The following is a 141,506-nucleotide window of genomic DNA, read 5'->3' as shown; positions in this document are numbered from 1 at the left end:
GGCTTCTAACTGGCGCTAACTGGTGCGCCCCAATTCAGTACTGGGATATTGACGCCCATAATTACAGTAACTCTGAAGCATTTCCACTGGATACCCCTATAAATCATTTATCATTCAGCAGTGTCATCCTTGAAAACGAGTAGCTGCTGGATTTTGGGGGTTGTGTTTTGACAGTGGATTTATTCTTTCAAATTTATGGATTTATCCTACTTGGATCTAGTGAGAACTGGCAACATGTTGTTTGGGTATTAATCACGGCCATCCCACGGTGCAAACTGTGACAAACTGTTTAAGCTCAATCTCTTTATTTTTACGTTTCAATCACCATCTTCTATAAAAATAAATCATAGGCGTGCCACTTCTGCGCAGTAAAGCCGAGAGTCGCTGGCGGCAGTTCAGCCGGTCACGAAACCCTGGTGGGGGCTGAAGGGACCACGAATGACGAGAAAACGAGAAGCCCTGGCTGCAACCGGGAATGCTGCGGGAGACAGCGGGACGCGTAGGGGTGAGCGTGCGCATCCCCTTGTCTGCCTGGAGCTTCTCCTACGGCTCCTGCAGAGCCGCACGCCCCGTGGGTGATGTTTCCCTGGCTCCGTTCATGTACCCCCACTCACCTCAGCTTACCTCCCAAAATCGTATCCAGTTTGGGTCCACGAATTAAACCTGCGTTTGACGCAGCCTCTGGTGCTGTTGCTGGGTACCAAGAGCGCCGCCGGCAGCGACCGGCCCAAGCCGGGGGCTTGCGCTGCCACCCTTGCCTCCTCCCCGGGCCACCACCTCTGTCCCGCTGGCTCCAGAGAGGGTCCCGGAGCAGCTCTGCTCCCTCCAGGCCAGTGGTTTTAGCGCTCACCTGTGGCGTGCTGGTCCAGGGAAAGGAGAATCATCACAAAAGTGAACAATAAAGGAAAAAGTGTAAGATTTCCAGCCCGTTACTCATTTATGAGTCATGAAGTTGTTCCAGGTGCTTGTATTTCTTTCATTTTGTTGACTTTGTTCTTGAATGTAAGACAGCAGTTTTAGGAGCTCACTGATAACGATATCTCAGTACAGCAATTGCCAATAATCCAAACAGTGATTTCTAGTAACTGTCAACAATCTTTAGGTTTAATTACCGCCGTTAGCACTTTCTTTAATGGCAGACTTAGTAGAGAGTTCTGTACAAGCATCAGATAAATTGAAAAGAAGAAAAAAACAGAAAGGACCTGGCAGTGGAAGGATAATAGCTATAATTAAAAAGTGTGAAGCTTTGTTTTACATTCTCTTTCTGAAAGAGTTTTCTGTATCGGCAGTGCACAACGAACCGCCAATTTAAAATGCAATTTAGGACGAATGTATTTCCAGTGGACTAGAAGAAGTGAATCCCGTCTTGCCATAAGCAGAGCTGGGCTTTGGTCTGTGGTTTAGTTTTGTAGCACCGGTTTTGTTGTGTTTTTGCATTTACGCAGAGAACGTGCCGATCCTCTCCACAGCGAGGCCTTGAATTCGGTACTCCAGCGGCTCTGTTCGGGCTTCCCTTGGTGTGCCAGGGTTGCTGCAGGGAATTTTTTGGTTTGGGTGGATTAGTTCAGAGTTACAATAAAGCTCCAATAAGATCTATAAAGGCCGCTTTAATCACAAACAATCTATACCCTCCTGGTAAATGCTGCGATCACTACGTGTAACAACATTTTTAATAGCCCAAATCGCCCGTTATTAAGAAATGCATCAATGTAATGCCGCTTTTGGTGGATGCAGAACGCGGGGAGTTGGGCAGGCTGCTCACGGTGATAACAGATCCGAGAGGAAACGGTTGTTCTGAACCCTGTGGCTCAGATTAAAATAATGGCTTTGTTTTCTGAAAGAGGGGGAAATTGAGATATTTCCCTTTCTTATGTTTTCACAGTTTGAAACCATATCCTGGCTGCTTAGAAATCCAGTGGTAAAATTCCCATTGACCTCTCTTTAGACTTTTTTTTTCCTCCCAAGATTTTTAGGGTTGGGTTTTGAGGGGGTTTTTTTTTGGCATATTATTAACTGCACCTTTTAAATCCCTCAGCCCAGCAAAGTGGATGCTTAACTGTAAGGATGAATGTTCCCAGTCAACAGGACTACTAACCTGCGTGGGGCTAAACCACCCTTCAGCGTACCCAGCATCACAGAACCACGGCATCGCCGCGGTTGGACGGGACCTTTCAGATCTCCTGTGGAGCAGAGCGACGGCGCTGCCTGTGAGCAAGCCCTAAGAGCAGCCCAAACCCCTCTCTGTCCTTTTCAACCCCTCAAACAGCTCTGGATTAAATTCCATATTTCCTCGTTGCCTTGCGCGCCCAGGGAATTGGTGCGGGGAGCGGAAATGCAGGGTGCTGAGCCCCCCTCCCCGCTCCTGCCACCTCCCTGGCCCCGGGGCACCAGCGGAGAGTCTGCTCAGGGACGGGCAGGGCCAGGCGGAGGAGGGAAGTGTGGTTTCGGTAAATCCAGAAAACCCCAAGTAGTTCTCCCTCTTCTTCATTTCCAAATTTCTGTTCTGATGGGGTGAGATGGGACCAATTCTTTTTTTTTTTTTTTTTTCTTTTAAAAAGTTGAAAAGAAAACCTACCGCACTCACCTCGTTGGCAAGTTCTGGTGTTTTTTCACCCCGCTGGGGAAAATAAAAGCAGAAAATAAAAGCATGGGGATGTTTTCCCAGACAGTCTTTCAGAGCCTGAAGAGAGGCGTAGAGCCCGCCACGTACGCAGCTGGTTGCCTGCAATTCTGGAAAATTCGCAGTTGCGGTAAGAGCAGCCCAAATAATCCTGCAAATTCCATCCGTGCCTGTAATAACCTGCGAGATGCATGAAATTCAGTCTGAGGTTGAAGCTGGGCTCCTCGGACGGTTTCTCTTCCAAGTTCCTTTCACACGGAAAGCGGGAGCCCTGAGCTGGGCGCTGTGCGTCCCAGAGATGCGCACCACCCCTGGGGACCGGATTTATTACCCGTTCAAGCAAAAGTATAGAAACAAAACTGCAGAGATACTCTCTCCGGTGCCTGTCTAACGCCCCTCCAGGAGACACCCCCCTCCCGCTGCCCCTTTCCCTCCGATCTCCACTAGAAAGAGCGAGGGGCGTTCGCAGGAGGGAGGCCCTCGGCATTAGGGGATCAGAGGGACCTGACGCAGACCCTGCAGCCACAAACAGGGGTAGGACCCGGCGCGTGTCCTTCCATGCCTTCGGCTGGGTCTGGATCCCTAGCCTTTCTCGGCACACGGCCTGCCAAGCCTGCTTCTGAGTTACTCAGGAAGGAAGAAAGTCCCCCCCGCTTTTTTTTTCCCCCCCCTGGGGAATAAGAGTTTATTTTACTGAACAAGACCAAAGGGGAGCGTATGATCAAAAGGGAAAAAATGCTGATGGGTAAATGAATAATACGCGTCATTGTTTTGCGGAGATGCTGCTGTGCAACTCTGGACTTAAAACTGTGTGAAATGACCAGTACGAACTCATCTCCACTGTCTCTCTGGAAGTTTGTGGGTTTTATGGACTTTAGGTTTTATTTCTAATTCTCTGCAGCACTAAAATGTGCGTTTCATCACCTTCTCACCAGCACTCGCAGGAGATATTTGCTGGCCAGGTTTGCTTGAATGATAATGCCATTTTTTTTTTTTTTTTCCAGGAAGAGAAGTGGGTCAGCCAGACCTAGAAAAATGCAAGGAAATAAATCTTGTCCGCTCTCTCACCCGCCGTGTTGCACACAGTAGGTCAGCAATCCCTACGTCACCTCGCGCAGCGTCGTCCCCGCGTGAAGGTGCGGGAAGTACCGCGGGAAGTACTGCCAGTGTCCCACCAGTTGCCCCTGGTGCGTGTATTTGGCTCGGCCCCAGGAACCTTATTCTTCAAGTACCTCTGGAGGGGTTTTTGAGGTTCCTCACACCTGCTCGGAGGGGAGTTACAGAGCACCGTGCCACCACCTCTGCCCGGATCCCCCCTGCCCCTACAGCCGAGCGGCAGAAATGGTGCTTCCTCATGCAGCGTAGGTGGCAAGCCAGACTTGCGTCGGGTAACTCATCACCCAGCTCAGGCCTTCAGCGGCTGGGCCGGCGTTGTAGTGGAGGGCTCTACGAAAGCTGGGTTCTTTCTCAGGGAATTTTCCTTTCCTTGACGGCGCAGATGCGCTCTGAGAAATGAATAGGGAGGACGGGAGGAATTGTCCCCTCTTTCTCAGTCGTTCAGAACCCAAACTTCTGGCTTTAGCAGCTCAAATACGGTATTGCTGCACGTACTCCTCGTTCCCTCTCCTCGGCAGAGCTGGAGCTGCAGCGCTGACCCGGGGGGGCTGCGGCACAGCACTGGGGAACACGCGCTCTCTCTCTCTTTATATTAATTTTTGTTTCAACACCACGGCAGAAGGAAGAGGATCTTTCTCTGTCCTCTAATCGAGCAAAGCCTGGTTCCTCCTAACAGCATCTGCTACGTTTATACACGCAGGAAAACCCAGGTTTATCAACTACACGCACCTGTGGACGACTGTGAAGGGGTTACAGCAGGACAAATACGATGGGAACAATACTGCGGAGGTTTCCTTCACATAAACACAAGTTCCAGGCTACAGAACTCTTCTGTGCGATTTTTTTATTTCTATTTTTTATGACTTTTATTTTTATAGCTGGCTCTAAGCAGACATCTACATTTAAAATTACAGGATTAAAGCAATTCTTTTCTTTGGGGTCAACTTGAACTGAAGCGATGCATTCATATTTAAATAAATACTAAATATTCAGAACCTTGCAGCAAACTCTTAGAGGAGAGATTTGCTTTCCCTTATGTTATTATCTTCACCACTGTTAATAATGCCTCTTCTTATCCCTTCTCAAAGCCATGCTATCGAAATTGGACTATATCGCCAAATATATCTCATGTCAGCGTGAGTCAAGCTAGGAAGGACAGGCAGTACCTCTTTCATTAAGCTTTCCGACAGTCTACTGCATTGTCAGGTCTTTTTTTTTTTTTGCAAGGTAGTGGTACCTTTTCAGAAAACTACTCCGAAGAAAGCAGATGAGTGTCAGCAGTTTTCACAGGAGTTGACCGAGGTAGGGCATGCGTTTCTGCTGCTTTGCTGATAGGGAAAACCCGTTCATTTTGTAATTACAAGCTGTAAGAAAAAGCTCTTTTGATACATAGATTTTTTCAGTTATTCCAAATATTCAAAGCATTTTGGAAGGCGAAATGCTTGATTATGAGTTAACTTGTCTCAGGCAACGTCTCGGGAAGCAAAAAATTCTGGTAACAGCACAAAGGCTTAAGGCTGGTCTAAGCAAGTCCTGCTCGGCTGCGGGGTTGGCACAGCACGGTGGACTACGTCGGAGGAAGAGCCAGTTTCTCCACCTGTTTCCAGCCTGCTCAGTGACTTGTGAGAACCCTTCTAGTCTTTACTTACGCTTCCTCCTTTCACCTCTTCATTTTTGAACATGGACCCTCTGGTTTGCCCCTATCTCTAGTTTGTCTACCCTTACGTGCCCCAACAGCACCAAACGTCAATGGGATAGGATCTTGGTTGGAGTCTTTTGGTGCTCTTGCATATAAATTCAAATCTAGCCACAAATCCAAGCCAGGCTGCTAATTTAGGGGATGTGTAATACACTAAATTTCCTGTTAAGAGTGCTAACGGTCCGTTTAGAGGTGGGAGAAGAGCTTTGCTCTGTGTTTACAGACGTGCAGGAAGACTGAGAACCATCTGCTTATCTCATTGAGGAACTGCAAACCATGTCAATTCACTCTGAAACTACCCAACTGACAAACCAGGATGCCTACTTTAGAAAAACCTTTTATGACTTCTTTTGTTTTTTCTTTTCATCTTACAATGGACTGCTCGGCTTGCTTGCTGGTAGGCAAAACCTATTTCCTCACTACGAGGTTTCCTTGCCTAGCGTTGCTGTTCTTGCAACCACATGCACCAAGAAATGCAGCAGGAGACCTGGATCTCATTTACTGTGACTTCATGAACATAAATCCTTTGGGGATGTGCATTCTAAACAAATCAAGAGAAAGACGCTTAATGAAAATGAACACGTTAACAAAGCAACATACAATAATGCAGTAGCAAAGCACCCACAGAGAAAGGACGCTGCAAAATGCTTTTGTAGTAGAGTCTATCTCAGTCTCATCAGTTTCCTGTACCAAAGAAACCAGCAGAAGGGGCGCAGAGCACAGCGCTGCCTTCCTCTGAGAACATCACTGCAGGTGAGGGACTTTTTAGGATGTCGGGTAATGGTAGGACTAGAGGGAATGGATCAAAACTAGAGATGGGACGATTCAGACTGGACGTTAGGAAGAAGTTCTTCACCATGAGGGTGATGAGACACTGGAACAAGTTGTCCAGAGAGGTGGTGGAAGCCCCATCCCTGGAAGTTTTTAAGGCCAGGCTGGATGGTGCTCTGAGAAACCTGATCTAGTGGGAGGTGTCCCTGCCCATGGCAGGGGGGTTGGAACTAGATGATCTTTAAGGTCCCCTCCAACCCTAACAATTCTATGATTCTATGATTCTCTGGGGGCTTTTCATAAACCTACAGCAGCACCTAGTTTTGTCTGGATAAAAAGGCGTAGGTGACAGCTGAAGGTAGCCTCGCAATCGCAGGCCTTCGTCCTTATGGGGGACTTCAATCACCCCGATATCTGCTGGGAAGACCAAACAGCCAGGCGTGCACAGTCCAGGAGGCTCCTCCAGTGCATTGATGATAACTTTTTGACATAGGTGGTGCAGGAGCCAACAAGGAGAGGAGCACTCTTGGACCTAGTACTGACAAACACAGAGGGACTTGTGGAGGACGTTAAGGTTGGGGGTAGCCTTGGCTGTAGTCATCATGAGAAGATAGAGTTCAGGATCATGGGCGGTACTCACAAAATAACAAGAAGTAAAATCGCAACCTTGGATTTCAGGAGGGCTAACTTTGACCTCTTCAAGAAACTGCTTGGAGAGATCCCATGGGCTAGGGCTCTGGAAGGCAAAGGGGCTCAAGAGACCTGGTTGGTATTCTAACACCACTTCCTCCAAGATCAGGATCAGTGCATCCCTAAGAGAAAGAAATCAGCCAAGGGACGCAGGAGGCCTGCATGGTTGAGCAGGGAGCTTCTGAAAAAGCTGAAGTGGAAGAAGGAAGTTTACAATAAGTGGAAGAAGGGACTGACCCCTTGGGAGGATTACAGGAATGCTGCCAGAGCGTGCAGGGATGAAATTATGAAAGCCAAGGCCGCCTTGGAATTAAACCTGTCAAGGGATGTCAAGCTCAACAGGAAGAGCTTCTTCGAGTATATTGGAGGCAAAAGGAAAACTAGAGAAGTTGCGGGCCCACTGTTGAATGAGACAGGAGCCATGGTGACGGAGGATGTGGAGAAACCGGAGTTATTGAATGCCTTCTTTGCTTTGGTCTTTACTGCTCGGCCCAGCCCTCAGGAGTCCTAGTCTTTGGAGAAAGTAACAGGGCAAGTCTGGACAGAGGAAGACTTCCCCTTGGTTGAGGAGGATCAAGTGAGAAATCAATTAGGTCAATTAGATGTCCACAGGTCCATGGGTCCCGATGGGATGCACCTGAGAGTGCTGAGGGAGCTGGCAGATGTCATTGCTGGGCCACTCTCCATCATCTTTGAAAGGTCCTGCAGAACAGGCGAGGTGCCTGAGGACTGGAGGAAAGCCAATGTCACTCCAGTCTTCAAAAGGGGCAAGAAGGAGGAGCCGGGGAACTACAGGCTGGTCAGCCTCACCTCCATCCCTGGAAAGATGATGGAACAGCTCGTTCTGGGTGTCATCTCAAGGCATGTGGAGGAAAAGAAAGCTATCAGAAGTACTCAACATGGATTCACCAAGGGGAAATCATGTCTGACTAGCCTGATAGCCTTCTATGATGGCATGACTGGATGGATAGATGAGGGGAGGGCACTGGACGTTGTCTACCTTGACTTCAGCAAGGCATTTGACATGGTCTCCCACAGCATCCTCATAGGGAAGCTTAGGAAGTGTGGGTTGGATGAATGGACAGTGGGGTGGATAGATAACTAGTTGAAAGACAGAGCTCAGAGGGTTGTGCTTAGGGGCACAGAGTCTAGTTGGAGGTCAGTGACGAGTGGTGTTCCCCAGGGGTCAGTACTGGGTCCAGTCCTCTTCAATATATTCATCAATGACCTGGATGAAGGGACAGAGTGCACCCTCAGCAAGTTTGCTGATGAAACAAAGTTGGGGTGGGGGGGTGGCTGACACCCCAGAAGGCCGTGCCGCCATCCAGAGAGACCTGGAGAGGCCGGAGATCTGGGCAGAGAGGAACCTTATGAAATTCAACCAGGGCAAGTGTAGGGTGCTGCACCTGGGGAGGAATAACCCCCTGCACCAGGACAGGTTGGGGGGGACCTGCTGGAGAGCAGCTTGGTAGAAAAAGACCTGGGAGTCCTGGAGGACAATGGGATGACCATGAGTCAGCAATGTGCCCTCGTGGCCAAGAAGGCCAATGGCATCCTGGGGTGCATCAAGAAGAGTGTGGCCAGCAGGTGGAGGGAGGTCATCCTCCCCCTCTGCTCTGCCCTGGGGAGGCCGCATCTGGAGCACTGTGTCCAGTTCTGGGCTCCCCGGTTCCAGAAGGACAGGGAACTGCTGGAGAGGGGACAGCAAAGGGCTGCCAAGATGCTGAGGGGACTGGAACACCTCTCTGATGAAGAAAGGCTGAGGGATTTGGGTCTCTTCAGTCTGGAAAAAAGACGGCTGAGGGGGGGCCTTATCAACCCTTATAAATACTGAAAGGGTGGGTGTCAGGAGGATGGGGCCAGGCTCTTCTCAGTGGTGCCCGGGGACAGGACAAGGGGTAACGGGCACAAACTTGAGCATGGGAAGTTCCACCTAAACCTGAGGAGGAACTTCTTTGCGGTGAGGGTGGCAGAGCCCTGGCACAGGCTGCCCAGAGAGGTGGGGGAGTCTCCGTCTCTGGAGACATTCCAACCCCGCCTGGACGCGTTCCTGTGCCACCTGCTCTGGGTGACCCTGCTCTGGCAGGGGGTTGGACGGGATGATCTCCAGAGGTCCCTTCCAACCCCTGCCATTCCGTGATTCTGTGTGGGGTCAGTACCTTACTTTCATTCTCTTTTTTCATCTTCTGCTATTTGGAAGGAAGTAGGAGCTTCCAAAGCTGAAGAAATAGGAGTCACTGGGTGTATTTGTCATAAAAGCTGTAAACTTCAGACTTTCCTTTGTCCTAAAATCTGTTCTTCTGAGTATAGCTTGATTCTCTGCAGAGGGCCAGCATAGGGATTAAGCATCACATAAGTCCTACTTATAACTTCATATTAGTACATAAATAAGATTTAAGCTGCTAATAGTCCCTTTCTAGCTCTGCATAGAGCTGAATTTTACATGCTGGCCATGATAAGACTAGAGAAAAAAAATATAGTTGTGGCAGTCAAGTTTAAACAGGGGACTGAAGTTACATGAAGTGGGGACTGAAAGTGCCATAGCATGAGACATCCTGACATCAAGCGCGTTTCAGAAATGATGCCAAAACCAGGCAATAAATCAAGAACCTTCTCTGTGCGTGAGGTACGTGGTCTGTTGGGCTGCACCAACTAACCATTTCGGCTTTGCTGGTTGTAGCCATGACATAAAACACATTGGGTCTTCGTGATACCTGCTGGCAGAGCAAGGCCACCCGGCCCCACCTGCCTCAGAGTCACAAAGTGCCTTTTCTGAGGCTGGTCAGTGCAGAATGAAGCCGAGCTGTGGTGTTCCGAGCTCTTGGGTACTGCAGAATCCCAAAATACTGCTGCGCCTGGGAGCTAAACCTCTTGGATTTGTGCCAGCTTGCGCGGTCCTTCCTGGCAGCGGTTAGGTGAGGCTCTTCTTTGAGTTGCTGCTTACCCAGGAGCCACCGTCTCTTTTGGAGGTGCTCCTCATGCCCCTTCTGCGCTTCGTTACATTGATGTCTGTCATTTTTTTTCTTTTTTTTTTTTAAAATTGAGACTCATAGATTAAGGGGTTGGAACAAAGCTGGTTTTGTTTCAGGAGGCATTCATTAACAAATCAATTAAGTGTACTTAATATCGTTCCAGCACACTTTTCAGTCTGAGTGCGTTTCTATTAATTTTCCTACTCTGCTAAAATCTGGTGTTATGCCAGCAGAAAGAAGAGTTGGCAAAGGCAAAACACAAACAAGGGAGCTGCCAAGTGCAGGGGTAAAAGCAAGTGAGAACACGAGCAGACGTGGCAAGTCTTTGATGACTTATTGTCTTTCCTAGATGAGGCCTTTGGCAGGTGTCTAATTCAGGGGATGAGGAGAAGCACAGGGATGAGGGTGAAGAGTAACTCACGGCTCGGAGAGTCACAGACTTCCAGGAACGAGCTGTCTCCAGTCTGAATGTGTTCTCCACCTGCATTTGGGCCTTCTATACTGCAGTAGCTGAGCTCTTTATAGCCGCGCCGTGGTCTTTGCAGGTTGGACCAGTCCCGCTGTCAGCACCAAGACTGCAGAAATCAAACCAGTCACTGAAGAGATTTTTTCACAAATCACTGTCACCACTTAAAATGACGGAGAAGGAATGAGAAATGGTCAGGGTGGAAGTTATGGGTTTGCTAAATGACGTGTGACCTTTTAATACTGGTCGGAATTACTTGGTCCTCGCAATCCGATGCATCGTGAGAAACAGGAAACGGTGAGATGGACGGTCCTTGTCTATTGTGCCCACCGGGACCATCGGCACGGGGTGATCTGGGCTGGGGTCTGATAAAGGCAAATGGGACTCATCCATTCAGCTGGATTACTTAGTATTCTCCTTCGTCTTTTATAAAATGTCTAGATTTCAGTGTGCTCGTTTGGTTTATTCATTCTCCAGCCTCCATGTTGCCTACTAGGGGGCACCCAACGTTCGTTTGACTTTTTCCAAACAGAGAAGAACAAATCTGAGGTTTTAGGAGAACTAGTGCCACCGTTTCAGAGCTTCGTTGTGAGCAAGTGAAGCCTTCTGGTAAATCTGAGGGACATGAGGCCCCAGGAGGTGAGCACAGTCACGTAACTGCGACAGCCCCTGTATGTCAAACTGCTTCTGAAGTCGGCCTGAGGGAGGGGGGAAGACAGGTCTCAAAGCGTTTCTCCTGTGCTCGTGGATTGCCTTGTTACTGACGGATGTTTATAGCTGCTTCAGAGGGGGAGACGACAAAGCTCTGAATTTCTTGTTTGGAGAGAGAAAATACAGTAGAGCAGCGAAACTGAGGTATGTGTCCCTGCGTGTGTATATGTGTTCATTGTAAACATCTTTACAGAGGGAACGAAGTAATTACTGTGCTGAAGCACGTTGGTGCCGTGTTTGTGCCAGTGCCCCTTCTCCGACACCGGTGTGGTGATGAGGCCGGTGGATTGGAGGCGACCACCAGTATCGGGAACCTCTCTCCAGCCGTGGCCAAGAGCAGAGTGAAGGAGCATCTACGGATGTGCTCTAGTGCGACTGCCACACGCCTGATGCTCAGAGGCATCCCAAGCTAGAGGCAGTACCTGGCCTTTAATAGCCCCTTAGAGGATTTTTGTCCTAGACCTTAGCTGATGGGGTTTTTTTCCACCGGTGTGTTTTTTAGGTTTGGTTTTCTTTTTTAATATATCCACAATATCCTGTGTCAAAGAATCCTACAACTAAACTCCGCTTTAGGTAGAAAGTACCTTCCTTGTTTTCAAGGCTGTCCTGATCAAGAGGGATGTGTCAGTGCTTTACTGGTTGGTGTTATTTCCTTTGTTCAGTCCCTTTAACAAGCTAGAAGAAGAATTATTAACCAATATCAGCTTCAGGCTTTTTTGAAGTTGTTACTAGACTTGTGCTCGCATATACTTCAAGCACTGCCCTTTGCTAAATGAACAAACTGATGATGTTGCAGAGCATCTGTGCAATTATATTCGAATACACCGCTTAGAGACTGGGACAAATCCATTGCATGACGTGAAAAGGGCAAAAGGCTATAATAAAAATGGCTTAATAAGATGAATCATTGCAATAAGCAATTTAAAATTGCACAGGGGGAAATGCAGCACTGTGAAAAACGCCGAGCATTCACCACGAAAAAAAAACTTTATTTGTAAAAATGGACAGCGGGCAGCTCCTTGGCTGGTGCAAGTAGATGGATTTAGTTACAACTACGTCTGTTAGATTAGCTGAGGATCTGACCATGTGCTTTTGTTTGATCTGTAAGCATGAGATAATTTCTGCCTCCTGCCAAGCCTTAGATAATCAGGGACTTACAACCCGGCTTTTACAATCCCTAGATGTACAGGAGACTTGTGCAGTTTTTCAGTTCCATGATACTGTTTCCCTCTTGGAGCAGCCATCCCTGCCCTCCGGTACGAGCTCTGGACACCCGCGGACGCTCAGCACGCCACCGTAGTCGTGCTGAGGGCCGTGGCTCAATGTCCCCAAACCCTGGGCACTGCTCTTTGGTTTGCTGTGGCGTCCAGCAGCCCGGAGAGCCAGCTCCGTGGTGGGCAGGGTAGGCAGCGGCTTGCTGCTGTTAGCCTTGGCATGGACTAAGGGGTTGGGATGCACTGTCTGGGTTCGTCTTCTCGGCCCCCAGGATAGTCTTTGAACAAAAAAAACCCTACACGCCTCTGTTGACAAATGCGGCACACCAGCACTGACGACTTCCAAGCTGGGGCTCCAAAATTCGTCCTTGTGTCCTATTGACAGGCAGGCGTGCGGCGGCACCGCCTGCGGGACCTCGGGCAGCCCCTGCCGTGGCCACCGAGGACAGGAGGCTGAGCCAGCACACAGCGGTGTGGAAACCAGGGAGGGAAGTCTTCAAAAAGAAAAAAAGAACACCTATGTAATCCAGTAGAAACTGCTGGGTGATGAGAGAGAGAGCTTTGCATAATTTAATCTGTACGGAGGTTGGGTTTTATCTTGCTAAAACTCATGGCGGTCTGCCAAATTATCACACGGCAAGGGAAGATTGCATTGCACACCCTATACAGCCAAAGCGTGGCTATCTGCGCTGCACTTCTTGTCCTGAGCGGTAACGGTGCGCCCAGTCAAGCTGTGGGTAGAAGTGACAGTGCCCGGATGTGAGCACAAATATCTTTTAAAAAACTATTACTTCACTGAGCATTTTTTTTTTCCTAAGGTTAGTGATTGATTTGTGGTATTTGTGGCATTCAGATCAGAAAGGCGTAGTTAAAAAAGTAAAGATGCTCTGGTTGTCAGGTCGTTAGATAGCGGTAAGGGCTCGAGAGAGCTGCCTTGCTGCGGCTGAGCGTGAACGTGAATTAAACTACTCACAGCACATGCAGCCCAGGAACGGGGCAAAAAATGTTGCCAAGGAAAGAAGCGTTTGAGTTCAAGTCGGCACCTGGGATAGGGGAAGTCGTTATTTCTCTTCGGCTAAGTCCGAGGACTCCCAGAATGAGAAACTGAGGCAGCTTCAGGCTGTGTCAGCGCTTTCAGACAGCAGCGTGTTAGGGCCGTGGTTGCCCACAGCAGGAAGCCATTCAGACAGCGCACCAAGGCCGTGGAAGCGGAGCTTTTGGGACTAAACTGAGCTGAAACTGCGCCTCAATGTGCTTGTAGGGCTGAGTGAATTTCACAGTTGCCGCAACAAAAAAAGCCGGTCTTGTGATTGATTGAATTGTTCCTCATCTTCTCAAGAGAGCTTTACTTTTAAATTGGGACTAATAAACAAAAAGAAAATGTGCTTGAGGCCCATAGGGTTTTCATGGGGTGGAGGAAAGGGGTCGCTGCAGCTGTGTCTCGCTCTTGGGAGAAGGCGCACGGGGCGCTGGACGTGGAGGTGCCCCCTGGGAGCCGGCGTCCCCCCTCTCCCCGACCTCCAGCAGCCGCAGCTGCCCCTCGGGAAGGGAGATGCCAGGTCCCCATGGAGTCATTTGGAGACCAGGTCTCACCAGAATTCTACTGGCCTTTGTCTGCAAACAGCTCTTCGGTTAATTTTCTCCCTCTTCAGTGAATTTTCCCCAGTTTTCGTTAGCACGGAGACAACCAGCCACTACAGCGGTATTGCAATAGCTGCTACTTCTTTTTGCCTGAGAGATCATTTTTGTGTCAAATCTGTGGCATATTAGCACTTCCTCCCTAATTTCCAGAGTAAGCACGAGGCTTAGGATAATAATGCACTTCTTTAAGTCTGTAATGGAGCCATCACTTAGGAACGGTACACCGATGCTTTACTATATTTCTTAGAGGTTGCTGTTTTGAAGGGATAAAGCTAATCCAATGTGCATCTCGTGAAAGTTTCTAAAACAGGCACCGGTATCACATGGGTTCAATCCTCTTCTGAGTTACGCAGATCCAAATCCCCAGGACTCGTTTGACCTGGGGACTTGGCAGGTGCGTGTCTGCCAGCGTCGTTACACAAACATTACCCCGGCGCCCTGGTCTGGGCCGCGCTTGGCCGGAGATGGAGCTGGTTCCACTAAGTGAATGGCATTTCTTTGAAATCAGGATTACGTACTTGGTATTGGAGCAAGTCACTCACGTGTCACCTTTCGCTCTCCCAAAAACATCCCCAAAACAGAGTAAAATTTGTAAAAAATTAATGATTCTTACAAAAAAAAAAGACAGAATGTAAAAAAATCTGGTTTCTGCGTCCTAACATTGGAACCATACTTTGGTTAAGAATTTCTGAGAAAATTTAGACTAGTTTTCACCTGGAGGAGAAACTTTAGCCAGGCGCTAAAGTTGGTCATGTTTTAGGTAGCTAAAACCAAAATGTAATAACAGCGACTGGGCCGGTAGCCTTTGCCTGTGAGAGCCAGAACTGACTCAGGTAGTAAACGCCATGGCTCTGGTGGCTCTTCCAAAGGAAGATGCTCTGAAGCTTTTTCCGGAGGTATGAATAAGATATGGTGACACCTGGAGCCTTTCACTGACCCAGGCCAAGAATGAGCTTAGTGAGAGTGAAATGGAAACGCCGGCATGTGAAGGCAATACGGCACTGTCCTAAATGTAGCACTTTTTTTTTCCTTATGGACAAGCCATCAAATTATTATTTGTAGAAACTCAGGCTGGGTACAAAATTTTAAGTCTATTTTGTCCGAAAGACCAGATAACCAATCTATTCTAAAAATATAAAAGCAATAGTAAAAAAAAAATGTGACATTTCTTGTCAGCCGGCGTCAGAATGGCTTAAAAAGCAATGGCCCACTGCTCTCGAGATGACAAGGTGACAGCTTTCTTATATATCACCATTATAAAAGTGAATTTCAGTGGAAGACTGTGGTTGCTTGGGGTTATCTGCATTTCTTTAGAAATACAGTATCGTTTTAAAGGGTGCCGGCATTAATATGAAGAACTGCATTTATGGAGGAGAATATCGCCACCTCATTGTTAAGGGTTCATGGTGTCCTCGTTCCTTATTCAAGGCAACACAAAAAGCTATTTTCAATTTTAGTAGCAAACACGTATGAAAACTGATGTCAATGCCTTTGAAGTGGCACCCAAAACCCATAGAAGTTGGAATCTGGGAAAGCAAACAATCAATAATATGGTTTAGCAAGGAACAAGTGACCCATGCCACGGCACTGCAGGAGCGTAGCGGCAGAGTAAATATCTCAGCTGGGGTATGCTCGCCCCAGCCCGGTCAGCGCAGGGCAGGATCAATATTCCCAATAAAATGCTGAGCAAGAGAGAGAAACGATTATTTTAGCAGTAAAACTAGGTTTAAACCCATAAGTCCCCAGCTCTTTCAGCTGGAGATGTCGTTTACAGGGAGCGTTTCGAATGGGGAAGTGCAGCAGCGGGGTCTTGCGGATGTAAAGGGCTGGAAGGGAGTATTGTCGCCATCTGCTTAGGCAGACACGAATGTCGCTAGGCTTCCCTTAGTTAATGTCTTTTAGGAAAACATCCACTCCTGATGTCACGATTGTTAAGGGCTGCAAATTCTCAGCTACAAAGTCCTGGCAAATCCCGGCTTGACGGTCCCCATCCCTGGGGACGCGTGTGCAGGCTTTCTAATGCCCCTCCGTGGGAGCTTGGCGTGGGCCGTGCTTTCATGTAGCTCATGAGACCAGCATGCCAAATAAATGTTTTGCCCCTGAGCTTAGGTATTTATAACCATCCATGAAGTAATCCCCTTACTCTTCCCTCCAGAAAAATCTATGAGATCTTTTTTTTTTTCTGGTATTTCCGGCACACCTCCCCAAGTCCTTTCCAAATCAGCAGTTTGCCTCTAACGTTGACACCAGCGCTCAGCGCATTACTTCAGAAGCCGGCAAGCTTGTGCTGGTTCCACAAATACTAGGCTTTTCCAGCTGTTTCTCCGTGTTTCTGTCTCTCCAGTCACAAGCGGTGTTCGTCCTTCGGGCCCCACGCAGAGCGGTGGATACAAGATCAGGCGTTTCTCCATTTGGACGCCCCAGCTGCCTTCAGCCACATCTTCCTGAAGTCCTCATCCCACCACGCTCTTTGGTCACGGGGCTGACACTCCGTGTTTCGCGGGTTTAAAATGCCCTTTAGCCTACAGCCAGCTTACCGACCGAACTGGATTTCTCTGTGTGTTACCCGTTTTCTTCTGTCTGTGTGCCATTGCCAAATTTCGTCCACGACGATTTTATATTCTGTCATCAGTAAAAATATTAAAGAGCCCGTCATGACAGGAACGTGCTGGGAATAGTGACGTGATGCCGATGATCCTCCAGTTGCGGCTGCGTTTTGAAGGCTGTCAGTCTGCCAGCCGTTAATCCATGTTAATCCTCCTGAAAGGAGGATTGCGATTCAGGAGTACGGCTCGCTCTGAGAGGGCTCACGTGGGAATTCAGCGTGCTTTAACTTCTGCACGCTGACTTCATGCCTTTAATGGGTTTGTCTTCACTTTCCGAGGGTCCCTACGGAAGCAGACTCCTCTGTGAGACATCCTCTTTCCGGGGTGGCTGTGACAGATGGGTCTACAATCGGCTGAACCTGCCAGGGGGTGAATGAAGCAGGAGAATGAGCAGGAGAAGCGCGTTTGGATAAACCTTTGCTTTTGCCTTTGTTTCTGTTTAACTAGTGAAGCACGGGATTAACTCCGAAGGATTAATTTTCCAGAAGAATCAAGCTTATAAAAAATGAAGCGTGCCTTCCAGAAGTACGGTTACCCCTGTTTCACAAGGTGTAAATCTCAAATATTCAAGCCCAGATTTGTGGAGGCGTTTCTATATGTAGCTCCTATGTAATAAGTATTAGATACATAAATAAGAATAAGGCATCCAAATACCTTTGTAGAGCTAAGCCAAGATTCTTGCCCTTGACTAGAGAAGAAAGGCTTTAGAACGATGAAAATGCAAACCTGTCTGTTCCCATATCCCGAGCTGTTATCCCAATCATTCCGTCTATGCTACGGACGCTTCAGGGCCAGGCTGTTACGGGCCTGTTTAAAAATGAACCCTAGAACTGCATCCCGTAGCAAATTAGAAAAAAGGAATGGATGTGTCTTTTTTATTATTGTCAGTTAATGTTGGTGTTTGCATAATCGCACACTCCGGGAAGCGTTGTGTGTTCGTGTTGACTTCGGTGGAGTTAGGAGCTACTCAGTTCTCCGTCCCGGGGTACCAGCTGTAGCACGACACACTTCTGTGGTTTGCAACTTCTTTACTTGACCAGGAATCTAAGTTCTGTTTGAGGCGAAACATAAAACTTTAATATTTGGACCGTGTACCAACCCTTGAGTGCTTCTGTGGCACCCCCCTGACCACCCACCAATCTCAAACCTTGTCCTGAAAGATCTCTGCCTTAGTGAGATATTTAGCGCGTTATTGGTGTTGTCCACTGCCCATCCATTTGTCCATGTTAACTGAAATAATTGTTCCAGCCTGCGACAAAACTATTCCCTTCCCACAAGGGAGAAGAAAAGAGCGCATATGTGTATCTGTGTGTGTGTATATTAAAAAAATTATACACATAATTATATATACATATATATACACAAAAAAATATATACTTATATACATATGTGTCTGGTGTTCTGTGTGTTTGTGCCTGAATATATTCTATATAAATTCTATCTATTTATATATATATATAAAAAAAATTTATAAAATATATATGCACAAACACACAGAGCACCAGGGAGCTGATGTGCTAAAGTGTTTTTGAAAGATTGGCAAGCTCCTGAGCACGGTGCTCTAACGCCTGATATGAATCAACCCCGTGCTGAGCAGACGCAGCCATCTGGGGAACAAAAAGGGAGTTCGATTGCTCGGCGTCTGTTGGGAGGGAAGGGAAACCTGAAAGGTTCCGCTTCTTATCTGAACTCCCAAATGCAAGGAGGCTGGGGATTTGCAAAATGGAAAATGGTTTTAAAATGCATTACGAGGCGGTTCTGCTCTTTTCTGAGCCCTTTTCTGAATCCCCGTTAAAAACGCAAATGCAGAAGTCAGCGGCCCCCAAGACGAAGGGTGCCACTATATTCGGGAAAGCTCTGCCATTTCCCTGATATTATCATGTTATTTAAGGACTGGAAGCTCGAGAAGCAACGGAAGCCTCTGTAGCTCCTTTGAGCGGTCCTTTACCAGGTGGTCCTGCTTCTTGCGGCTCTGAGGGTAACTCACCTCTTCGGGTCAGGCGGGAGCTGCTGCCTGTGTCAGAGACGTCTTGAGAAGAACATTATTCTATCCCAGGTAGAAACCCGGAGTTTAAGGCAAGTGCAAATTTTTTTTTGGGGGGTTTTTTTTTTTTTTTTGCTTTTTTCAAAGAAAACTCCCCAGGTGAAGCATTGTTTGCGGGGCCTGCAGGCTGGTCCTTAGCTGAGTCATCTCTTTGCTCTGGTGTTGCCTTATCACTTGTGTTCGGGGCAGGCTGCACCCGTATCTGAAAGCATTGTGCATTGTGTGCTCCATTAGAGAAGAGAAGATAAGCCGCGCCCGGGCACTTCCCTAATATTCGATCTATTAATGGGAGAGCGGACTTGGTAACTCCTGCTGTTAAAAGCCAACCATCTGGGGCCCACGGAGGCTGCCCGGTTTCCAAGGCTCCATCGGAGGGAACTTGAACCCGTGCCTGGCATGGGGAGGGGGGTCCAGAGGGGCATCTCCTGCCTGAACGTCCCCGGCATCAGGCACCTGGAGCTTCCCCTGGGTTCCTGCTCTTCCATGGGGGACACGGGAAAGCCAGAGCCATCCCTAAGGAGAACAAAAGGGGGTGGGTCGGAGATGATGACAGGACACTTTATTTACAGCTTGGCTCAAGCCGTGAGAAGCAGCTGGTTGGCATGCGGCAGGGGGGTGAAATCGCACTCCCCCTCCTCAGCCCCTTCGCGCAGCGCAGCGGCAGCTGGGGTCGGCTCCGCAGAGCTCCCCTGTCCCCTGGACCGCTCCCCACCGCCTGGCAGACAGTTCCCACAGCTCTGCCAAGGTAAAACACACAGCCAAGCCCCGTGCTTTGCTTCCAAAGCGCAGTTTGCTCCTTCAGCCTGCTACTTGTACCGTTTTGGGGGTTTTTTTATTATTATTATTATTATCCTCACGCTGCCTGCCAATCGTGTTTTATTGCAGCGATTTGGGAATGGACTCCTTAATCTTTCACATTGTTAAGAGAATGATGGCAACTTCACTTCCCACTTCACAGAGAGCAAGGGGAAAGCGATTACTGCACTATAATGTGATACGTGCTAAATAGGGACCAGATCAAACCCCTGACAGCTACAATTTCTCCTCTTGAGCTGAGGGGGTTGGGAAGACTCCGGCTTTCTTAGTCGCTCTGTTACTTTCTGTTAAGATTGCTGATGTCTAGAGCTATCGCTGATCAAACGCTCAGAGTAAAAACCGTAGATTATGATTGCTATTCAGAAGGTGACCCAGTATTCGGAACAACCGGTGCTTCGCCGGGCATAAAGGAAACCTTGCGTCTGCCGGTGGACTATGCAGAGCTCCTGAAGAAAAGTGGCATGAAATTTAACTAATTGGGTACGCTGTGATTCAGGTACGTCAGTCGCTGGAGTGATGACATATCCAGTTGTAAGGAAAGGTAGTGATGTTGTAAGATACAAGAAAAATGCTCCCATTTACTCCTCTCCACCTCCAAATTAATCTACTGCCAATTGAGACTCCTGACCTGGAATATCTGGGATAGGTTCCCACGTAACTGCCTCTGGTAGTAGGGGAATAGAGATCAATCTTAAGCAACTAATAAGGGCAAATAACATGTTTAGGAAGAAACTTTGTCACTAGCGTCTTCATCCCATGCAGCTGGAAGTAGCTGAGTGCATCCCGATGCTCTTGGGGATGCTATTCCTGCCCGCCTTCAGGAATTCCTTTTGTTGTTTTCTCGGGGATCCGCTGGAGCACGTGAGCATTTCCATGGTGCGCTTTCAGACTCGTTAGCAGAATTAAAACAAGGCTGCCTTTTGAAGCACAGGTGACCGCGTGAGACCGGGAAAAGAGCAGGACCATTTACAGCAGTTGTGAGCGCTCTGGCCATGGGATATATTGGTTAAATTATACTGGGTTTTAGTAGCTGTACCTGATATTTAAGGTTTACATTTCTCCCGGCTTCTGTGTGTCCTTGCCCTTTTCTTAGTTTTCCGTGGCACTTCATCCAGATTTGGACGGAGGGAGTATAAGGGAGATGCTGATGAACTGGAGCAAATCCACCGGAGGACAAATGCAATAGCAGGGAAATTGGAAGAGGCAGCCAAGGGACCTGGACTTGCTTAGAGGGGACCCGATATCAACTTTCTGTCACCGATGAGGAAGAGCCAGGCTCCTTACTGAGGTGCAGGGCAGCAGAGTAACAGACAGCCAACATAAATTGAAGCAAAGGACCAGAGAGAAGGAAAAATATTTTTCGTTTAGAGGATAATTAATCACAAGAACAGAAACCCACGGCACTCCGAAGGCATCGCTGACCTTGGAGGTCTTCGGCTCGCCCCCTGGGTGAAGCGCTGAGGAGCTCGGTCTGAAATTTATGGTCACTCTGCTCTGAAAGCAGGAGAGCTGGAGGCTTGAGGCGCTTTGCGAGCTGAAAAAGTCGCGGTTCTACAATGGTTTGTATTTAAGCTTGGCTCTGTGCAGCGTCGCTCAGGTTTAATTAGGACTGGGCTCAGAGTTAGACCAGAAGGGAAGGCAGAATAACAAATGCTGCTCCTTGCTATGTCTCCTAGGGCTTGGACTGTTAGGTATAGGCTGGGTTTTGCTGCTAATATTATGCGTCTGCCAAAATAAGACAACTCGGGCCACTTTGCTTTCAAAAACCTTATGGGGGAGCTGAGGTTGACCCATGAGAATCGTTGCCTTTGTTTTGCTAACGGGTAACTGAAATGGCAGGGTGGAAATGTCTGTGCAAGCGAAGTTGTCTTGTTTTTAGAACAATAACACAAATGAAAAGCAACATATAAAATTCAGAATCAAGGTAACGCACTGTGGGAGGATCAGGGTCAGTCCAGCGAGTTGCCCTGGTAGAGTTTATCTGAATCTCTCACAGGGCGTAAAGAAGCTGTCAAAGTTGTCCTGCAGCGATTTGGACACAAGACCTGCTCCTGACCTTGCGACGGTTTTGCTGGGAGGCTTGGGTTGTCCCCGCGGAGCCACGCTGCCAGCACCGGGACCTGCAACCTGCGGAAACCAGCTAGAGATTGGGACTTCGTCTTTTATTTCCCGTCTTCTCCAAGGGTGAGAGCCTTTTTCCCATGGACTCAGGGGGCCAGACATACAGGAGTCACCTTCGAAGAACAAACCTACTGGGAAGGAAGTTTCCCTTCTCATTGATTTAAATAAGGAATAAGAAGTAGAAGGTCCTGTACGTAGCCAGAGCTCAGCTCTCGTCTGTCGCACGCTGCACTACGCACCTCATTAGTGTTACGTATGGGAAAGTTTGATTCTAAAATATCAGATCTATAAGAGATTTTATGACCGTGAAAGCTGGAGGTGACTGTGATCAACAGGGAAACTTACGTTTATGCTGGAAAATACTGGTGGAAAAGTCTCAAATTTTGGGACGCGGCAGGGAATGTTTCCCGCAGGACTGAATCCACATCTATGTAGAATACAGTGCTCCGGAATATTGCCCCCAGCAAAGTCTCTGCAAAAAGCGCTCTGCAGCAATATTATATGGAGTCTCCTTTAAATCCCATTTCTTTCGATTTTTCGAGTAAATACAGTAAAGAAGCACCGCGGAGCTGCGTTGGTGTGTGCAGAGGGCCTGCAGTGCTCTTCCCTCCCACAGGCAAGAAAAACGATTCTAAATACCCTGGTTTGTTCTTGCATCTTCCAGATGTGCTATCCCACCGTTCCTGGGGCTCCAGAGAAACTCTGCCGGATACAAAAAGCTCCCACAGAACTTGCTTTATCGTACCTCTCCTTCGTTTGACTGCAGTAGATTAGTTAAACTCCAGAGAGCTCTTCTGGGGGAAATTCTCATTTTGTGTTCTGCTTGGTTTTAAAATAAAATATGAAATTGTCTCTTAGTTCTTTCCAGCTTATTGTTTCTCACAGGTACAGAACAGCGTCCTACACAACATCCATGCCAGAGTGAGCGGGAATTTGCTTTTATGCTATTTAAAATCCTGTATAAGCGCAAACCTAGATGTGAGCTCTGTATGTGATGATGCGATGTGAATGTGTATTTGTATCCATGCGTGTCCATCTATCTTTATAGACAATTAATACTTATACATTTATAATTTTAGTGTTTCCAGCATACAGGAGTGAAACTGATATAAAAGCTAAAATTACAAAAAGAAACTCTCTGCTTAAATTTGGGATATAGATTGAATCTCCCCGTCTCAGAGGCTTTGCTGATAAGGACTCTGATTTTGCTATTATGGAAGCAACACGATTCCTAGCCCAGGCTGACGGTGTGGTACAGCCAGTAAAGACTCTCTGTTTCTGTCTATAAGGTTTGTACTTTGGACACCTTTGCTGCGCTAGATTTTATACCAAATATTGAATACAGAGGTTAAAACCACCGCAGAAACTCCCAGGGACAGCGTTGTTATCAGACCCAAGGAGACAGGCTGGCTGCAGCCTGGTTCTGTCGAAATGTTTGCGAAGTCAATCTCCCGCCTGTGCGGGGTGGTGGTGAAGCCGTATCATCTTGAAGGTTAAATGCTTCACTGGCCAATAAAACATCGATATTTGCAGGGTTCGTTTACATCCATCGATCGTTTCTATAATTGCTTCGGACGTGAAGATCCTTGAGTGGCAGCAATGGGTGACAAACGCATCTGTACAGTGTAAGAAAATGGATATATAGAGTCTTGTGGGTTTTTTGGGAATGCCGTCAGTCCCTTCTGTACCGTATTTTGGCTATGAGTAGCTACTAAGACAGACCTCTCTGAGCCCTGACTGGCACAGGTCAGGGCCCATTTTTCCTCAGCTGCCTGTTGGCGTTGTCTTCCCCAGTGCTGCCAGCTCCGGCGCGGGGGAGCTGAGGGCTCTGGTGATGGCTCTGCGCAAACCAGGGGTGTTAAGGGCTGCGTACATGGAGGTGGCTGAAGTTCCCTTCTGTAACAGCTGAAAGGGCTCTTTCAGAGAAAGAAACGACAACAAAAAAGAAATATTTGCCCAAGGGATGAATGAATAAAGGTTTCTTCCATCACTTTTTCAATACGAGGAGGAGAGATGCTCTGGAAATCCGCTGTGTACTTTCTCATTTGGTGAAACGTTCCCTTTCCTGAATTTTTTATTTGATCATATATATCCCTTCTATTTTGAGGTTATGTTTTACTCTGCAGATTCCCATCTTTTCTTTTCCTGAATTGGAAGGCTAATTTAAAAGAATGAGACGTCATTAAGCCCTTTTGGGTCTAGAATTCTGGTCAAGTAATTTTGAATTTGTAGGAAATTATGCTTTCAACTTTAACTTTCTAAATTCAGTGGCAGCAACAACTCGAATACTTCTCAGCTTTTTTCAGATTATGTTTATTTCCTTTTATGCAAGAATCGTAAAGGTAAGCTAATTTAGGAGATAGGGACCTCAGCCTGCGATCGTAGTCCATCCCAAGATGTGCCAGTCAGTAATTCTTGCCCTTCCACTTTCTGTTGGGGCAACACCTGCGGAGATAAAATGTGGTAGCACTAGGTATCATCTGTTTTGTTGGCTGAGGAATACACAGGGATTTTTTCCACGTCCAGCAGCTAAAACAGAACTTTCCTTCCAGCTGCGTTGATCATGTAATAGTCCCTTGTGGCACACATGGTGACGGGCCACCACGGCGAACTCCCTCCTGCACGGATCACCTCCTGCGCAAGGGGGTGATTTTTAGCAGAAGATAACTCGCGGTACAACGCAACTTGGTAAGCAGATGCAGAAATAAGAAAGTGGGCTTCGGATTCTCAAAGTTTTGTGATCTCGGCGTCAGAAATTTTAGACAGCATTTTTTGGATTTGAGCTCCCATTCTCTGCTAGTGTGGAGGTGGGTTTCCGAATTCCGGCAAGCTTTATTTATAATTTTTTTTTTTTCCCCAGCTTATTGCTTGCTAGATTCCTTATTTAGGAGAATGTCATGGTTTGTCCTCAAACCAGGACAGAGAGTCATGATTTATGGTTCACCCGTGCGAATTCAAATGATTAATCTGTAGGAAAGCACGAACACGTGTGCTTTTTCCACATACTCGGCTGCCGTAATGGCTCAGTCTATAGACAGCAAGTACTTGGTGATGAGAAACTGGCTGCAGTGTGAATTGTGCCGTTGCCTTTACTGAGGGCAGGATCTCAGTATATAAAATTTCAGCTTCGTCCTCCGTGTGTCCGCAGAACAAAAGGAAGCGGAACGTGCTACTTCAACTGCACGCGGCTTTTAAATGGGAAGTTTATCATTTCGACTGGGCAGCCTGACATGTGGCCAGTTCATGGTATTTTTTGGAGATATTCGCTGACCGCGGGGCTGTGAACACGGTCTCCAAAGATGTGACGCAGCTGTACTGCTTTTTCACCTGGTGGTGGATATTAAACACTAAAGCAAAACAGACAACCAAGAAATGATGTGTTTTAGTAACCAAATAGCTGACCGTGCTTAGAAATCTCTCTTGCAGTTTTAATATATCATAGAATAAAAGCAATTTGTAATCAATTTAAACTGATGTAAGAAATTTCCATCAAAGATCACAGACTGTACATGGGCATGTTTCTCTGCCTTTCACATCTTTTTCTTCCTCATTTCAATAGTTACTAGAGCGAGTCTCATTATTGGTTGCTTGTAAGATACCTTTTTTGCCGGTTAAACTGCAACGACTGTTGATGGCGTACCCTGGATTACAATTTTCACTGGAAAAGCCTTTGTACAACTTGAAGAACTCCACACATATCTACAGATGCTTTCACAAGGCTCTTCTGCCTGGGGGAACCCTCACCAGCAAGAGTGGGAGCATTCGGCACGCTTCAGCCAGCCGAACTCTGAGACATTCGTGGTCAGGAAATTCATTTTTTTTTTGTTTGTGTACTTTGCTACTCGACCAGCTCCGGCTGGCGTTGACCTCCGTAGCAGAGTGTGGTTGGTCCGAACCCCAGCATAGGAAATACAACAGCAAACCACGCACAATTTCACGTCTTCGTTCCTCCTTTTCTCTCTCTTTGTGGCCAAGTGACTGGGATCCTCCAGTCTATGGGGCTGGCGCAGTTTTATGCATCTGCGTACTCCACAGCGGTGGCGTCTGTTGTCCTGAATGACTGTGGAGCACCATGGTGAGTAACTTGTGCGTTCACGCTCATTTAATTCATTGCTGGTGTTGTCTGAAATTTACCTTTTCCTCCTTCCTGCCGATTCTGTCATTTTGACAACAGCAGCATCATTTCTTAACCATTTCTGAGCCTAGGAGATGCCCAGCAGGAATTAGTCATTCCTTCCGGCTAACCAGTTTAACAGGACGGCCTGCCTGCCTTTGGGGGGAAAAAAAGGTCGGCAAACAAGTTTAGTTTTAATTTCATTTTCCTAACTTGCTTTTTATGTGTTATCCAGTTCTGTTCACTCTTTCCTCTCTCATGTGCTGCTATCCTTCCGATGTTGAGGTTGGAAGCGTCTGAGATCCTGTGGGTGTCTGGCAGGGGACCGCAGTCAAGACCACACCAGATAAAGGTGAGTCTTATAAACCGCTGCGTCCCTTGAAACTCAAGAACAATCTCCCGGAGCCTACGGGCAAGTTTTTCCAGAGACCTTTTTTGCCCTTTTCCGATTTTAATACTTCATTCATGGCTGTGATATCACTTGCAGATCCACTCTTTGTATCGCTCTGGTACTCGCGTGTTCCCATTTTACTTTTGCGGGTGCAGGGATCAGTTTTGGCAGCTGCAATCAGAGGGCAAAAGAAACTGGCTGGCCACGCAGAGGGGGCTCGGAGTGCTGCTAACAAGTGAATGACTTGGGTTCTCTCCCGAGAAGCAGGTCGGATGTCCCGGCAGCGCCTCCACACATTTATTTGCGAGCGGAGCTGTTGGAGGGCTGTAGCCAAAGCCCAGCAGTTCTCAATTAAGCTCAAGCAGCCACGATATGACTTGTGGAATGAAATATTTTCTGTAAACTGCACACCTGGCACACCTGGGTCAGAAAGACTGCCGTTCTTCTTGTCTTTTGTTTAGTAGAGGTAAGTTATTTCTTGCTTGAATCACACTGACTTGAGACCATCTCATTTAACAGCCCTTGTTAATATAATTCAATATGCCGGTAATTCTAACAACAACGCACATCAGTAATAGCACGGGTCTTGGTCTTCACTTCGGGCCAAATGTTTAAGCTGCAGTTCTTCCGTTCGTGCTATTACAGGGTAGGCTCTAACAAATGGTTATTACAGAAAACTGCCTGCATCAAGTTACCTGCATAAAGCGTAACTGTATTTTATACAGAGTAATAAATAGAGAATAAATAGATCCACTTGGCTTACTCCAGCCACCAGCAAATATACAGCTTGCAATTTTAGAAGTTGCTGATGTCTCTCTTCATAACTTCTGTCAGGAATATATTATTTTCCTCATTGCTGTACTCATTAAAAATAAGCACCTGAGATTTCACGGAGGCTCAAGGTACAAAGAGTGAGTGGACACAATGAGGTAAAAGGTACTAATTACGGGAGAGAAGTCAGTAGGGCTTGGGGTGTTGCCAGATCCCGCAATGTGTTTTGGACAACTGTCACTCCAGGGGTTAGTTTGTGGTGGGAAAATAAAATCAACAAAAATACCCTAATAATTACTTTCTTTGTCTGTGAAATCAGATTGACAAGTCCGGGGGTGGGGGTGAAATAACTCCTTTAATGAGCCTTCGCAAAGGTGATGGCTGCTGTGCTTGTTCTTGCTGGTAGAAATTTGAACTTTGGGGAGCGCGTCATGTCTGTCCTGGCTGCTTTTTGTTTTCAAGAGGGAAAAACAGGTCACAGAAGTGTACGTTTATTTTCAGTGTAAGCAAAATAGGTACATTCAGGAATGCATTTCACGCCTTTGCTCAGAGTCCATCTTAGTGGGAAACGCCATGCATGAGTGAGATGTACAGGCGCAAACTCCACTGCAGCCCCAGCCCAAGCTCTTGCTGGCTTCAATATTTTTTTGCTAATATGGAATGGGAATGAACTTTGCCCATCTTCTTGGGGATAACTTAAAAATTATGACTTGGACCTCGAGTTTATTTGTGAACCTGCTGGCATTCTCCTCTTTATATGCTTTAAAACAGGCCATCTCACCACCACTGATAACATTATGAACCTATATAAATCCTGTCCGCGGCACCACACTCAATATCCTGTTGGCCTCCTGTATTGTGTCCCGTAACTTCTCCAGCGCAAACTCTCTCCGTTTGCTCCCCTTATCTCAGCCGTGAGGCTGGATTTGCCGCTCTGAGGAAGAAGAGCCCCGGTGATGGGGGCTGGAAATGCAGAAACCCAAGATCAATTCCGAGAATTGAGTAGAAGGTGTCATCGAGCAAGGTCACTGTGGCTTCCTCTGCCTCTTTTTTGGTAGTCCACAAGGAGGGAAGGGGTCATCCTCCCTGAGAAACGAATCCCCCCCTGCAGGGTGAATTCTGCCACTTGTTGGTAACGCCGGGGGATGCGGCTCTGCAGAAAGCGGCTGCTGTCTAAATTCAGTTTTCACAGCAGATCGGCTTTCCAAGAGCTCTAGTCTTAAGCGGAGAGGAAAATCCGCCTGCTTACTTGCATTTTCATTCTGCCATACGATCGCTCTACTTAATGCCTCCCAGTACCTTTTCTTTGAAAGCGCCTCCTGATTTTTGGACCTGTTTTCATATTCAGATCTTAACTATAAAAGTAAAATAAAATTTTAGAAAATCCTGTTTGTCAGAGCAGATCTCACGCTGAGCAGTACCCCAGTGTCCCACATTTTTGTGTGTTCAGCAACACCTGATGTGAATTCAGCTCCGTTCCAAATGCTGCGGGAATGCAAAGAGTTTTCTACTTTGAAATGTCCATCGCCCAGCGCCTGGGCTGAGGGAACCTGAAATGTATTCTTTTCTTCTTCAGGTTCTGCTGGGTGGCCCCAGGCCTTGGTGTCTATGGGGGCTCCTATCAGTTCTCCAGGTATTGCCCTCCTCGACTTCGCAGCTCCGCTCTTCCTCAGGTAACAGCCCCCGGCTCCCAACAGGCACCGGGAGCCTTCGCTGTTTGCGTATCCCTTGGCGAGGCACCGTCTCATCCCCTGCAACCTGCCGCCGGGCGCTTTTTCATGGACTGTCCTCTGCCTTCTGTCCTGCCGGAAAGCCTGGAAGTCTCACACAAGCACACTTTTTTTTTTTTTTTTTTTTTTAAAATGAGCCACTTGCTTTCCGTCTCTCCTTTCCCAGTTCCTCCCACCATTCTTTAGTATTTATTTCCTGTTCCTTTATATGCATTCATTTCAATACCGCACCTCTTAAGAACACCTCCACCGGCTCCAAAGCTGGTATTTTAGCTTAAACGGGGACTGTGAAAGCTCAGCAAACCCGAGGCTGCTCTGCAGCACGCTCTCGCTCGTTTGTAGCAGGGCCCAGGGCTGTCAGACCCCACGGTGCGATGCAGCGTGCGTGTTTGGAATGTAGGGATTTGCGTGTTGTTACCATTTATTTTGTTTTCTTATTCCTATGGTCAGCACAAACAATTTAAATGGGGAAACAGAACTATCATTATTTGCTGCCCATTGTAACGTTAAGAAATTAAGCTGGAGAAGAACGTGTGACATACGCCAGATTACCACAGGCACCAAAGCCCAAACCAGCCCTGAATTTGTAAAGCCATCTCTGCTTCACTGTAACGGGGCTGATCAGCTCTGAACGACGCTGGAGGAGACAGTCTGCCTGCGAGCGTGCACAGCAACATTTTGTCTTGTGTTGAAGACACAAGCGGTTGTTCGCAGAACGTTTGGTTTTTTCCAAGCTACTGGCAAAACGGCATGTATATTGATGCCCCTTGGCCTGTCGCACTGTATTTATTCATTCCTGGTAGAGAGAGAACAAAAATGTTCCCTCTTTGAATTAGCTTAACGCTTTCAGACTCTGATGGGCTAAACATAGCTGTGTGTCGCTGCGTTTTTCTGTACCGTGGCACTGCGCTGTACTTAGGAGCAGTGCAAGAAAACAGTTCCTGAGCTATGGCCCCATGCAGAACCCGCCCCCGCCCTCACACCCGGCTACGTCTCTTGGGGGAAAAAGTGTAGGGTCACTAGGCAAAAGGAAAAACATGGGGGGTTTTTTTGCAGCAGGTGAGCAGGTCACTTGTTATCAGCCGCGAGCTGTGACTGCACGGGCACAGCAGAGCTCTGCGCCACCGGTAGCCCAGGAGAGCCTGCGGAGGAGCCAAAACGGAGTTTGGCGTGGGCACGTGGCTTGTCCCTGGCAGAAATGGCTCTCCGGGTCCCCGTGTGCAGTATTCCTCGCTCCAAAATGAGATTGGTTTCCCCTGCCCTGAGGAGTTCCCATCATCGCTCCTCTCTGCTGGGAAAAGCAGCCTTTTATTCCCACTTTTTTTTTTTCTTTGGGCAAGGTCCTTTCCTGCTGCGCCATCACTGTTTGAGGTCCTCTGAGAAGAGATTTTGCCAAAAGCCCTTTTATGAAAAGCCACGTAGAAACTATCAACTAGACTTTCCCTTTCTTCTGGCCTTTTGACTCCTTTAAACATCTCCAGAGGATTTTTGAGATACAACTTACTTCCGTTCGTAAGCCCCATGTTGACTTCTCCCCAATATATTAAGTGTATTAACCCAATATATTAAGTGTATTAATGTGTTCACTGACCTTATTGGCTAAAGCACTTTCTCTTATCGCGGCTGGTACAGATTTCAGGCTCACCAACCTGAGGTCCCAACCGAAAGAAGTCCTTCTAAAAAGCTGGCGTCACATTTCCTCTATTTCAGACCTTGGGTAATCAAGAAGGTTTTAAGTGAGAGGTTATGCACCATTGTTAAAAATTAATTTGATTGTTTCACCCTGAGTTTCTTTGGCATTCTTGCTGAATGCCACCTGCTCTTCTTCCTGCGTGTTCCGCGTGCAGAGCCCTCAAAGAGGGGCGCTGGCTTTCCTCCCGGGTTTCCTTCAGGGTAAGCGAAGAATTAATTCAGCCTTTCTGCTACGGCCTTATCTTCTGTGAGTGCTCCTTTCAGATCCTCATCAAGGACCTCACCAGCTCTCTGACAGACAGCCTTCCTGCTTGTAAGGCATCCAAAGACGGATTTACGATTCCTTTTGATGCTTTTTTGCAAATTGTTCTTCCCCTCTTTGGCCTGCTGCTTGTGCTTCAAGCATGTTTAATCTGCCAGACTTTCTACTTTCCTCATTTGGGCACATCTTCAGATTTTTGGAAGGATACCTGCTTGCTTCTAACCATCTTTCATCCCTGCTGCTCGGTCCTGCCAGCTTTTCCTTGCTGATCCTTCTCAGGTCCTTGCTGACAAGCAGGTGTGTCCCGCACCTCTAGCCCAGTGGCCACCACCAGCCTCTGGTCTGCCTGGGAGGATTTGAGTCTCTTGGCTCTTCCTCAGGGGCTGTTTTCTAACAAGGTTTAACAAAACCTAGAATGGTTTGGGCTGGAAGGGACCTTAAAGACCATCTCGTTCCACCCCCTGCCCTGGGCAGGGACACCTCCCACCAGCCCAGGTCGCTCCAAGCCCCGTCCAGCCTGGCCTGGAACACTTTTACGCAGTTGCCCTTTCTGAGGTCAGTACAGCGGTGGTGGACTGTCTGCTCTTGCAGAGGTTGGATCTGGAGTACGTTGCGGTCTGTAACACCGAGGCTCAGAGGCGGCAGCCGGTCTGCTCTGGGTCATTCCTTCTCTGGAAGGTCCCTCAAACAGCTACTCCCCGCAGCAGTCCTCAACTGCACCTGAAAATGCAGTCCCCGGGGCAGACCCTGAGCCGCACAGGCTGGGCCGAAGCCATCAGCAGCTGCTGTAGCTGAAGGAAAAGGCAAAGGCTTCAGGTTCCGGTTTCACAAAGGCTGGCTCGGGCTCACAGCCCCCTGCCAAGGCTAGAAGCCGCCTTCCCCCTCTGGTTTTGCTGGGCTAGCCGGTTTGGCCGGCACACCTTGCTGTCAGAGCTAGCAGAAGGGCAGGGGTGAGGAGGAGGAGGAGGAGGAGGAAAAGGTGGGGGCAGAGGAAAACCACCTCCTCCAGGCAGCTGTGCACCATGGATTCGGGAGTGCCCTGGGGATGGGAACAGTTCTCACAACCCAAGAGATTATTTCACCGTCTAAAGACCTTCTAAGGGTCGAGTTTTTCTTTCAGGAACCTAATTGCTGAGCCCAAGGCGGACTTTTAGCAGTAACACACCTATGCATGTGTTATCTGATTAAATAGAAACCTGTGGCTGGGAGCTACGATCCTTCTTTTCAGGCGTTTACGGCCTGCTCAAGGCTCTGAGCAATGGAGGCAAACCCAAGGATGGTTGTCCGGGGGCCGAGGGGCGGATGCTCAGTTGGAGCCGAGGGAGAAGCAGGGTAAAGGGAAGCGGGGGTAAGAGGAGGTGGCAGCAGGGCTGGCTTCAGGGAGGGAGAGATCAGCTCGGAGCTGCTGGAGGGCTGGGAAGCTGGCACAGACGGGGAGCGTGTCCCTGCCCCGCAGCCAGCCGGGCTCTGCGGCTGCCGGCCACCGGGACTGCCGCCTCAGCAGCCTTGTGCCCTTGGCATGCCTTGAGCCAGCCCTAATAACCCTGATTAGAAGAAAGGCAGCGCCTTAGGGCAGCTTAGCGAAATCCAGCCGTTGCACAATCCCTGCCCCAGCGGTGAGGGGTGCCTGGTGGTGGCTGCGCAGCTTCCCCCGGTGCTGGAGGCCAAATACGGGGTCCAACAGGGAAAAACGGGGCTGCAGCGTGGGAACTTCCATCATTTTTAAGACACGCTCTCTGTTCTCTTCCTTCTCTCTCACCTTTTTTTCTTGTGTGTGTTCCCACTATACTGGTGAGATTTTTTTATACTAAATTCAGTGTGTTTGCGTGGGAGGGGTGGCTTTAAAAGCGAAATTATGTCACCATTGTTGATGACGGCAGATGACAGCACCTTACTTGGGCAAAATCCCCCTTCATTACAGCTGGATTTTGAGTAAGGATTGTAGACGTTGAGTCAATGGAACTGGCCACCTTCTTCATTAACATCATAGAATCACAGAATCATAGAATGGTTTGGGCTGGAAGGGACCTTAAAGACCATCTCGTTCCACCCCCCTGCCCTGGGCAGGGACACCTCCCACCAGCCCAGGTCGCTCCAAGCCCCGTCCAACCTGGCCTTGAACCCCTCCAGGGATGGGGCAGCCACAGCTTCTCTGGGCAACCTGGGCCAGGGGCTCACCACCCTCACAGCAAAGAATTTCTTCATGATATCTCATCTAAATCTCCCCTCTTTCAGTTTAAAACCGTCATCCCTTGTGCTATTGCTCCACTCCTTGATCAAAAGTCCCCTCCCCAGCTTTCCTGGAGCCCCTTTAGGGACTGGAAGGAGCTGGAAGGTCTCCGCGGAGCCTTCTCTTCTCCAGGCTGAACCCCCCCAGCTCTCTCAGCCTGTCCCCACAGCAGAGGGGCTCCAGCCCTCCCAGCATCTCCGGGGCCTCCTCTGGCCCCGCTCCAACAGCTCCGTGTCCTTCATGAGCAAGACTTCCGCTGATGGCAAGCACTAGGTCCCCCTGTCCCCCAACAAGCCCTGTCCCTGAAGCCGGGGAGGTGAGTTAACCCCTGGGAGGGGGCAGCCAGGGCCAGGGGGGCTCTTTGCCTGCGGGGGCTCCAGGGCCCAATAAGCAAAAGCACCTCAGGTGGGTTATCATTTCCATTACAAAGAAAAGCTAGATGTCGCCATGAGGTGAGTGGGATTCAGATACCGCTTCTGTAAGTGCCTGTAGGGGAAGACTGGACTTGCAACACCGTTGTGTTCAACTTTGTAACAGCAGTTGCGGTAACGAGGGCTTAAGGAAAAAGTCACTGATGTGGGGTATTCCTCTGGCCTCGCAGACATGAAGGACTTGATCGCGGAGCTATGGTTCATTGCTGACTTAAATTCGATTGATGGGTATTTGGCATTACTGAAAACACAGACCTAATTCATAAGCTGCAGCATTTTGAAAAAGGCTGTTCTTTTGCTGTAATGTGACCAAGTGTCACTTTTAAAATGTATTTTAGTTGTAGACATGGAAATAACAGTCCTTTATACTTGCAATATAAGCTCCCAGGGAGGAGTGTGATGTCCAGTAGCACAGAGCAGCGGTGCCACCACTACCCTTGGGTACGGTCCTACTCCATGCGGTGCTGCCAGGAGAGCCTTAGGAGATTTTTCTCAAGTCTATTTGGGCTTGGTGCATCTTGGAATTTCGTCTCTCCAATCTGCTCCTGCAGACTTTTTTTCTTCTAATTCCACGCGGAAAAAAAATGAGAGGGTAAAACAAGCGGAGTGAGTGTTAATAGCCGCAGTGCTTAGTGTGGGCCCCAGCCCATATGCTCAGCACCAACACGCGGAGCTCCTTCAGAAGAGCCTGCTGTTCCTCCTCTTGCTTTTCCTGGACACACGGTGTAAACCACTGAAGTTCGATTCTGACTCTACTACCAGTGTCAGCACGTCAGCCACCTCACCCAGCGCTGCTGGGACCCACGCTCCCCCGCCGCAGGTAGTGAGTGACTGCAGGTGGGTACGGCCAGGAGGTGACAGGCACCATACCACACCCAGAGGGAGCGCAGGGCCTTTGGGCGTCACTGAAGAGCCTCTGCGTGTTGGTGTGCGCCGTCCAGCTCCCAGGTAGTAAGATGATGGATCTTGGCACTATCCAGGGAGTTCAGTTTCCGATCCCAGTGAAAAAGAACACAACTTTGAAGACCAGAAGCTGCGTGCATGTGAGAGGTGCAGCTGCTGGCAGATAACGGCACAAGGACGGTAGGCAGCATGTTTGGTATGAGAAGACCAAGACCCATGAGACCAGCTGGCCCCACCGGAGGCTCTGCAAGCTGCGAGCACCGGCCCGGGTGCACTGGGGGCCAGGAGACAGGTGGGGCGGGCAGCAGGCAGGGCAGGCAGCAGGGAGCAGGCAGGGTGGGCAGTAGGCAGGGCAGGCAGCAGGCAGGGCAGGCAGCAGGGAGCAGGCAGGGCAGGCAGCAGGCAGGGCAGGCAGCAGGCAGGGCGGGCAGCAGGCAGGGCGGGCAGCAGGGAGCAGGCAGGGTGGGCAGTAGGCAGGGCAGGCAGCAGGCAGGGCAGGCAGCGGGGGCACAGCAGGCAGAGCAGGAAGCAGGGGGCAGCCAGGGCAGGCACGGGGCGACAGCAGGCAAGGTGGGAGCAGCAGGCAGGGCAGGCAGCGGGGGGCCAGGCACAAAGCAGGGGAACCGCAGGCAGCGGGGGGGCAGGCAGCAGGCAGGGGAGGGCAAGCAGGGCAGGCAGCAGGCAGCAGGAGCGCAGCAGGCAGAGCAGGAAGCGGGGGGCAGCCAGGGCGGGCAGCGGGGGGGCAGCAGGTAGTGGGGAGCAGGCAGGGCAGGCAGCGGGGGGGCCGCAGGCGGGGGAGGGCAGGCAGCAGGCAGGGGAACCGCAGGCAGCGGGGGGGCAGGCAGCGGGCGGGGGAGGGCAGGCAGCGGGCAGGGCAGGCAGCGGGCAGGAGAATCGCAGGCAGCGGCTGGGGGTGGGGGAAGCAGAGCAGGCAGCGGGGGCAGCGGTGCCGCACCCCCGCCAGGCCGCTCCAGGGGAGCCGTGCGGGTCGGGGGAGGCCGGGCCGAGCCCCGGGTGCCGGTGGGGGCGGCCGCCGGGGGGTGTCACAGCGGGGCGCTGCCCGGTGCCCCGGGGCCGCAGCGCGCAGGGGAACCGCTCCGGCGGCGCCCGGGCTCCCGCCAGCCCCGAGCGGCCGCCGCCTCCCGCCTCCCGCCTGCCGCCTCCCGCTCCTCCCCCTCCCGCTCCGCGCTGCCGGCGGAGGGGCCGCGGCGGCGGCGGCGGCTCCCGCGGGACGGCGGCCCGGCGCCCCCCGGCCCGGCCCGGCTCGGCCCCGGCGGCGGCGGGCGGAGGCGGGCGAGGGCTGCACCTGCTGGGGCGGCGCGGCGGGGCTCGGCGGAGCCATGCCGGCAGCCACGGCGCCGGGGCTGGACGAACCGCGCACCGCCGCGCCCGGGCGGGACGGCGGCCCCCGCGGATACACAGGTACGAGCGCGGCCCCGGCCTCGGCTCCGCGGGGTCCCGCGTCGCTCCGCGCACAAGTTCCCTCCTGCGCCGCACCGGGAGCGGGGAGATGCCGGCGGGGGCAGCGCCGGAGCCGGGCAGGGTGCGGAACCCCCCCCTCCGCGTAGGGATGCGGGGTACCCGGGGCAGGATGCGGGACGCCCTGGACAGAGGTGGGTGTCCCCCGGGAAGGGGAGCGGGATCTCCCCCCCTCCGGCTCCGGACCCCCCCCTCTCCAGGCAGGTCACCCTCCCCGTTATCCCCTGCGCCGGCGGCGGGGCCGGTCCCTGCGGCCGCGGGGCACAGGGCGGCACCTCGCCCTCCCCCCGAAGTTCTCGGGGACACAACGGGTGTCCCGGAGCCGCCCGGCCAGGGGAGGGGGCTCGGCGCGGGGCCGGGCGGCGGCTGGACCCGGGGCTGCGCTGCGGGAGCCGGGCGGGGAAGGGACGGCCCCCGCGGGGACAGGCTGCGGCGCACCCCGGGGGTGCGGGCCCGGCGGGGTGCGGGCCGCCCAGGCACCCCCGGGATGGGCTCTCAGGGCCGGGGGGGGCTCCCTGCAGCACACACACACACACACACACACACACCCCGGGGCCGGTCACCCCCGGGGCCGCCGGGAGCGGTGGGGGGACGCGGCCCGAGACGGGGGGTCGGGCGTTGGAGGGCCTGGCCGGGGGCAGCCCCCGCTGCCTGGGCCTCCGCTGCGGTTCCGTCGCTCTTAAATAGGGTTCATTTGTGATGAATTAATTTATGGGAGTTCGGAGTCGGCCACCGGGGTGCAGCGGTGGCGAACGTGGCATCCAGCGTACTTTCTAAAGAGGGAAGGGGCAGGGCACGAATCTTCTCGCAGCCTTTTGGAAGCTGACGGTCCTCAAAGAGAAGCCGTCCCTGGAGAAACGTAAATTGACTGGGTAGAAAATGATGATGTTGGTGTTTTGATGGGATAGGATAACACACTGAGGAGTGGAATGAGAAACCAATCAAAGCTTTTCTGCGTCCTTTTCTCTCTCTTCCCCCTCGTTTTTGTTATTCAATTTGATCGTGTGGATCATAACATCCTTTCAAAACCTCTGAGTCGAATGAGTCTGATTAACTTGATGATAACAGGAGCTGATAGAGGGTCTGTCCCTGCCACACGCGGGATGTGCACGCTGTCAGGGGGGGCAGCCTCTGCCAGTTTGGGGGTCCGGGGCTGCGGCCTTCCATCACAGCTGACTCGGCCAGTGGGAGCCGCCTGCTCGCAGCCCCGGCGAGCTCGGAGGCCTGGGAGCGAGGTGGGATGGAAGGAGCCTGCGGGGGCTCGTCGCGGGTGGGATGGAAGAAGCCCGGTGCAGGTGGGCTGCTGTCGGCACAGCGCTGCCGGCCCGGGTCTGTCCCTGCCGTGCTGCAGGACACAGGGTAGGCACCCTGGCTTCAGTGCAAGCAGGGCTGAGCGCTCCTGAAGTGCAGGGACTTCCTTCGCAGCCTGTCCGCACGTATCCCTGCGATTTAATTTGCCCGTGGGGTCCTAGTAGACTTTATCGATGACCTGGTTTTGTTACGCTGACGGAAATGAGCAGACGTGTTTGGGCTAACAGTGTAGCGATGCTTTAAATTGCGTCCTCCGAATGTGCTTAACTGTGCATTTAATTTGAATTTAATAGAGCAGTTTATTTTAAAAATGCAAAACAAGTTCTGGGAAACCTACTTAAAGAAGGAACAACTCGAATGCAAGTGTAGACCCTGTTGCTCTAGTTTGATGCTAATGTTACTAATTATTGACTTTTTTTCTTTTGTAAACTCATGTTTATTTGGCTGCGTTTATTTGTTGCATCAAATTGTCTTCTGGAGCTGGGTTTGCCCACAATTAAGGTGAGGTTCGGAAGTGGCGTGTCCCATCTTACACTCAGCCTTTCTGTTCCTGCCTAGGATGATCTTGCCCGATGTAGATCCGTGGCAAAATTCCCAGAAATGCAGGATCCACCAAAAAAAAATTTGGCATTCAGACTAGAATTCCTCCTTCAGTTAATCCCTCAGAGAGCTACAAACCTGGCTTCTCTCAGCCGTGTCTCCAACCAGAACAACAAACACCATTTTTTCCAAACTAGCCGCGCCAGAAGCGTGGAGCGGGAATTCTCGGTAAGGTGCCGGGGTGGAGTCGGCAGGATGGGGGCACGGCTGCGCCTGCACGGCTGCTGCGCCTGTGGTGGGAGACAGGGCTGGCACACGGGGCTTTGCCAGACCTTTGCAGGGTGTCCTGCTCCCTCCTCACCTCTCCCGCTACTCATGGGGGTTTGTCTTGGCCTTCAGATTTCTCCTTGGGTGAATATCCATTTGTTACTACGAATGCACTGAGTTAGGTGGCCGTGTGGCTTAGCTAAAATTATGACTACTTCTTGTATAATTTTAAATTAAGCTCTTGTTCAGGGCGCTTAATTTAAATGCGACTCTGTTATTTATGCATTTGTTTGCTGGAGAAGTCACCTCTAGAGAAAGCTGATGACAACCGTTACACAGTGCCTTTCATTGTGTTGCGTCGTTGTCGGCGATCATTTTTCATGCTGCTTTGACTGAATGTCCCCCTTGTAAAATTTCAGGCCACGAGCAACAGGGTGATAACAAACATTTGCACGGACAAACTCCCTCACGCGTTCCTTTTGCAGAGGGTGAAAAAAAGAGAAAAAAAGTGGCAAGATTGCCCTTTGAATTAACGCGGGAACGCGGGAGGTTGAACGAAGTTCCTTGGCACAGCCTGATGCCTGTAGCACTTGGAGGGTCTTAGAGCTTCCTGAAACACGGCTGTGAAATTCAAACACCCTCTGTTTTCCCTGCGTTTTGAGGACTGGTTTCTCCCGCTGGCAGGCTCACCTTGAGCAGGGAGAGCCGTGCCGCCCTGTGCTTGCTGAGGTTCAGCAGCGCCGGCAGCAGAGGCTGTGCGAGCCCGGCTTGCGCCGCGGGAAAGTCGGCGTGCCGCTCTGGTATTCCCCGTATCCGAAGGGCAGAGACGGGGGGAGAGTGCAGCAGAGGTCTCGAAGCTGAGAAGAATCCTTCCTCAATTCAGCCCCTTACAGTTTTAAATGATACAGATGTTTTTATGTGTTCCGTGTCGTACCGTGGTTGTTTTGCTGTCACGGCAGCGTTACAGCATCCCTGCCTTCCTGCAGTGGTTTACTATGGACAGATACTCATCGACCTTCTCTTGCCAGGCTCATTATATTATCTGGAAAAGCCTCTGGAACGCTGAAGTGCTCGTGTTAGCGGTGACCTGAGCTCTTTCCTGCCCTGCGGGAGCTGCCATGGAGCGGGGGTGCTGTCGTCAGCCCAGCCGCTGCCGTCTCGCTCAGTTGCTGTTGCCTCTGAAGCTACTCAGGTTGTAGGGGGGCTCTTTGGGTGAAACAGGAAAGAGATGAGAAGGAACAAAGGCGTATCGCTATTTTTAGTCTCCGTGTTGGGGGGGCTGGGGCCTCTGGCCCTCTGTTTTTCCAGGGTGGTACCCTGGTTTTCGCTGCGATTCCTGCCTCGCTCCGCAGCGCAGCCCTGCGGCTCTTCCAGAGCGGGGTAGCACGTACTTCTGCAAACATCGACGTGCCATCTCCAGACACATCGGTGCAGCCACAGACAAACGGAATGTAGGACAGAAACACAGACACGGCAGGCGCAAGCCAGGTTATAAATGCTGGGTTGTTGTCTGTGGTTGTGGTTCTGCTTCGTCCCTCCGCCTTCCCAACGTGGGAAGAAGAGAAGCTGCCCAAGGTGAGGAGGAACGTGCTGCAGGACGCTGCGAACGCTGCCTCCAGCCCAAGCTGTGGAAGAAATTACGTAGCAGACACCATTTACGGGACGAGACGCAATCTCTGGCTTAGGACAGACACAAGCTGCAGTTTGCTGGAGGATGGAAGTGGTATCACCACTTATTTGCTCGGTTGTGCTCTGGGTGACTCTTCGTGGCCATGGCGGGGTGTAGGTACCAGGCTGGATGGATCTTTGGCGTGACTCAAGGTGTCTGCTCTTTTGTTATGAGCAACTTTTTTTTCTGAAGTGAGTCTCCGTGCCAGCGCAGAAACTGAAATCGTGTCACTGAGAACTTACGGCTGCTCTTCCAGGAAAGCAAAAGCAAAGCTGCTCTTCAAAGCCAAGAGCACTGCTGCTCTGCAGAAGGGCTGCAAGGAGGTTTCTTGCCTTGTTCCCATGATCCTGAGATGCGGCTCGGTTTTTAGGCTGGGGAAGAAGACATTAATCCCAAATTTCCATTTCCACAAGACCGAATGTGACACAACTTGGAGTATACGGGCTTGTAATTTCGTCAGGGTTATTTCTCCTTCCTTTTTCTCCCAAGAGATCAAAGTGAAACCTCTTATTAAATAAGGTGAAAGAAGTGACAGTTGCAGGATTTCGGCTAATTGGTTTTATCTCCTGTACTGCAAGATGCTAATCTTGGTGGTTAGGTGTTTGCACCAGGCGTTGTTATTGCTTTGAGGAAATAATTTTTGTGCTTGTCATAAAAACTCTAGAACGGTACAAAACAGGGGCGGGGGGGGAAGTTATTAGGTCTTCTGGTACAGTCCTCCATGGTGCAAGATTGTTCCCTGTGGTATTCTCCAATACTTTGTCCTACCTACTCTTAAATTACCTAGGTTATAGAGATGAATTATGTCTAGACTTCTGAATTTCAGCTAGGGAATGAAGTGAGCTGGCCGTTTTGGACCCGAAACACTGATATTTCGAAAATCAGAAGTCAGCCTCAAAACACAGAAAGAAACCCACCCAAATGGCAAAAGATAATCCAGCCCTTTCTGGGGTTTCTGTGATCAGAAACGCGGTCTATTTTGGAGGGCCCAAACGCTGCCGGTTTGGCTGTTCCCGCCGTGGCAGAGCCAGGAGGTCTTCGGACTCCCATGAGAAAGCGAGGGCTCCCAACACGCGTCTGCAATACGGAGAATTTTAACTGTGCTGAAATGAGCGCTACTTCGCTTGTTCAGTCACGATTGCCACTGACTTTTTCTGTGCCTGGCAGTACAGAATCTTGCCTTCAGTAATTTGACGGGGACAAGCCAACATGTAGGATGCATTTAGGCATTTTATTGACACGCCGTCTTTCAAATGCAGTTGCAGATAAGCAAGCATGTCACTCTGAGGAGCAGTTTTGACTAGCTCAGTGGATCAAAAGATTGGCAGGGAGATGATTTTGCAGTCTGGGTGGAGGTCTGCCTCTCGCGCGCTTCGTTTTGTTTTAAGATGACAGTGAGAAATGCAGAAGTTGCAGAACGAGAAACCGCTCACCAAAATAAATCAATTCCTGTCTGTGTTGAGGGTCTCGGAGATGGGGTTGAGCTGGTGCCTGATTTACTTACCAGCTTTTTCCAGCGGATGCGAGCCCCTCTCGCCTTCCAGACCCTCTCTGGGTGCAGAGGTGCTGGCCCAACAGCCCCGGGCGGCTCGGGACGGCGGCGCTGGCACCAGCACGGCCGCAGTGGCCCAACTGGGAGACGTGGCGGTGGGTAGAGACACCCGTCAGGGAAGAGGATGCTTGCTCGTCCTCTAACGGGGCTGGAAGCGGTTATTAAGTATTAGTTCTGGGATGAAATAAAGCCAAACGCAGTGCTGCTCGCATGTACAAGTCTCCTTGGCAGAGGGTCTTTGATTGGGCAGGATTTTGAGGAGGGGTGAAAATGGGGCCAGGAGCCATAGGTGAAGGGAAGACGATGTACAAAAACCTGAGCACGTGGGCGGGCTGGGGAACGGTGTTGGGGAAGGTGTTTTGGGCTGGGGTGGCTGAAGGAGGTGGAAAGGGGGAGTTCTGCTTGGTTCCTCCTGTCCGGGAGAGCAGAAATTTGTGCCCGCGTGTAGAAGAGCAGAATTACACCCGGGGGGATTTGTGCTCAGAACCGCAGTCATCTCTGAGACCGTGACCTTCACTAGTGGGTCGGTGTCCTGGTTGGAGGTCAAAAGAGGCGTCTGGACAGGACACACAGGTCTCGCTTCACTCTAAAAGAGGTGCCCCACGAAGCCAGTGGCAGTTTTGCGTAGGCAAGAGAGGGCTCTGGTGTTTGGCCCATTATCATTGACAAATACAGAAATATAGATCGGGACTGTTTTTTTACCTCATTTTAAATACGAATCAGAGACTATCCTTGCCCCGTATTTCGGCCGTCCAAAAGCTGCCAGTGGTTTAGCTGAATTATCTGATGCAGATCTTCGTTTCTTAGACATGTGCAGTACAAGGAAGGGAAGGGCATGGGGCTGCTGTCCTTTGATCTGCTCGTAACTCACCCGTGTGTAACTCACCCGTGTGTAACTCACCCGCAATCATTGACTTCTCTAATGGGAAAAAGCAAACGCGACGGACTGGTTCCCTGTCCTCGTCCTGGCATCCCCGTCAATCTTCGTGCCATCTCTCTCTGATTCCTACGGCCAGGGAGGCCGAAAGCAGATGTGCTCATTGACTCGTACCGTTAATCATTGCCGTGCTTGAGCGATTTCTGGCAGGATGCTGCGTGCCTTTCACATGTTGCGGTTTTGCAGGTTGCTTTTGTGTCCGTGGGCAGGCTGCTGGCTGCGTGCCCCTCTGCTGTCACGGGTGAAGCCCAGGAACAGGAAAGCCGAACCTGGCAGCATTAAAAAAAAAAAAAAAAAAAAAGAAAAATAAAAAGTGATAAAACCGCAGAGAAGGTTTTTTAAATCTTGCTGTTAGTTTCTCAGTCCATGAATGATTTCTATCACCGTAATAGATTGCATGCTATTGCTAACTCTTTCAGACTGGTGTCTAAAAAAATCAATTATTCACAGAAATTCTTGCTGACAGTTGTGAATGCCGGGTCACAGCTCTGTGGTGCACATTTAGCAGCTTAACGCAGCGAACCAAGTACAGGAACTGCTTCAGTTTGCTATTGGGAAGGAAAAAGGATGTGCAGAAGCCGGAACAGGCTGGCCAGGGGCGGCAAATGCAGGCAAGATCTCCAGCATTCAGGTTGGTTTTTCTTAACAGGATGACTGGAAATTCACCTAGAAAACTAAAAAACCTGTATCCGATAGTCTGTTTTAAAACAAGAAAGTTTCAAAGAGAAAAGGCGGAGAAGTTTCTATATTCTTTACAAAAAAGGGCTTTGTGCAAATGTAATTCTTACGTTTTGGAGCTTTTTGGCCAGAAATGAGCATGTAACCATTAAGTAGCAAGCATTTCTAGTCCACCTAAAATGTCACGTTGGGGGTGAATTTTCTAATGCCTGAAGGGGTTTTTGCCTGGCTCTGGACCCTTCCCACTCCAGCATTTTTCGGTCAAGGCGGTGTCGGTGCGCTGCTGGCCTCGTGCCCCCCCATCAGCAGGGATTTCTGCCATCCCCGGAGGTTGTGCCCAGCCTGGAAAACAACACGCAGAAGCGAGAGGCCACCAGCTCCATCATCGGGAGCCATCTGCTCTTATCAGCGACATTCATTACCCCGAGCATGTTTGCGCGCCGCTGTAGACGAAACCAGCCCAAGCAGTTGCTGCTGGCAGATAACCCGGAGCCGTCGCTGGCTGTACACAGCCAAACCCACAGCCGGGCTGAGCTCCGTTCCTCGGGGAGCCCGGCTTGGCGGCGAGGAGTGGGACCACGTCAGGTGCGGGTGACAGACGCGCGGGGATGCTGCCCGCCCTCCTGGGGGATGTTGCAGGAGGGGTCCCCGAAGGTGGCAGCGCAGGGGGCTCTGCCCCATCCAACTGTCCACTCGGGCATCCTTCATCCTTCCTCCGTCCGTGGCTCCCAACGAGCACTTGCTTTCCCTGTGAAAATAGGTTTGAGGTTTTCTTTTGGCTTCTCCAGTGACTCGCTTTTGTGTGAAGCCCTGCCTATTGCAAATTAAATAAACTGTTGAAAACCTGACAGGTCTTACAAGCGGGAGATGCCTGGTGTTGCCGGGGCACTGTACCTAGACTCATTTCCCCATCAGGTGTCTCCAGATAATCATTTTCTATCCCGTACCCTTTAAATACTGAGATTCTTCACTCGGCTCTGCCCAGCTCTCGTGCTCGGCCGTGCATCCCACTGCGGGACGGAAGAACGAACCACCGGTGGTTTTTATATTGAATCTGTAGAGCTTAATGGACAACATTGCAGCTGGTTCCTCTCTGTTTTACTTTCCTCGTCTGCAAGAAGCAGTAAAATCTGAATCTTGCTCAGTTTACCGAAGATCTATTGAAATGTGTACTTTTGGTGGCGAAACTTTGATCATTATTAAGGGAAGCCAGAAAATGTTGGATTTGTTACCAGCTGGCTTTCAGGGTAAATATAAAATTGATCCACTTAGGTGTTTAAAAAAAAAAAAAAAGTGTACTCTGCAGAGAAAAAGCGGAAGGGTTTTGCAGAGCTCCTTAGAGGCGCTAAACCGTTTTGTAGGTGAAAAGCCACAGAGCTGAAGATTCTCTGTCAGCGAGCCCTTTTCTTGGGCCCATTGATAGGATGAGTGCTGATAAGGTGTTTGTATTAGAACTGCCCGGCCCGGGTGGTTTTGACATTTTTTCTTCTTTCTGCGTCTTAAAGGGAACAAAAGCAAGAGAGAGGATTCCGTCAGAGCATCCCCTTTCAGACAAAAGGGTCTGGTTTTCCAATTTGGGTTCCTACAAGTGGGTGCCTGCAGCCTTCTCCAGACCCCAGCAATGCTCGTCACCATCCCTGTGCGAAGGGAGGTCGCGGAGATAATTTTGCTCTTGGACGCGGTTGTTGGTGCTCGCTCGTGTCAGGCTACCGTCCGAGCACGGAGGAGGGCTCGCCAAAGACAGAGCGCAAGTAAAACTCGTCTGTTTTCCTCTTGATACCCGGCCCTTGTTAGCAAGGTGCTAAATACTGAGTTGGGTGCTGAAACTATGATTTCCCCAAATCATTTGCCTTCTGTAGCGTATTTACTTAACTTTCAGTTGGCAGTGATTGTTTTCTTGCAGTTACCGTGATGATGAAAAATGCGTTGAGCATTGGCCCGAGATAATCTCTTATCTCCACTACGGACAAGGGGAAATTTTAACATTTCTGGTCATCATACTTTCCGTTGGAAAATATACAGGATGTGCTTCATGGAGCCCACGTATCACTTTGCGCTGTCTGCAGAAATGCTACAGTCGGCTGCACAGGTTTAACAAATGAGAGACTATTCAGGAGCATGGGGGAAAAATAATGATGAAAGTTGAAAATATAAACTTTTACAACCTCACCAGCCTGACGTTTCACAAAGGACGCTTCCAGCAGCAAGGACGTGCTGCTCAAAGACTGGCTGAGGACAGAGAGGGACCTGGCGGCAGAGGGAGAGTGCGGGGATGCTCCTGGTCTTTCTTATTCCCCAAAGAGGAGGAAAATGATACAGAAACAGGTTGCTGACCTGCACATTTCAAATTCAGAGTAGAGCTGATGGATTCATTTGTCGTGGTTTAATTTCTCACATCCCTGATTCTGTTTGGCTTTCCCTAAAGACGGGGTGACAGATCCTGGGGCGACACTCACATCTTGCTTTGCATTTGAAGCTCTCCGGAGACTGTGGATGCAGAGATGCACGGGGGAGGCTCAGGACCATCTGTAGAAGACTGTGGTATTGTGTAACCGGTTACTTCTGTTCTCCTTCTTATAAATACCAATGCTTATTATGCAAGAAGCCGTGCTAACAGAGTTCGGAGGCAAGCGCAGCCAGGGCCGGACCCCTCGCTGCCGCGTGGGGACGGTGTGCTGGGACTCGGCTCTCCGGAGCGGTGGATTTCGGCTGCGTCCCGCTGCGATCACCTGTCCGTCGGGTTTGTCTGTTCCGGGACGTTTGGTACATTCAGGGTCTCAGCTGTAGTGCAGGTGAAAAGCTCATTTCAATTTAGTCCTCTTAATTTTATTCTTTTGGGGATCTTTGTTTCAGAGTCTAGGCCACAAACTCTGCACTGTGCAAATAAGTAGTTTATTTATTATCTGCTTTAGAATGACAAAGAGGGGAGACGATCAGCAATATTAGCTCCATTCACTAAACAATCAGTCACAAAAGCGACTGTTGGCATCACTTCCATGGGTGATTTTTAATTGGGAACGGTTTAAATTAAGGCATAACTCTGGTGCGCTCCGTAGTGGAGACAGATGTAGATATAACATTTTTATTTTTTTTTTAATATGGAAGTAGTGGTGAAGAGAGAAATAGATGAACGCTTCTAATGTGCTTTTGGTTTAACGGATCCTTCCTGTTCTCAAAAGTTGCGCTATTATTAACTGTTCAGAAGTGTCATAACCTATTCTTTCAATTCTGTTGGTAAACAGACTAATAAAGCACAGAAAACCCATCTGTTCTTGCTTTACTGGGGACTTCATCGAATACCTCATTTTTCATTTAGCTCTCGTTTCTCATTTAATTCTTCTCATAAGAAGAGAAATACTCAGTATTGCCCTCATTGCGAGATCCAAGAGTAAAATCTACAGACGAGAATAACTTGACTTTGATGTAAATTGGCAAAAAAAATCAATCATGGAGATGGCAGCACGGTGGCTGGAACAAATCCCCTCTTAAAAGAGCAACATAAAAGACATTATGAATAAGAATCATTCTGCACCAGTCCTACAGGTTATTTATGTTTGAGATAGGAGTGGATTACACATGCTGCCATCAAACCCTTGGTGCTACGTAGCTTGGGTTTCACGTGGATTAAAATTGCTCGCGGCCCTCTACTATTTCAGAGTGGAGCTGGGAAGTCTTTAGCGCTGACTCCTAAGTCTTAGTGCATCTTGTTCACTACAGCGAGAAGCTCGAAAGCCGAATGAAAAATGCCGGGAGAGAGAAAAGAGGAAGGCTCAGTACTGTAAAGAGAGATGAACCCAGTTTGTCTGCTGCAGATCGGGATGTAAGATTTTGCAGCAGTGTAGCGCAAGGGTTTCTGTCGGAGATGGAAGCTAAGAATTTGCTGCTATCTGATGATTTTTGCCACCTCAGCAGGCGTGGAAGGACCCTGAAGTGGGCTTTACCATCCTTCACCCACCACAGGGCGCCCTGAGTTGTCAGGAACCGACCGTGCAGTGGCCAGTACGTTCCTGTGTGTTCTCCCGTCTGGCTGTAGGGGCATCGGCGCCATAGGGGGGGCAGCTCCGTAGGGTGAGTAACCAGCAGCCCCGCGGGAAGGGGGCGCAGCCATCCGGGGACAGCACCGGTGCCCGCTCCACCTCGGCCCCGCCGACCAGGTGGTTTAACGCCTCGCTCGCCGCTTCTCTCCGGCTTCACACCAGCGTTGTCCGGTCGGAGGATGCGGCTCAGGAGGATCAGATTCCTGCTGAAGTGTCCCCAGCATCCAACAGCGGATGGGTCTGGGCTTCCGCTCATTTACCTGAGACGGTCACGTTGGTGAGCGCTCCTGCCCCCCTCGTGTCAGAGCTGCTTGGCGTTTGACACTGTGCTGTTTCTTTTCTCCGGACGCATTTCCTTCTCTCTTCTGTACGTGCCCCCTTCCCTGCTCCAAGCCAGGAAGGATCGTGTTCTGTCCGATGGCAGCTGCTGCCCAAACGCCGCTGTGGCCGATCTGAAATCGCGCAGGCGTCCCTGATGGAAAGCGTCTGTGCAGGAGGAAGCGCGCAGGGTGCTGAGATGTGCTGGCTTGTCCCGGGGGCTCCCACCTCGCCAGGGGCCCTGGGCAGGTCATGGTGAGGAGGAAAGCAACACTGCCCAAAACCCAACCGCTGAGACTCGGCCTGGCGTAGGAGTCCCAGCACCCCTTCACGCTGCGGGGCTATTGCGTCTTGTTCATTGCCTTGCAAACAGCATGTCGAAAAAGCAGTTTTACCTACCCAATGGACAATAGAAAAAAAAATGAGGGAAGTTGGCAGGAGCAAGCCTAAGGTATCTGCTGTAACACAGGTGTGAGCAGAGAGCTCGTCTCAGGATGGACGTGCAAACGCAGGAAGAAACTCGCTTCAGCTGCCTGTTTTCTCCCCTTCTCTCCTTCTCTCTTAATTGCGTGGAAATTCCTTATCAGTGGGAGAATGCGCTTTTTCAAAAAAGCATTTCCATGAGCGTCAACGGTGGCCTGTGACAACGACCAGAAATCGGGTTCCCTCTTTCACAATTTTAAAATTAATTTTTTCAGTAGAAACCCAGAGTGTTTTATAGGGAGTATTTTCATTTGGAAATGCTGAAATCAGGCAGCTGCAAGACCTACGTGTCGTTAACAAGTTGTGTTTTTCTCGGACTATGTCCTCTGACAGATGTCTTCTTCAGACAGATTCTTCTTCAGATTTCATGGTCTGCGGTTGTCCAGATGGTTCCTCCATGGGACTGGCCTGAGGGAACCGGGGTTCCTCCATGGAACTGGCCTCCAGTGTGGCTGCTGTTGCAGTTCTTGCAGGTCTCCGTCAGCCTGTGGAGCATGCAGGTCCCCTGGGCAGCGGTGGCCCAGCCTGGTCCTGCCCGCCGGAGGTGGTCCTTACAGTCACGTGCATGCAGAGGGATGGGTTTGGTGCATGTGGTTTGTGCCACACCTGGATCTTCAACGCCTCCTCCGGGGGAATAACGGTGCAGGGCCATGCTCATGTGTTGGAGGGGAGATGGGTCTGTAACAGCTTTCCAGCATCTCAGCTTCATAGTTACTCTTGGAAACCAGTGAAATAGGTAGGAAAAGTCAAATCATGCCATTGCTGACGTGCTTTTGTTAGGAAAGGTGGAAGCAGGTCATTACCTGGTGCCACCAAGCAGTAGGAAGTCTCCATAGCATGCGTCCCAGTGTCCGTGGCACAGCTGGGGACCTCCTTTGGGCTCTGCAGCTTCCAGAGCCTGGACCTCGGCCCCTCTCTTTTACTGCTGGGTTGGTGCCGTGTTTAACACTGATTTCTTAAAAAGCTGTGCCAATGTCTGAATTTTCTGGTGGGAGGGTGAGGGCTCCTGGTCGCCATTTGTAGTTGTGCCATCAGGAGCCTGGCGCCGGCAGGGCTCACGGCCAGCTCTGCGAGGGAGGGCAGGCACGGTCGCGAGGGGAGCGATGCTGGGGCCAGGCGGTTTCACTCACACAAGATGCTTTACTGCTTCTGCTTTATTTCGTGTCTCACTTCTAGCTGCTTTTCTTTTGCTTTTTGGCATCGCGAGCTCTTCCAAGAGCTCTTCTGCGAGGCTGCTGCGGATGTTCAACATTACGCTTGTGACTTCAGGGACGCTAATTTCTAAGGCGTGCTTCTGTAGGAGAATAGACGTGCAGAAATAATATCAGCGTGTTTATTTTCTGCAGGGTTTATAGAACCTAATGTTCTGTCTCTTTCTGGCATCTGGTTATTCCAGCGTGTTTTAGTTGCATTAAACAGTCAACAATAAGCAACACAAAGGCTTGAGTTACGCGTGTGTTGGAATAATGAGGCGAAGTCGTGGATTGCTCCCTTTCTGCACAAACAGCGAGTGGCAATCTTGAGAACATGCTTTCAGGTAATTATTGCTGTATTTTAGATCATTTTGGTATATACTTAGGTGACGTATTTGATGTTTAGTCTCGATGTTTCGCTACGGAAGGAGCACAGGAAATGTTTAATGGGCAAGTATGCCTAGGTTGCTCTCTCGTTTCTGTTTTCTTACCAGCAAAACATAAATCCGCAGCTTGTTGACAATGAAACCATATGGTAGCTCTTTCCGACAAATCGATTTTGCGATACAGATAATCCTGGCTGTGCATGAGAAGAGATATTTTGGATTATTTTGTCTTAATTCTTGCATTGCTGTCTGGTTTTCAGCGCCCGGAAATTATGCGCGTGGCTATTTCTGAACACAGTCGTGTGGGTGAATTAAGAATTAATGGAGTACACTACGCTTTAGTGTCTTTACTTTGAGGACAGTTATTTGTCACGTGAAATAATCTGTTTATTCGCTGTAGCCCCTCTGTGTTGGCAGACAGTAGCAGCAGATTCAGATACTTGTTGAACTCCGGGTATCCTCTTAGTGTGAAGCCAAGCTGAGAAATGCGTTTGTATAAACCAGCTCTTGCTTACAAGGAGCTGCAGAAGAAGCTGCAGGAACCTGAAGGTGTTCGGGTCCTTGTGCCCTGAAGGGAAGTGGCCAGCTGATGGCTGACCGTCATCCGGGTTCACCGGAGCTGGCGCCGTGTGGTGACGTGGTGCACGGAGTGGACGCGGCGGTTCGTTAATCCTTTCAATGGGTAAAACGAGCAAGCGAGAGTCCTCACAGCTTCTGTTGGACTTCAAAATAAATAAATAAATAATAAAAAAAACCCCAAATAAAAAATGGCCAGCCTTTGCTTCACAGGGACACGTCAGCAAAGTGAGATCTCTTCTTGAGCTTGGAAGTAGTAGCCGGTATCTGGAAGCGTAAGCAGAGCTCGAGCCTGGGCGTGGAGAACCGCGGCGAGGATAATGGGAACCGGGCGCTGGAGGCACGTCTCCAGTCTAGGAACGACGCCGTGAAACTAATCACAGCTAAACAACACATCATGAATTTTCCCGTTTACTCTAAACTACGTAGATATGGCTGATAGGCTGTTAATTCCGCAAGCGTTCCTCCTAGCTTTGGGTGCTGGCTGCCGGGCATGAAGCTGGGGGGTGGGAGATGCAGCTCTTGCAAAAGCTACGTGAACAATAAGTGGGGGTTTTATTCAGTTTCACATCTCTGGGTGCTAACAGTTACTGCAACCCAAGGCGTGAACGTGGTATTTTCTAGATATTTAGGAAATAAATATAAATCGAGATGTAAATCCGGTCAGCAGAAATGTTTATGCAGTGTTTGTGTTTTACTTCAGGAGGCAGTGCAGCCTCAGACACCAGCCTCGGCTGAAAACAAAAATATATTATACTTAATAATAATAGTATTAAAATTCTTGATTGGAGTAGATTTAGAGAGATATAAACGTGCCTGAAGAGTACTCAAAGGACAAATCTACATGCAACATCTGCTTATATAAATACAAGGACGGACGCTTACCGAAACAGCGATTTTCCTGGAGACGGAAGGGTAAAATCAGCCTAGCAGAGCAGTGGGTGCAGCAAGTGACCGCAAAAACGTTACAGATAGGGACCAGCAACGAATGGTAGAGCTTACAGGAGAGATTTTACAAATCCAAAATCCAAACTTGGATAAAATTCACAAAGTCCTAACAGCAGAAATCTGTCTATGCATTTCAATAGAAGCGTCGGTAAGAAGGAAGAAGTAGTGACACGTTTCATGTGTTGACTTTGGTGGGGAACCAAATCGCGTTGCGAAGCGCTCGGAAGAAGAAACGGCATTTCTGCTCTGGCCGAATGCAGGTGCATGAAGTGCAGTCGACGCGCTTTCAGCTCTGCAGAGAGCCAGGCGCAGAAGCTTTCCCAAAGTCCGGCGCTCATTAGCTGTTGTTAAGGTGAGCCTCTGGGGCCCCGGCCTCAGGCACGGTCGTGCAGGAATGATTCCCTGGGGATGACACCGTGGCCGAAGTGAGGAAATACCCAATATCCATGGCTTCTGGGCGGTTAGAAATCTTTGTAGAGCTCAAGTGAAAAAAAACATATTTTAAAATCCGCGGCTGAGGAATAATGCTGTGATCACTGAGATCCAGAGGTTTTAATCCCTCGGCGCAGAGCGTCATGGTTAAGGACAGAGCAGGAAAGGGTCAGTAGCACCTGAACCAGCTGCAGCTGCACGTGTTGCTCGGGATGGTCGATGCTGGATTAAATGAAATATGTCTTTCAAGAAAGGCTCCAGCACCAAACGATCCGTTCTTTGGAGAGCAGAGGCTGAAGAGCGAGTCCAGGGAAAGTGGGAAGTCTGCTGGGAGCGTGTGATGAGGGCTGCTGCGGTGGCTGAACGGGTGGGCTTTGCACCAAATTTGGCTCTGAATTACTTCCCGCATCTCATGCAGCCAAAATTGTCATCCATGTGAACTCTCAAGTGTGTGATCCGGCAGCTAAAAATAGCCTCGAAAGTGTAAAATGCAAAAAGGTAGATGTTTTGCAGCTTAGGACAATGGGTTTTTTAACAGTGAGCCTCTGAGTGACTAAGGCAAAAAGAAAAGCCCTAACTCGTAACGCCCGTCTGGAGTGAGGAGGGAGGTTGTCCAGCCTACACATCCCGTGTGTTCCGGTAACGGGATGTTGGAGGGAAGGGCAGGAGATGAAGGGAAAAGACCCTCAAGGAAATATTTGCTCTCGTTGTGGCAAATTGCTGTCACAGTTAAGAGACTGAAAGAAGTGGCAGAACAAACAGAAATAATCCGCATGGAATTAAAAAAAGACATGTTTTTAAAAGCTAGTCCTCAGTACATATTTACTTAATAGATTACACCAGTAATTGTCACTGTGGCTTTTGTTCGGTCTTTTGCTGAGATTTTTGGGGGTTTCTAGGTAGCAAGCCTGTCTGCTGCGGTTTGATTGCACAAGCTTAACATTAATTAATGACCAGGCGGGGCGGGTTAGTATTAAAAATAAGATAGATTTGGTATCGACGTGTGATTCCATTGAGGTGTTCTCAAGGAGGCTATTAAAACTCTACGTTTCTTTTTGCTCGTAAGCGTGGGAGGCGGATTTTTCCCCCTTTTAATTTTTGTGCGTGGCGTCCCAGCGCGTGCAGCTCTGGTCTTGCGACCGCCACGCAGTTGCCCCTGAGTCTGCTGAAGTCGCTCGGGAACGCGGTGGAGGAGAGGGAGCTCGCAGCCTGATGCAGAAGCAGTGCTGGTGTTTAGCAAAAGTTAAAAAAAAAAAAAAAAATACGTAAAACAGCTTCCAGATTCTGCCAGTGCACGTGTACAAAACCAGAAGAATGTATTGATTGCCGTTGTCTTTGAAGTACATCTGGGTATTCTATGTTGTCTTAATGACCGATCATTGAAATTTGTGCTTAAAGTGAGTGTGAAACAAGGAATGTTGTGACAATAAATCCCAACGGATAAAGTTAGTGGCTGACATGAGGTGGCCGCGAGGAGAACGGCTCCATGACTCAAAGAACGGCTGGATGAACACCAAAGGAATAGAAAGAGAAAAGCCGAGCGAGCAAAAATGTACTAAAAATGAATGATCCGCTATAAAGTGGAGCTTGCCGCTTGAAAATGGAGATCAGCTGAGCGTAGCTGTGCTGTACGTGTGTGTCTCTCTCTGTCCCCTCCCTGTTGAGCAGCTGTTGAACCCAGCGGCTCCTTTCAGCCCCGACCAACAGGGGCGCAGGGCTTGTGAAAGGCAGGATGTTTCTGCAGGGTCACGGAAAGATGCTGCCAGGCAGACTGAAATGCTGCAATGTGTGATCGATCCATCAGGTCTTGGGAAGTTCGCATGGGGGAAGACGTGTCACGGATACTCCCTGCGTGAAAGGTGCCAGCCTGAGTACTTAATTAAACACACAGAGTCCAACAAGACAGGAATCTGTAGGAGACCACACCACTCATAGAATGACTCTTGTTTTTTTAAAAAAAACCCCACGCTCAGTATTTACCAGTCGAAGTAGACGGTGTTGCAACAGGAGTAAAACCCCGCTTTGTGCCAGGGGTGGGGGCGGTGGAGCTGCTGGATGGCACCGAAGGGGGTTTGGCCTTGGGCTGGCACTTGGCAGAGCGGTCAGCATCGCCCACCCTGAGCTGTGTTGTTTGTTTCCGCCGTTAGCCTGGACTGATTTACAATCCGATGGCAGTAAAACCGAAGAGGACCTTCGCTCTTGGCTCTGGCGCCGCATTGTCTGGCTTTGTTTTTGTCGTGCAGGGCAGTGCAGCCGCGTCCTCCCTCCCCAGCTCGGCACCCTGCAGGTCCTTCACGGCAACGGCACGGCCCTGGGGACGGTGATAACCTTCCAGTGCTCTGCTGAGCACCAGCTGGAGGGACCGGGCGTCATCACCTGCGTTTGGAAAGGGAACGGTACCCAGTGGACAGCCGGAGCGCCCTCCTGCAAGCGTAAGGCTCCTTCCGAACCATTCCCCATCCCTTTGGGCTGCGTGGTGTTTATTTTGCCCTGCCTATCTCCTGCAACGCTAGGATTAATTCTAGACATCTGGGCAAGGAAAAAGACAAATTCGATTTCCTTCAAAGTTGCCCCCACCGCCTGTAATTGCCCTCCATATGTGTTCTGACATCATTCATTATCGTGACACAGAAAAGACCCAGTCGGATTTATGCCTGTTCTCACGTCACCAGCTCCGGGAGTGTTGCACCCCGAGCGACTGTGGCTCTGCAGCTACAAGCTGTGCCCTTCTTTAAAAACGTATCGAGATGACCAACTAATGGGGGAACGTATTTGCAAACCCTGTAATCTCCTGGCATTCTTTTCTGACTATTTTTTTTTTTTCCTGTAAAAGAAACGGAGTGATATTTTTTGAACAATTTTAGGTTGCTGCCTGTGGGCAGCCTCATGGGAAAGTTCCTATATTGACAAATCACGTTTGAATGGCAACAGCATTAACTACCTTTCACGCTGTGTTCCTTCTGATTTGTTGTACGGCGGTTAGTGATTTGGGTAGAAGTAGGCCCGAGCAAAACGTGGCACCTCTGAGCTTTGAGAATCTCAGTCTGTGTCTCAGACCTTCTGTAATTTTAAGTCATCGGTAGATGGATGGCTCTTTTAGACACTTACCGCACTCTCACAAACTCATCTATTCTCTCTCATTTGAGGGTTGCCATTAAAGAAAAATGAGAAGAATCCTTCCCTCCAGAAATATAAAGCTTTGCTTTATGTGGAGCTCAGCCGAACCAGGTCTGATGCTGGTCATCGTGGTGTTGGAAGAACTGCACGAGTTTTGAAGCAAGACATGCTTAGGGCTCCATCCAAACGAGCTGGCAGAGATCTGCGTTAGCTGTGCCACACCACATTCCCACTCCTCCTTTTCTCTGGATAATTAACTTCCAACATCAGATCACTGTGAACCCTCAGCCCTGCAGATGCTGTCCCTTCTTCCATCCCGCGTCCTTCCCCAAACAGAGGAAGACCTGGCGTTTGCTGCCTGCCAAATAGGATGCAATTAGATGGACCTGTCCTTGCTCTAAAGGGCTTCTTTAACCCCCTTTACTCCTGTCAGGATCTGGTTTTGCAGCTCCAGTCCTTGATAACGATTGCTTAGGAGAGCTGCTAGCTCATCTGCATTTGATATGCCGACAAAGTTGTGCTTTTTAGCTACTGCAGCGCTAAAGGCATTGTGTTGGTTTAATTGCAGTGGTGAAATACTTGTGAACAATTCATTAGTAGCTTATAAATAGGAGATTTTTCAATAGCCCGGTTTCGGGCTTGCGTAGCTCAAAGCTAAAGCCAATACACTCTGGTGTCTTGACACATACTAATGTGCAAGTCCTCACTGAGCTATTATTAGCAGAAGCGTGAAGCAGGTAGGTTTCAGCATGGTTTAATGAAAATGTGAAAGATAAATTCATGGGTTGACCTTAGAAACATGCTTCTGTGTTTGCTTTGCTGCAGCCATATCAAAATATGAGACTTTTGGATTTAAGGTCGCAGTGATCGCCTCCATCGTGAGCTGTGCTGTCATTCTGCTGATGTCCATGGCTTTTTTAACTTGTTGTCTCATCAAGTGTGTGAAGAAAAGTGAAAGGAGGAGAACTCAAAGGTAGGTCAAGAAAAGATTTTTAAAACCAAGGTAAGACTGTACATCAGAGGGCCCCCATGGCTGTGATAGCAGAGAGCGTCAAAGGACCCGATGCTCACAACACCGCAATGATGGTAATTACTTAAAACCCTTAGATTGTAGGTCAGGCTTTAGGCATAGAAAGACTTGGAATTCAAAAGTATTGAGGCACCTGATGTCTGTTAATATCAGATGACCTCAGTGGGTCTGGGCAGATCTGGATTTACCCGGGATTATGCAGAAGCTGAACATCCAAGTCTTATGTGCTGGCCCGGCATTTCTGTCCTTGAATTATTTAAGATTGGCTGCATTTTCCCTTCTCTTCTCTCTCTTTCCTTTTTCCCTTTGCTTTCCCTCCACACTGCTGGAAAAGTTAATCTACCCGTGCCAAAACCACCAAAGCCCTCCCCGTCTGCGGAGCATTCTTCCAGCTGTCACAGCGCTGTGCTGGCAGGACACAGGAGTTCGTCCTCTGACTCGAAGCGCAAGTCAGCGGGCACGATTATAAACAGGCATGGGAAGAAGTAAAATTTATCAATCCTGTCCATTACAAACACTCAGCGTGAAGGGTGGTTGGGTGGCCACATCTGGCTGTGCGCTAGAGCCGAGCCGCCGTTGTTCATGAGGCCATCCCTCTGAAGTCACCTGCTGCAGAAGGCTTTCCACGGGCACCTCTTCTTTGTTTCCCTCTGGCTTCTCCTGCTGGTCGTTCCCCCCTGCCCCGCTGATGCCTGCTGCGCAGACGGAGGGCTGCGCTTGTGGCTGATTTTAAGCCTCTTCTTGCTTCAGAGAAGTGTTTGGGGCGAGGTGGGGTAGCGGTGGAGTAGAGCGAGCCTTGGGGGAGGACACAAGTGAAGGTCTCTCTGCTCTGAGCTGTGTTTTATCTAGAGGTGCGCAGGAACCGGCTTTGGGGGGATGTTCTGTCATTTTGAAATCTGATTGTAACCAAAACACAGATTTTCTGTTTCCCTTGAAAGGATTTTGTGAGGCAAAAAAGAAAGACTTTGGTGTCATTCATAATATTGAGTTTTCACTGATAGCATGAAATAATTTTTGAAATGAAAGGGTTGATTGGAATTTTTGGCATTGCCGCTTTTCTTTTTGATAAGACTATTCATATCAAAGTCCTTGTTTTTCATTTATTTTAGATGGAGTTTTGTCCAAATTCACATGACTAGGATGACTTGATGTTTTTCTCTTATAAAAGAAGAGCCCTTCACCCCGGATGCTTTGACCTGGTTCTGTCATAAGGACATGAAATGATTCCCTTTGTTGGGAGCTCCTCAGTTCCCTGCTGCTCTCTGTTCTCCCTTCACTGCCTCCTGAAGGAGCTACTTCAGCCTGGCCTGTCCATGCCTGAGCCCTGCTCCTGGGGGGAAACTGGGGGCACTGTAGACATTGTGTGGCTTAGCCCCGCTGTCAGAAGGCATCTGAGATGATGGAGAAACTGTCCATGTAGAATCATAGAAGGGTAGAATGGTTCGAGTTCAAAGGGAACTTAAAGATCATCTCGTTCCACCCCCTGCCCTGGGCAGGGACACCTCCCACCAGCCCAGGTCACTCCAAGCCCCGTCCAACCTGGCCTTGAACCCCTCCAGGGATGGGGCATTGACCACCTCTCTGGGCAACCTGGGCCAGGGGCTCACCACCCTCACAGCAAAGAATTTCTTCCTGATATCCCATCTAAATCTCCCCTCTTCCAGTTTAAAACTGTTCCCCCTCGTCCCATGGCTCCACTCCCTGCTCCAGAGTCCCTCCCCAGCTTTCCTGGAGCCCCTTTAGGTACTGGAAGGGGCTGGAAGGTCTCCCCGGAGCCTTCTCTTCTCCAGGCTGAACCCCCCCCAGCTCTCAGCCTGTCCTCCCAGCAGAGGGGCTCCAGCCCTCCCAGCATCTCCGGGGCCTCCTCTGGCCCCGCTCCAACAGCTCCGTGTCCTTCTGCTGTTGGTGCCCCAGTGCTGGAGGCAGCACTGCAGGGGGGTCTCCCCCAAGCGGAGCAGAGGGGCAGAATCCCCCCCTCGCCCTGCTGCCCACGCTGCTGGGGATGCAGCCCAGGGTGCCGGTGGCTTTTTGGGCTGCCAGCGCACGTTGCTGGGTCACGTTGTGCTTCTCATCCACCAACACCCCCAAGTCCTTCTCGTCAGGGCTGCTCTCCAGCCATTCCTGTAGAAGCTTGTGATGCACGAAAGACCACTGCATCCCTGTGGGAAGCTTGCTCGACCGGCAGCCCGTGCTGCAGGGTGCCAGATGTGGTGGTATCGCTGCTGCAGCTGGCGGCACCCAAGGCCACAAGGGCGTGAGGGTCTGCAGGTAGAAAGGATCTCTTTTGTGAGGTCCGTTGATGTAGCCGTAAAATGCGGATCAACTTCTGGGTGCACAAAGCATTAACCTGAAGCGAAGGTGCAGGCTTGATCACTTAATACAAAATGATACAGCTTGGTAGGGGATTAGATAAAAAAGTGTCTCTCGGACCATCGCTGAAGGAAAAGGTAGTCTGTATCTGTGGGGTAGGGAGGATGTCCTCATCTTGCCTTCCACTGTGAAGTCTGCCTGTCTACTTTTCTTTGACTTTTTTTAGTTGGTCTACTGGAAGAGATCACCTCTGCCTACGAACCTGTCTTCCAAGATATGTATTTGATGATCTTTGAAGTGCCATCTTGTGTTTTATCCCTTCGTTTGGAGAGAAAAAGGACAAAGGCTGCCAAAAACCCTCACGTATTTTAGCCTCCTTGCAGAGCTTGTCCCTCTGCGTGAGCGCAGCTGCCGTCTCCTTTGCCAGGAGCAGGATCGCATCCCGAGAGCGCAGAAGTGACACCAAAATCAGCATCGCCAGCCCTCGCAATCTAATCTTGTCCCATCAGCTAGTGTGAATGCCTGTGATTATGTGAAGCTCAGATTTCTTTTAAAAACGAGACAAGAAATTGTGATGATTTTTTTTTTTTGCCCCAGAGTTGTAGCGAGCAGCATGAAAAAATCCTGAAGGCAAGCGAGTAAGCCTTGCTCTTAGTGAAGGCAATGGTACCTGTCTCCTCTGGTTTGAAGTCCATTCATCTTTTCCACCCGCCTGGTGATTTTTGAACCCTTAGGAATGGCAGTGCCGCAAAAATTCACAGAAAATACTACTTTTTTGTTCTGAAATAATTTATTCCGTAAAACGGGGATAGTCTGTAGTCTTCTTGCGCACAACGGGGTCTGGGCTGACGTGGTGTCACTGATGAAGGGCCCTGAGACACTGACGCAAAATCACGCCTTACGTGACTTATCCTCTTACCTGGAGTCTCAAAACCCACTGAATCAAACTGGCAGAACTGTTGGATTTTTTGTTCCGTTGAGCTGCCCACAGGTGCTCGTAAGGAAATTGCTCTTTTGTTGTTTTTTTTGTTTTTTGAGGAGCGCTGGATAGTACTTAAAATTCTGTTTTACAGGATAGTGTTTACGCTATTTAAGAAGTCCCCACCTTAAGGTATTTAAGCAGGTATTTAAGTTTCTGGAAATTTGGTTTATACTTGAAGTTCAGCATGTGTTTAAGCGCTGTCTTCAGTAAAGCTGGATTTAGGTTTAAACTCCAGCGAGTCAGGGCTGTGGTCAGATGGAAGTTCCGATACGCAGCCATTTATCACAGTGTTGTGTTTTACCCCGTGCTTTATTCGCAGAGACATGCAGCTGTGGTACCAGCTCAGGACCGAAGAACTGGAGCACATGCAAGCTGCTTACTTCGGGTTTAAGGGAAGAAACAATAACAACAACAACAAGAAACTCAGGAATAAATCCGTCTTTGATGATGTGGCTAACATGGCGTATGATAACCAAGGCTTCTACAGGTAAGGCTATTAAAATACGGTGGGTTTGAATGAATGTGTTGAACAAATCTTAGAGGATTCCTCGAAAGCGCGTTTCAAAGGGATGCCCCTGCAGGGGACATCATGCCAGTGGACTGTCGGGGCTCGTCCTTGAACTTGCCCGTCCTGTGGGGAACTAACGTTGCCAAAAGGGGAGAGAGCGGAGAAGCTGAGCGTGACCTCCTTCCTCGCAGCTTTTCGTCTGTCCCCAGCAGTGCTCGGCTAAGCCTGGTCTGCAGGGGAGGCTGCACCAGATTAACTGAGAGAGGTTTTTAATTGGCTTTGTTAAACCGATGCTAAACCGCAGCAGGAAAGTCACTGCCCCGTATTGGTGAGGGCTATCAAGGTGCCAGCTTGCCTAAGAGCCTTAGGAGAGGAGCCAGACGGGGACACCTGGGGCTGCGGCACAGCCCAAGGTGAGCATCCAGTATCACCCTTCATCCCTCGCCGGCCGCGAAAGCTCTCCGGAGAAATCCCGTTGCGTTCTCAGGGTGCGCAGGGCAAACACGGTGGGATGCTCGTCCGCCGGGCAGCGTGAACACCTGCAGCGGGGCAGCCCTGACGCCGGGGCCCTCCAGAGAAATGTCCACTCGGAAATCGAGTGCATCACGTACTGTGGATGCGTGGATGGGGGGCATAGGTATTTTTGGTGTCAGCCCGGAGCCACGTCTGAGAGTGTCCAGATGCGTTACGCTGGGTTTTTGCCGACAAAAGAAAACCAAAAAAACGAATACGCATTAAATTCTAATCGCCGTTTTGCTATTACTATTCATATAAACACACGTCATTGTGTCCTTTACATCCTTTGGGTTCTGTTTCGTCGTCACGCGTGGTACTATATAGCACAATCCTTGTTTGCTTTTAATTCACTGCTCACTTGTACAGCTTCTATGTACGGCAGTATCTGGGATTTGTAGTAGTTACCTGCAGAAAATGATTTTGTGCAGATTATAAACCTGCTTCCCTGTCACAGTGCAGCTGGAAATTATACTCAAACGGGAGCACTTGCACAAAAGCGTGCTGGCTGCTTAATCAATTCCTAGCTTTGGGTGATTTCAGAAAGATGTATAAAGCTAATTAAATGCTGATTATAAGCTACACAGTTTTTAGGAGACTCAGGAAGCGCTTTTTCATTTCGGGCGGCGTCAATCTGCTACGATGTTAATGTTTTGCATAAGCGTAATTTGCTTTTAAAATACTAGGGATAACCTTATAAAGGGCTGTGAACAGAGGTCAGTGCTCGGCTGGAGCCTCCGGCTCCTTCTGGGTTCTTATCTGCACCCCTGCACCGAGCAGAAGCTGCCGCATCATGTTCGCCAAATTCTGTACAGTTTTTCTTCCTGAAAGAAACAGCTGGATAAGCAGCTTCTCTGGGGCCAGAAGTCAACAAGTTTAGTATTTCTTTAGGAAATGGGAGGATGTGTAAACTTCAGTGGGAATTGCAGAGGGCAGGAGGAGGAAAGCCCGTGAGCTCTTTTTTTTTCGCGCGTAGGACAATACGCGCGCTGCGTTAACCGCTGGTGCCAACCTCCTGACCTCACCCACCTCCTGGCGCGTGGGGTCCACTGTTAATCAAGGTCTACTTTATTTCCAGCAGGCAGAGGTGATGTGATCCTGGCTTATCACTAGCCAGAGCAAAAATCAGCCAGGAGAGCAGGTGTAGTGGCCTGTGCGCCCCGGAGCCAAAGCTGTTTCTCACATGGAGAATGGGCGCCACTTCCAATCAGAGATGGAAATGGCATTGAAGAAGACAGGCTCTGAATAAAAGTGTCTTGGAATTGCTCTAGGAACAGGTGTGACCCTTTATCAATTTGTGCCATGTTCCCATTCTTTACTCAAATAAGATCTATTTAATCAAGGTTCGTAAGAGACGCTAATTCCTACTGGTTAATTCTGTTAAATGGATAGAAGCGCAGGATGAGATGTGGGAATTCTGCCAATGTATTTCATGCCAGCTCTTGAAGACAACAAATGATCTGTCAGCTTTGTGTTTCACTTGCAAGATTTATTTTTTGTGTGTAGTGAATTACGCGTAGTTTCATCATCCTCTGCACATCCAGCTTTCTGGGAGCAGCGGGACATTGTAGGCGAATCCCTGGGGAGGTGCAAACATGAAGCTGGCTTACGCTGGGAAGACCAGTGTGAAAGGACATGTCCACTACCTGGGTTATTTCTGCGGTACCTTTCTTCGTTTAACGTGAAGTGGACACGTTGGCAGCCTGTGCGTGGAGGAAACCGTAGAATCAGAATGGTTTGTGTTGGAAGGGACCTTAGAGATCACCCAGTGCCACCCCCTGCCCTGGGCAGGGACACCTCCCACCAGCCCAGGTCGCTCCAAGCCCCGTCCAACCTGGCCTTGAACCCCTCCAGGGATGGGGCAGCCACAGCTTCTCTGGGCAACCTGGGCCAGGGGCTCACCATCCTCACACCAAAGAATTTCTTCGCGATATCTCATCTAAATCTCCCCTCTTTCAGTTTAAAACCATCTCCCCTTGTCCCATTGCTCCACTCCTTGATCAAAAGTCCCCTCCCCAGCTTTCCTGGAGCCCCTTTAGGGACTGGAAGGAGCTGGAAGGTCTCCCCGGAGCCTTCTCTTCTCCAGGCTGAACCCCCCCAGCTCTCTCAGCCTGTCCTCACAGCAGAGGGGCTCCAGCCCTCCCAGCATCTCCGGGGCCTCCTCTGGCCCCGCTCCAACAGCTCCGTGTCCTTCCTGTGCTGAGGCTCTAGCCATGGGGTGTTGCTGCAGCACACAATGTTGTGAAGCTGTTGCAACATTGATTATCCGAGGACATAAATAAAGGCATGTGGCACGGTTGGAAAAAAAGCGGCAAAACTGAGGACAAGCAAGCCCAAAAGAGAGCTGTATATTGGTGTGCGCGTGCGAACCGAAGCGCGCGTTCGGGGTCACGAAGAAGCCATATGATAATTTAACCAAGGCTCCTCAAGGAAGGTTGAGACCGGACATTAGGAGCATTTCTTTACCCAGAGGATGATCAAACCCCGGAACAGGCTTCCTGGAGGGGCTGCTGATGCCCCAAGCCTGTCAGCGTACAAGAGGCATTTGGAAAGTGCCCTTAATAATATGCTTTAATTTTTAGACAGCCCTGAACTGGTCAGGCACTTGGACTCGATGATCGTTTAGGTCCCTTCCAACTGAAGTATTCTGTCCTGTCCTATCCTACCCTTGTGTTAGTGTTTCAGACATTCGGAGGAATTTGTGTAACGCCTCACCAGACCTGTGAGCAAATCAGAGACCTTCCTTTGTTTTCCTGATAAGGGACTGTCCTAAGGAACACGGGAGGCTGATGGGTTTCTCCCCGCCTCTGCCCGGGCTGCGCACGCGTTGTCCTCCGGGCTGCAGCCATGGGGGGTGGCTCTGTAGCCCACTTCGCGGGGGACGGCGGCGAACTGAGTGGTGCCCTCATCTGAGAAAGGAGTGGGTGGAGGCTTGGCAATTTATGTCGGTTTTGTGGTGGCGCTTCCTTTTCTTAAAGAAAAGTGTTCTGCTGCTTCTTCATGTAACCTATGAAGTATCTGGAAGAGTGAGAACTCCTCCACCCTTGAAGAAGACCTTCTTGAGTGTATCTTAGCCTATTTTTGACTAGAAACGGATGTAGGTCAGGCTGCTTTTCCAACTTAATTGAAATAGATTCACAGATTAACTCGAGATATTAACATTTTGATTCGCCACTTTAAAGATCAAAAGCACTGTAAGAACAAATAAAATAAAAAGCCAGTTCTTTCAGGGAAGCCAACATAAAATAAAATAAAACCCCAGTTATTTCAGACAGGTAAGATATTCGTTCTGGTTTACAGGGTAATTTAGGATTAAAAATTATCATCTGTTAAAGTGGCGGCTTAGCTTGCCGATGAGAGAATTTTGACTGTATCGAGGTGACATAATGTGGACGCGGAATGCTTGATGTGTAGAAGTTACAAATAATGCAGAAGCCCAGCTGTGGGACAGTAGGGGCTCCAGGGTGCTCCTCTGGACCTGCCTGCCACAAAAGGAGATCTCTTTCCCCTCATGTTAGAAGCACGGAACAAATGGGAGGAATAAAGAGTTTTCCAGGGAACTGCTGAATTTTAATGGCAACTACCATTCTGGCTTCTCGGCTGCTTGAACAAATTGCTTTAAAACGCTGAGAAATATGTCTACAAATACCTGGGATCATTAACTACGGAGCGCAGTTGGTGTTGATGCCGCCTCTTTCGTTTCGATGTAAGGAATCGTAATGAGGATAAAAATACCTATTTTTAGCAGAAAGTCTCGTATGCGGGAGCTGTAAGCGTTTACAGCATATTTGCTCTGCTGGGAGGGACGGGTTTTCCCCAGCATTGCTTCTCAGAGGTCTGGAGCGGAGGGCAGAGATAGCAGGTTGCTGCACGATGCAGAGGTTTGAGACAGATTAGCTGAAGAAAAGGGTCTGTCGTCTCTGGGAGGGAGATTAGCTGCAGCTCTGCGCCACGTAGTTAGAGGAGAGCAATGTGCATGAACCTCCAAAACAGCCCCCCGAGAGGATGGCTAGGCAGAGGCAGGGCTTGTCAACGCGGGGATATATTGGGAATAGCTCTCCCAGCCTGACTGCCGTCTGTATCGGGAGAAAAGCCGGAAGGCAGTAGATTATGTTCATCTCTCTTTAAGATTTAAAAGTCTTCCCGATTCTGCACGAGAGCGAAACCAGGACTTTTGGCATCGTTCATCCGAAGTGAGAGACCTTCCTCGAAGCAGCAGAGAGCACCACACCTGCTTGGGGTTAGACCTGAGCACCGGGGGCCTTTGGTATTGCAGGGGAACTAGCACTTGAAACGCCGTGCTGGGTTTAAGAGGGTTTTTGAAATGGGTACGTTCCTGAGCAGGATATGTTATTTTCGAGGCAGTTGTTTACTGATGAAAAATAAGACCTGGCCCTGCAGTAATCTTTCTCTGGAATAATTGCTTGGGCAACCACCACCTGGGATGAACAGTCCTCTTCCATCCCCAGCAAATGCCCGGGTGGGAGAGCTTCGACTTAGTCGGCTGCCTGAGCAGGGAGGTTGCCCTCTGCCCCGGCACAGGCAGAGGGCAAAATATAAGTAAAGAGAAGCTTAATGACAGTTGTCCTTCCTCTGGGCCAGCTGCTGGTAATGTGTGAGAGGTGGAGGTGAACGTCAGTAAGACACGATATTGAAGAAACTGGTGTTGAAAAGAAGAGCGGGGTCACCTAACGCGGGCGTGGGGGTCGGCTCACCCGCTGCCGTGGGTCGGCTGTGGCTGCTCCCGGGTGAATGGTCGGTTCAGGTGGGTTGAGGCCACTTTGGCCTTGAGATCCCCTGCCCGGAGTCGGGCGGAGAAGTTTGCTTGTGACTCCCAAACTGGAGTAGCAGTCTCCTCTTTTCCATGAAGTAGTCCCAGCCATGCCTCTAGGAGAACTGATGCAAATGCGCACAATCTAGCGTGAGAGCAAACAGCAAGCCCTTTTTGACGTGCAAAGACATTAAAGAACTGGGCGCCCCACTGTTTTTTACGCTGTCTTTTATATTCACACATAAGCACGGGCAGCAAGGTGGCTGTCCCGGGAGAAATACAGATAGCCAGTAATGAGAAAAAGCTGAGAGAGCTCATTTCAGTTCACATCAGCTTCCTGACAATGGTAAGAAAAAGCCACACCTAGGGAAACCTCAGTTTTCTTTGCTTTTTCAGCACAACAAAACCTGTAACCTGTCCTGGAATAGATACTCCCTTGGCTCGGGGATGTGCTGTTATTTTGCAGGGGAGAATTGACAGCCCGGTACTTACCACACTCAGGGAGAACCGAATTTAGCTGTAGACTAACTCCTTTTCACCCTCTGTCAGCGAAGACGACAACCAGAAAGAAACTAGTCCAGCGCAAAAATACATCTAAAGAGCAGCAAAGAAATTTGGTGATTTTTTTTTTTCCTGGTTTGGAAGCACTTGGAAGAAGTTGTGCATTCCAAATTTGGCCTGTTTTGAGGTGAATTATTTTACACAGCTCTAGGCCAAGTTATAAAACATTCTCTGTGAAGTAGCTGATCTGACTGCAGGAGTGGGTCAAATGGAAAGCCCGTGTCTCAGTAGGTTTAGAGTCCTCCTTTCAGATATCCACTACAGCTGGACAATATTATCAAGAAAAAAAAGTCTCTTCCGGAGAGAAACAGGCTCGTATATTCTCCCGCAGAAGATATTTTTAGTACCTGAAATTTTTGTACCAGAGCACTTTCTGACTACGAGATGCATTACCAGTGTACCTGGCAAAATGCAAGTAGGGACAATGCAAGAGCAAAGGCGTCCAAGTGAAAAGGTTTTGCAAAAAAATCCCAAAGCCAGCACGCTCTCAGGAGAGGCAACTCGGCATTTTCAGTCCGTACAAGGAGTCACCTGCCAGGTTGGTAAAATGAGCTCGTAGCTTTGTCCTCCACAGTAAAACAAAATGTGTTTTCTTTTCCTCTTTGATTTAGTGGCTATAATGGTTGAAGCTTTCCAGTGCCTTGTGTAAGGAGTTGCAAGGAAGGTGCGAATCAGATACTCGTGTTGCTCTGAACAATGTCTGCCCGGCCCTGCTGAGGAACGTGGCTGTAAGCCAAAGGACCTTCTAGAAGTATGGACAAGATGGGATGGGACACTTGGCCACATTCCTACCTTGCCCTCTGCCCCCTTAAGGACACTTTCCCAGCTGCTTTTCCCTTCGGAACACCTAAGTAGAAGAGATTAAAAAGATGAAGGATCTGATGCCCTTCTAGCAGGATAGTGTGGTGTAGATTTACCACAGTGAAAGGGGTCAACACTTGAAGAAATACCCATGTTGAGAGACAGGTTGCTGCAAAGCTTGATGAAAAACCTGAGCAGAACAAGAAAAACCCACCAGGATACCTACAATGTCTGTCAGGAGATGCATCAGCGGAAGAATTAAGGGGGCAAAACATCTTTTGCAACAGTGACTTGGTGAAGGCTGTTAGAGTTCCTGGGGAAAGTGATTTATCTGTGTGCTTTTGAAGGTGAGCAGTCTCCTTCAGCACAAGAAGGACATGGATCTGTTGGAGCGAGTCCAGAGGAGGCCACAAAGATGCTCCAAGGGCTGGAGCCCCTCTGCTGTGAGGACAGGCTGAGAGAGTTGGGATTGTTCAGTCTGGAGAAGAGAAGGCTCTGGGGAGACCTTAGAGCCCCTTCCAGTCCCTGAAGGGGGCCTACAGGAAAGCTGGGGAGGGGCTGTTGGCAAGGGCAGGTAGCGATAGGACGAGGGGCAATGGTTTAAACTAGAGCAGGGCAGGGTTAGATGAGACATTGGGAAGAAGTTCTTTACACTGAGGGTGGTGAGACACTGGCCCAGGTTGCCCAGAGAGGGGGTGGAGGCCCCATCCCTGGAGACATTCAAGGCCAGGCTGGATGAGGCTCTGAGCAACCTGATCTAGTTAAAGATGTCCCTGCTCACTGCAGGGGTTGGACTAGATGGCCTTTAGAGGTCCCTTCCCACCCAACACATCCTATGATTCTATGACGAGAGAGCTGGAGCCTTCACTCCCTCCGAAAGATCCGTGTGTTGTCTTTTACGATGGGCCTCGCTGTCCGAACTAGCTCTCGTTTGTCTGCATGCTGGGGCAGGCCCAGCCCAGCCCTGCTGGCGGCCGTGGGCCGTGTGCCGGAGGGTTCCTCAGCGCACCTGAGCGCTGCGAATGTGCCCGGCTGCGGCGACGGGGCTTAGATGGCAGAGAGCCACCAGCGGGCTGCTCCCGGGGTTGCAGGAAGAGATGTAGGACCCGTCATCACCACGGTGTTTAATATTTTGCTACCTAGAGTGAAATGGCTGCAAAGAGCAAACAACCTGTTTGATACAATCGTACGTAATTAATACAGTTCCCTACACGTGCGATGTTTGATCGTGTGGCACCTGGGGCCGGAAGGGAGGAGACCTCGCACAGGAGAGGGGCAGATTTCCTTCAAGCTTCTGCATAGATTCTCCCACCCTGAGAGCTGTCCCACTTTGAGCTTCTCTGTTCATGGAGGCTTTCTTTTTTTCCTCTAGTTTGTCATTACTGTGCTCTGTGTTGCCCACCGCCACCTTTCAGAGACGAAAATCTTCCCGTACCTTTTGACACAGATATTTCAAAGAAAGAGCGGGCGGGGGAAGTGAGCTGTGGTTTCACCTTGGGGCCCTGTCGCGAAGGGCAGGATAGCTGGCTGCTAAATTATACCGATTTCTGAATTTCAGTCTTAATTGTCATCACAACGAGCGTGGAGGGTGTGTGCACAGCAACATGTGCTTTCAATAAAGCTGCTATTATTGTTTTCGTAATGCTTCCCTGATTACCCCAGGGTCTTGTACAAAGTCACCAGACATACAGCAACAGGAAAAAAAAAAATCCCCTCCCGTCCTGCAGTATAAAAATCTCTTTTCAGAGCCAGTGCCAGCGCCGCAGCATTGCTCTGCCCCACTGCTCGGCGTTCTCACACTCCTCGGATGTCCCGTTAACAGTGTTTTCCCCTCCAGCTAGGAACAGTCACACAAAGCAAAATTCTTGTGAATCCTCTAAAACCCATTGACAAACGCTGCGGTGGCTGTTCTTCTCCCCAGATGGGAGCTCTGACTTTATCTGTCAAAGAAAGTCTGTCCTTGTCAAATGTACTGTGCACCTACCTAGGCTGGTCGGCACCTGGCGTCCTTGGGTGCGTTTGCATTGCCAGATGGGAGTACCCAGGGAGGTCTTCTGATCCTCTTACCGTGATGTTTTGAAGTAGCCCGGCTGGAAACTGGAGTTAAGGAAAGTTGAAGCACTTGAAAAAAAAGTCACGCTCATTTAGGCTAGGGTACGGTACAGAGCTCCCGAGGATGAAAGCGCAAACGGAAGGCTGCCTCTGACCGATAGCCGTGCGTGCAGAGGAGAGCCCACTCCGGGCACATCCGTCTGTGCCTTGTCGGCACTGCAGCCCTCTTAATAGCTCTTCTCGGCCTCTGCTTAGGTGGAACTCCACTGACTTCACCGTCCCTCTGACATCCACAGGGTTTGATGTACTGCACTGAATGGAGGGTGCCTCGTCCTAGACTTATTTCGGTCAATGGAAGCTTAATAGTCACAGAATCCCAGGCTGGCAGGGGCGGGAAGGGACCTCTGGAGATCATGCCATCCAACCCCCTGCCAGAGCAGGGTCACCCAGAGCAGGTGGCACAGGAACGCGTCCAGGCGGAGTTGGGATGTCTCCAGAGACGGAGACTCCCCCACCTCTCTGGGCAGCCTGTGCCAGGGCTCTGCCACCCTCACAGCAAAGAAGTTCCTCCTCAGGTTTAGGTGGAACTTCCCATGCTCAAGTTTGTGCCCGTTACCTCTTGTCCTGTTGCCAGGCACCAGTTCCCGAAATGGGAGGAAGAGGTTGCTCAGCCAGGAGAGTTGTCCTCCAAGTACAGTTTCAGCCAGTTTGGCTTTCTGAGTTGGCGTGGACGGTGGGTAACTGCAGAGTTTCACAATGCAGAGTTTTTTATAGGAGAAAACATCAGAATGGGATGAATTCTGTACAATAACCGGAATATCTAGATTTGAGTTATAATCCTGGCAGGTCTGTTTGCAGAAGTAGTGGCTACCCCGTGCAAAGCTTTACGCCAGTTCTTCTCCCTGTTACATGCTCTTTGGATTTGATTTTTATTTTGTAACTATTGACTACTGCCTCAAGAAGATGGAACTGAGTTCCTCCTACTATAAAAAAAAAAAAAAAAGTACAGTAGCAAGTATCTCAGATTTTCTTTCAGCAGTAGCTTCTGTTCGCTGATGGCGGGCCACAGGGGTACTCGGAGAGGTGTTCTGGTGTCCAGCACAAAGATCCTTGAGGGCTTGTTGACGTACCAAGATTAAATGGCGTGGTTAAAACAGTACAGGTCATTACAAAGTGGATAAAGTTACCAGGCTGTTTTTTGAGAGACAGATGAATTAGGTGTTGTCCAAAGTACGGGTGGGTAAATCCTGCTCATCTGAGCACTTCCTCGATGAGTATGTTCTGACTGCGCTGATACAGGGCCTTCGCACATCAAATGCAGGGGTGGTTTAAGATGCCTTTACCCCGGCTGACTGTAGCTCATGCCCCAAATAGTTTTGTAATACAGATTTCCAGTGAAGAGCAAGATTTGTTCTCCCGTACAGGAAATATGTATCTGCAGTAGAGCCACTCTGTACCAGAACAGCAAGCTCTCGGTTATTTGGCTTTACTTTCTGTTATTTCCCCTGGGGTTCCTATATGTGTGCACGTTCCGTGTATGAGCATTTCTGCAACTGATAGTTGCAGAATGCAGCTTCTGTTTCCTGACCAGCTTTTCATGTTGGCCAGGATGTGGGTGTGCAGGCTGCTGCCTTCAGCGGCCGGAGGAAGCCGGAGGAGCCACGTGAGCTCACCTGCAGTGGATCTGGGGCAGGCGACCTCAGCAGCTGCCCTGCCTGTAACTGATGCTTTACAAAAGCCCACACACTCGGACTACAGTAACTTGGCACGACCCCGAAAGGGCTGTCTCTTACCTGCTTCTGGTTCACAGAGCGGTGGGCTTAATGCCAGCTGCATCCATCCTGCCTCTTGCAGCAGGGTTCAAGAACAAGCTGATCCCATGCCCCTCTTCTCTGGAATGAGCTGTGTGGTGTTTGCCGAGCATCTTTGCAGCAGCTCTGCCGCCTCCGTCTGCCACTGCTGCTGCTCTGCCCTCGCCATCCGCTGCTGGCTTATTTGCTGTCTGGGTCGGTAGCCTGTGCTGGCTTAGCCCGCAGCTGGGCAAACCCTGCTGTGGAAGGGCAGGATGCAGGATGGATCCGTGACCGCCAGCGCTGCATACACCCTCAGCTGGCAAATATGGAGTCCCGGCGTGCCATCCCTTCTGGGAGGGCAAGGTGGGAGCCAGGTCAGGCTGTCAAGGGCTAGAACAAGCCAAGTGCAGGTGTGCTGCACCGGCATCACTGCAGATAACACCCCAGATGCCACCACGCACAACTGGCTCCATGCTCCCAGCAGTGCTCTGCCAATCAAGCAGGGACTTCCTTCCCCTTCCCCTTCCCTTCCCTTCCCTTCCCCCTTCCCCTTCCCCTTCCCTTCCCTTCCCCTTCCCCTTCCCTTCCCTTCCCTTCCCTTCCCTTCCCTTCCCTTCCCTTCCCTTCCCTTCCCCTTCCCCTTCCCCTTCCCCTTCCCCTTCCCCTTCCCCTTCCCCTTCCCTTCCCTTCCCTTCCCTTCCCTTCCCTTCCCTTCCCTTCCCTTCCCTTCCCTTCCCTTCCTTCCTTCCCCTTCCCCTTCCCCTTCCCCTTCCCCTTCCCTTCCCTTCCCTTCCCTTCCCTTCCCTTCCCTTCCCCTTCCCCTTCCCCTTCCCTTCCCTTCCCCTTCCCCTTCCCTTCCCCTTCCCCTTCCCTTCCCCCTTCCCCTTCCCTTCCCTTCCCTTCCCTTCCCTTCCCTTCCCTTCCCTTCCCTTCCCCTTCCCCTTCCCCTTCCCCTTCCCCTTCCCCTTCCCTTCCCAGGCTCAGCATTCCAGTGTCCTTAGGAAGGCTCTCCCGATAGCATAACATTAAATTGAAGCTGGGGACTCGTTTGATGGAGAACAAACAAACAAACAAACATATAACATCTGCCCCAACCCCAAATAAAACGGACCTCACAAGTCTTTTCAAGGTCTGCATCAGCTTTTACAGAGAGACAATTACTTGCCCCACTGCTGCCAACTGGTTTTGATGCTGGGACGAGCGAGTCCATATGTTACAGTACGAGTTGTTTGCAAAATGCTCGATGTGCAAATAAAATGGATTGGAAGTTTCTGTCTCCTCACCAGAGCAAAGGAAACAGAAGTAACTTTTTCCTTCGTGCTTACAGGTTCCAGGAGGAGTGGACCCGGGACATCGTAGCTCCTGGGCGTTGCAAAGGCACCGATCGTCTCCCTAAGTTACCCAAAAGCAGTGGCGCGCCTGTGAAACAAGCTGTAGCGGGACACGGTGCGGCGGTACAGCCGGTGAACTCAATCCATGTTGCTGAAGTTTATGGACATAAGGATGGCTATAACAAACGGAGCTGTCAGATACCTGGATAGCCGGTGGCGGAAACACAATTGCTCCTCTGGACCAAAATGAAATTTGGATAGAAATATGTGCCTTAAAGACAACGTAGAGAGTTAATTATTCATATGAATTCAAAAGTTTTCTATATTCCAAGATGGTTATTTAACAGAGATACTTCAAGGTCTGATAAAATAAAAAAATGGACATTGAGGCTGGCAGTCCGTCGCCATTCTCTACGGCGTGCTACGTACTGTGACCACGGCAAAAGCATAATAGCATTCTTCTGTACATCTAGAAAGAACTGGGAGCCAGTTTGCAGACTTGCCTCATACAAAGTCACTGATGATAATTACACATTCATAAGATTGCAACCTTCTTTTAACCAGTGTTTTTTTGTAAGCATTTCAGAATGAAAAATCCCCCGTATTTTTACACAGTAGTGTGATAGAGCTACAATAAAATTTTGTTTTTAATTAAAAGCCCCCGTTGTTTTATATCAGGAAGGCCTTTTTGTTTAATTCCTCGGCTCCGCATTTGGAGCCCGTGGGAGGCTGGGTGCAGCGGAGGCCCGGCTCCGGATCCAGTAGCCCGTGGGGGAGCGGGCAGAGCGGGTGGCGGGCTCTGCTTTGCCCCCCCGAGCCCCCACACCTGTGGCCGGCGGACGTGCGGCGAGCGAGCGCCCGGGTGCGGGCTGGTGTGGGGGGAATCATAGAATCATAGAATTGCTGAGGTTGGAAGGGACCTTTAAGATCATCGAGTCCAACCTTTAACCTACCCTGACAAAAGCCACTTCTAAACCATGTCCCTCAGTGCCCCATCTACCCTTTTTTTAAACACCTCCAGGGATGGTGAATCCACCACCTCCCTGGGCAGCCTATTCCAATGTTTAATAACCCTCTCAGTGAAAAAATGTTTCCTAATATCCAATCTAAACCTCCCCTGACGTAACTTGAACCCGTTTCCTCTCGTCCTATCACTCGTCACCAGGGAGAAGAGGTGCTCTGCCAATCAAGCAGGGACTTCCAGAAGGCCAAGCGTGGCTGGGGCGGTGGCTGCAGCATCCCGGGGAGAGCCCGCTAGGCAAAGGGGAGATGTAGTTTTTTGGAAACCTGCCTTCCTTTCCTATTATAAATCCGTTCACTGTGTGAGGAGACAGGGTGGGTTTTTTTCTTGTTTTGTCCGTTTTGAAAAATAACTGATATGGCTCTTCCTCTGCTGTTTGTATGCACATACGTGTATGTCTTACAGTCACACATTGTGGTTATTTTTGTTCAAGTTGAAACCTTATTTATTCTCCTGTCATCAGCTGCCTAATGGGTATTGACACTTTCCTGTCATGATGGAAATATGATCTTAGAGCAATACCCAGGAGCTGTTTTATTGTTTGTCCCGCTTGTTATGAACTAGGTATCCCCTTAAGACCTTCAGGCCTTAAGTTTCAGTTTGGAAATTCAACTTACTGGAGCTTGCTGGCAGGCCGAGAAACGCTGCGTTCCACCCTGGCCATCCTGGGCAGACGTCAAAAACGCGTGCTGGAGCTTCAGCCATGTGGAAGCCACAGCGAAGGAGCTTTGCTTTCGTTCCTAATAAGCTCAGTTCTTCTATACATTACAACGGGCCGCACCCCTGCGATGCACTTCATAGTCTGTGCTGCGAAAAGGGGAATGGATATACGTCTCAATGCTTGTTCTAATTAAGTAATCCATTCATTAAATTAACTAGCCAATGTTTTATCAGGACAATCGTGCCGTGAACCATTTTGTCTGCAGTTTTTTCAGTCCCCTGCCAGACCCAGCCGGCGTCTGTCCCCAGATGCGCCCTTGCATCCCACGTGCAGCACCGCCTGCGGGCTGCGCGCGGGGCTGGCACCGGCGCCGTGCCCTGTCCCCTCGGCTGCAGGCACTGCCAGCCCGGCTGCAGGCGCGCCAGCCAGCTCGCAGGGTCGCTGGCCGTGTTTGGGGTCAGAAAGTTCTTGAGAAGACGTGTTCAGTCTCAGCGCGAGCAGTCCCTAAGAGGGGCCAGCTGCAGGCCCTAGCAGGGTGCCCTCAAGTGGAAAATGAGGTGCAAGGATGCGAAATCTCTGCACAAAGCTATGGGCTTCCAGCTGCTGCAGCAGCAGCTCTTCCTCGCTGCTGGCATGGGACTTTCTGGCAGGACAACTGGGAATGGCTGGGCTCCATCCGCCAGAGGAAAACACTTGGACAGCATCAATGGCGGAAGGGCACAGGTGGACGAAAATAAAAACAAAATGCGTGAAAGGAGCATAGAGAGGAACAAAGGCTGGGAAAACCAACCAAAACATCTGAGATGCTCCTGTGCAAATGGCCGGGATGATAGAATTAAATGCAAAAAAAAAAAAAAAAAGACTTTCAACATAATAAAAGGCACAACTTAATAAGAATTACAGTGCTTGTGGGACAAATGATAGGACTAGGATCTTGGCATGGTGAATGATAGCTCGTTCCAGGTAGGGCACATGAGAATAAAGGTCTGTATGCTCTCTGAAGTTCAGCGTGGGGTGAAATGCTTGTTAATTAACGTCCGTGGTTGGAGACCGGAGAGCGAAGGAGCGCGGGCTGCTGGGCGTTCAGCACCGACTCTGCAGCTGGGAGGAGGGCCTGGCAGAAACGTGCTCGGGGGAATAACAGAACCATCTTAAATATTGGGTGACTTTATTTCTCTAATCCGCTGCTGGAAAAGTGTACAACCATCAGGTGTTTGAACATACCTCTTGGTGACTGCTTTATTTCTGAAGGTGGTGGCAAGTGGGGTGGCAGTTGCTTCTGACTATAGCAGGGACAAACCTGTTAAAAATCAAGAGAGACATTCGGGTGAATGCGAAAGTAAGTGACATCACATTTTTAAGGAAAGGAGGAAGAGCAGCGGAATAAGGAAAATGGACTTCAAAAAGGAAAATTTTGCTACACCAAAATAGCAAGTACAAAGGATGCATGCAGAAACAATCTGATAGATGGAGCACAGGAGAGCTGGCAGTCGCTAGCAGAGACTGCTTAAAGGCATGTCAGGCAAACCCATGCAGAGGATGGCAAAAATCTGATACAGCCGCCTCAGGAACTGTGAGGACATGAAAATCAGAGCGGGAAAAACTCAAAAAATGGAAATGTGGCAGATGATTGAGGAGCAGCACAAAAAGAGGTTAATGGAGCTGTTCAGAAAGGTAGGAGGGAATGTGAGTTACAGCAGGCAAGGGAAATGAAAGAAGAGAAAAATACAGTGGAAGAAACGGAGAGTAAAAGCACAGGTAAGTTATTTCTTGGGAAAAGCAAAAATGGACCCAGAGATGACAACCACTGAATGTCTACTTTGGGTCAGGCATCACTGAAAAGTTGACTGGTTAATGCAATGAATTTTAACACGGGACTAGGACTGCAGCCTAGAATAAAGCAAGAAAAAGATCACAAATGTTAAGACAAATTTGATTCCTTGATGAATTGCATCCTAAAGCACTAAGGAATTAGCTAAGCAATACTTAAACCATCATTGATACAGCTTCAGGGAACTGCGAAAAGACGAGGGAGGTCTTAGAAGATGGGAAAGGGCAAATCTAACTTGAACTAGGGGAGAGTAGGGAACCTCCAGAAGTACCAGAATGAAGGTGCTTCTCTGATACCCAGAAAGAGTGTAGGAGAAATGATTAAACAATCCATTTGCAAAGGCGGCACATCCCAACCTAGGATTAAACAGAGCTGTAGGCACAGGAGGCAACTGTTCTACTAATAATATCATGCCCGACTATTTAAAAGCGGAGAAGGTACACGTGGCCCAGCTACGCCTGATCCTGCCTCTCTGCAGCTTTTTTGAATTTCCTTCCTTTTCCACATCTCTGCCATTGCGGTAATTGGATTTCATGATTTAGCTCCCTGGCGTTTTAATTTTATCGTGTGATTTTTAAAATGCAATACTATGACGGCAAGTCCCCGAGTGAAATGAACTCACTTGTTGGGCTGTCTGGGCCAACACAGCGCGTGCCAAGGGAGCCCAGTTACCCTGCGCTGCAGAGGAGGCCAGCCTGGGTAACGTTTGAGGGGGGAAAGTAAAACCGTGAGACGACAGGGACGTTGCTAGCCACGGGGAGCAACAGCGAAGGTAGGGAAATTTACTGTCTCTGTGCCAGAGCACTGGATTACTATCATTTATTTAGGCATCCAACGCAAGAGGCAGCAAAGTCACAAGACGATAAGGAAACAACACCCATACTGTTTTTACAAGATTTGTGGCTCCGTTCCCTCTGGGACTGTGCTTAGTTTATGACAGCTGCACCCCCTGGAGTTAGCTTTATCGCTCACGTAAACATTATTTATTGTTGGAAGGAAAGTAAGTGTTGCGCAGGAAGGAGATGAAAGCAGCTGAGAATCTAAAATAGACACGGAAAAACTCATATTTATTAAGTTAACCCTTAAATGTTTGCCAGCCAGTGATTTCAGGTGGTTTTAGGCTCCCGTTTCTGCTACAGAGGACTTGCGCTTCCTCGTGTATTTTATGGAACTGATGGCTTGCACTTAAAGAACAAGTTAAAATGCCACGAACTACATAAGCAAGCAGAAGACGCCCCCTCCCTGCATGGATGCTTACAATTTAATTGCTGTATGTTACAGAATGGCAGAGATATTTCTTCACAGATTAAAAACTGGCAACAGCATTTATCAGAGCAATTGCTTATTTGCATTCCCTCCCCCTGTTTTTTAAAAGCGTTTTCCCTCGAGCAGGCATCTCTGCTGGGGCTGTCGCACGGGTCTGTCGTTAAGCTTTGGCTGCTTGCAAAAAACCGAAAGACAGTTTTTAAGATCTTACGCTAAATACTAAACAAGGAAGGGCTTTTAAGCCAGCTGACATGCTGTTTGCTCTAGGAGGGTATCTGATCTTTACTTCCTTCTAGATGAAAATTTGTTCTTTGAAACAAAGGAAAGAAGGCATTTGCCATGCTGGAAACCTGGAGAGCCTGAGCCTGGGAGGTGGGGAGGGGGAACCCACTGAAGCCCCTACCTGCAGCAGGGTGTCCTTGCAGAAATATCTCCTGCCTGTATTTGTGGGATATTGCAGAGCACAGTGTTGCCAGATCCTGGGATTTTTGTCACAAATCTCGTGATATTTCGTATTCTCTTAAGCCACAAATGGTAGAGTTGGATGAATATGTGAAAATCACGGCTTCTATTTAAAAATAAGTAAGTGTCTCACATTTGTATTTGAAAGGAGACGTTTCAGTCCTGAAGCGTCAAACAGCAGAAAAAACACACAAGTCTTTGAAGTTTCTTTGGTGGTAATGACGTGATTTGGGGGAGGCCTGACTAACGATTCAGGAATACCTCACGCTGTCAAATGCGTGTATGACCTTGACATGTCTTCTACGGTTGAAAGAAAGGGAAAGACTACGTTTTGATCTGGATGGAGCAACGAAGCTTGGGATGGACGCCGGGCTATGTACCGTAGAGTTAACATTGCTTTCATTGAGCCTTCCACATGGATTTTTGGCCGTGCAGGCTTTTGGATATTATCCCGGAAGTCTCTAAAGATGCTGTTTTCCTCAGCACGCTCTGCTGCTGTCAGTCGAACTTTTGGTTACGGGCTAGTATTGCTCAGAGTTTCCGTGAGAAGTTCGGGACCCAGAAAAGAGGGAGGACTGTGAAACTGATGTCCGTGACAACCTGCCGGAGGTGGCCCATACCACCAGTCTGAAACGGCGCAGGGTGGGAAACCAGGAGCCCTCTGGTTACACCAGACACCAGCTGTAAGAACAGGATATAAACGACTGATGGTTTGGGGTGGACAGGAGACAGAGGTCTCTAACAATTTTGCTCCCAAAACCATCCCAGTCATCAGTGATGTCTTGGAAGCAGACTAACTAAATGAATCTGCTATAACTTATTGTCAGATGTAAATGGCTTTTGCAACTATTTTTTTTGTTTTTAACAATGTCACACAGCACAGCTTTTTAATAACTGTAATTAAATGGTAGATGTAATTAAATCTTCTGCTTGGAAGGCCCAAGAAGAAAATTTGGTAACGTGCCAGCTGGTAGCTTTTGAGATGACTTTCAGTTGCATCCTTTCATAATGTTGGTAGCCCAGCAAGAAGCTGTTAAACTGTGATACATATTTTATTTTGTTCAGACATTTCTTAAGTGTTCTGTGGAAGTTTCAGGGAAGAGCCACGTAAACACTACCTGATGACATCTGATACGGTTTACAAGTTATCTGCAGAATTTACACTATATTTAAATACTGTAGTGCAGAAGTTCTTGTGCCCAGAAAAAATACCTGAGGAAAGAGTAGAAAGCAACATCACAAAAAGTCCTGGACAAAAGTCCAGAAAAGCTAGTGACATATGTTTAAAATGTCCTTGGGACTTGTTTCACCTCATCTTGGGCTCATTGCAAGAAACAGCTTGACAAGTCAGACCACGGGCAAGAGTCGGGTAACAACCTCCAACAGGGGTAAAGCGAGGTTCCTCTATGACTCTTCAATAAACTCTTGCTGTGGGGTTGAGCAGTACCTTTCAGATTTGGGGCGGTATTTAGAGTGACACCTCACAACACCTGACTGTGTGAAATGGGATCAGATCCTGTCCCTCTAGAAGTGATACGAGGAACCTCATTTTTTTCTTCCTTCAGTAACATGAGGAACTGATCTTTTCTGCTTGTTTTTTTAAGGACTATTATTAGGAAGAGATAGACAATTGACAGAGCCAGCGCTGAAAGGCTCTTGTATAAGGCCCAGAAAAGCTACCCACACCCTGGGCTGCATCCCCAGCAGCGTGGGCAGCAGGGCGAGGGGGGGGATTCTCCCCATCTAGACTGCTTTCATGAGATCCCCCCTGCAGGGCTGCCTCCAGCTCCGGGGCACCAACAGCAGAAGGACACGGAGCTGTTGGAGCAGGGCCAGAGGAGGCCACGAGGATGCTGAGACGGCTGGAGCCCCTCTGCTGTGAGGACAGGCTGAGAGAGCTGGGGGGGTTCAGCCTGGAGAAGAGAAGGCTCCAGGGAGACCTTCCAGCCCCTTCCAGTCCCTAGAGGGGCTCCAGGAAAGCTGGGGAGGGACTTTTGATCAAGGAGTGGAGCAATAGGACAAGGGGTGACGGTTTTAAATTGGAAGAGGGGAGATTTAGATGAGATATCAGGAAGAAATTCTTTGCTGTGAGGGTGGTGAGCCCCTGGCCCAGGTTGCCCAGAGAAGCTGTGGCTGCCCCATCCCTGGAGGGGTTCAAGGCCAGGTTGAACGGGGCTTGGAGCAACCTGGGCTGGTGGGAGGTGTCCCTGCCCAGGGCAGGGGGGTGGAACTAGATGGTCTTTAAGGTCCCTTCCAACTCTAACCATTCTGTGATTCTGTGATTCTGTAATTATTCCACGACCAATAGCCATTTCTACTGTCACTGAACCCAAACCGTACCAGCTGGTGGGAACACTGTGTAGTCGCCAGCCCTGCACATCAAGATGTTTCAAAAGCCAGTCACCATTCCTGGTAGCTAACGCTAACGCAATGATGGAAACACGAAACTCCTCTGGCACCGCAGCAAGTGAAGCAGGGGAAGTTCATCTCGCGTAAAGCAGAGCAGAAGCAGCTTGTTCCCTGGATCCCCGGTGCTATACTTAAGCATGTGTGTGTTCAGACTGCTCGTGTGTTTCAAGGTCAAGGTCATATGGAAATGCTCACAGTAGTTTTTCCCACGGGAGGTGTGTTGCATCGATGAGCTGGAGTCTGCAGTAGCTTCTAATCCATGCCCAGATGCCCAGATGCTTTCATTCATAAAGCCGGTGGGCTGCATTTTGGCTGCCCACCATCCTTTCTGTCCTTCCTGTCCCGTGGGGGTCAGGTGAGGCACTGAGCTGGCAGGGTGATGACTTCCATGTGAGGACACCGAAGACAAAGTGGCTTTGTTCTCTCCCTGGAGCTCTGCTGAACGTCAGTTTGCCAAATCTCTCAGCTGTTTATTTATGTCCCTATTTTAAGGGGAGGGTGCTCAAATGGCTTTATTTGCTTCCTGCCTTCAAAGAATGTTAATGCTTTGGGTTTTTTAGAAAATAAATTAGTGGAGTATTTTTTCTCATGTGCATAATTTGATTTGTACTTTACAAGAGACCAGATATTGAGATAAGTGTGTTTTTGAACATGTATGTGAAGCTGGCTGTTCATTATCCCATGTGCAACGTAACAGCCAACACAGGAATATTCTGTAATATTTATCAAGATGGTTTATGGTCAGCGTACAATGGCTTATTCTATATGCTGGCTTTTCCATTGTGCCAAGAACAAAAGGTGCTCAATTTTTCCATTACCTGCATCATCTTCTTGTTTTAATAATGCCATCAAAATTTCAAGGATAGGGTGTCATACATACAGCAGAATCAGGGGGGGTAGGGGTGGTGTAATTCACTCATGTAATGAATATAAGAAGTTAAAACTGACCAGGGATTTCTGGACCTGCGGATGCTCCAGGCTATGATTTCACCCAAGTTGGTTCTGTTCACATATTAAAGTTTGGCTTAGCTGGTCGGGAATAAAGAGCTGAGAACTTGTGGCACAGCTTCTGCCTTTGTGTTCGGAGTCGGAGGATTGTTTTTCTTCGTGTCCTTCTAACCAAAGAAGAAATAAAAGGTGATTACACCAATAATAATAATACTCTGACTATATAAATAAGTCCAGAAAACTACCTATTCTATATGCAAAGCAATCCTGGAAATTATTAGCACCAAAAAAAAAAGAAAAAATCCCAGAACTTTGAGTAAACAAACACCTTGTTTTTCAGAGCTGACTACACATCCCTTAAAATCAACGGCAAACTGCCGCTGGCTCGCGGGAGCGCAGGAGCAGCCCCAGGTTTGCAGTGCCGGGGTGACCACGCACACCCGTCCGGCCTGTGCCGGCCGTGCACGGCCGGTCCCGCTCCTCCCAGTTCACTTTCGTTTCTCCTCTTGCCAGTGACCTCTGCTCATCCAAGGAGGACAGCACTCCGGCTGCCCTGCTGGACGTGCACCGGGCGCAGCACGAACGCATGAAACCTATGGATGATGATCTACAAGACATGTAAGTGCGTCTTTGTAATGAGGAACTTGGGGAAAACGACCAGTCTGAAAAGTCCGAATCTGCAGGAACTAAAGCGTGGAGCCGGGAGAGGCAGCGGCTCCGACGGGAGTGGCCAGCCAGTCGCTGCCGCCCCGTTTTGGTTTCTTTTCTGTCTCAGAGTCTGTTTTTATAAATGATTATCTGAAACTTGCTGAAGGGAGCTTAGTGTGTAATCTGAGCTTTTAAGAAATATGTCATTGTATTTTCTTAAACACAAAGAAATGCTTTGTTAAAGGAACTGCCTGCACTGGATCTGGATTTAATTTGTTCCTAAAGAGATCCAGTCCTCTTCAGCTGTGGGAAAGTAAGAAACCATATTGTGATTTAACAATTAACAGATAAAACAAGGAAACACTACATGCTGCTGCTGCCAGGACAAGGGTAATATTTAGTAAATCAAATAATTCAGTCAAATAAACAAATCAGTCGGTTTAGCAGGGGGGAAACAGTAATGGCTTTTGAGATTAGCTAACCAGGAAATATATCTGCTGTCCTTTAGATGCTGGAAAATAAAACATTGTTGGGCGGGTCACTTAGTTTAGCCGCTAAATTAGGAGACGGAGATCTGAAATGAATCACGGAGTTTTGGAAATGAGCTGGGCTCTGTCGATGTGGCACGCCTGCCGTCAGCAGGAAGCCAGGGCTGCGCACAGCGCCGCTCGGCCTGGGAGGGTTCGAAAATCAGCGTTACTCGCCTCAAAGAGCGTAAGGGTTTCATAGCGCCGTTTGCACAGCGCTCAGGGCCGTTACCGGTACCGAGCGTGCATCCTCCCTGTCCGGCTGTGCTCTCTGAATGTCACGGATCATACCGTGGGAGGGGATTCGGTGGCCCAGCTCCTGCCAAGTATGTGTCTCCCCACAGCCGTGCCCTGTGCCTGGGACGGGTGTCCCTCTCCGCTCTGGCCATGCGGCTTCTGAGGACCTGTCTTTCCAAGGCAAACCTAAGAGCGATAGGGTTGCAGAAGTCCTGCATGCCACGGGCATGAGGAGGAGATATATTTAACCCTTGGTGACAAGTATAATTATCTGAGTCTATAGGACAAAAATATCTCCAGGCAATGTGGCGCTGTACACCGCGGCTCTCCTGACTGATTGATTTTCACTTCCATGTCGCTCACAGCGCTGGGAAACACTGTCCCCTAAAAAAATGTTTAAAATTTACATTAGAGATTTTAGTCTATGTCACATGAAGATGACCAGGTTTTCAGTTTTGTGGTTAAGATTCTGGTAGGAATTCCAGGGAAGCTTTTTTTAGCAGAGACACAAAATGCAGTGAATCCACAATAGTATAAAACAGTCATAAAAAAATCCTCAGCATGCCATACTACCGCTGCCTCTTAGTACTAGACAACACCTGTTACTGTAATATTTTAATATACATATGAAATGGTCTTAAAAAAAATATATGATGAAAGGAGTTATAAAATGACAATTTTCTTTCCACAAGGTGCCTGTTTCTATTACTGCAATACATTGTGAAAAATGGCTCTGATACAGGCATGATCGACGCCTCTGTGTGCACTGATGGTAATTTAAAAATCTGTTTTAATGCTGTTCGGAAGATCTGGATTCCTGAGGGTAAATGGAGTAAACTCAGGATGTTTATTCATCTTCCCAAGGACACGCACCATAAATGTCACAGCATTTGATAACACTAAAAATATTTCAGTGAGATTTTTTCCCCCCATGTTCTTACGCTTCCTAGAGAAAAAAAGAGCTGCTTTCCTTTGCAGTGCGGAGGTACAGACCAGCATTTTCAAGAGTAAATGAGGGCATTCAGGTCTCTCGTTTGCCAATGCAGGCGCAGGTAACGGTGTGAGTTACAGCAGTTGCGGCCGTGCTCAGCAGGAAGGCCTCCGCGGGACAGAGAGCGCAGGCGTGTGCAATGTGGTGCTGGGGTGCGACGCCGCGCTCTCTGGAGAGCTGTTCCACCAGGCACTGAACACAAAGGGGAGAGGATCAGAGAAAGAAATTATAGGGAAGAAAGCCTCCCCGGGTCTGTGTGGGTAACCCTGCCAGCCGAAATCCTGCCACAGGACATGCAAGAGCGGAGGCCCCACGCACCACCTCTGGGGTTGTGCTGGTGTGACGCTTCCTCCGTGAGACCACGATGGGTGCAGTGCCCCCAGACTTCCAACAAATTATCTTTTTTTCACTTTTTTTATGTTTGTTTTTTTTTTTTTGAAACTGCCAGGGTAGATGGAGCTGTCTCTCATAAGAGGGTCTACAGGGTGTATCCAAGCACAAAGTCAAGCCCTCACTAAATCCTTTCTTCCCTCCTATTTGGCAACTCGAGCCTACCCTGTAGGCTTCAGCTCTGTCGGGACATGCTGACTTCCAGCTTCGGTGCTACAAGTTCCCAAGACGTGGTACCACTCAAAGCAAGGGGCCACACGTTTCATTATCCCTCTGTTTCGCCAGTCTGGGTAGATTGGTGTAGGTTTCCCACACGTTTGGGTTCAGATGGCAGGGATCAGGGCAAACCTCCCAGGATGTAGCGGACTTGTGGTCATCCACGCGATGGTGGCGTTTCCTGACCAAGGTGTGCCTCGCTGCTCGGGGCCTTGCTGCTTACGAGAAGAAATTTGTTTCCAGGAGAGGTGTCCGTGTGAGGGCAGTTGCGTAGTTGAAGCATTTTATGTACCAGTCCGGAGGCAGCCTTGCCTACTGTGGTTTTAATCCCTCTGGAAGATTTCTCTCCCTCTTCAACATAAACATTTTCTTCATGGTTTCAACGCAAGTCGTAATTACAGATCACCCTGCGTCTTTGCCATACTAGGAACTGGCCTTTTCCAATCCGTTATAAAAATACCAGATTTTGCAGTGAAAACACCTGTAGTAATAAATAACGTAGCCCTTTCTTTATCACAATTTGCCAAGCTAAGGCTCAGCCTCGCTCCTCTGCAGCATTTATACCTAGGAAGGCATGTCGCCCTCCAGACCTCGCTGGGTAATTAAACGCTGATGAATTTTTGTGCTAACAGGAGGTTTTAAAATGCACAGATTTCCTCGTACTTCTTCCCTCACAAAGTTAATATATCCCAATTAATTAGAAGTTTCACTGCAAGCTTTTCCTTGACTGAGAGAAGTTGTCCCTGCACCTTGGACTCCAATTAATTTGCCTTACACGTTGTAGTTCCGTCTAAATAAACGCGTGCAGCGCCGCGGCGCAAGAAAAAACACAAATTGCACACGATGTGACGAGAATGTAGAGGTGGTGTTCTGAACAGTTAAATTACTCGTGGAGAAGTGAATTGCGGCGTCGCTAACGATGCAGTGGAGTGTTCCAGACCCGCCGGCTGTGCAAGCCCGGGTTCGTGCTCTCACCCTGCGCGGCCAGAGAGATGCAGCCGCCCCCGGGGGACGCGCTTCCCCCCTCCGGGCCGCCGGGGCCGCGGGGAACCCGCCACCACACGCTGCCCGGGCCCCGGCAGCCGCCCCGGGCCGCCCCGCCAGCGCCTCCGCCGGGCCCGGCTGGCGCCGCCCCGCCGGGCCAGGCCGCACCGCCCCGGCCCGGCCCGGCCCCGCCGCCATCCCCAGCAGGAAGGCCGGCAGCCCGCCAGCGGGCCGGGCAGGGCCGGGGCCGCCATGGCCGGTGAGTGCGGGGCGGGGAGAGCCCAGGGACGGCGAGGCGAACGCAGGGCCTCGGCGGCGGGGCCGGCTCGGGCGGGCGGGAGGCGGTCGCTCGCCGAGGCGGCGCCGCTGCGCTGCGGGGCTGTGCGGCCGGAGCCGCCGCGCGTGTGGCCCGGCCGGGTGTTGTGGTGTCGCCGGCGCCCCGTTCACCCGAGGGAAGGCTCGGCCGCCGCAGTGGCGGCCCCGGGGAGGAGCGCGGCCTGAGCCCCGGTGGGGCGCTGGCGCCTCCCGGCCGTGCCACCTCTGGCCGGCGGATGCCCCGCCTGGCAGCCGGGCCCGGCGGCCCTGCAGGGGCGGCAGGAGCCTGCGCGGGGCTGGCGGCCGGCGGGTGCGGTCGGGCACCTGCCTGAACCGGGGCGTCGGCGGCACCCGGCGAGGACGGGCCTGGCCGTGTGCCGGGCCCCGCCGCCCGAGGCCGCACCTTGACCCGCCGGCCCCACGGCCTGTGGCAGCGAAGAGGAATCTTGCCCTCGGGCCCAGCTCCGCCTGTGCTCGGCAACATTCGGGCTCCGGGAGGGGAGGAGGCTGGGGAGGGTGGCACAGCGTCCTGCACCCACAGGAGCACACCCCTTCACTGGGGGTGCATTTGGTGACCAGCGCAACCCGATCAGCTCAGGCCATTTCTCTGAAGTCGGTTTCCTTCCTAAATCCTCAGCATCCCTTTCCTGGGCTCTCGAGAGGGAAAAGCCAAAACCTAAGTTAGTGTTAAGCTAACATTTTGTTGAGAGAGACTTTTTCAGCTCCTTCCTGAGGTGCTTCAGCAGTGAGTTTGCATGAATGCGTACAAATGGCAGGTTGCGTGCCTTCAAGTTTTTGTGGTCAGCTTCCCTTTACCGAGTTTATGAAAATCATCCAAGAGTTTTACAGGAAGTTTTTTAAAACAGGAAAGAATTTAAAAAGGGAAAAAAGGAAGACCTGGGGAACTACAGGCCAGTCAGTCTCACCTCTGTGCCTGACAAGATCATGGAGCAGATCCTCCTGGAATCTCTGCTAAGGCACATGGAAAATAAGGTGATTGGTGACAGCCAACGTGGCTTCACTATGGGCAAAATCATGCCTGACAAATTTGGTGGCCTTCTACAACAGGGTTACAGTGTTGGTGGATAAGGGAAGAGCAACTGACATCATCTACCTGGACTTACACAAAGCATTTGACGCTGTCCCGCATGACATCCTGGTCTCTAAATTGGGGAGACATGGATTTGATGGATGGACCGCTCTGTGGATAAGGAACCGGCTGGATGGTTGCAGTCAAACAGTTGCAGTAAACAGCTCGATGTTCAAGTGTAGACCAGTGACGAGTGGTGTTCCTCAGGGGTCAGTACTGGGACCGGTGCTGTTTAACATCTTTGTCGGTGACATGGACAGTGGGATGGAGCGCACCCTCAGCAAGTTTGCCAACGACACCAAGCTGTGTGGCACGGTCGACACGCTGGAGGGAAGGGATGCCATCCAGAGAGACCTGGACAGGCTGGAGAGGTGGGCCCGGGCAAACCTCATGAAGTTCAACCAGGCCAAGCGCAAGGTCCTGCACGTGGGACAGGGCAATCCCAGGCACAAATCCAGGTTGGGTGGAGAATGGCTTGAGAGCAGCCCTGAGGAGAAGGACTTGGGGGTGCTGGTGGACGAGAAGCTCAACATGAGCCAGCAATGCGCGCTTGCAACCCAGAAAGCCAACCGCATCCTGGGCTGCATCCCCAGCAGCGTGGGCAGCAGGGTGAGTGGGGGGATTCTGCCCCTCTGCTGTGCTCTGGTGAGATCCCACCTGGAGTACTGCCTCCAGCTCTGGGGCACCAACAGCAGAAGGACACGGAGCTGTTGGAGCAGGGCCAGAGACGCTGGGAGGGCTGGAGCCCCTCTGCTGCGAGGACAGGCTGAGAGAGCTCGGGGGGTTCAGCCTGGAGAAGAGAAGGCTCCGGGGAGACCTTCCAGCCCCTTCCAGTCCCTGAAGGGGCTCCAGGAAAGCTGGGGAGGGACTCTGGATCAGGGAGTGGAGCAATGGGACAAGGCGTAACAGTTTTAAACTGGAAGAGGGAAGATTTAGATTGGAGATTAGGAAGAAATTCTTTGTTGTGATGGTGGTGAGCCCCTGGCCCAGGTTGCCCAGAGAAGCTGTGGCTGCCCCATCCCTGGAGGGGTTCAAGACCAGGTTGGACAGGGCTTGGAGCGACCTGGGCTGGTGGGATGTGTCCCTGCCCAGGGCAGGGGGGTGGAACTAGGTGGTCTTCAAGTTCCCTTCCAACCCAAACCATTCCGTGGTTCTATGATACAATTCTATGAAGTTGCAGCTTGTGTTTGCATTGCCCAGCGGATGGCAGTGAGGTTTCTGGAATGCATGTTTACAAAGTACGTGTATTGTTACAGAGAACGTCAGAGAGATGCATTGGGTTTTGTGTTTGTTGTATTTAAATTTATCTGCTTGTGTTGATCCTGTCTGTTTGCTTGGTAAATTGAAGGAGGCTGTTAAGGGAAAAACAAACAAAAGATGAAGCCATAATAAAGGTACAGTGGTGTCAGAGACAGTATCAAGAGTCCTTACGTAAATATTGGAGTTATTAATTGGAGAGGTCTACCCGCTTGACTTAAGATGGTTGGCAGCATCTGTGCTCCCAGGGCCCGAACGTTGGATGAGAGCGATTACATGTCACGGTGTAGACGGAGTGGCTGATTGCAGCCTGCAAAATTGAAATGCAGCTGGATTTATCCATCTACTGTGATAAACGGGAGGTGGCAATGCAGACCCCGGTCTAAGGTGGCAGGTCCCTACGGCCAGGTGGCTTTATCCAGAAGGGCAGCGAAGGCAGATTGTAGAGGAGCATATGGAGGGGGGAGGGCTGTGAGAGACAAAATCCCATTTGATGTTCCTTGTACAGAAAACAACATCGGGTCTTTTATGGTAAGAATAATTAAGCAGAGTTGAAACAACAAAGGGGTTTTTGACAGGCACTATAACCTGAAAGTTGTGGTCTGGGTTATCAGTGCGTTGTGCCAGTGGCTAGTGACACCTTCTAGGGACCAGGCATCTCACCACAGGCGTATGGAGCAAGAGTGGCAACGCCACAGCGCTTGGCTGATGTCCTGGCTGCCGTCAGGGTCTGGCATGCCAGTGCCTAGACTAGGAGTTGTCTCTGAAAAACTCTGTGAACACACACTGCTGTTGAATTAGGAGAGCTTGGGGAAGGGGGGCTCTGTCGCCCTTGACATTTTTCCTGCAGGGGCTGTAGAAGACAGTCTGGCACGTTACGGTCACATATGGTCAGATTTTTTTATGAGCTGTGTTACTTCCAAGAGCAGAATATATTTCAGCAGCCTTAAAATGCCAGCACTTAGTATAATGGCTGGGTCATTCCGCAGCTATTGCCAGAAGCCTAATTGCCCGTTTGGAAGCAAGAATAGAGATGTGTCATTTTATGAAAGGTTGTGGTGGGGGTGATTTTTACCCGCAGGTGAAAAATTATGAGTGTGTCACTTTGTTACTGTCATTTGCTGCTTGCGCATTTATCATCACTGATTTGTTGTGTTTTATTCTCTGCTTGAGGAGCTGCTGGCCACAAATAACTGGTAATCTTTTGCTTTTCTCTGATATTTCTTAATTATTCTTGTACTTCCTTTCCTTCCGTGCGTGTGGTCAGGTGCAGGCTGCGTATGTTAGCATGGCATGGGGATGCTGTATGCTAGAGGCCTTTTGTGCTTTGGGTAAGAGAAAAAAAGCGGTCGCGTATGATGTGTCGTGGGCTTGCAGTCATTATAAGTCAACAACATGAAATTATTAGTCATGTTTTCGTCTCAACTGTCAAAGACATTTCCTGAGTTTCCTGTCTGACTCTTTGACAGGTTTACATGTCCTCTGGGTAAGGAAAATACCGACCTCTTTTTTAAGCAACCTTTTGGTCAAGCAACCTTGAGTGATGTGGTATCCAGTCTCAGCTGTATTTGTTGCCTCTTTCAGCCAGGCTGAGCTCGGTCCTCTGCCAGCCCTCCGGCTGTGTGGAACCCTGCAGGCTCCTCCGCTGCAGCTGCCTGCCCGAGCAAACCTGCCGCTGGGTCCCCAGCCCGTGGATAGGATTAAGCCCAGTTAGACTAACGCTCTAGTGGAGGAGAAGGTGCAGCTGCAGTAATGCCAAATTACGAATTCGGAGTTAGATGTAATCCTAATGCAGTCTGAGAGCATTAAAATGCCTGGCGATGCCACGCCTGTGCTGTCAGCCATGGTTCATGGACCTATCCTCCCGATTTTGCCGCTCTGAACTTTCTAGGGAAGTACTGTCCAACAGTACGACCCTCCTTTTAATGCTGGGGTGACTCCTGCTTAAAAACAAAGTCTCCTTAGCATAAAGATTTCAAATTTTCCTTGCAATAACTGTTGCCTTTTTGAGGCAGGGAGGTAAAAGGTGGATGCGCAGAATACCCCAAACCACCGCTCCCTAATCTTAAGACGCGGCAGCACATATTGCTGCGATTGTGAAGTTACCTGGTTTGGAGTTTCTGTTATTTTAAGATGTAAATAATGGACAGCGTGTTCAATCTTAAAACGTGGCTGCTCATGAACAGTGATTGTAAAGCTTCATAGCACAGTCATGTTTGTGCACTGTCACGTCCCACAGGGAAGAGGTGGGGGTAAGTGACTCAGATTCGTAAATCTCCAACAGTGCAGACTAAGGTGAGATAAATCTCAGGGTCTGTATACAAACATTTATTAGTTTCCCAAAATGGTTCGTATAGGTCTTAACAAGTCCGCAATAATTGGTTAGGTATATGACAAATTATGGCAAGCAGTGAGATATGCATCGTGTTACTGAACAACAGGTATACAATTTATGGCAAGCGGGACTTAAGGTCGCTACGTAACAATTCTAACCATTACTTAGCAACTCTAAGAGAAAAGGGAAACCGAGGGATAGAGAAAGGAAAAGATAAAGAGAGAGATAAAGAGATCACTGTTCCTGGTTCCAGCGTCTTTTTCAGGGAATCTTCTTCTTTCTTGGGAAGAATCTTCCCAGGCACAATCTTCTTTGTTCCCTCTCTGGGGGCACTTATTTTCCCCTTTTATGTTTGCTGAATTAGCATGGTCCACCCGCCTTGCCAAGGACAGCCTTGTCCTGGGTTTCTCCCTTCTCCCAGGTGCCGTGTGGCATGATTTGGGTGGAGAGAGGGGTGCCATAGTCATACATGTTTAGGATGATCTCTGTAATCTTCATTAGCATATGCAGGGTGTGCACTTTCGTATGCATTTCGTGGATAATGAAGCAAAGGTCACTTATCAGACACAGTGGCCTCGAGAACTGAGAACTAGCAAGCTCACCACGTGAGTGGCAGAACTATCTTGTCTTCACAAGGCAGTCCTCCCACGCTTTCAGAGCCTTGTCAGTTCTTTGAAAGGTCAGGCCTGCATTATTTATTTCCTTGCGAGTGTTTGAGGCATTTCGTTGAAGGCTTGGGGGGCCCTCTCCCCCTCATCGGGGAATTTACAGGCCGTCTCTTGCACGCACCCAGAACTGGGCCATGACTGGCGGTGCGTGGGAGCAAGTCCACGGCATAACAAAGCTGATGGAGCTCCTGGGGCAAGCTGGGCTCAGGAGCATCGCGCGGTGGCTTCAAATGCACACGTGTGCTTTCCAGATACCCTTATCGCTCCAAAGCAGGGTGCCGCGTTCCAGCCGCTAGGATTGGTGGGGCTGGTTTTGTGTTTTCTTTAAATTTAGTAGCTGGAGCACAATTCTGCACTGGTGGGCGGTGTCGGTGGGAAGTTTCACTTCTCTGGTCTACCAGAAGCCCGAAGGCAGTTCCTTGTCTGGTTTGGGCAGAGATTTCTCAGAATTGGAGGAGAGACACAAGATTTTGGAAGAGAGTGGTGAGATACTGAAAGTTACTTCTGCTCTGCTTTTATTGAGCTAGCGTTGAGCTTGATAACCGCTCTTCAGAAAATTTTAAACCTTGCACCCCATCCTAAACACTGAAGTAAATTTGGAGGAGGCGAAGGCGCACGCGGGTGAACTGTCCCTGTGGGAATGGGGAGGAAGCAGACTGCTTTGTGGGTGCTTCTTCGAAAGGGACCGTCCCATAGGATGGAGAAGTGTCTTGCGGATGCCTGAGCCAGGTGTAAGACCTGGCCTTGGCAGGCGCAGCTTAGCAGTAGCCAGAGAGGCCAAGAGCGTCACCTCGTTCTCTTCTCCTGCCTTTTGGCTTAGATGGGAAGACAAGAGCCACCCCTGAAATCTCAGAGAGGCTTATGCCCCGTAACATAACGTACAGCGCCCCAGCACGCAGGTTTCAGGGGGCAGCAAAAAGCCCTTGGGAAGACTGGTGATGGGTGATGGCTTAATGAGTGCGTGTAAATGAAAAGCGCTGCGAGGACGTGGCGTGCTCCCAACTGCTCAGAAAACGATCTTCACTTAAATGTGATCATCAGTTGGTCACAGTCAACTTCACTGGTGTAATTGCTGCTAATATACTTCGGCATGCTGCCTGTGCAGGGATGGGTAATGGCAAGGCAGCAACAGAGCAAGAAGCAGGGAGGGAGATGACACTTTGAGCCTGCTTTTATTTTACTTTATATACTCGTCGCCTCGAATCCTTGTCATGCTTTTAGCACTTGCTGTAATTCATTGTTTGAATGTCACGATGCTATTTGAAGTTTAATTGCTCTGCTAGCTGTAAGACCCTGGTTTAATGTGTGTTTTTTGTAAGCGTGCAGAAGGTACAGAGTTGTCGGTGACACTGAGAGGCACTACAAATCACGTAGCTGAGGCAGAACAAGGAGGGAGCTGCACTGTGGCACTTCGTTCCCCAAAAAGTATTTGGATGAAGAGGCACAACTTCACAGTCTCCTGGGTCACACTGGGAGGTTTTCTTGAACCCTTTCCTGTAAATGGTGTTCATGCCACACAGACACAGAAAAAGGACACGGTATAGAAAAGGCAAGGGCTGTACCTAGGTGTAGTGCATCGTGCCAGACTTCTCTGGCTCTTTTCCTCCGTTCTTTTGTTTATCGTCTCTAAATTGCAGGGCACAAAGGGCTGATGGTTACGTTTTTTCTGGTGGCCAAAATACTATAAAACCTACACGTTTGCTTTAAAAGGGGAATGTTGTGGGGCTGGTGGTGTTTTGTTTTTGTTTTCTGTGCTGCTTGGTTATAAAGTGCTGTACTGACATTTTAACACTTATTTCAGACAGCGTCGGTCATAGACATTCTCTTTCTAAATCTGATAAGGGCACAGTAACCCGCGAAACCAGTCTGTGCCTGTATCTTAATCTAGGGACTGTAGACAAGCAGCTATAGGGAAAGCTGCGCTCCTGCAAAATCCATTGCTTTCAAATTGGAAATGGTGCCTAAACCAACAGCGAGTTCGGCTCTGTGTATTTGCAGAGATTTGGGTTAATAGAAAAGGATGTGTTTTATTTGTATGGGTATTTGAGTGTACTTCGTGGTAAAAATGTACCACTTTTTGAATGCACTTTCTCCCCAGTCTCATGTGAAGTGAAGGTAGAAATCCTTCTCTAAAAACTTCATGACTCTCTGGCAGAGATGCTGTTCCCGGTGCTCCGGTTCTGTTTCAGCCTGGGCAGTTTCCGCTGGGCGAGTTGCTGAAGTCTCCTGGTAGACAAAAGGCGGCGATGAGCTTTTTGAGAGCTGGGTGACATTAGGGCCAAATCACTCCAGCTCAGTCAGCTCCCTGTGTGCCTGCCTGGCTGCGCGAGCTTCTCTGCATCCCGTCCCGTCCCGCCCCGCGCTCTGCGGCAGTCCTTGGGTGCTAAGCAGCAGGCGAAGACCAGCCCTGTGCTGCATACCAGTATCAGTAATGTGCATAATTTGAAGCCAAATTTATGTCCTTTTACTGTTCTACATCAGAGAGAACCTCTCTCTATGAAATACGCATTCACATCGCAAAATTTATAATGCACATTAGTTTTAAACTCCATAATCTGATTTCATAAATGTTAGAAAATTAATTTTCAGTGATTTAACAACTTTAGGACTGTATTTGATTAAATATCCATCAGTGATTGCCATCTAAATGATTTACAGCCTTCTCCCTTGGGAAAGTGAGATGCAGCACAAGTGACCAGCCAGGAGTTCAGATCTGTGTAATTTTAAGCGGGTGGATCTTTCAAAGCACACGGCTACGTTGTGTTTCCCTAGTAGGTAGTTCAGCTTTCTAAAATTACATGATGGTAGTGATTTTATTTTAGCTATTTACTGCCGTTAGGAAAAGGAAATTTACAGAATTTAAAAATGGCCTGCTGATTAACTGCTGTGGTTTGTTCTTTGTATTGTTTTATCTCTAGATCAGTCGTATTGTCATCGGCTGCAACACGACATGTATTTTCTTACAAGCAATAGCCGTCTGAACGAGCAAGTGGTTGATAAAATTATTCTCCAGCTTAACCGAGTCTACCCCCAAATTCTTACCAATGCAGAAGCAGAAAAGGTAATTTGATGAATTTTTCTATATCTCTGAATGTTGCATTGTTTTTGCGGGTCAGAAGCTCGGCTTCCCTCTTCCCGACTTGACACTCGGTGCCCCATGCAGCCAGTTTTCCTCACCTCTTCCTTGCTGACCGGTGGTATCTGGGATCTCATATCAGAGGAGAAGTCACAGGGCTGGCACGTTCCCTGTGCCAAGTGGTTCTGAGAGAGGGCACTCTCTTCAGCAGCAGCCTAATGCCAGGGTCCCTGCCGTGCCGCCCGGTGCCATGCCTGCAGGAGCACGCTATCTTATAACCGCTCCGGGGGCAGGACTGCACCCAGCGTGTGACCAGATGCCCTGCATGCCTGCCTCCTCATGTGAGGCGGTGTGGAGTGTCACGTCAGATGATCTGTGCTGCATCCAGCTGTGTCCACAAAATCCTCTATATTAGCTTAATCGGTTTTAGTTGCTGATTAATGTGATTAATAACTTTGAGTATTGGGAGAGGAGGGGGGCGTTAGTCCCATCTATGAGCGTGGGAGCTGGGGGAAGCGGGTGGAGGGAGTTTTAGTGGTGCCACTGTGTATGGAGGAAGGCTGCGCTCCCTGGCATGAAGTTTTCAAAAATGGGTAGCTGTTTTTAGGGAGGAAGCTCTTTTAAACTTAGGCGGAGTGAAAGTTAAAGTCAGTTAAAAGCTTCCCAGATCCTGCTTATAACAGTTTGTACTTGCCCTCTGCTGACCTCACTGTCTGCACAAGCCTTGAGGTTTTGGCATATCAGTATTTTAACATTAGGAAAATCAGATCTAATTCTGTCATAATCAAACTCCATGGGGACAAATAGTGTTTTGGTGGTGTAGAGCAGTGCTAGATCATCAGCTAGGACAGCCTAGCCACTCTGTTATGATAAACAGTGTGACAAGCACAATTAAAGATCATCTCATTCCCTCAAGAGCTTCAAAATAAATGCATAAAAAATCGTGAAACGTAATTTGTGGCTTCTGCACTTAGCAGACAGAAGTGAACTGCTTTCTCCTAGGCCCAAGCAAGTTTCTGGCAACTCTTCTGAGTGTTTAGGAGGCTTACAATCTCGGTGTATCCAGTAGACCTTGTGGGAATTTTGTCAGAATGAGGAGTGTTGCATAAGGTGTGCTGCATTCCGGTCCCCCTCGAGCAGGAATTGATCCTAACAAAGTGTACCACAAATGTTACCTGCTGTACTGGTCTGAAGCAGAATGCTTTGCTGAGAATGGCTTTGGGTATTTTCCAAGTAAAGCGAAATCAGTTTGACGTGTGTATGGCTAGGTACGCGCTTGCGTTCTCTTTGTAAGGTCTCCTAATACTCATCGCGTTTTGGACTACAGAAGAAAAGTGCCGCCTTCTGCAACTGCTGGCCATGTTGTCCGAGTAATGAGAATTTGTGCACGTTGCACTGGATATGCAGCAGTCAATCGTGCTGGGAACAATGAAACGTGATCTTGGGATGATGAATACCCCAATATTGGGACTAATATAAGCAGGATAAAGTACCTTTTGGGGTGATCATTACTAGGCAACTATGGGAAAACTTGAAAACATAAAACTTTGTTACAAGATTTATTGATATTTTCTACCAGCAGCTGTCAGAATCAAATTGCAGAAGAGCAAGTACCATGTTATTTTGAATGCAGAGAGAACACGAAAGGCAGAGTCACTTTATCAGGCCAGAAATAAGAATGAGGGAAGGCAGAGGCAACATGCTCTCCATCAAGTGATGGGGTGCTGGCCAGATGGAGCTCAGTGTCTTGAAGACTGCTTGCAACGCGTGTCCTTTTTAGGTTCCCCTCATTTTTTTGACCCGTTCTTTTAGCAGATATAAACCAAGCTCCATATCTTCACTCCCTGGCATACTGTAAAGTGATGTGGAATTGATCTCCAGCTGTTGTAATCTCTCTTCTGATGAGTGCTTTTCTCTTACAGTTCAGGAATCCAAAGGCATCACTCCATACCAGACTTTCAGATCTGATCAAGCACCTTCAAAAGAAAGGAGACAGACACTGTCAAGAGTTTTACAGGGCTCTGCAGATCAATGCTGAACAGCTGTATAATGACCTGCCAAGCAGGAAAGTCTTGAGTAAGTTGATTTGTAAGATGATTTGAGTCGCGGATTTCCTCATCGGTGTATTAGAGAACCTCATCCGGATGAGTTTTAGGTTATCTAAATAACCTGTTTATGTTATTTAAATAATTTTTGGGGTGTACATTAATGTCTTGTGACTGGAATTTTCCAAAAGCCGTAAGGGGATTTGACTGCATAGTTCTTGTTATTTGCTGACTAGTGTGGGCAGGCTAAAACTCTTTGATTGTTTTGAAAGATGAAATATATCTTTAAAACAGTTTAAGTGCAAGATGTAAGCGGTATTACTTGTATGAAGTACAGTTTTTCTCTTCATAACCATTGCTGCTTAATGGTTCGTTCTGTTTCCTCTGCCTTTCATCTGACTTTTAGCACGTAAGAACATTAAAAACCTCAAATTCGTTAAGCTCAAAACTCCGGTGGCCCAGAAGCTTGACTTTCCCTCAATCTGTAGATCTCCTAGTTTCTAGTCTAGTCTAGTCTCCTAGTGTCTAGTTTCATGTGAAGCAAGCTTTCATTGGCCCTTGCAATGATGAAATATTAATCGCTTAGGATTTGTTTTGCGCAGCTGGCAGGCTTGAACGATGTCCGTAAAGCTGCCCCCCAAATATACATGTATGTACTTCAGAAGGACTGAGGCTCAAAAAGATTTGATTCTGTACTGCCAAGGAGCTCTTTTCTTTAAGGAAAAGTACCAAGCCTGGCTTGCCAACCTGGGATAACGCTTGCTATGCATTGGTGTTTCTTCCCTCCCCCCCCGTAATGAATTGGAGAAAAGAACGATGTTCTAAATGGATGGGAAATACATTCAGGCATCCCACATACTGAAATGTCTTGAGGAGCTTGAGGGAAAAGCTCCCACATTTAAGTTAATGAAGCTGCAAAGGGCCTGCAGTTTAAGAAATTCTTACCTAGTATCTAACAGCGCTAACGCTTCACTGGCCAATTGATTTCTAGTTGTAAAAAACTCCACAGTTACGTGCCCTGGGGAAATTTTAGACGCATGGGTCAAACTCCAGTGAGATTCAAACCGTTACACTGAAAGTCCATAGGTTTTAAAAAAAAACAGTTAGACCTCTTTTATTTCTGGAGTGAAAACGGCGTGTAAAATTGTAATTACCTTTGAAGATACTGCGTTGTCCAGCTTTGTTTTGCCTTTCATTTTGAAGGAAAAGGTTTGTATCTACCCAGCACAACTACACAGCAGTGGAAGGCTGCACCATTTCCCTGCCTGCCCAGGGAGGCTGCAAAGTTACCGCAGGTCTCCGCATCCAGACATGAACCGTCTTGAACTGGGGAAGTCGGGGCCCATCCCTGCCTCAGAATCTCAGAGGAGCACAAGTCCCAGTTGATTCAGCCTCGCAGCAGCTTTAAGGCGGTGCTTTTGATGTGATATTCCCCTTGCAGAAGTCATGCCCTTTGGGGGAACAGGTTCTTACATCAAATAGTCTTGGCTCTCTCATTTTTGCTTGGGTAGAGCTCAAGAGCGACAGGTTTTTCTGCCAGGCTGACTAGAAGGCAGCAGACAGCCTTTATTCATTAAGAGCAACTTAAGAAGTCTTAGTGTAGTCACTAAGAATAAAATTTGAAGAGTGTGTTGATGGTTTAAGAGTTTGAGCTCTGTTGATACAAGCCTTTGCTGAAAATTTATCTTAACATAGGTGTACACAGCAGCCAAGGCCTGACTGCATCCCCTGTAGACAGTCTGAATTCAGTTGGGTACTAGGACCGAATTCGTCCGTACCTGTAAAACTCACATTGGAAGTTTTGCAGATGTTGGGGAGCTGAAGTCTCACACCGCCTCGTGCCATTGTCACGCCTGGACAAACCAGCTGAAAGGACACTTGTGTAGAGTGTCCGCGTGATGTTTTCACTTTTAGCTGGCACATAAGCCTGCTCGTCTTTGCACGTGATTTACGTGGTCATTTCTGAGAGCTTTTACTCGGGTAGCCACACGAGTAGGCAGGGTTAGGGCTTCTCGTGGTCAGACTGCGCATAACAAGTGCGTGCGCTCGAAGCACTTCACTTCACTTTGTGGTGCCTCGAAGCTGTTTTGCTGCGGTTGCGTTATGCAGGGGGACCCCAGTAACCATCGTAAGTCATTAAATTCTCTGTGTCTCGATATACTCTCTTACGCTGTCGCCCTCAGAACAATGACAGTAGTTTAACGGAGTTAAAATACTACTCCAGCTGAGGTTCTGCCCTTCCGTTAGATTGACCTGAGAAGGAAATAATGAGATGATTGTGTTAATGGATTTGCTGCTTCTTAGGAGTTCTGTAACTAAACCAGATGTCTGCATTCTGGTCGATAAACATCTGTGCAGCATTTTAAGCTAAAACTGCAAACAATTTTATTCTTCAGGAAAAGCTCCCTTTTTGATAGGAGGTGTTATTTCTCATTTGAGTGAACTCAGACCTTTTGAATATTAAAGGCATTATCCTTCCGACCTCTAATATGTACAGGTTTTGTGTTACTTAAATGTTACTTGTAGCAGTAGTTGTTAAATTGGTCAGATTTAGCACTGAGCATTTACAGAATTGACACTAGAATTCGTAAATGTGAAGAAAAAAGGGAATCCCTAACATGGGGACTTTTTCAGATTGAACCGAAACAAGCAGCGTTAAAAACCCCTGGAGAAATTATTGATGAGGACACCGATGATCTGTGGCCAGGACAGAGTTCTGTAATAGATTACATGCAGCTGTACGTACGACAGATGTTTTCTACAGAGGAAATCCTTTCAAAGATTTCTTTTTCATATTTAAAACAACCTCGAAATTTGTGCTAGAAGAAAATTTCTTTGCCTCAAGTATGATACTGCAAGTGAAATGTTTGGTAATGTCTGAGAATTCCCACTAGAGGGTGGCTGAGGCACATGGCACGGGCGACTTCAGAGCTACTGAAACCAACCAGGATCTTCCAAATGACTCAGAAAATGCCTTTATCTCTCTCAATGCTGACAGAGACTAGAAAGATGAGGGATGAGATCGGCCCCACGCAGCAATAGCCTGATGAAAGGGCAGAGATTTGGCCGTGCTGTCCTGTGAGACGTGAGGATTTCTTAGCGAGGGCAGCCCCGAAACGGGCCGGCAGTGTGAGATGGCCATTGACACAGAGTGCGCTGCGCCGGGCTTTGCAGCAGCCCTTTCTGCTTCGGCGGCTCGCAAGCTTTGCAGCAGAGTGCTTCAGATGTTCCTGTTCTGCTTGAACGCCATACCCTCTCCCCCCAGCGAGAGGGACGTATAGCAGGGTAGACGGATGTTCGCCATCTAATGCTGGCTGATGGCAGGTTCTCTTTGCCGAACTGGGGCACAGGGTGGTTTTCCAAGGCACCTCACCTCGGTTTGTCACATAGATGACACCTTTGTCACCTAGGTTTGTCCAGATTGTCACATAGAAGAAGGAAATCGGATGAAACCCAACAGTCTCAAATTCTTTTCTATGGAGCTCTCACTTTTTTCTTTTTTCTTTTTTTTTTTTTAACTCTCTTGACCACAGAGGTTTGGCTAAAGAAGTTGTTCTGCAGATTCACGATGCATTAAAGGAAAGGAATCCCTCTGCCGTTTGTGGCGACAGCGGTGCTCTTTGGTGTCGCCCGCGTGTTCTGCAGACAGTTATCTCCACATCTCTATGGCAGAGGCACCCCTAAAAGAGCCGCAGGTCTTTCTGCCCAAAGCAGAAACAGCTTTATTGCTGCTAACTGCTGAACACCTTGTCTTAAGGTCCACCTCCTTTTCTACTGGAATTTGCAGAAAGATAGAGGCAAAAATTATTTGCGCCAAATGTCAGCACACAGTACCTCCAGACTTTCAAAGAAGCTGTTCGTGTCTTTCGCTGAGACCAGAATTTAGATAAATAACCTGCGCCAAGCAGTTTGTTCCAAGTGCTTCATCTGCCAGGTCCATCAATGCCCAGAGATTCACTCGAGAACAGAGAGAAAGGTGACGCATTACATTACGGGGGTGTTTTCAGATTAGCTCATACATTAACAAATAGTTTGTATTTATTACAATGAAAATTTCTGGCATTTTGGAAGGATTAGCTCCTGCTTTCCTCCCTTGGGCAGCAAGTGTAACGTTACTGATGCGGTCAGTGCTTCACTGGATGGGAGGTGTCGCTCCGATGACTATATGCCTATGTCTTTTGATCGACATGTATCCAGATTTAACTGCAGCGATGACTTACCTTTGGAGGGGTTCATATTTTATGTCAAAATCGGATTTTTTTCTGAAATGTGTTGTTTTGCACAGTTTTGCGTGTGCTGATTAAGTTTGTTTGTTTGCTTGAGCTGAGTACTAACTTTTTGTGTGTTGCTTTTATTTCTAGAAACCACAGATTCCACAGAGATAGACACTGACAAGGAGAAATATATGCTAAATGACAGGGGTAAATAAATGCATAAAGTGTCACCGGATGGAATGGCTTTTCAGATTATGATGCAATTTGTTTTCTCATGTAATTTGCATTTCATGTAACAAATAGTTTGTTTTATGATGTCTTTACTGTCACAAGTTAAGTGGGATTAGTGGAGGGGAGCATACTGAGCTGCTGTTGAGGGAACCAGTGCCAGGAAATTCAGGAGACTGTAGAGTTTAATCAATATTTACAACCGTATTTTTACGTACACTGTTATAGCTAAGCTCTTCCTGGCACTGTTTCTTCAGTGCTTGAATAGTAAGGTCTGTTCATCTGCTGCTGATGTCATTTTGCATAAAGTCATCGATGATTTTTTTATGTAACTTTCAAAATTTGTCAGTTCCTTTAAGCTTTCCATTTAAGTACAAATCATTTGAAAACAAAGACGGAAAGGAAGATGGGCAAGGGTGAACTTAAATATATTTTCCTTAGGAAAACACGTTAATTTTTTTCCCCTTCCTCTGCTCCATGCACAGATTCCAGAGGCAAATATTTTATTAACTGAAAGCTATTTTGAAAAGGAATTGAAGAGCTGAAAGAAAGCTGAAGAATTTTCAAAATTTGTAATGAGCTATTTTATCATTGAAGCTTATTTGGTATTTCATTTAGAAGTTTGAACACAATTAGGAGAGAATAAAAGCAGCTTCTACGAGCTGTGCCTTTTTGGCAGTTTTGCCCTGAGAGAGAACTGAGACGAGGGGCAGAAACGCGGTTTAACTCAATGTGTGCTTTGGCCCGTGCTGTTGTCACTTTGAATATCGAGCCAAATTGCTATTCAGATTTTTCCCATCGCTACTGCTGACTGCAGCGTAACAGGACGGGAAGAACAGGGAAAGCGCTTGGAAATAAGAAAAGGAAATAATTTCTGTTCTTACTCATGCTGATGCAAGAGCTGGCCTCCCAACTGGAGATTGTCCAGCTGCTGGCCGCCCTCGCGGGGAGATTCCACCCGAGTCCTTGCTCCATTGCTCTCTCTCCATGTCATTGTACGCGTGGTCAGCTCCGCTAATTTGTTAAGTCTGCGGCACGTTTGTCCTTAAATTGACAGGTGCAATTTAATTGTAGCTATATTCACGGCAAAGTGGTAAATACAAATAGAATATTAGGCAATAAAGAAGCAGATATAAATCTTGATGAGGTTTTGTCTGCAGCTAAGTATGAATTAGAAAGGTTTTACTGAACATCAATGTTGAACATCAGCATTAAACTGCATATAATTCCAGGCGGGCACGTGAAGGAAACGTTCCCGGTGGGAGATTTGGTTTGGGCGGGGGGGGGGGGTGGTTGTGCATTTCAGCTTCCAGCAGAACTGGAAACAGGGGCAAGAATATTTGCTTTTGTCATGAAAGTGGCATTTGTGGAGCGTCTGTGGGGAAAAAAGAAAACCCTAAAAGTCTGCTTCTAAGGGACTGCAGTCTCATACGATGGACTCTTACCACAGGCAGTGCATTGGCCCGGTGGGGGCTATTTATGGAGTAAAATACTGCGCTGTGTGGTGAGGTCCCAGTAGTCTGGTTAGTATTTTGTTGTAGTGTTTAAAGGGGGTTTTGCACAAACTTTTGGAGCAGGAAAACATCTAAGGAAGTTTTCGCTTCCATTTAATAGGATATGGGTAGACGAAGAGAGGCGAACAGTGAGTGGTGTCAAAGCAGCTGTAGTAAAAATTAATTGCAGTATAGTAAATGTGCTTCACAGCACATTAGCTACAGAACATACATAATTGTGAATGTATTAGCTTCATTTGAATACCCTTAATTACGCATATTAATAGCAATTGATGATTTATGAACTGAGCTAAACTTCCACTGCTCTGTTCTGTCTTAATGTGTTTTCTTTTTCGTTTTCTTTAGGTCCGGTGTTTTTCCTCGCTTGTTTTAGCGTTGCTGCAGGATTTGCGATATTTTGGTATTGCTGTAACTCAGGTAATGGACTCCGGGGTTTTGTCTCTTGGTTGCCTTACGTTAGCACGTGACAGGAGAGCAACGCACCTCTTGATCTAACGTGGCTTCCTTAACAGAGTGGGTCAAGATGTCTTCATTCATTAATGAGGTCAGGATACAAATTGCGCTTCAGACGTGCTGAGATATAAAGGATAGTTTGCCTACAGAGGATGTCACAAATAGGGGCTCTTTTTAAAGACTGCAGTCATGTGAGATCCTGTTGCTATAGCAATGGGTCATGGTTCCCAGCAGTTGTGAGGCAGGAAAAGACCCAGACCTTCTGGCTTCCACATCCCTTGGGAGCTGGCCGAAGCACGGCCAGTGCCGGGGCTGGAGGACGCTGGCTGGATTTGCTGAGCCCGAGCAGCTGCAGCCGTTGCCCCTGTTGCTGGCTCTGGGCGTTGACTCTTCCCCTTGGCTGAAAGCCGCCTGCTGACGGCGGCAGCAGCAGAGCAGAGCTCCTCTTCCTCTCCACAGCCCTCCCTTCCACTCGCCCAGCGCTGCCCCGAGAGCAGCAGCCCTTAGCAGAAAGAGTGTCGATGCATCCACACGGGTCACCTTTCAGCGAAGCGGTGAGTCAGCGCTAGTGGGAGAGAGCCAGGGGCAGAGAGCGGCTGATTCAGAGGTGTCACTTGCTCTCGAGCCTTCGCGTGGTGCTGTGGGAAGTGCCAGTCTTCACATGGTAGGTGGGGAGCGGGACCTAGACTCCGTTTGGATGTTGGAGAAGCCTTCTGCTTCTCACGCCCCAGTCACAGCAGTTACAGTTGGACATTCTTTACTAATTTCTATCCAGAGCTGTAGGCTACAGTAGCACCAGTTCATGGACGTTTCAAGTGACGTGAGAGTCTGGGCTGTGTTACCCTTTGTTCCCACATCAGAGTCCCTCAGCTGGACTGTCCATGAGCTAAGGCTAAAAGGGAACCGTGAGACCCTGGAGGCTAACTCATGCGTTTCCTTAGCTGCCATCACTTCCCTTCATCAGGTTCCATCACCAGCATTTAGTAGAAGCACTTTCAGAAAAGCATTCAAGGACTGATACCAAAATGCCAGACAATCCATCGCTTCCCGTGACCCCAGTTAATTGGCCGTAGCATTAGAAGTGTGTGTCCTGTTCTCAATTTAAACCGGTTTCAGCTGCAGCGTGTCATTTCTGTTGAGCCTTTCTCCACCAGATTGCAGACCCTCTTAGCCCCTTGTTTCTGTGCCAGCTGACATTTCATATTTTCTCCCTGTGGAGGTCCTCATGCCTGAAGTCATCTCTCAGTCTTCACTTTGCTAAAATTACCAACCAAAGCTCTCAAAGCCTTTTGTTCCAAGGCTCTTTCTTTTTGTGCAGTTTTTGATGCTCTTTCCTGTACCTGCGGGGTCTCAATGCCCCATGTGTAACAGGGCCACCAGACCTGGCTGTGGTGTTCCGGGCTTGCACCGTCTGGTGCTCTGCTCAGGTGTAAAGCTGCCCCCTTACCTAACTCAGGAATGGTCTCCTCTTCCTGGGTCTGAAATTGCAGCGATGAATCCCAACAGATTCATCGTTATCCTGTCTTGGCACTTGGTGTATACGATATTGAAGGAAACGGGCTTTCCTCTCGAGTCATTTTTGAAACTGATTTTTATTTTTTATAGATGCTGCTTCCTAGCTAGAATGAGTCATCACTGTGTTCACTTACTCCTTTTCCTCCCATCTTCGTTTCTGTTTTAGATGCGAAAGTCATAGGAAGAGCCAGGAGAATCTTGGGCTTTTCTCCTATTATCATAGGAAGACACGTTAGAAATATTTGTATGTTGTATTTGGAAGACCTATCAAGAAATTGAGGAAAAGCTGCCTCTTCACTTGTCTGTACAGTGTACCTGCCAGGGGAAGACAACGGTGCATGAATATTAATGTACTATACGCTCATACCAAAGATTTTATTAACTAGCTTCATGAATAATTGTGTTGCCACAAGATGTATTCAGAGTTTCAGCTATATACGTCCTTCCTTATGGGAACGGACCATTTATTTTTGTAATTGCTTATTTTAAAATATTTATCATTTGGTTATAAAATATTTTTAATACAAACTTTACAATGATATCCTAAGTAATCATGGGTCTTAAGCCATGTTTGCCTGCGTGTTTTATACTGGAATGAAGGATCACAACTGTTTAAAGAATGCTAGCCTGTCTTTCGTGATAATTAATTTAAGAAAAGCACTTAAAAAAACCACACACGCTCAAAGCCTTACCAAGAAATGGATCTCCATCTCAGGACTGTCTGTTTTGTCTGGATCCTTTATTCTCACTGCCTGAGCTCAGGTGGGCACTGGCACCTATGAAGTTTATCCGTGCCGGTTGCCTTTGTGTGTGCCTAGGACTTGCCGTGCTTTCTCCTTCTCCTGCTCACGCCTCCTCCCGGCCGGCCTTGTTCCCGTGCCCGCTCAGCTGTTGGCCGTGGTTTGAATGTTGCTGGAGCTGGTGCAGGCTGGTTCCCAGCTCGCGGAGGATCCCAGGGACTGGAATGTCTCATCTGAAGCACTTCAAACTACCGAGAAGATTTTTCAGATTTATTTAGCTTTTCCAGTGAAGTGTTTTGCAGTCTGTAGACGTAAGAAGCTGAAGCAATCCAAGATACTTTGCAGGGACTTAAGTGCCATGACATGGGGCTTTTTTTAATGGCCAAAAATATATATACTTGAAGAGCCTGAGGTTACTCGTAACGTCATGTTATGATGGGATGGTTTTCTTCTGTGAGTTGAAACCTGAAAAACTTGCAGAAGCCAACGTAAGACTAAAATTCTTGAGGGAGGTGCAGGGAGTCAGGGCTGCAAGTGAAGGTTTCTTGGCTGGCTCCTGCCTGGCTCAGTACGAAGGGCTTTTCCCCTCCCAGGCGGGAGGCGCAGGCGTTCTCAACTGGCTGTGAGAAGTGGCGTTTTCGGTGGATAGTTCTCCAGTTGCCCACTCAAGAGTGTAAGGAGCTTGGGGAGACCGTGTCCCCGTACTTGGTGAGAAGGAATCGTTGTGGCTCTTCATTCACGGACTGAGCGAAGAGATTCCCAGCTCAGCTCAAATGTCACCTGAATAAAAGCTGCGGCGACGTGACAAGTTACCATGCACCGGAGGATGCCGTGCCAAATCTTCAGTCATTTGGAGTGGTTTTCTCGAAACCGTCAGACTGAAAATTGTATTCCCACTTTAAACTTCATTCGTGCTATAAAAATGTCATCTCCTCCTCCAAAGCAGGTCGTCTCGTGATAACTGTATTTCCTTCCAGGACAATGCTCATCCGACATCGTATCAAGTGGGTGCAGGGACAAATTTTCAAATAAAAGGCCCAAAGGGTATTTGCAGGAAGTGTCTTGAGAGATGAAAAAGGGCTCAGAGGAACCGGATCCTGCTGTTCTGGTAAAATGTTTTTACGTACGGCATTGGAGCGTGGCTGGGATGCGAGCCAACCCCACGGAGAGGCAGCCGCGGTCTCCATTAGGTCAAATCTCGAGAACGGACGGTGCGTCTTCGTGGCCATTGCTGGTGTGAGCGCGGCTCGCCCCGAAACACCCGGGTGAAATCAGACGGGCTGCATGGGTAACGCTCCAGCCACGCTGTAAGTTCAGCATGAGCCACTTGATGAAGTCTTTATTCCGACTCCGGGTAGCCGAGCTCCCTGTTGGCGGGTTTACGCTGCTGGCGGTGCCTCCGCCTGCCAGGTGACAGCAGCCCTGGCTATTTTTGCCCAGCTGTGGCCACTCCTTGGGCCGCAGAGCCGGCGTTTCCCCAGCAGCTCCCCCAGCATCACTGGGCAGCACTTGGCAGAAGAGTTTTCTGCGTAGACGGGCAGGCGTCCCCCGAGATCAGCGGTGGGCCGAGGGATATTGTAAAGGCTCGAGAGCCTGATTGCTGCCGTGTAAAACACGGCGTGAGACCAACACCATGTGAACAACGTAACACCCAGCGGCGCAGTTTATTCGGACTTCTTTTCCCCTGCCTCCGCCCTACCAGCTCTTGCGTCTCTTCGATCTGATCTTCACGGGGACCCTTACTAGGGAGAAGAAGGTGACAGAGCTGGGTGCGTTTTCTGCAGAACCGGCTGACCACAAGGCTCTGCCGCCCTAGTTACACAACGAGCTGCTCTTGTGCTGCCTTCCCTCTTGGGAAGGCCTTTAATTATGTTCGGTTGTTTTCTCTCTGCCTTGCCTTGTGTTTAAGGTGACAACAGGTCGGTTTTTCCCTCCAGCAAACCAGCTCTAATTCGTAACGTTTGAAATTAAATGTCCCTTTCCTCACTGCTGCTTAACTCCTATAGCAGCTTCTTTTCAAGGGACTAGAAAAAAATACCTCTGAAATCCAAAGGGGTTTTAAATTTTTGCCTTGAAGACACTTTTGAAACCTCGTTAGGGGAACGGTATCCCATTTTACACAAGAAAACATTATTCAAAGTAATCGCAACAGTTACATCTCATTTTAAAGCAGAAACGGAGGCCTTGTTGCTGCTGGGCAGGTTCTCTCCGTTCGGATTATCCACCGTGTTGCCCTTTGAATAACAGGTTGCAAATTGTTGTGAGCTGTTACCGAAACCTACAGACGTTACCGGTGCCTTATTTAAGCTGAAGGTGAGAATCTGCTGGTTCAAGGACGCCTTGCGGTGCCAGGAGCCCTCTCGGGACGCTAAAGCTGCCCCAGCAGGACGTGGTCCTCCCGGTTCTTTACACCAAGCGACTTTCTCGAGCCTTGAAAACCATATGGGGTAGGAAAGTTCACTAAAGGCTGTGGCTCTGTTTCTTCCCTTTCTGGGGTTGCTTGAGATGAGGATGCCTCTCGGGGGAAAAAAAAACAAACCAAAAATCCAGCTATCCCCAGGGTTGGGGCTGGGAGCAGAGAGGAAAAATGAGCCTTGGTTCATCCCAGTGTTTTAGTTGAAGGACCTGACAGCAAAGAATACAAAATAATCTGTTCCTCTCTCAGTGCTAGTTTTTTAAAAAGCAAAAGTGAGGCTGGCTATAAGCTGGGCGCGGGCACAGGTTGGGAGACGTTCTTTTTCTTGGAAGGTTTTTCTTTCAGGAGCGAATACCAAGGTTTAATACACTTCTCTGCGAGTGCATCCGTGCAGCAGATGAAGGGATAACTCCATCTTCAGCTCCTGGCGGAAGCCTGCATGTTACCTGCGTGGGAGGCAGGTCCTTCTAGGCAAGGCGTGCTATCGACTGGGAAATAAATCACGCAGGGTCTTGGGTGAGCCCCTCTAGCTGCAGAATTCCAGCTTCCCTGTCAAGTCAAGAGTAGCTTGGCATTTGCTGCTGAAACCGTACAGGTATTTAGGAATGTGCTTTACTTTATGTGCAGGGAAGTTGTCCTGGCTGCGTAAATGCAGTAGGTGGTTACGTGTGCAGAGGACAGAGGCCATTCTTGTGAACGCCGCGGTTCTCGTGCCGCAGACGGTCAATGTACTAATAAAAAGCAGCCACGTTTTCACCATAGTCTCTCTCACCTTGTGCAAGTCTCATTGAAGCAGTCAAATGTTTGCTTTTCCCCTGCAGCATCAGCAGCGTTGGGGCTTTAGTGGCACTATGGGCCAAGCGGTGGCTGGGTGAGTGATGCTCTGCTGGGGGGCTGGCGTGGCCCTGGGGAAGGAGATTACAGAATCACGGAATGGCAGGGGTTGGAAGGGCCCTCTGGAGATGATCCTGTCCAACCCCCTGCCAGAGCAGGGTCACCCAGAGCAGGTGGCACAGGAACGCGTCCAGGCGGGGTTGGAATGTCTCCAGAGACGGAGACTCCCCCACCTCTCTGGGCAGCCTGTGCCAGGGCTCTGCCACCCTCACAGCAAAGAAGTTCCTCCTCAGGTTTAGGTGGAACTTCCCATGCTCAAGTTTGTGCCCGTTACCCCTTGTCCTGTCCCCGGGCACCACTGAGAAGAGCCTGGCCCCATCCTCCTGACACCCCCCCTTTCAGTATTGATAAGCGTTGATGAGCTCCCCCCTCAGTCGTCTTCTTTCCAGCCTGAGGAGCCCCCAGTGCATGAGGAGAAGCTGTGGGCTCTGGAGGGGGGCAGTGCGCGGGTGCTGCCCCCCCAGCTTAGCCCGTGCTCTGCTGCAGGCGCCTCGCGCACGGGGCTGCTGCGGCTCCCGCTGGGGACCGTCCCCGTTGCTGTTGTGCAACCTGTGCGTGAGCCCCGAGGGGAGGGAAGGGCGATGAGCTTCGTGCTCTTCAGCCTGTGATACCCCGTCAAAAATCCTCTTCCTTCCCTGGATTTTTTTTTCTTGCGAATGGGCTTTTTACTTTAGAGTAAAGCTGAACCGCCTCCGATCGCCCTGGTGGTGATGTCGGGGCGCTGTGGGTTGAAGGAGGAGAGAGGGGCGCAGCGGTAACCCCCCGGCAGAGCGTGCAGACGGCTGGCCGAGCCAGCTGAAGAGTTAAGGCAGAGCGACGGGGCCGCCTGCGTGCAGGGAGCGCCGGGAAGCAAAGTGACAGGTCATACAAGGCATTTGCACGATTCCGTTTAAAGACGGCCTGCTACTGGAAGTACGTCAGTGGAGTGTGGTGTGCCTGCCAGGCAGCGCTGGAGTAACGCGACGAGTCATTCTGGGGCGGCCTGGGCTGCTTTAGAGCTGCTGGCCGGAGTTTGCAAAGCTGCCGAGGCAAAGTTACTCTTTTCGTTTCTTTCGCTTGGGATTTTTTTTTTTTTTTTTTTTCTTTTTCCTCATACTGTAATACATTGAAAACCTTTGGTCAGAAATTTGCAGTTGGTGGGCGCTTCTCACCGCTGTTCTGTGTGCACAGACGTTATTGCGGAGAGGGGCCGTGCCTTGGCCGTGTAATCGGCCTTGCTGGTACACGAAGAAATGCAAACCGTGCGCTCTACTTCACAGGCCTTCTGGTTTGGAATCATTTCTCCTAACGTATGTCTTCTTGAATTCTGTAGAAACGAATGGCATTTTTTTTTTTTTTAATGGGGTGAAGCTGGCAATTAAATTGAAATAAAACCTGTACTGAGAAAAAAAATGCTGTTTTTCTTGTAGTGAATGCTTTGCACTTCCTTCCAGAAGTGCCCTCACCATGTTGCCTTCCCGTGGGGGCTCTTGGGCAACTGACGGACTCCCTCCTGCTCTCTTGTGGCAAGAATTTTAATGCTTTCACCTGCTTTCAAAATTCCTTGCGGTTTTTCTCCTTGACTTGTTTCGTGATCTGAAGTCAAACATCGGTGCAAAGCCTGGGTGTCTTTTGGTTAAACCTTCACTTTGGGTCGTTTTGGTAGTCCGAGGAGCCATTGCTCATCGAGACTTGCGCAGAGGCCTCCCTCTTCTTGGTGTAAAGGAACTTTAACACAAGAGTGATTTTAAGGGTTATTTTGACCACCCAAAAAGGGACTTCAGGTAAGAAAAACACGCGGACAAATTCGTTACCAGCCGCTTCTTTTGGGTAAACTGCGAAGGGGCATCTTCTAGCCCGGGTGCTGCTCCGGGCGGTGGTAAGGATCCTACCAAAGCAACATGAAGCTTCGGGGGCAGCCGCTTACGCACAGCCTGGGTTGTATCCCCGGCTGCGGCGCTTCCTTTGGGGGCCAAGAGGAACCCCAGAGCCTCGGCGCCTTCGCGTGGCACACGAAACGCTGCTGTTAAACAGGAGTTGGGTTGTCAGCATCAACGGAGGAGGGTCTCTTGTTGATCCCCAAGAGAGGTCCTCCTCATCCTTTGGAGTGTCTCTGCCTGATGGGTTGGAACAAGAGTCTCTCCCCCCCTTTCCTGCTGTCTGGCGCGTGGCTCTTCGGGGGAAGAGGGAGAGGAGCGGCGTTACCGGGAGGACACGCACGCGTCTGTGCTGAGCAGGCGTGCAGTGCCCGACCCTCTGCCACTGCGGAGCGGAGGTCTTGTGCCTGGTGCCCGGAGAAGGCGCCGGTGCAGAGCGGTTCTCCGTGGACGTCACCACGGTTTTGATGTGAGCGAAAAGGCAGCTCGATGAAGCTACGAAACTGTAGGATTTGGGGGAGGGGGTAATTTTCATTATAGCTCCAACTTGTCCGCTTCACAGGGACATTAATGCCGAACAGAAGTGAAACCGGTGGCTGGAGGTGAGGCAGGCGTGCAGCAGCCCCTCTCTGTTCCGTGCAGCGTTGCTGCTTTGGCATGAAAGAGCATTTCGGGTGAATCCTGACCTGCCCTTTCTATTTTGGAGCACAGGCCACTATACACTGCGGTTGCAAGGAAAAACTTTCTGTCCTGCTGCTGTTGATAAATCTTTAATAAAATTGTGCCTTGTAAAGCAAAAACCTTTCAGACTCGGTTCTGCGCTTCATGAACTGGTGACAGGGGATGTCAGATGCCGGCAGCCGGAGCGCCACGGCACATAAAGCCTGAATAAATAACTGGCAAGATGCGTCCCCACAGCGCGACCCATATCAAGTCCTCTCGTTTTCAGTAGCAAAATATTTCGTGACCCTCAGGTGGGGATTTTTTCCCTTTTCTTTTAACCCCCAGTTTCAGCTCCCCTGGGGTTTTTGCAGTGCCCGGCGCCGCAGCCCATCCCGAGGATGCTCCGTGCCATCCTGAGGATGCTCCATGCCATCCCAAGGATGCTCCGTGCCATCCCGCGGCTCTCACACCCGCTGGCTCCGCTGCACTGATGGCAGCGCGGCCTGGTCCCGGCCACCGCCTCCCTGCCGAACGCCACAGCCCCACATTACAGACAGGGAGAGAGCGAAGGTTATTTTTCCTGCGTCTGGGTGGAGGAAGTTAATTTTAAAATCCCTAGCAGAGGTTGAAAATCGGATGCCTGATCCATAATGGCGGGCGACAGCTGGGTTACGCTTCTCATCTCTCTGTGGAGGAAAAAAAGCCACCCACAGCAGAAAAGCCACCCAGAAGCACACTGGAAATCTTTGGAAGAGGAGCGTTGTCCTGCTCCCATGGGTGCCCGGGGAGAGCTCAGCCCCCTCTGTGACCGGGGGCTCCCCCTCCCTGTTCCCCGACCTGACCTTTATCCCCTGTACCCCTGCCCGAGCGACAGCCGCCCGTGGGGGCCCTACTGGGGGCACCTGGTCGCGACGGCTGCAGCCGATGGCGGTGGCCCAGCGTGGTTTCGGGGAGAGGGGTCACAACACGACAGCCACGGGCTAACTCGAGCAATGCCGGGACTGTGGTCAATACGCAAAAACGACTGTAGGTCAGTCGTCTCACCCCCAGGAGTAGTGGACAGCCCAAGGGCCCTTTGAGCTCTCCTGCCCGCCAGGGACAGGAGCAGGGGCACCGCTCAGGGTCGCTCCTCCAGCTCCTCCTTGCCCCAGCAGATCCTGGGTAGGTGACTAACAGCGTGCTAAACTTTGGAATCTCAGCTACGTGTTACGAAGGATTGATTGTGCATATACAATCCTTTGGATATAAACCGTTGGCCAAGTCTGAGACTGGGATTGGATCCAGCTCACCCGGACTCCTCGGAGAAGGCGTTTAGAAAGCCGGGGGGTCCCAACGGGAGGGTCTCCCTGGCAGTTCTCTCCCTGTCCTCTACGCGGTAAATAACCAAGCGTGCCTCGCCATCCCGAACCTTGTCAAAACACTGTCCCATTTACTATCAAACTTCATTAAATACCTGTTTTATATCAATAAATGTATTGCTGCTTCTCTCTGTGCGTGAGGGGCGTCACTCCCTCCGTGACGCTCTCCCACCCCTCCTGTGTCCCGAGGTGACCTTTCCACTTGCCTGGCTGTTTCACTTGTAATAACGTTTCGTTAAGAAGGTTCCCAAGCGCAAAGTGGAGGGAGAAGGCCAAAACAACCCGCGCTCTCCATCCTACCAGTTCCCACCTGGGTCTTGTCCTCGCTTGGAAGGGCAACACGTTTTTAAAATTCACGGGTGTCAAACCCACGGGGCGGCTCCTGAGCAGAGCTGGCGTTTCCTGCCCCTTTCTCCAGCCAAAGAAGCCGGCAGGAGGGCACGGAGCGCCCCGGGCTGGGGTACAGGTGACGCACGGCCTGGGCTGCTGCTGGGGGGCAGCGAGGGGTGGGAGAGGCGCCGTGCTGCACTAAGTGGCAGTGAGCAGCCGCAGCTCCGCTCTCGCGCTTTTCCCCGCGGGCCAACAGAGGAAAATACGGAATTCATCACGATTTTCAAATGCGAAACCGAACCCGTTGCGCACAGACGAGCAGAGGCTGTGCCCGAGGCTTCCAGGGGCGTTACAGGCTCCAAACGGGCCCTTTCCTCTGCCCTTGGCAGCTCCCGCCGCACCCCTCACCCACGCTGGCAGCGCTCTGGCGGGTTGAGGGTCCTGCAGAGGGACCTCCTTGTCCCGTCGCTGTGAGCCTGGGGCTGGACTTGCTGCTGAGTCTCTCACCCGGAGCCTTTCTAAAGCAAACACAGGAGCTTTTTCTCCCACCCTTCAGTCACACACCACTCCGTGCCTGCTCTGCTTCAGTTTTATAGCGGTTTATGGTTAAGCAGCAAGGCCTCTTGGTTGGAGGCCCTGGAGGTGAGGGGCGGCTCGTCGCTCGCTCTGAGCTCCCACCGGCGCTTCCCGGGGCTGGCTCGGGGCCACCCTGACTTATCACTGCTGCCTTCACCCCGTCCTGCCGGGAGGTAGGAAGACAGTTTACGGCAGGTAGGAACCGAAGCCAAAGGCCAGGTACAACAGGTAAAGTGACAGCAAAAATTATAATTATTAATCAAAATAATAATTTGGATAGCAGTTTTCTATGAAAGAGATGCAAAGGCGTCTTTCAGGGTATTCCCGGAGCACTGTGGGGCACGGCCAAAACTTGCCCGACCCAGCACGGAGCCGTTGGGAAAACAAACAAGTAGGAGGGAAATCCCTCCTTCGGAGCTGGAGGAAATTCAGCCCCGGATGAGTCCGGGCTGGTCCTGACTCTGGAAACATGAACAAGAAAACTTGTTATTCCATCACACCCTGTCTCTGCAAGCGCAGGGGACACGCAAATTAAACAAAATAGTAATGGAGTAATGGTGACAGCAGGTTGAAAGATGTCTATTTGCTATCCCTAGTTGATATCTATTCGCTATCTCTGTTTGATAACCGTGATCCCTTCAAGATGTTGGGATGAGACTTACCAGGGCGGCTGTGTGATGCAGGGCTTTCAAACCTGGTTTTTTTGGGGGTTTTTTATTGTTTTTTTTTTATCAGTGTGGAGGAAAAAGGGCTTTCCCAGAGCATGAAGGAGAATCCTGACCCACGCCGGCTGTCACACCTTGCTCTCGCGCTGCCCCATTTAGTGCACTGCATCCAGGTTGATGTGGCAAAGTCACGTTCCCAGAATTTGGATCTCCGAGAGCAATGGAGAGGCCCGGAGGGGAATACAGTCATTTCTTTCCTGAACAATGCTCTCCCTGGCGTGCCTGATGAATCATATTTTCTGACACAGAAGAAAAAATAATCCTATTTCAGGGCAAAGACACGTAGCTGTCTCCCTCCATGGCTTCCACAAGTCCAACGCAACGTGAAACATAAAGGCCTTTCCAACGGTTTAATTTGTTGTCATCCTCGATGCCAGAAAAATGGGGTGTTGTTGGGTGGTGACGAAACCCAGCTATTCTCAAATATTTTTGGCCCCGGTGAAAACGGTTGGCAACGTCTCAGGAGTCCTGGCGCGGCACTTTGTACCGTGGCACCGGATTTACCGCTCACCTCCCAACTCATTAATACCTGTGCTGTAAAACGGGGGTTTGGGGCTGCCTCTGAGCTGGAAGACTGGAAAAGGGAGGAGGAGGAGGAGGAGGAGGAGGAGTGTAAAGCGCCGTGAAGGAGGCTGGAAGAAAAAGTGTCCAGAGTTTTTGGCCGTCTCCATTTCTGACAACGCGCAGCTCGCCTGACGAGCAGGCACCGGGAGGCCTCTGTTCCCAGCGCCGCGGCACCCTCCATGGGAAGGTAGACGGGTTGTTCAGTAGTTTCTCGTTACGAAGTAATCCAGGGAGGGGGAAGGCAACCATGAAAAGCAGATCTTCACTTCAAGAAACTGCGGAGGAGGAGGAGGAAAGCGAGTCCAAAATAACCCGTTGCCTCCAATAGCAGGGAAGGTGATTTTTTGTCACCGCCCCGTTAGGAGGTTGGATAATAATAATTGGTTAGATATTATTCTTGAAAAGATTGTGTTGCGTCTTCCACTATTTGTCATAATGTATCGTGCACTGACACAAGGGTAACGCTCCCAATGCCACAGCCAAGGGCCGTTAGAAAAGTGAGGCCGAGTGCGGGCTTTTGACGCAAAACGAAGAGGTCAATCGGTGTGAAAATGTGAAATTCCTCCCTGCGGAAGCCTGTAAACACCAGATTTTTTCACGCCAGCCTTTTCGCTGCAGACGTGCCTGCCGTGGCACGTGGCACCGCCTCCCTGACGTAGCCAAGAGCCGCTCGCTAACGGTGTTTCCATCAGCTCTGCCCCTGCTCCTGCCCCCCCGCCCCCCACTGCTGCTGCATGTGCCCAAATGTCGGGGTGAAATACATGACGACGGGGACAGGGGTAAAACCCCGGGTAGAGCTGACCCATCGGCCCTGCAGCACTCGGACGTAACCCAGCCTCTGATGCCAAAAACCTGCTCAAAGAGCCCGCTGCGGCCGTGCAGTGATTTATCTCCTCCTCAAATGCTAGCTCTCGTTTATTTTAATTTATTTCTTGCTCTAGTAATGTCTTGTCTCAGCTTTTGACTCTTGTTGATCACCTGCAAACGTGAAAGGGCTGCAGCAAGACCCCTACGTGACACCGGGGTGAACGGGGTCCTCTCCTGCTCCTTATGGATCGCAGCTGTGAAGCGGAGACCTCTCCTTCCGCCAGGGGAAAAAGAGCTCCTCAGGCAGTGGGAATTTGGGACACCTCAGACTTTCTTTTCTGCATGCTTCCAGGTGGGTAGTTAGCTCGAGCTTAGTAGTGGTCCTGAGATGGCCCTGCCTACTTTTCAAGACTTTTGACCATGGTGACTTGTGCTGTTTACACGAGAGCTTCTAAAATCACAGAAAATCACAGAACGGTCTGGGTTGGGAGGGACCTTTCAGATCATTGAGTCCAACCATCAACCCAAATGCTGACAAACCACCACTAACCATCCCTCACTACCACACCCACCGCTACCCCATGTCCCTCACTACCAAACCCACCTCTACCCCACGTCCCTCGCTACCAGACCCACCGCTACCCCACGTCCCTCACTACCAAACCCACCGCTACCCCACGTCCCTCGCTACCAGACCCACCTCTACCCCACGTCCCTCACTACCAAACCCACCGCTACCCCACGTCCCTCACTACCAAACCCACCGCTACCCCACGTCCCTCACTACCAGACCCACCGCTACCCCACGTCCCTCACTACCAGACCCACCACTACCCCATGTCCCTCACTACCAGACCCACCGCTACCCCACGTCCCTCAGCACGGCATCTGCCCGGCTTTTAAATCCCTCCAGGGATGGCGACTCCACCACTGCCCTGGGCAGCCTCTTCCAAGGCTTGACAGCCCTTTTGGTGAAGAAATGTTTCCTAATATCCATCCTAAACGTCCCCTGGCGCAACGTGAGCACATCTTTGCTTCCTCTGAGTACCAAACACCACTAATTCAGGCTTCCTTGGCTGCTTTATTTCAGGCTGTCTTCCATCGGGTAAGACTCATCTGTCCTGCCTATATTCGATGGTGGCAGAAAGTGGGACATGTACCAAGCACTGCTTAGATCTTTTTTTCACTTCAAGTTAAAAAGTTTTACCAGGGACCATATTTCTGTCCCCAGCTGGGACCAGTTCGCTGCTCAAGTACAGCAGCTCTCCACTTCTCATCAGCAGAGTCCAAACCCCACCAAACTACACTGAGGTATGTTGTTCCATAAAGGAGCACATCATCTCGTTTCCCACCACCGTGGGAGGTTTCTTCCGAGATGCGTACTGTCCTCTGGGGTAGTTCCCGGGGGCAAAATCTGCATCCAAACGTACCGGTGGTGTCGTCTTTACAACGCGTGAACTTCGCTTTAAAGGCATTAAATTTGGGTACGTTTAAGTGGCGTTTTCTACTAGAAAATAAGTGGTTTACAAATAGCTACCAGCTGGTGGTATCTGAGGTACCAGTTGTTTCCGGACTTATCCTAAGGGAAATGTCCTATCTACACGATTCTTCTGCAGTTTCCTTCCCTGGACATCGGCCGGGACCGCTTCTGCTCTGCCTCCATCACTTCCCTCCAGACAGCCGTAGCAAAGCTGCCGGGAGTCTTCAGAAGCTCTTGCTTTATTAATTTTTAATTCCTTAATGGACGCGTAGGGTTTGTGGGGTTGTCCATGCAAAGCTGGGAGGCTCCACCTCTCGCATCTGGATATTCCGTTTATGTATATAACCTGAAAATAACTTCTTTAAAAGTGACACACTGCCGTTCAGATGCAAGGCGGCGTTGGCTTGTATGCAAACAACTAAGCAGAGGGGGAGCCTGCTTCTTTTCATCCTCAGGGCTTCTATACGCCCCAGGCTGCCCCTAACCTGATGGGAGACTCGATGACTCCTTTTCAAGGAGTGGTGTGTTTAAACGTGCACGTTCCCAAACATACGAGTTACACGTGTGAAAGTATATTAGGGGTTTTCTTCTAAGCGTTCCCACTGCCCTGCAGTAAGTGAATACGCTTTCAGCGTCCTGTGGTTTGACCAAATTGTGTTGTAGAACAAGGACCAGCGTTTGACGTTGTTCTGGGTTTGTTTTTTTGGGTTTGGTTTGTTTTTTTTTTTTTTTTTGAAAAGAAACTGTAAAATAGTGCATAAACGGGTACCACACGTAGCATTTCCTAAATCAGATAAAACTTTTAACAGCAACACCTTTGGTACGCTAGAAAATAAGCAGTGCTTAGCGTTTGGATCCTGTCACTCGTTTCTGATAACTTTTGTAAATATTTGAACAACCAAGATTATCATGGTTCATCCAGCTGTTAAAACAAAAGAGCATCCACACCTTTAGGGTAAGACGTAGCCACAAGCCGGTGCCCTGGATCGAGGAGATGAGGGCAGAGCTCCGGTACCCGGCACAGGGCGTCGTGCCCCGGTCCGGTGCCTCCACCGAAGCCCGGCTCAGGGGAAGACCTGGCAGAAAACAGGACAAAGCATTTGCTAAAATAAATTAAAACGAGTGACCAAAACCTTCCGAATGATAGTTGAGGGGCAAACGGTAACCAGGATTATCCTTCCCAGTTCAGCCCATTTTACGTAATACGCAGCTGCAGAATAAGCTTCAGCAGCGCCCTGGGTTAGAAGGCAAATATTTAAGTCAGTTCCAGTAAATATAGCTGTTGTCACCTGCTTCAGTAAGTACGGCTACGCGGAAAATTTCGACGCAGGCAGTGCTGGATGCTGAAGGGACTAATGAGAAGGACCAGAGCAGCGCGTGTAATTCCTGCTCCGCTCAGCAGCTTACGAAACAGAAGGAGACGGATGACCCGGCATGAACCGTTTCCTCAGACAGCCTGGAAAAATTCATCTCGCTTCATTATTGATGACCTCTTTTTTAAGTGGAACGTTTGCCCACAACCAAGAACTCCGGAGAAGCCCAGCAAACCGCAGAACCATTTAAAGCCATGCATTTGTTTGCCGCCCCTAGGAGATATTCGCTAGGATTTTAAATAAGCACCTGACTTAAAAGAAGAATAATCGTGGGATTAAATTATTTAGACTTGAAACCAACTCGCAGATGCTTTTGTCTGCTAAAAAATACATGATCTCTGAAGGCTTCAGAGACTTAAAACACAGATTGCGTGTCTGAGAACGTTTTGCAGATCTTGCTTAATCACAATAAAAGACATGGTAATAAACCAGCATCCTTTTTATTTAAAAAAAGACATTCAGTTGCAAGTTGAATACTGCTGTTGCCCGGGACAGTCTCGTAGTCAGGTGGATGGCTTTCACATCAGGGGTTTTTGGTGTTTAGAACCAAAAGAAGAGCCCAGGCCCTCCGATGCTGCAGGTGTCTCCGCTGTGATGCTTCAGTCCCACTTTCAGGAGCTCAGGAGGCAGAAGGGGTTCGGGGGGGGGGGGGGGGGCTGTCCTTGTTCTGAGCCCAGCTCCAGCAGCGGTCAAGGGAACAGACCCCTGCCCCCTTGACACAGACCTCCACACCCAGCTCTTGGCACCTGACAACGTGTTCAAGCTTGAAGTAGTTTTCCTTTCCCTCCTGTATGTCCCAAAACCCGCGTCTTGCCAAGTCCACTGGAATGTGTTGACCAGTCACCGCCTGCCGAGTGTTCCCCACCCAACTGCTCTGGATCCAGTTAGTTCCAGAAGCCGCTGGGAGACGGGATGGACAAGCCTCGGTAGCTTCTCTTGGACAACAGCTTAGCAGTAAGGATGCTCTAAGAACAGCCGTTATAATTTTCTGGAGAAACCTACCGTAACAGCTTGTTTGCTTGAGCGACTTGAAAAATTGCGGTCCGATAATGAGGGGAATAAAACGGGAAAAGAGCCGGCATGTCTGTACTGCAGCCCTCTGTGAGCGCTTCCCAGTGCTTCGGTGCGAGACAAAGACAATCGTGCTCGTAGGAGAGCGGCACAGGAATGGAAAGCCACGTTCAGAATGGGGCCAAGCCACCACCAAGTATAAATACAGCAAAACATCAGCAGAGCCTGGGCATCTGTTCGCATTTGCCTTGAGGGGAGTAAGGAAAAGTCAAAAAGTGCTCAGTGCCAGAAACACATTTCTTCCCGTTTTTAGGTCTCGCTTAAAAAGTAGGAAGATGCAAATCTGGCAATGAAAAGCACCTCCTATTCGCAGCCAAGTTAAAAAGGAACTCTCTTTTGGACGGGTAATGTATTTAGGACAACACAAAGCAACGACTTCAGAGACGGAGCGTAGGTACGAAGTTTCCTCTAGAGAAGAGAGGGAGACGGCTCCAGAGCCTCTCCAGACCGAACGCGACGCGCGGACGGGCAAACACTCCAGGGAGTGAAAAGGTGGAAAGTAACAAAGGTGGTACGTTCAAGAATCTCATCAAAATTACTGCCCGATGCTGAGCCACGGATAAATTTCATTCTCGGATGGGCTCTGCCTACAGACACCTGTTTTTCTCCAAAAGCAAGGGTTTTCTGCAGGTTTGCAGCACTGCTCTTCGGCCAGTCAATTCACCGCAGCGCCGCAACTGCGACAGCACAGGTGTGTAGGAATAGTCCTTTCACAGTTCGCTGGTTTGTAAAAAATAAATACAGAAAATCATCCTGAGTACCTCAGTCAGAACTTCTTCTGAGCTACCTTTAAGTTAGTACAACAAGCACAATTAAATCCATTGCTTGATAGACCCTGGTTGAATACGCGTTCTGTCGGAAACGAAGCAACAAAAGACGAATTAAAAAATAAAAAAGTTATGTCTATTCCACTACTAATCACACAAGTTTCTGATTTGTTTTCAGTTAGTAATTCCTACAGAACATGTAAATGAGATATGGTACGTCAATGGGCCTCGAGACATAACTAAGGAGAAACGTGATCAATAAAAACGGTAAATGAGATGAGACACGTGGAAGTCAAACTTCTATTAATACGCGCAAGGCAGCATTTAAAAATTAACAGTACGGAAACGTATTAGTACAAATCTGCATCTACAAGTAAGCACACTCTAGAAAAATAGGATTTTTCCGATTGCAGATGTGATACTTCTGAAATGAAATGGCTGAAATGTTTTTGTCGTAGAAATGTTTGTAACCTACACCATCACTAGCAATAGTGTCTTTAGAAAAAAGCATCAGTCCCTGAGCCAGCAGGTAAGAACCTAGAAGATATTTATATCTATACCATCTATATCTTTAAAAATAAAATTTAAAAAAATTAAGAGTGCTTTTAGCCATAAACTCATAACACAACCGCAGCAGTTAATCTTGGGAAGAGAAGAGGGAAACGTAAGTTATAGAGAAATTGCTACTCCAGTTGCTGACAGGCACGCGGTACCCGTTTAGCAGGTACAGGCCTCCCAGCACCCTCCAGTTTTCCAGCTGGGCCGAGAAAAGGCAGCGCTTCCAACGGCGCTTCCAGAAATAAACACAATGCACCGAATAGGGCGCTTAGCGGTTACCAGTAAGAAACTATCAGCAATTTGGTTATTTGTGTGTCTGTTTGTCTCATCTTTGCTTTAGCTGGAGTGGATTAAAAAAAAAAAAAAAAAGAGATGTGGATTAAAAAAAAAAAAAAAGTGGATTAAAAAAAAAAAGAAAACAAGGCACGGCTTAGCACGCGGCAGAAGGCGACCATCGCTGCGCTACGGAGTACGGGGTTCGGTGCCAAGCGAGCGAAAGAAAGGACAATGTCACCACGCCAGAAGTGAAGGCCGTCACTTCTCCCCGTGCTGGAAAGGACAAACCGCCGCAAGGACAAACGGCATGGGAAACGGGAGGTCCTGCCAAGTGCCACTTTGCACCATGAGCTTATGCCACTTCTCCGAAAAAAACAATTACTTTCTACAGAAATTGAAATGCCAATATTCCAGAAAAACCACGTCCTTGGGTCAAAAGCAACCTTTCCTCAGATGCTGAGCAGCATACGTAGGAACACATTGGAAAATTTTAGGTGCGCGAATGCGTTGGTGGTTGGACGCTGGAGAAAGCTGTTCTGCACGTCCCGCTGCTTCAGATCATCTTTGTTCCCCCGCTGTGTCCAAGCGCAACTGGCTCAAGTGCAAACGGCATCCACGGACGAACGGACGCTTCAGGCCTCTGAAACACAAAACAAAGACAACCAGACGTAAGTGATACAGGAATTACAGTAAACGACAAATTTGCCTTAAAGGAGGAACTAAGTTGTTTGGTTTTTTTGGAAAAGCGTGCGTAACAGCAAAGGCGAAGCCAGAAAATGGTGGCCACCCGCTTCCCTCGGGCTTTTGAGGAGATGGTGGCTGAAACAGACCCATTTTTCAAGTTACGGTCAGACGCCCGGGTTTTTTACGCAAGGGCAGTATGCATAAAGGAGCAAACAACAGCCATGGTGTTCCAAAGCAATTCGGAACTTCCACATTTCAGCAGTCTGGAGAAAAAAGACGTAGGTCCCAGACGCACGTTTGGCCGTTTTATTTGGAAACTGCACGTGCGAGGAGCAGGAAGGCAGGATCACACAGCTGCTGGTTTTGTACAGACGTAAACTGGCTTTACGCGTCCTTTGGTCTTGTCTCTACCTGAGGTCACGCAAAACAGCTCCTGCTGCTCCTTCCTTGAGGCACTGCAAGTTTATTAAACCGATTAGCAGTCGGTATGTTCACGTACGTGAACAAACCCTCTGGCTCTGCAGAGCTACGCGCCGGATGCGAAATGCAGCTGTAGGAGCTCGTACCAGCCAGTTGGCGCAACTGTGTTGCATGCTCTCACGGTGATGCTCAGCCAAGTTACGTGTGAACCGGTTTCTCGTTTAAGGCACAGCTTTCTAACTGGGGGTTCCACAAGCCTAGTCGCCGTTAAGCCACAAAAGCCTTTGGGCTGACAGTTCGTGGAGAGCGGGAGGAACAGCAGAGGAGGAACTCCAGCACGAGTGCTGCGAAGAGCCCCTTCCTGCAGGCGGTGCCAGCTGGGAGGTAAGACATCGCACAAAACCACTGATGTTTCCGTAAGACTTAGCCACATGGATGTGACGGGAGGGGAAAGGGGACAAAGTCCATGGACAGGTGGGAGAAATTGGCAGGAAGATGCCCTTTGTGTGTTTAACGAGCTGATGCACAGTCGCGTTCAGAAGCCAGGCTGGCATGTTGGCGCTGCCCACAGCCGAAGCGGTGTCCAACACACCAAACAGACGTTCCCGCAAACCCTGCGACGGCTGCAGGGTTCTTCGAAGCGCTCCAGCACTGAGTTCTGCTGTACGGAAATACAGGCGCGGCGTTTGGGAAACTAAACGCTGCAGAAGCAGCATCTCCGTAAAGCCGGCGAGAGGCGGAGAAGGGAGCAGAGCTGGAGCCGGTACCGTCAGCAAGACACCTCAGTGGAGACGGCAGCACCAGCAGAGAGACGTGGGTGAGCTCACCCATCCGCATCCCGGTCAGGCACACCGGGGGACACCAACCTTCTGGGTATTAGCTGAATTCTCAGTACCCCGTTATATTAAGGCACCAACTGGCTTGGGACTGGATTGTCGACTCATCTTCCTCTCTACTCGACTCATCTTCCTCTCTACTCCGCATACACCGGTGGGATAACCAAAAACCGCTTCTCCTCTTTTTCCTCTGAATTTTTTTTTTTTTTCCCACTGTATCGAAAAGAGGCGCAGCTGGGATTCCGGCATGCCACCATGCCTATTATTTGAATTTCTTCATGCCTATTTCAGATTCTTGTCTCTGCCTCTGTTCCCGGCTATTGCGCGGGTCTTTTCCTGTGAAGACAGCTAAAATTCCAATAATCCTTCACTCGGTTCTCTTGGCTTTGCCAGGGCAACTTGGTGGTCAGTGTGTTTCAGCATTGTTTTAATGTGTACTGCTGAGATGGACGTTCCACCTATAATTCTGATCGTACCTCAGATAATCTCTGTGCTCTTTCCTGCTAAAATTAAATTTTTATTAGTTTATTCGTAGAGGCTATGGCCAGAAAATACAATAAAAACATCTCGCTTCACTGCCAGAATTTCACAGGTTTTGGTTAAAGCAGACCATTTCACCCGCACCCTGAAAAAACGAATGCCATTCTTCATCTTCCTCCTAATTTGTTGCGCTGATTTCCCCCCAAGCTTTTTAGAGTCCCGACAGATTTTTGCCTGGTTTCTGTCCTTGTTACGGATTTCTGTTGTGCCGTTCATCTTCGGATCAGGGGTTTAAATACCTTGTACCTGCTGTTTCATGGAGAAAGTGTTTCATCCAGAAGTTACCTCAGACTGACACAGCTAACGCCTACGGGCACTCTGTGTAGCAGCCAGTGGGCCCTGGCTCACCAGGAGAGTCAGGTAATTCCTTCTTAGGCAGGTGTCCTGAGCGTGGTTTGAGATTCGGCAGATAAAGAGCCAGAGCAACGTCGGCACGCAGAGCCTTAGCAGCGCTATTTTAAAGGCAGATGCTGGACTACAAAGCTTCTTGGTCTACAAGCCTACAATTGAGGTTTAGCTCCTCCCAAATTATTCATCAGAGAGAGCTATGATGCTAGGAAGATACCCGTTTTCCCACAATGCCGGTATTTATCCTTCTGTATAAGTAACTAACAAACTTTAAAAGGCAGGTGGAGCAAACACACTGCTCTAAATGACGGCACGTACCGAGTGAGGCGGTGCTGCGCGTCTTTGTGGGCTCAGCCTCCCCCAGAACAAAAGCCCTGCAGCTTGGCAGGACAGAAAAGCCACGCTGTCTGCACAGGAACTGAAGGGCTCCGATGATGTCTATGTCGGACTTAATGGACTTAATGGACTGGATGATGTATGTTGGACTTAATAACCCTAGTTACTTGCATAACGATAAAGTCTTCAGCGTTCATAACAGACCGGATCCAGTATATTGCAAAACTTTCTCAAAAAAACGGAAGAGGCATCTGGAGGAAGCAGACCAGTATTATTTCCCTCCTTGGCTAAGTCAGCGATGAGGAAAAGGAGCGGCTAAGCCAGAAGGACAACCCTCACGCTGCCTATGCGTGACACACGCAAGGGAGCCTGGCAAAGTAAGATGCTGCCGCCAACTTTTGAACTCCGCGTTTACAAACACGCTGTCATAACTCAGCAGGTCCTCGTAGCTTCTGCTTTCGCAGCGGCGTGAAGTAAAGCCCTTTCTCTGCGAAGGCTAGCGCTGTAGAGATAAGGCGGTGCTCAGCTAAGCGAGCACGGCGCTCGGGCGGGCTGTGCCCCGCCACCCCCTGGCGCGGAGGGACCACACTCACCTCGTGCTTACTGCCTCGACGCCGACTCAGCGACTGGCTTCTGCACTCCAAAGGCGGTGATGAAAATATTCACAACCACGATAATGAATACCAGGCCAGTTGCAAGGTTGTTGAGGAAATCCAGCTTTCCGTGTTTCGAAGGGTTGTTAAGGTCGTATTTTACTTCAAAGAGAAAGGGGAAAAAAAAAAAAAAAGTTTTAGTTATACGTGTATTTCAAAATCCAGAATAAAAGAATTTTTCTTAACACTGAGCTATTTGCATCAAAGATACTTAAAAGGGAAGTAAGATTTCTGCAGCGTCAGTAAAAGCGCTAAGGGGAAGATCTTTAACCACAAGGAGTCTGTGAGCTTCCAGTAATTAGCATCTAATCTCTGTGGATGCACATGGGAAGTAACGTACACGCAAACATTGCTTGGAATCTTCCGAGTTCTTGATCTCTTGAAACCTAGTTTTGTTGCAGACTTTACACATTTAAAAATTATTTCAGTCTTGAATACGCGAAGCTGGAAGCCTCGGCAAGACGGAATGGGAGTTAAATTTCCTACAGGTAAAATCCCACGGGTTTTTTGCAGGCAGCCCAAGCTCTTTACCAGTGCTGGGTTGGTTTTTTTGTACGGGCGCCCTTCCCCAGCCGTACTCCCTGCCTTGGCACTGACTGTGTCTTTAAAAAGGAAGGGCATTACAGCTGTTAAAGAGAGGAAGATCTCGGCCGTGTAGCTGCAGTCCTTTACACAGAGAGCTTTCCACAGCGTCAGCTGTGTAAACATTTCCTTTTGTTTCTCGCAGTCGTTCTTTGGTTGAACTGCTAACGGGAGTGAGGGAGGAGCACGCGAGAGAGAGAGTACTGATTTAGTATAAGCTTCGATTCCAGGCCTTGTGAAAACAGATAAATGAGTTACATCGGACTGATAATAGACTCGGCGATGGAGTAAAGCCTGTGCTTGTACAGGGCAGCGAGAGGTCCGGGGGCGCTTGCCCGGCACCGCGCGGAAACCCAGGATCTTCCTCTGTCTCTGTTCTCTTGCAGTAAGGGCTCGGCAACTCAAACCCTCTGCCAGATTTCTCTGATGCTGGCGGAATGAGTGCCAATGAATTCCGGAGCGCGTTTTGAGAATCGTCTTTCTCTGTTAGGACTCCTAGTTCTTAAGTGCGGGGATCACCGGAGCTTGTGTGTGCGTGTACAGGACGGACATACGAGAGGAAGTTTAAACCTGACAAGTTTTTACGGCAACATAACTAAAACTTCGAGCTCCTTGCGACAGGCACATCCATAGAGGCGTAGCGTACAACTCCACTGCACGAGACAAACCGTGGTATTTGCTTTTAACACAACGACTCTGTCAACACAGCAGACCTTAACCGCGGGACCACGGCTTGCTTGCTTGTTGAAGCAGTTAAGTAGGAGTGGTGGCAAACACACTCGTGAAGCATTAAGCGCAGGTTCACTTGGTGTCCCCAGTTAGGAAGTCTAATGCTGTTTTGGTTTCAAGGAATTCCAGGCGCCTGTCCAAGTCCCGTTTGCTAAAGCGGTATAGTCAAACTTCACGGGCCAGTTGGAGCGCTGAAGAACAGCGTGGGGGAACTACCTGAAAAGCTTAAGTAGGCATGAAATAATTTAAGCTCAGCAGTACTTAACCCTGAAAATGAGTTTATACACGCGTGTAAAGCATCTGGAGCTACGTGGCTGCTTGCATCCCAACAGCACCTGGAAGGACTCCGGTACTGTCACGTGAAGGAAGCAGAATAAATGAAATGGAGTAATTAATCCTGAAGCGTGGAAGGAAAGCACTTCAGACAGTTGGTTTAAAAGAGAAAAGGCAAAAATGGCCTAATGCGTTTTGCGAGTTAAAAGAAATCGCGCTCAAAGGAGAACTCACGCTTTCAGACCGTCCCTTTGTCCCAAAGAGGGGCACAGAAGACAAGCATCGCTTGCCAGTTCAGGCGGTGCGCTAAATTTTGAAGTAGAATCACAGTAATCCTATCTTTGTGATTATAGTACTTAAGATGAGGGTGTTTGTGAAAATGTTCTTAAGAACAGCTATTCTTTAAGTCTTTGATTATAGTGGGATTAGATTACTATGATTCCATGCCATTTAAACTATTTCAAGACATTCTTTGCTTTTCTTCCAAAAAGTTAAGATTACCAAATCACTTTCAAGGACAGGTTTGCTGAACATTTTTCAAAATATTTTTGTGAAAGGCTCTTCGGAAGGAGGAAAAGCTTTTAATCCCTAGTAGAGAACTGTGAGAACTGTCAGCTCCTGGGAGAAACCTCAGTCTCACGGAAAGAAAACTTGATGGTTGCAGACTTTTGTTTGAGAGCTTATGAGAGGCACAATTTTGCGGCTGGACAGAAAGGCAAGCTGTTCCTGCGGGCCAAACCTACCAAATCAACATTGTGAAGAGCAAGTTCTTCCTATGACGCCTCTATCTTTGTACCTTCATGTCCTGTTTCCTTTCTTTGGGACTTTTGAGCTCAGCACGACAGCACGGCTCCAATGGCAGCCCACCACCCGCCGAGGGCTTCGTCAGCCTCGGAGGGCGCAGGCTGGGCTCCTCCTGCAGCTCACGGGTTTCCAAGTGGTCTGTGAACTCCACCTCAGCCCAACCTTGGAGCTGGGCTGCCGGGTGCCCTCTTTACTCTCAATGTGACACAGATAAAAATTACATTGACCCACTTCGGCAATGCCTGGCAGAAACAAGCATTAAAAAGCAATTTCTCAGCATATATTGAAAATTATTGCCCAACAAACAACAAGGAACTTGTTTCCAGGCCCAAAGCCTGCTTAACTGAAACAACCATCAGGGAGATGCCTTCAAGCAAGAAACGTGTTAAGTGTTTTGCTGGTTTTAACATGACTCTCTTCCCACATAGAATCACAGAATCACAGAACGGTGGGGGTTGGAAGGCACCTCTGGAGATGATCCCGTCCAACCCCCTGCCAGAGCAGGGTCACCCAGAGCAGGTGGCACAGGAACGCGTCCAGGCGGGGTTGGAATGTCTCCAGAGACGGAGACTCCACCACCTCTCTGGGCAGCCTGTGCCAGGGCTCTGCCACCCTCACAGCAAAGAAGTTCCTCCTCAGGTTTAGGTGGAACTTCCCATGCTCAAGTTTGTGCCCGTTACCCCTTGTCCTGTCCCCGGGCACCACTGAGAAGAGCCTGGCCCCATCCTCCTGACACCCGCCCTTTCAGTATTTATAAGCGTTGATAAGATCCCCCTCAGTCGCCTTCTTTCCAGACTAAAGACCCAAATCCCTCGGCCTTTCTTCATCAGAGAGGTGTTCCTGTCCCCTAATCATCTTGGTAGCCCCAGTATCGTCAGGTTGCTTTTTCCAGTCGCTTTGTGGAATCTCCTCTGAGCCGGGCCCTGGATTTTGCTCTCGTACCTACTCTACCAAATGCAGAGACAGCTGCATTCTGTATTCTGTCTCTTTCATAAGACAGAAAAAAGCTACGTCAGCTGCATATCAATAGTACCAGCCTTATGCATCCTGGTTTCCTAGGAACTTTCTCCTTGGACAGAAAGTCGTTTTTTCAGTTGTGCTAAAAAATGGAACACTGAAAGACTAACAGAGATGCCAAAGGTGGCACCTATAACTCAGTAAATGCCACGTGTGAACTCTGGCTATCACCTTCAAGGGTTTGCATTTACAGTAGACTTAAGATCTGTCATATAATATCCCATTAATTTAAAGGAAAATATTCAAAAAAAGCTATGAGAATAAATGATCATGTATCACTCGCAAAATAAGTGATCCATAGCTGTTTTCTACCAGTGAAGGTGCCATTTATTTCACTGAATAATGGGGTTCGATTGATGCTGAAACCTAAACATTTCCTCTGATTTCCACAGGTGTCTTTGATCGAGTCTCCAAAGTTACGGTGTAGGGTTTTGGGTGCTGCTACTGAATGTTGCAGGTTTTCAGCCACTTTGCAAAGTGCCTCCGGATTCTTTCTGCATTTTGCCTTGCAAAAGCACAGAGGAAAACACCACAGTAGGTCAAGATAGCAACGAGAAGTACTGAAGACTTGTTTTAGGTCAAAACAGAAAACTCAGTTTTCCGGAAAAGTGCTGTCTCTCCACTGTCTGTGGAATTTTAGTTGGGCTTTTTTTGGCAATTCATGCTCAGTGATGACATTGTTTTAGAAATTAGCCTGGTTCTATAGCTACTTAGATCAATATTCTGCTTCACAGAATAAGGCAGAGGCTGTACGATGTACATGTCCTACTAATCCAGCAATACTAACTTAAAATACCTGATTTTTAGAGACAATTACTGTTTCTTGTGCCTCACAGCACTGTACTTACTAATACCGAATAGTGGAACCTCTGTTTTTGAGAACAGCAAAGACGCTGCACTGAACTTGTAGGAATGTGAAGGTCCGTCCTCCACAAATCAGACAGAAAGGGGAGAGCAGGGGAAGGCAGGGAGCAGGGGACTAATTCTACAGCTGACTCATTTAATGTCTCCAAAGCACGCACTAACACATCTCCTCCTTCAACCCATTCTCTCAAAATGATTTTTAGCCTATTTTAAATGTATTGCATTGCGTTTCTTTGGCAGAACGTAGAAAAGCTTTCCCCAGCAATAAGCAGAATTCAAGACAATCTATTTGTCGTCCCAGGATGCGACCTGGGACTGTGTTTTCTTACTATACGTCATTTCAGATTTTTTGACCGAAGTCATAGTATGTGGATAATACACGAGGTACGTTCTTCTGGTGAAATCTTGCTCCAAATAGCCTATTTTTCTTTTTAGCTTTAATTTCAGTTTAGCACAGGTTTGAAAATTAACAATAAAGTACATTTCTACTGTTCACCACCCAGAGACTTCGGATGCTTGAATAATCCCCTATATTTAAAACTAAGGGTTGGGGGGTTTTTTTCACTATTGTCAAGCTTTTGCTATCAAGCCTTTGATTTGAGTGCAGAAGCACAAAAATGAACTGTGGCATATTGAAGACAATAAGCCACACCAACACGAATACGGACATTTCAACTTTCACTTCTGTTTTGGGGTTTTATGTTCACAAGATATTCTTACAGTATTACTTATGATATGACTGATACAGAACAAATACATTTCAGTCATAAGATTAAGTAATAGGTCTTGCCAGAAACAGTATTATGAAACTAGGCAGGCTGCATGATCCTATCTGGCCTATTAATGTTTCTTTTACAGTATTTCATCATTTTCCTTCCTCCTCAGGCCCTCGGAAAAGAAAAATATTCGTGCTCTGGGCAAATGAGTATGAGGAAGTTGATCAAAACTGAAGATTCCAAATAAAGCTGCCTTTACTGCTTTTGTTGCAGTATTTCTATGGTCTTAAGAGAAAATTGTAATCGATTCTGAGGCAAAGGCTTTCAAATATAACAGCTTTTTAAAAATAAATGGGGAGTCTATATACCATCTTACAGGTTGCATCCTGCAAGAAAAATACGAGTCGATGGTTCTTGCTGTTGCTACGTACCAAGGAATATCAGGAGCACTCCCACCATAACTTGCAGGAAGAGCGACAGGCTGATAAGAACGATGAGTGGGATGTAGAAGGAAAAAGAAGGTCCTTGCTCCATGACGGCTTTCAGCTGGGACGCATTGGCCATCAGCAGGGCAATGTCCAACATGCTCTCCGCGGCGCTCTTCTTATTTGCGTAGTGGTTGATATTCATCGGTCCGTTTCTTTGAAACCACGGCGACGTTCTGCGCTACAATTGGGAGAGGGGGGAAAAAGGTTATTCACATCTCTTTTAATTGGTGCAGTCAGCGAGAGACGACTTGGCCCATCGACTGATTTCCGTGATCATCCCGATAGAGTAAGAGCAGTATTGAGATCATCAGCGCATCTTTTTCGCTGTTACCACTGTCCTCCCTCTGATAAGAGAGCAGTGAATAGTGTCTGTCCTGGACTTCGGCAGACACGCTTTTTCCAGCTTGTAGGACCAGTCAGTGTGTTTCTACCCTGAGAAAAGGAAAGATTGAAAAAGCCGAAAAACATGCACTGGGAAAAGCTGGGAGGGAAAAACCACCGTAAAACAACCGAGCAAACAACAAGTTGTTGCAACTAATTTACTTCTAAAGGCAAACTTATAAACATAAATATTCGTTAAACTCACTCATCACACACTCATCACGCTTCTACGTATTTCTCTAATTACTCACAAGTCGTATTTTGAGGATTTATGTGGAAGTTGGCCACTGCAGGAGCTTTGCTTGACCTTTCCCCACTGCTCCGTGCCCTGCCATGCCACTGCCCCGGCCCATCCATACACAGTGAGCTCTTTTCCATTTAAATATCATATGATCTGGGGTTGCCAAGCACTCTCCAACTACAAGGGAAACATTTCTTTCCATTTTCACATCAGTGCTTGTGGTTTTCTGTTGGTTTTGTTTTTTTTGTTTTTTTTTTTTAAAAAAAAGAATACTCCTGTGAACAAACAGGAAAATAAAAACCAACTGCAGGGCAAAACCAGAGCTGGTTAACCCAGCGGGATGAACAAAACGAGTGTTTCCTGATGATGGTACATACGACCCGACTTGGAGTCTGACAGCTCATCTCCATGGGGCGCCTATTTCTCTATTAGACGCAGTTTAGGTAACAAGCTTGGGCTTAGGTGCCTAACTCTGCGATGGAGAACGAGCAGGTAACCCTCTTTTCTGCAGCCTCTGGACAGCTTAGGAACTTCATTCTCGCTGCTTTTACTTCTAGACTTTATTTTCGAAAATAATACACAAATATATTAAGGGTAAGCTTATTCTGACTTCTTCAAACCTGCTTCTTAGAGACCTTTTTACTGCAGAAGTGTGACCCCGCTTGCCAGAAAATACTGTGAGGAAGGTCTCTCTTTGGAGGTTAGTTCAAATGCAGAAAACGCCCTCTAATTACTCTCTTCAGCCGCGCTAACAGCTATCAAATTTCCCACTCCAAAGCCAGGTTCGCCACTGCCCAGACTTAAAAGTGTCCTTTTAAGCAGGACAGACACTGATGCATACAGCAAACACGCTGCCAGTTTTCACAGGGCAGCCAAATACCAAACTTGACCTATTTTCACCAGACACTCTGTAATCAACCACAATCTAAATATTTTACCGAGAGAAAAATGTCGTGGGGCAGCAGCAGACTTCTTTTTTTCTGCAAAGAGACGGAAGCCGTGTGATCACCGCTTCACACGGACGGCTCCTCTACTGAGCCCAAGCTCCTGGGAAGAAAACGGCTCTGGGACGGATGCTGACTTCGGTCGGGAAGAACTCGATACTCATTTGGTTCTGTCTATATCCCATAACCTGAAAACGCAATTTGGCTGGGAAATCTGTCCCACGTTTGTCACCTTTGCTCTCCCCCGGGAAAGCCTCCTCTCCCCACCCTCCCGCCCCATTAAAACACTCTCGCATTTGGATGCTTCAGAAAAAATACTGTAATTCTAATACACCATCCACCAGAAGCACTAAACCAGGTGTGGATGTTCATTCCTTTACGGAAAGCGGCACGGAATATACGCCGGCAGCACTCAGCAGAAAAATCCAGGCTACGTTTTTCACCGTTCGCTGTGCAGTAAAAAGCCAAACACACACATTTAGCTGTTGGTTACCTACTGCCAGCGGCGTTAAGAGGGGACGGGGCACTAGGTGTGTAACAGCAGAATTCTGTTTCTGGGCATGAATTTATAAGAAACTCCTCTCAGTAGACTGCAGCAGTAATATGATCTACTTTGTCACAAGTTCATAATAGAGGAAGTTTTTTTTTTTCCTAGGTCTAGCAGCTGATTACCTCCTTTCTGCCAAAAATACTGACTTTGAAATATCTATTGGGTCTACGAGGCCGCAGCGCGTAACACTGGCAAAAACTGCACGGGTAGCCGTGACTCAGTTCTTAATCCTGACGGAAGGGGACTGCAGTGAAAACATGACGACCGGTTTCTTTGTTTTCACTTGATGTAGGAATGTGATCACTTTGGACACGGCTTTTTTTTTTTTTTAACTATACAAAGGAAAAAATAGTCTGGGCTACATCTTCCTTTCGGTTACAGCTGTGACTACACTCCACATGAACAGCAGAATGTCATCTTGTCTTTTTCCTGGGGAAATGTACTTTTAGGACCTTGCTCTTTGCTAATGTTCCGTATGGTCAAGCTGCAGGCGGAAAAAAACAGGCTATGGCGTTTGAAGGACAGTGGGAGCAAAGGTCTTGAGTCACTTCCGAAGTCCAGCGGACTTTTCAAAGTATGGTGCTGCTAAGGCAAACTAAGGCAAAATTTCTCATTCCTGGAATGACAACAAATGACAAAAATGGCATTTTACTCTGTTAAGAGGCTTTCAGCTACCACTCCTGAAAGCAGACTGGTTCAGAATCGGAACTAGGCATATGGAGAACTGAAACATCGGTTCTGAGCTTTTCCTCAGCCTGTGATCTTGCTTTCTGACAGGAAAAGGGACCCGTAATCATGAAAGCCCCAGAAACAATCATTTCCCACCTCCTGACTGAGAAATGGAGCTTTCTGACTCATGCTGGAATGCCATAAAACAAACCCCCCAAAAAAAGGCAAATTAGCCTTGCCTTCTGGAAGCAAGTTGAAGGCAGCTGCCAAAAGCATTGAAACAAATGCAGTCAGCCCCATGGCAGAAGTTTTTAAGACCAGATTACACGTTACCCAGCAATACAGAGACAGGCAATGACAGGAGAGCTGCTGCCTTAACCTCAGGATAATGACAGCCACGTACAACATAAATTATACGGGAACCTTGTTACGTGGCTTTATGGTTTCAGGGAGATGCCAAGCCTGCAGCAACCCACGCAGCCCGCCGCGCCAATGTACGCTTACTGCGCCGTCATCGCCTGCATGGCTTCCAGAGAGGGAGAGGGAAACTTCTGGAGATTTTCTGGGATGCGGGTAAAGTCAGGCTTTTCCCGCCAGGTGCCACCCGGCAGGAGAACAGGACATATTCCACGCGACCCGATCCGTCTCAATGTACTCAAACCACCTCCACTAGACATTTTCAATATTCAAATCACCCGGCACAGACAAGCCGATCCCTTCAGCCGGGGCCACCAAATGAGTCTGAGGCAGGACAGCATGTGCGTTCACACGCGCGTGCGTCAGAGCCAGGTGTAGCTGGAGCTGCTCTGTCTTCCTTTCCCCGTCAGTAACAGCCTGCTCTCAGGTTGCCGGCAGAGCATCAGCCCCTGAGCAGCACAACCTGCCGCGCCGTCCCCCCAGTCACAAAGAGGAGAGGAGAGACAAGAACACCTCCCGATGCTGCGCCGTCTGCGACTGGAAGAAGCCCTTGTGGAGGAGCTGACCTTCCCGGCCACGCGAGGTTGTCCCTACAGACGGTACCGCTCCACGTCTCCGCGCAGCAGCGGGGTCCGTTTGCTTGCCCAGAGCACTGCAGTTTGCGAGGACAACGCCAAGGGGCTGTATCAGGAGCTGGCACCTTTTCGCTTCTCTAAGACTTCACGCTAGGATTGAACGGTGTTGGATACACCGTCTCATGGACAACTGGGTGGGTATGGACTTTGCTGCTGCTTCGCTTCGTTTTAACGCTACACCCAGAAGAACTGAGTCCCTTTGAAACACAGAAAGGATTTATTCATTACATCCATTAAAAAATAAATAAAAGTGGCGAATGTCCTTCGATGCTGAGTTTCCTGAATCACGTCTGAGACCCACCTGGTGATTCAACAGGAAGGAAACAGCGCTGAAAATGGAAACATTTGAAAACAAATAATAAAGTATCTTTGCTGAATACAGTAACTTGTTATAGTAACGATTTCTGCTTCTATTACAGCATGAAATCGCTACTTGGGACAAAATTTATGCGGCTGTTTGCTCAACAGAGTATTTATCAAACACGAGCAACTGCTGAAGCAGTCAAATTAACGCGCTGGAAGCCTGGCCAAAAAAAAGCAAAGCCCAAGAGTCATTTTTTTTTTCTTGTCCAACTTGACCTCACTGATTTTCCCCAGGTGGTACCCGTTAGTCTGTCCGGAGAAGACAGGTGGGGTTTTTGACGTGCCAGTAATCCACAGAGAAAAAAAACACTAGTGAAAATTAGGCCTATTTTGCATCTGTATTTAGCACTTGGTTGTGTTAGTTTCTGCGTCTCTGCCCTATGAATGCAGGAGGAATGAAATCATTTGGATTCTGAGTGCAAGTTTTTAGGATTCATTCCTTCTCTTCTGGTACACTCCCAGGTACTTTACTCAACTATATATATGCTCCCCTAAAGAGATGTTTTAAGAAAATCTTAAAAAAAAAAAGCCAAAACAAAAGCCCCCCCCCCCAAAACTGTAAAAGACAAATACGGTCTGAACCAACAGGACCTTGACGTTTCCAAGTTGAGAGTCAGAGCTGTTAGGAATGCTGAATTTACTGTTCTTGTGATGAAGTTAACCGGCGCTTGCCGCAGCACAAGACCGGTTACTGTTTTCTTCTTAAATCCCACTAGAAAACCAGTACTTTGCAGTCAGCGAGGTGAACTTCCAATTTCCCAAATGAATGCTTTGAACCAGGAACTGCAAAGCAGAAGCCAGAAGCACAGCCTGAGTGGCTCGAATTTTGATTTGCAATTTGTAATTGCGGCTCTTAATATCAGCTGGGACTGCAGGGCCCAGAGCTCAACGTCTTCTGCGTGTCAGGCCCCGCGTGTCTTATCTGGGTTCTGAAAACATGCAAACACTTATTTTAGTATTGGTACGGTATCAGCCCTAAACACTTCCATGGTGTATTCTGACTTTAAATCATCATGCGGTAGAATGCCTTTATTAAAACCAGGAGACCCACAGTTTTGTGTGGGGTAACTGGGAAAATAACGCTGATCATTATTTATATATTCCAAACAATTTGTGCTTCTCATTAATAATACCTTCCTTCAGCTGTCAGAAGGTTCTTTGCCTTCAAGTACATTTACTCTGAAACAGAGTCTTCATAATCTTTGGCTTGCTCTAACTCTGCATACACTTTTCTTTCTATTACAGGATAGCGATTACTGCAATTGTATGGCAGCTTTTAGATGCTTTTAAAAGCCGAACAGCCTCGATTCAAAATGAGATGGGACAAGCTTGTTGATCAAGATGACCTCTGCGTTTGCAATCTCATGGAGCAAGCTTCCTTAAATTCTTTTGGTTAGGAACAGTCTTAATTTTAACATAACAGAAACATGCTACGTAATAATGAGGCTGTGTGAATAAAAGGCTGAGTCATACTGATCTCACAGGGGACTGTTCTTTACTGTGCCTTGTAGAATCACAGAATGGTTCGGGTTGGAAGGGACCTTAAAGATCACCCAGTGCCATCCCCCTGCCCTGGGCAGGGACACCTCCCACCAGCCCAGGTCGCTCCAAGCCCCGTCCAACCTGGCCTTGGACACCTCCAGGGATGGGGCAGCCACAGCTTCCCTGGGCAACCCGGGCCAGGGGCTCACCCGCCTCACAGCTGAGAATTTCTTCCTGATATCTCATCTAAATCTCCCCTCTTTCAGTTTAAATCCCTTACCCTTCATCCTATTGCTCTACTCCCTGATCCAGAGTCCCTCCATATCCTTCCTGTAGGCCCCCTTCAGGTACTGGAAGGCTGCTATAAGGTCTCCCTGGAGCCTCCTCTTCTCCAGGCTGAACCCCCCCAAGTCTCTCAGCCTGTCCTCATAGCAAAGGCGCTCCAGGCCTCTGAGCATCTTCATGGCCTCCTCTGGACCCACTCCAACAGCTCCGTGTCCTTCTTGTGCTGAGGACTGCAGAGCTGGACGCAGTACTCCGGGGGGGGCTCACCAGAGGGGCAGAATCCCCCCCCTCGCCCTGCTGCCCACGCTGCTGGGGATGCAGCCCAGGAGGCGGTTGGCTTTCTGGGCTGCAAGCGCGCATTGCTGGCTCATGCTGAGCTTCTCGTCCACCAGCACCCCCAAGTCCTTCTCCTCAGGGCTGCTCTCAAGCCATTCTCCACCCAACCTGGATTTGTGCCTGGGATTGCCCTGTCCCGCGTGCAGGACCTTGCACTTGGCCTGGTTGAACTTCATGAGGTTTGCACGGGCCCACCTCTCCAGCCTGTCCAGGTCTCTCTGGATGGCATCCCTTCCCTCCAGCATGTCAACCGTGCCACACAGCTTGGTGTCGTTGGCAAACTTGCTGAGGGTGCGCTCCATCCCACTGTCCATGTCACCGACAAAGATGTTAAACAGCACCGGTCCCAGTACTGACCCCTGAGGAACACCACTCATCACTGGTTGCCACTTGGACATTGAGCCACTGACCACAACGCTCTCAGTGCAGCCATCTGGCCAGTTCCTTATCCACCCAGTGGTCCATCCATCAAATCCATGCCTTTCCAATTTAGAGACCAGGATGTCACGCAAGACAGCGTCAAACGCTTTGTGTAAGTCCAGGTAGATGACGTCGGTTGCTCTCCCCTTATCTACCAATGCTGTGGCAACATCGTAGAAAGCCACCAAGTTTGTCAGGCACGATTTGCCTTTGGTGAAGCCATGTTGGCGGTCACCAATCACCTCCTTATTTTCCATGTGCCTTAGCAGAGATTCCAGGAGGATCTGCTCCACGCTCTCGCCAGGCACAGAGGTGAGACTGACCGGTCTGTGGTTCCCCGGGTCTTCCTTTTTTCCCCTTTTTGAAAATGAGGGTTATGTTTCCCCTTTTCCAGTCAGCGGGAACTTCACCAGACTGCCACGGCTTTTCAAATATAACGGAAAGCGGCTTGGCGACTTCAGCTGCCATGTGTTTTGCAATAGTCTTTCTAATCAAAACTGTTAAAAAGCTGCTTTTGTTTAAAAAGTAATTTTCTAAGCTTTTTAAGTATTCACCTTTAAGAAAAACATTGCACGTCAAACTTTTCCAGATCTTTTAGTGGTAACTTCACATTCAGGAAAAATTCCAGTTATACCAAAAAGGAGAAGGATCAGACATAAAAGGAATAATACAGGACTAAAACAGAACACAATTTCAGAACTTTACTCTTTTTTTTTTTTTTTTTTAAGATCAACCCTACTGCTACAGAATTGAACTAGTAACTTTATACAATTATTTAATAATCCTCATTATTTCTGCCCACATCTCCACCACCCACATACTGAAAATGTAATGGGCCATACTTGGCCATTCCGAAATCGGACTTCCCCTCTGTCTCAAGAGATCTTGCTGACCTACAAAAATAGGGAAAAGACTCTACAAAGAAAAAAAATATTCTTCCAACAAAAACATATTAACCTATATTAGTTATTTAATGGATTATTAGATCCTTTGTACACCCCTTCAGAAGATATTTCTTTCCCCCAGGTAAAGTATTAGATCACTAGTTCAGCTGAGCGCTGACTCAAGAGAGAAATCCCCCTACATCTGGACTGAATCATCAGTTATATTTCCTGTAGGAATTCCATTTGGAGGAGGGGAGGAGAATCCGTTCGTACAAGTACGCCAGCGTAACACTAACTAGCTCGTGAGACTCCTGCAATCTCATCTTGAGACAGTATGGTTGCAGGTAAATAAAGGAAAAAAAAAATAAGGAAAAACTCCACCTGTGTTCGTATTTCACAGACAACACCAATTTTCTAGCATCTTTCAAAGCCTGTGCTTAAGAAGAGCCACTTTCTATGTGTTAAGACAGAAAATGCAAGTTGACTACACTAAGAAAACAAAAAAAAAGTGGTAACGATGCTAAAAAGTTAGAATGAAAAAAAATGGGAAAGTCCCAGCCATGTTAGCTCAGGGCAGAGCACAGTTTTCCTAAAGCTATAGTGGCTCCAGGACCAAGCTGGAATACTTTTACTCGTGAATTGGCTTAAAAATAATCATCACACCTGATGACTAACTTTGTGAAACGAAGCAGTAACTTGAACTAGTTCATACAGCTATTTAAACAGAAGTTTTCTCCCGTACGATTTTTTTTTCCTGCTACTACTTTTTTTTTTTTTTGCAGTGCTGCTGCTCACTGCAGCGATTTGGTGTTCTAACACTGTTTCTCACAACTGGGCCGTGGGCTGCCTATTTGGTGGTGTTAACGCGGGGCTTGTTTATTCTAGCTGCTTCACAAAAAGCAGCCCAAAACTTATCACCGGTAGTTTCAAGATCCGGAGTGTATCCAATGCTCCAAATTCAGTTTGATACAAGTAATGCTTTAGCACATGCCCTCTCATTCTACGGGCGGTACAATCATTTCAAGTTGTACAGACCTGAAGTTTGTTACTTGCTGACGATGCCAAGAAACTGTCCTGTCCCAAATTTACTGATGAATTAATACACAATTTTGAATACATTTTTTAGTAACAACATGACTGTAACAGAAGCCAGCTATTCCAGAGCTGTTCTTTTCTACTATCCAGCTCTTGTTCACCTTTTTCATAGCTCTTTAACTCTTTCACAACCCGCGTTTCCTGTTACCTTGGAAATGTTACACTAGGTTTTACAACGTGGCGAATCTAGACTGGTTTGATATGGACCATGGGCAGGGAAAGCATACGGAAGATGATGAAAAAACAGTCACTAGCCGCATTTGTATGAACAAACCCTTTGCAGAAGCGGCCAGACACTGCTGCCACGCGTAATTATTCGCATTAGTCAGTGAGGTGTGCTAGGCCAACCCAATACTAGAAGCAAGGAACTTCTTACTTCCAAAAGCTTGACAGCTGCTAAAAAAAAATTAAGCAAATTAATGACGGAGTTAAAATAAACCACATTAAACCACTGTGTGACCACTCATTCAGAATTACAGTGGGCTTAACTGGGCTTTTTTAAATTCGTGTGCTCCTACAATGCCTTGAAGGTGAGACAACTCCATCTGCGTTCCATGCAGCTCTCCCGCCGGAGCAGGCAGCGCTCTGCCGCTCTACTGCTGGAGATGCGCAAGAGAACCCGTTCCGAGGAGAGGGCAGATGCCAGGGTGGGCAGTAAGCAAACCAGCATGGTCCCAAAGCTCGCGATGCTGCGAGCGCTCCTAAAAGCAGACACTTAACACACTTTCGACTCCACTGCTGAAGATTTAGGCACCTGCGGATTTGTGGTCTCTCCGGGGCGAGTTGGCTGCTGAGCCAGGGCGCTCTTTTGTTCGTCTGAATTGTGAACGTGGTCAGATTTTTTTAAGGTATGTCCTGTTCCCAGGTTGTCTTTTAAGAAATCCTTCCCCATCTGTTTTACCTCCCATACGCTTATTTTTATTTTTGTGAGAAAATGAAAAAAAGAGTCTGTAAAGTTCTCTGAAGTTCTACTGTATACATATAATACAATATAATAGTACGTCTCGCTGCTTATTCTTTATACGGCACTCACATTGAACTTGCAGTTTCTGTGGGAAAGACGTAACAAAATGATGATTGCTTGCAACTGAAGATGAAGTAAAACAGGAAAGTTGCAGGAAAATTCTTGAAGCAGACCAAGTTAAAAAAATAAAATCCCCATGACTAGTACTTGTGATGCAATCACAACTCTTTGTTAATAAATAAAAGAAAATTGCGGAGAAGTCAGTGATTTAAAGGAAATCCCTTCAGGCCACCAGTTTGACGTGCGTATCCCAGCCTTGATTCTCTTTGGGTACTTTCCGGATTTATTAAAACCGGATTTATTTTTTTTGGTACGATATTCCTGACCTACAGGGGTTTGTCAGGAAGGGAAGAAGGACAGATCTGCTACACAATCAGCCCAGTCTGTCTGTAACCAGAAAGTTTTACCAGTGACGTAGAAGGCGGTTTAGTACAACTGTTTCTATGTGGCACAGGCTTCAGTTGGAATAAGAGCTGCTTTTTAGAGTTTAACCTCTTCCAAAACAACATAAAAGATGCTCTTTTACCAGTCTGTCTTTTCAGACAAGTGGCATGCTTAGAAAACATCCCTCACGTGTAAACAGAATATGGGATAAAACGCTTTCCAGTGAAGAACTCTGGTCGTGTTCTGACTACACGGAGTAGTATAAAGCTGGGTATTTCTCTTCTTGTTTTTATTTGGATCACTGTATGGAAAAAAACCCCAAGCATGTAGGCCCAACCCTTTAAGTAATTCCTCCTACTTTTGAGCTCGCTTATCTCCTGTGTAGATACCCCAGAGTAACTTTTCCATCCTCTCCCAGGTCACCTGGGAGGAAAATCGCCCCAGGTGCCGGTGGGGTCCGTGCCCGGGAGGACACCCTCTCGGCTGGCCCGTGTGGCAGCTGAGGGGACACCCTGCCAGCGACTAAAATGGGGTTTTCTTTTCAGTCCTTCGCCGGCACTCGCCCATCTTTGAAGCGAGGCAAAATGGGACGCCTGCGGCGGCATCCCTGCAAAATCGGAGCTGAATTAACGGAAGACGTGTAAAAAACCCATCCCGATCGTGGAGCGGTGGCGGCGGCAGGGCGCAGCCAGCACACCGTCCCTGCCCGCAGCTCCCTCCCTCCCTCCCGCCCGGCCCGGCGGGCTGCCGGGGGCACCTGCAGCTCCGCGGCCCCGCCAGGCCGCCCCGGGCCCGCCGCCCCGCCGCTGCCCGGCCCCGCCGGGCCACCCCCCGCCCTGCTCCCGCCCGTCCCGCCCGCGCCCACCGCCCGCCGCCCCGGCCCTACCCGCTCGACGGCCGCCGGCTCCGCGCCCTCCGCCTGCCCGTTCAGCTCGTAGGTCTCGCTGCCGGAATCCATGGCGGCGCGGGGGAGCCCCGGCTGCCCGCGGGGAGCCCTTCGGTGCCGGCCGGGCCCGGCGCGGCGGGAAGGGGCGCTGAGGAGAAGGTCTCCAGCCGGGCAGCGGCCCCGTCCCTCCCGCTCCTCGCACAGGCCGCCCTCGGGCCGTCTCTGCGGCCCGCCCCGGCAGGATCCCGCCCTCCCCACCGGGGAGGCCGCGGGGCGGGGCGGGGAGCGGGGCCGGCGTGGGGCCAGCCCGGGGCCGGGGCCGGGGCCGGGGCCGGGGCCTGGGCGGCGGCGTGGCCCAGGCCCCTCCGGCTTAAACAAAACAGCTTGGGTTTAAGCCCAAATTTCCCACGTTGGCCAAGAGTCATGGTTTATGCCGTTCTGGGGAGGAGTACAGGTAATCGGCAGTGCACGCAAAGGTTTCATTTGAGAAAAATATCTTGGCAAAAAGTGAAGGCTAGGGTTTTATTTTAAGAGTGCTCTCATCGGAGTTTTTAGGTTTTCAGTGCCGGTATACTTTTTTTTTTTCATGATACTGTTTTTTTCCCCTCCTTTTCCCACCTGTGCCGTGGCAAAGGCCGCACATAAAAACGATTAACAAACAGGTTTGATGGTGATGGGACATCAGAGGAACACTTGGTGATATCGGACTAAAGCCAATGAATACAGGTAACCTCGCAGTTCAGCAACGTTCTTATAAGTTATAAATCAGTAGTGCCATTAGTGTGAGCCAGCATGAATGACAGGAGAAGCTACGAGTTTCACAGCAGGTTGGTTAAGAGTAAGGCAGGTCCCTAGGAACAGGACCAGGCTGAAGAAACTGACCACCAAAACATGCTGCAAGCCAAAGAAGGACCGTATATGGCTAGATCGACCGAGCTCACCAAGCAATCGCCACAAGTTTTGGGGTCTGCGACCACTGAGGACCACCAGAGGGACCACCATGACTTGACCACGCGTGCGGTCTATAGGAGGGGACTATGTAAATGAGCTCCAAGAATAACCATTCCGGGAAATCAAAATGCATGTGTATGTGATAGCCTAATAAAAACTGTGTTTTCTTTAACATATGGTATGCACACTAGGAGGAACAATCCCCCGTGCATCCAGCGCTGCAATAAGGAATGCCTACCTTCTAAAACTCAAAACAAGTCTTAAAGGGTTTCCCTTTAACTGGATTTTCCGGTAACATTGGATGCACGGAAACAGCACAACTGGCAACGAGAGCAGTAAAGTAAGCCTGAAGTGTGAAACAAAGCAAAATAATTAAAATTTTAAAATGTTATTGTTACAAGCAAACCTTCATCTACTTAAATTTAACAGTGTTCAGAGTAAAAAAATAAATTAAAAAAAATAAAAGGGTCTTATATGACTACAGGTAATCGCTTTTAAGGCTAGGAATGAACTGCTCGTCTGCGCTGAAAACGTCCAAAGAGCCTGTTCCTCTGTGTGGTGTCCAAACGTGGGTTCCTCCGGTTAAGTCCTTCAGCATCTTCTATGTTAGGAATCGCTTTTCTCACTCGAAACAGAATTGAAGGATATTCTATTTACAGAATGCAAGCAAACATATAGAATATAAATAAGCATACAGAATGTAAATGTAAAGAAGTTGATTAAAAAAAAAAAAGGTATAAAGGCCTTTTGCTAGACCTTGCATAAAAAGAGGTGGTGTAGACGCACTACTGCGGATCCCTTGATCACCAAGGCAGGATTTTCACACACGCAGCTCCCGGGGAGGGAAGCGCCAGCTGTATCGCTCAGTGAATAAACACACAGGTGTTGGACCTGTGGTCACGAAGAGGGTGCAAGAGGCCACTGCTGACAGTGTGATCCCAAAACTCCCGGGATCGTTTACCCGCTGTGCAAGCCAATAACACACGGAGTCAAGGTCTTAGCTCTTTATTAGCAGTTCTGCGCAGAAAAGGGTGCTAGGAGATATTTTGGCAAAGCTAGCCCAGCCAGCACTGAAACAGTCATTCATTTATACATTGTAAATTAGCATAATTAACAAAGTCATTGTTTAGCAACTTTTTACTGGTGCTCAAAATCCCTTATCTTGAAGATGATTGGTGTAAAATGTCCTCGTCTTCAACTAAAGGTGCGGCGTCTCCTGATTTTACTGCGCAGGCTCAGTGGGTGAGGGTCTTCAAGTGGAGGCGGGCATCCTAACTTCTAGAGGAGTGGTTTTCATACTAGGATTAGTCAAGGTCACCTTAAGGACGTATTTCATGCGGTATAGCCAGGTTTCTTAGGCAATCAGCCCGCTAAAGTTTCTGGTACCTGGTGTTAGTTCTGATCGTTCCTTCTATGCCATTGTCTTGTCAAGAGTCATTTGCCCAAATGATTTACAGAGTTACAATCATAGAGGTTTGGGTCTCAGAAGGCGGCGTACACACGTGGCGGTCCTCACGTTACAGCCGTGGTGCCTGGCAGTCACCCCGAGTCTCACGGGCGCCCACCAAGACCGTGCCCGGTCTGCAGGGAGGGAGCAGCAGGTCCTGCCGCTGGGCCCGTCGGAGGGTTGGCTGTGAGGTCCCGGGCGACGGTGTACCCTAAAAAGTGGGTCTGCCTGAAAACGCAGGCTCGGGCTTCAGGATTGTGACGCATCCAATAAAAATCTCGACCATATACCGTATCGCCGCAGCTTTTTCCACGCGGCAGATGGGCACGCCTCTCTAACATGCAATAGCTACGGAGCGGCTACAAGAGCGGAATTGCGGTGGCCACCTTCACGTTTTCTGGGTCTCTGTGACTATTGAGTCGTTTGGAATTTTCTCCGGTGGGGTTTGATAGAAATTCATATTCCCCTTGGCATTAAACTG

General features: G+C 49.0%; 2 protein-coding genes across 10 annotated transcripts; one reads left to right on the top strand and one right to left on the bottom strand.

Annotated features, from left to right (window-relative positions):
* Positions 1-35,292: 35,292 nt before the first annotated feature.
* On the top strand, positions 35,293-107,329 carry LOC128915582 (caspase recruitment domain-containing protein 19-like). 8 transcript variants are annotated; one of them, XM_054216132.1, is made up of 8 exons: positions 35,293-35,433; positions 53,061-53,249; positions 58,576-58,743; positions 91,761-91,903; positions 93,841-93,994; positions 98,325-98,384; positions 100,265-100,336; positions 102,054-107,329. In XM_054216132.1, exons 1-8 carry the CDS (start codon positions 35,352-35,354, stop codon positions 102,164-102,166), a joined length of 981 nt encoding a protein of 326 aa, XP_054072107.1. In that variant the 5' UTR covers positions 35,293-35,351; the 3' UTR covers positions 102,167-107,329. The 8 variants fall into 8 exon arrangements, with proteins under 8 accessions (XP_054072107.1, XP_054072106.1, XP_054072109.1 ...); XM_054216131.1 differs by lacking the exons at positions 35,293-35,433; positions 102,054-107,329 and adding exons at positions 35,483-35,624; positions 100,832-102,046; XM_054216130.1 differs by lacking the exon at positions 35,293-35,433 and adding an exon at positions 35,494-35,624.
* A 10,460-nt stretch (positions 107,330-117,789) lies between these two features.
* On the bottom strand, positions 117,790-138,867 carry NINJ1 (ninjurin 1). 2 transcript variants are annotated; one of them, XM_054216833.1, is made up of 4 exons: positions 138,628-138,867; positions 127,575-127,809; positions 122,099-122,260; positions 117,790-118,981 (listed from the first exon to the last, which is right to left on the bottom strand). In XM_054216833.1, exons 1-3 carry the CDS (start codon positions 138,697-138,699, stop codon positions 122,106-122,108), a joined length of 462 nt encoding a protein of 153 aa, XP_054072808.1. In that variant the 5' UTR covers positions 138,700-138,867; the 3' UTR covers positions 117,790-118,981; positions 122,099-122,105. The 2 variants fall into 2 exon arrangements, with proteins under 2 accessions (XP_054072808.1, XP_054072809.1); XM_054216834.1 differs by lacking the exon at positions 138,628-138,867 and adding an exon at positions 128,264-134,713.
* Between the last annotated feature and the right edge of the window lie 2,639 nt (positions 138,868-141,506).

Source organism: Rissa tridactyla, chromosome 10 (genome assembly GCF_028500815.1).
Source record: "Rissa tridactyla isolate bRisTri1 chromosome 10, bRisTri1.patW.cur.20221130, whole genome shotgun sequence".
In the NCBI taxonomy this organism is placed as follows: Eukaryota; Metazoa; Chordata; class Aves; order Charadriiformes; family Laridae; genus Rissa; species Rissa tridactyla.
Note: the sequence above shows the minus strand (reverse complement) of the source record. Positions and strands in the feature narration are given on the sequence as shown.

Bases quoted from the DNA above. Each gene is read 5' to 3' on its own strand.
- LOC128915582 (XM_054216130.1), top strand. From the start codon at position 35,522: ATGCCGGCGGGGGCAGCGCCGGAGCCGGGCAGGGTGCGGAACCCCCCC. The intron at 58,744-91,760 runs GTAAGGCTATTA...TTTTATCTCTAG, and splicing joins GATAACCAAGGCTTCTACAG to ATCAGTCGTATTGTCATCGG. The intron at 100,337-102,053 runs GTAATGGACTCC...TTTCTGTTTTAG, and splicing joins TTGGTATTGCTGTAACTCAG to ATGCGAAAGTCATAGGAAGA.
- NINJ1 (XM_054216833.1), bottom strand. From the start codon at position 138,699: ATGGATTCCGGCAGCGAGACCTACGAGCTGAACGGGCAGGCGGAGGGC. The intron at 127,810-138,627 runs GTAGGGCCGGGG...TCCCAATTGTAG, and splicing joins AGCCGGCGGCCGTCGAGCGG to CGCAGAACGTCGCCGTGGTT. The intron at 122,261-127,574 runs GTACGTAGCAAC...TTCTCTTTGAAG, and splicing joins AGTGCTCCTGATATTCCTTG to TAAAATACGACCTTAACAAC.